Here is a 144,179-nt window from a genome sequence, read left to right as displayed (position 1 = left end):
CTGTAAATTGTGCAAAACAACGAGCTGCTTTTCTGTGACATCCAACCCTTCAGATAACAGCAAGCGAGGGTTGAATAGGATGCAGAATGAGAGTAAGGCTGTGAGAAATGGGAGAATAACATCTCACACAGGTTTTCTTGATTACTAACACATTGGGGCAGAATCTCTGCAAACCAAATGCTGAACTTTAATCACTGATCGTAAATTGTGATTTTATTATTTCTCTTCTGACTCCCTTGGGCAGTGATTTGATTTTTTTTAGACTTCTCACAGAATTAAACACCTGGATTTAATTAAGCAAATAGGTACAAGTCTGTTGTTGGATAATTACTGCAGTGAGTAATATGGTTCAGCTTTAACAAGTTATTTAACCCTGACGCAGTGAGTACCTTTTCATTTATTACAAAAACATGTCATAAGACATATCCTGTGGTCATGGCAAAGATGTTTTTAAATTAGTTTCAGAAGTGTCAGTTTATTGGCCTGCATAAAGAAAAAAATGCTAGATAGCATAAAGAATAGATTGTGGAGCATTTAATAAAGGTATTTTTCCCCCTAATGAGTCCAGATTTACCATGTCTACAGTGTGACTGGCCCATCAGAGGAGGAAGAGAGAGAAAGATGAAGCTATGCACCCATCATGCCTACTGTAATGCCTACTGTACAACCCTGTGGGGAGGAGGTTTTAAGATGGGTTGCTTCTGTTGGTCAAACAATATTATGTGCCCAAAAAATTAAGTCAGCTGATGACTCGAATATACAGAACTGACCAGGTTTTCCATCAGTTCCCTAATGACATGGATATATTCCAAGATGTCAATGCCAGGATTCTCGCTCATCGTCTATACCGCTTTATCCTTTAGGGTCGCTGGGGCCTGGAACCCATTCCAGGAGACTTAGGGCATGAGATGTGGTACACCCAGGACAGGGCACTAATCCATCGCAGAGCACACTACTGGCAATTTGGGAACATCTGTTAGGCTTATCTCCATGTCTTTGGATGGTGGGAGGAAATCGGAGTACCTGGAGGGAACCCGAGAACATGCAAACTCCATGCACACAGAGACGGGAATCGAAGCCGGACCTTGGAGGTGCTAGGTGACAGTGCTAACCACTACACTATCGTGCCGCCATGCCAGGGTTCATTAGGGTTAAATTGTGAAAGTGGTTGAGGGAGCAAACTTTACCCGCATGGAAAATGTTTGGTATGTGCTGAACTTAACTTAACACTGTATCTCTGACCATCTATCAAATTACACTAAATAACTGAAGAGCAAGGGAATGTTCTGTTCCCAAAAATTCCCAATTATATTATATATTATATTGGGACTAGATATCTCAAAAATGCTTAGTGTATTTATACCTAGAATTATGCATAAACCTTGCATTGTACTCTTCACAGAGAATGGGTTTTAGCAAGATATTCTTGTTATAAGAAGGTAAATACAATATATTTGGACCTACAGTATTCTTGATGTAGGAACACAGGCATACAGTTCTGGTCCTAGCAAATGACATTTTCTTAAAATTGTGTTTAATTCTATATATTTTATGTTAATGGATGCAACTGGATGCGTCATGTTTAGCATTTAAATTATGATTATGATATATTATGAATCAAATATTTGATAAAAACTGTATTAAACCATTGCTACAGACAATTATGTTAAAATAAGCACAAGAACCCCTCTATCTACAGCAGAATTTGAGACTCACTTTTCAGCTTAAATGGAATTTCCACGCTGGACTGCAGGACTACTATATGTACTCTACGTAAATTGGGACTTCAGAGCTCAGCCTCTCGCTTTCTTACTCTTAATGCCATGTGATAATAAAGGTCATTTTCCATTTTTCCTACACTTAGGGAGCTTTTTTCCCCCCTTAGTTTTTTTTTTTTTTTTTACTTTTCATCCATCTACACACCTTAGCTGGTGCAATGCACCAGCAGGAGCCAGAAACCATTTACCCTACAATCCTTTCTCAACCACCAGAGCATATCTCCCCCTAAGCCTGACATATAGTCGCCTTGGTAAATGTAACAAACTATCAAATTGTGTTTTCAGATATCCTCGTGTGCTAAAGGTCCATAACAATTTCTTGGATTATGTGTGTATAACTTTACTCAACCATGAGTTTAATTGTTATCTCTGTATGTGCATGTGAGTATAACCGTGTTTTTTGGCTATAGTGTAAAATATATGTCAATGTTCACTTGTATTAGTGAGGTTTGTAAATAAATAAGAACACAAAATACAGTTGTTTTATGAAAGCGAGCACCTAATCTAATCCAACCATGGTCTTGAACCATTTTTGATGACCGTTTTCCACAGATCAGTTTAATTCTTCTTTAGTTCCTTTTACATATTATTTTTGGTGGCTACTAAGATTACTGTACCATCTCTCGCTCATTATCTTTGCCGCTTTATCCTGTATACAGGGTTATAGGGGACCTGCACCCTATCCCAGGGTCTATTGGCACTGGACAGGGTGGCAATTCATTAAAGGACAAACACACTATGGGCAATTTGGAAAAGACAATTAGCTTAATTCGCATGTTATTGGACTGTGGGAGGAAACTAGAGTACCCGGAGGAAACCCATCAAGCACAGGGAGAACATACAACCTACATGCACACAGAGGCAGGAATCAAACCCAAGCTTAAATTGAAACTGGATCCTGGAGGTGCAAGGCGGCTGTGCTAACCACTGAGCCACCATGTGCCGCTCATTTCTTTAATATCTAAATGACTTTTACTTTCAACTATATCGCTGGACAAATAGTTTCAAGAGATTTGCAGAATTGGGCTAATCAAATATTTTTATAATTCAGGAGCCTTTTTTTATATACTGGGTCTTTAAAACCAAACTTTCCAGGCATTCCCCTATATAAGCTAATTTTCCGACATTGATCATGGCTATGCAGAAAACCTTAGTGATAGAGAAGTGTAATTGAGAAGCTTCCTGAATACGTATAAAGCACAGATGAAACACAAAGTAAAATTATCTAATAGGCACAAACATATTGATTATGGTTATGCCTTGCTTGGTGATTTGTTACACTACATTGTACAGGGTAATTTTTTTTAAGGGCACCTATTATGGAAAACCCAAGGTTTCAGTGCTTCTGCATGTATATATGGGTATCTGAAGTGTCTACTTGGCCACAATCTGTGAAATAAAAAGAAAATACTCATTTTTAGTTGGTGGCATCAGTTAGAAATAGTGTGAGAAAATAAGCCTTTCAGAATTTGTGGCTGTTTCTCCATAAGACCTAGCTCTCATAAGAATAACCCACCCTCTTCCTGAATATTTTTCCATTCAAGGACCGGCCAAACAAACTTCCAAATAACTGCCAATGTGTTTTTATTCACTAATGGCATGGCTAGTACCATAGGCCTGAGGAAGGCTAGTGATAGGCATGGGAGCCGCAATGCTGTGGGTCCCACAAACCAGCACAAAACATTACATCACCTCCCTGGTTTAGAGAATATTGCAAAAAAGTTAAAAAATAAGAAAAGTTGTGTGACCTCCTGAACTTGCCAACCATTTTGTGTCTGACTGCTTCATTAAACTATGGCAGTACAATAGTGAACTGGCCACTAAACCATTTCTAAAAGATGGATTAGTGCCAACTGTCAGTGGCCAAACTACAGATGAAGAAACTCACTCACTCACTCACTCACTCACTCACCCACCCACCGACTTTATCCTGTATACCGAGTAGCAGAAGGCCTGAAGCCTATCCCAGAAAACTTAAGGCACGAGGCTGTACACCCTAAAGGGGGTGCTAATACACACACTTGCACGCCAATTAGCCTAATCTGCATGTTTTTAGACTGTGGGGGGAAAAAACAGAGTACCTGGAGGAAACCCACCAAGGCAATGCTGATGGGAGGTGGGGTTTGGGTGAAAGTGGTTAATTCGCAAAAGGGCTAGACAGCGAGAGAGTCTGTGGCAATTGATTATTTGGAATTTTAATCATAACATGTCACCCACATGTCATTAAGACTACACAGAATGGGTATAATATGTCTCCTTTATGAATTGCCGGAACCTCTTTGCTTATTAGTTGATTTCATTTGTCCAGTGCTATTGTGGTTGATCCCTGTCAGCAACTTGCTGCACATTTGGAGAGGCTTGAAAAAGGCAGAGAGAGCATACCTGGCATCCTCAAGTATTTTGTACTCTTGGGGTTTTTGGGAAACTGAACACAAGTTTGGCATTTCCCAGCTGAATAAGAACACGTCTTGCATGCATACATATGTTTCACACTGCAATACATTTTTTAATTCCAAATATGGAAGCAGAACAGCTGAAAATATTATGGTATTTTCACACCATTACTCGTTTTCCAGATGTAATTACGGCAGCAAATTTCTCTCATAGTCATAAAAATTACCCTTTCAAAGGTAAGAGATTTAACATGTTATTTAAAGCAGATTTCCTTTTTATATGTATGAAATTATGACTTGATTGATGCAGATCTCGATGAATGACACACCAGGCTTCAATCTCTCCACATTGATAGCACCAACAAACCAGATTCAGCACCTTGGACATCAACAGCGACAATGTGTTTTTTTTGTTTTTCTTTCTTTTTCTTTTGTAGGCGAGACAGACTTGGCAGGATGCAGGCACCGCTGGATGGGAATGATTGCGGTAACTGTTCCCAGCTGGGGGCATATCTGTGGAGGAAACACGGTAGTGCCAAGACACAACAAGCAGAGCTGATGACGGATGAGGAGAATTGTTGAGACCGTTGTTGCTGAAACTAACCTGTATCTCTTTTTTTCACTACACAAAGTCTCCTGAGAAAAGCTCACCCTCCAGCATGCTGTTGAGATGTCAGCCTCCTAAACTTCAGAGACACTAGATGTGTGCACATTGAGGCCCGGACCACAATAACAGTGCTCTTTTACATTAGTACACACACCTACACCACCACACATGCCTTCCTTTCTTTCATTTTTCTTTCTTCCTTCTCCTGCACGATATATAGTAAACAAATAACCCTTCAGGCTTCAGCCAGCTTTCCTTATTGGTGTGTTTTCATGTTCAAACGAACACTAAAAAATATAACATGTCACAAAATATTTATTGTAGTCAGTGTCGTGTGTGTGTGTGTGTGTGTGTGTGTGTATACTGTATATAATATTTTTTTTTTTTACTCAGTTGATAGATTTGCAGAATTTGTTAAGATAAGAACAAATCTGCTTAAAAAATAGCACCAACAAACCAGATTCAGCACCTTGGACATCGACAGCCACAAAGATTTTTTCTTCTTTTGTAGGCGAGACAGAGGCCATGCACATGGCCTTTTGAATATAAAATTAGGCACGGTCTCACCTAAAAGGGGCAGTTAATTATTAGAAAGGGACCACATTTTTCAGTCTTCATCTTCCAACTTACAGTAAATTTGTGCTCAAGGTATCCTCTAATTCCTATGCTTGGCTAACAGGAGTGGACCTGGTGTGGTGGTCTGCTCTTTTTGCCCATTTTCCTTTTGACATGTTTTGTATTTATTTTCTAATCAATAACTTTATGTTCAGGCTAATTAAAAGCTAACTGAAAGTTAATGAACCTGGATTTTAGCTGATAAAGAACACAGATGAGTCACAAAGCCTCACAATGTTTGGTTTGTGAGATTATGGCTGACATTACAAAGCTTTCTTTGGTTATGGTATAATGTACAGTATCTGAGTAAACCTTGGAGTCCTTTCCAGTAACGAAATAGTTTTTCCCATGTTTATTTTTAATGCTACTCATTCTCATGCTTTGTGTTGATTACTGCTTGCATGGCAGAAAGCTGCATCGCAGGCGGCACTAATTTAAATCAAACTCCTCTTGCATCACAGTGTGACCCAGACGGCACAGTCTTTAATGTAATATTGATCAGTGAACACATTGTCTAGTAATTAGCACTGCAGAGCAACTTCTTTTTCCAAGCATCTAACCACAGTCACACATTTTTTACAGGAGTAGATGCAATTCCAGCAGCATGTAATAGAGTAGTTATTTTTATTTTAACTTAAATCACAGCAGTTTCTGAATTATTACAAAGTTAACCTTAAAAAAAATAAATAACCTTTTCTACTCTACAGAGTAACCATGAGTAGTCCTCCATCCTAAAACAAATTGCCCTCATGTCAGAACGCTTGTGTCACGCTCTGGGTGTATTGGCAGGTGTTGAACGCCGTGGGCGGAAGGAGCAGGCATAGAGGCAGAGGGGTGGTGTAATCAAAAAAAGAGTCTTTTTAATAATAATTAAACAAAATATAAATAAAGATACAAACAAAGAAACAAACAAACTTAAACGATACTTAACTTTGTGCTGACAGGGGCTCTCTGGTAAGACACAGACAGGGCGAGACACACAACACGCCCTGCGGCGAGACACACAACACGCCCTGCGGCGAGACACACAACACGCCCTGCGGCGAGACACACAACACGCCCTGCGGCGAGACACACAACACGCCCTGCGGCGAGACACACAACACGCCCTGCGGCGAGACACACAACACGCCCTGCGGCGAGACACACAACACGCCCTGCGGCGAGACACAACAGGGGGACAAACACAACAGGACATAAACGAGGTGTGGAGCTGAAACTAGACACACTGGGGACACTGGGGACACTGGGGACACTGGGGACACGTAACGACGAGACGAGAGACCAAGAGAGGGACAGGACAAGGGCTAAAGACATGGCAATCAGCTAGCCATGGCTTCTAGCTAAACATGGTTAAGCACTGCTTAACCATGGCAGTTAGCTACACATACACCTAGCTAAGCATGTCTTCAGCCCCAACATGCACTAAGCTATACTTACCTAATAGCTAAAACACACTAGGGAATAGGGGCTCAGAAACACAGACAAGGATACCCAGTGGCTAGGCGAGGCAGCCCTCCAAGACTAAGGGAGGCAGCACTCACAAGCTAGTCGTTACTCCCAAGCCAGGAGGGACAGCACTCTAAACCTAGGCACACTGGAACACTAGGGGTAGAGGAAACACAGGACAGCTAGAGACACAAAGGGGTTAAGGCTAGAAGCATGCTAGTTACTGTAACACAATATAGATCTTAGCTAAGCACGCTCCTAGCCCCACACACACCTAACTACTTACCTGCTCTAGCTAACCAGAAGAACACAGGAGGACAGGACTGAATCAGCTCCACTAACACAGACACACAAAACATACACAGAGACATTGCCGGTAAGAGAGCCCAAGTCAACACAACTAAAATCAAAGTACAAACTAAACATAAAACTAAACAGAACAAAAGCCCACACATGTGACAGTGGTAATACCCAAAAATGCTCGACCCAGTTTCCCAGTCTAAACAGCTATTTATAGATTGGTTGATGGCTACCTCGGTTCAGGTGTGCACTGCATCACCTGACCGAGGTGCCTGCTGGGAAACTGAGTCGGCCAACAAAACCTACAAACTAAAAACAGTGACCTCTAGTGGAGGACCCTTACAGTACCCCCCCCCTTAAACCGCTCCTCCGGAGCGCTATTGGTGGTCCCAGGGCACTTCCCTGGTGTCCCTTCACCCGACCCCGACGGGCTAGCTCCCATAGTCAACTGTGTGGCGGAGGCAGCACCGGATCGCTGTTGTAGGCCGGGCGGAGGGGGCAGCACTGTATTGCTCTGAAAAGTAGAGCCCCTGAAGACAGTGCTCTGTTGTCCCCCAATCCGGGCGGCCGATGCAGTACTGGCTTTTCCTCCGCTGTGCAGCGGTGGGTGCCCGACATCGAAGCCGGGTGCTGGACGCTGTGCTGGGGTGTCGCTCCGAAGGCGGTGAGCCTTGAATAAGGGCTACTGGACGAAGGTGGGGGCCTCCACATGAGGCCTGCTGGTGTTGCTGGGACCTCCTCGAGGCGCTCGGCGGCTGCTGCTGCTGGGACCTCCTCGAGGCGCTCGGCGGGTGCTGCAGCTGGGACCTCCTCGAGGCGCTCGGCGGGTGCTGCAGCGGTGGCCTCCCCGTGAGGCGCGAAGCGTGCTGCAGCGGTGGCCTCCCCGTGAGGCGCGAAGCGTGCTGCAGCGGTGGCCTCCCCGTGAGGCGCGAAGCGTGCTGCAGCGGTGGCCTCCCCGTGAGGCGCGAAGCGTGCTGCAGCGGTGGCCTCCCCGTGAGGCGCGAAGCGTGCTGCAGCGGTGGCCTCCCCGTGAGGCGCGAAGCGTGCTGCAGCGGTGGCCTCCCCGTGAGGCGCGAAGCGTGCTGCAGCGGTGGCCTCCCCGTGAGGCGCGAAGCGTGCTGCAGCGGTGGCCTCCCCGTGAGGCGCGAAGCGTGCTGCAGCGGTGGCCTCCCCGTGAGGCTCGAAGCGTGCTGCAGCTGTGGCCTCCCCGTGAGGCTCGAAGCGTGCTGCAGCTGTGGCCTCCCCGTGCGGCCGGAAGGGTGCTGCAGCTGTGGCCTCCCCGTGCGGCCGGAAGGGTGCTGCAGCTGTGGCCTCCCCGTGCGGCCTGAAGGGTGCTGCAGCTGTGGCCTCCACGTGCGGCCTGAAGGGTGCTGCAGCTGTGGCCTCCACGTGCGGCCTGAAGGGTGCTGCAGCTGTGGCCTCCACGTGAGGCCGGAAGGGTGCTGCAGCTGTGGCCTCCCCGTGCGGCCGGAAGGGTGCTGCAGCTGTGGCCTCCCCGTGCGGCCTGAAGGGTGCTGCAGCTGTGGCCTCCACGTGCGGCCTGAAGGGTGCTGCAGCTGTGGCCTCCACGTGCGGCCTGAAGGGTGCTGCAGCTGTGGCCTCCACGTGCGGCCTGAAGGGTGCTGCAGCTGTGGCCTCCACGTGCGGCCTGAAGGGTGCTGCAGCTGTGGCCTCCACGTGCGGCCTGAAGGGTGCTGCAGCTGTGGCCTCCACGTGCGGCCTGAAGGGTGCTGCAGCTGTGGCCTCCACGTGCGGCCTGAAGGGTGCTGCAGCTGTGGCCTCCACGTGAGGCTGCCGCTTTAGTCCCAGCCCCCTCTGCTATGCCTTGGTGGGTCGAGCATTCTGTCACGATCTGGGTGTATTGGCAGGTGTTGAACGCCGTGGGCGGAAGGAGCAGGCATAGAGGCAGAGGGGTGGTGTAATCAAAAAAAGAGTCTTTTTAATAATAATTAAACAAAATATAAATAAAGATACAAACAAAGAAACAAACAAACTTAAACGATACTTAACTTTGTGCTGACAGGGTCTCTCTGGTAAGACACAGACAGGGCGAGACACATAACACGCCCTGCGGCGAGACACATAACACGCCCTGCGGCGAGACACATAACACGCCCTGCGGCGAGACACATAACACGCCCTGCGGCGAGACACATAACACGCCCTGCGGCGAGACACATAACACGCCCTGCGGCGAGACACATAACACGCCCTGCGGCGAGACACATAACACGCCCTGCGGCGAGACACATAACACGCCCTGCGGCGAGACACATAACACGCCCTGCGGCGAGACACATAACACGCCCTGCGGCGAGACACATAACACGCCCTGCGGCGAGACACATAACACGCCCTGCGGCGAGACACATAACACGCCCTGCGGCGAGACACATAACACGCCCTGCGGCGAGACACATAACACGCCCTGCGGCGAGACACATAACGCGCCCTGCGGCGAGACACATAACGCGCCCTGCGGCGAGACACATAACGCGCCCTGCGGCGAGACACATAACGCGCCCTGCGGCGAGACACATAACAGGGGGACAAACACAACAGGACATAAACGAGGTGTGGAGCTGAAACGAGAACTAGGGAGAACGGGAGACACTAGAGAAAACGGGAGACACTAGAGAAAACGGGAGACACTAGGGACACAGGAGACACTGGGGACACAGGAGACACTGGGGACACAGGAGACACTGGGGACACAGGAGACACTGGGGACACAGGAGACACTGGGGACACGTAACGACGAGACGAGAGACCAAGAGAGGGACAGGACAAGGGCTAAAGACATGGCAATCAGCTAGCCATGGCTTCTAGCTAAACATGGTTAAGCACTGCTTAACCATGGCAGTTAGCTACACATACACCTAGCTAAGCATGTCTTCAGCCCCAACATGCACTAAGCTATACTTACCTAATAGCTAAAACACACTAGGGAATAGGGGCTCAGAAACACAGACAAGGATACCCAGTGGCTAGGCGAGGCAGCCCTCCAAGACTAAGGGAGGCAGCACTCACAAGCTAGTCGTTACTCCCAAGCCAGGAGGGACAGCACTCTAAACCTAGGCACACTGGAACACTAGGGGTAGAGGAAACACAGGACAGCTAGAGACACCAAGGGGTTAAGGCTAGAAGCATGCTAGTTACTGTAACACAATATAGATCTTAGCTAAGCACGCTCCTAGCCCCACACACACCTAACTACTTACCTGCTCTAGCTAACCAGAAGAACACAGGAGGACAGGACTGAATCAGCTCCACTAACACAGACACACAAAACATACACAGAGACATTGCCGGTAAGAGAGCCCAAGTCAACACAACTAAAATCAAAGTACAAACTAAACATAAAACTAAACAGAACAAAAGCCCACACATGTGACAGTGGTAATACCCAAAAATGCTCGACCCAGTTTCCCAGTCTAAACAGCTACTTATAGATTGGTTGATGGCTACCTCGGTTCAGGTGTGCACTGCATCACCTGACCGAGGTGCCTGCTGGGAAACTGAGTCGGCCAACAAAAACTACAAACTAAAAACAGTGACCTCTAGTGGAGGACCCTTACAGCTTGGTTAAAGTCCCTTACACGGAAGTGACAATCGAGAATCCTCTACAAAATGTTTTCTTAAACATCTAGTCACAGACAACCTGACCCTATCACTAATTACACCTTTTTATGTCATGAATCTTTATTTCAAGTTCACGCATCAGATATTATTATAGAAACAATAACTTACAAGTACAAGCATTGATTCATTAATGCCTTTAGCACGGTTGTGTTATAAACTCTAACATAAGAATAAAACCAAATATATTTTAATGAGTTTAATCACTTTTAAACACTTAATCAATTAGGTTTGTAATATTAATGCTAACTCAGACTCCATCAAATTCATCAATTGAAAAAAATGTGTTCTATGAGAATGTGTTTTGCCAAAAAACAACAAAATACATATTCCTGTAATAAATTTAGTTTCAGGGAAACGAGTTCTGCGAGAATATAACTACAGTACAAGGAAAGTAATTATGTATGTCGGAGTTCTAGCTATTGATGAGAACCTGCATTAGGAAAAAATATTTTTTGAGTCTTTTGAACATTAATAAAATGAAGTATGAAATATAAGCTGAATTTGATACGTTATGAGAGAGCATTTTAAGCATCAGTAAGCAACTCTGTCAAGATCTAATCAGTGGTGATGGAGCAGCATAGGATGGTGTGTGTGTGTGCGCGTGTGTGTCATTTATCACTTCTGAACTGAGAAAACAGAGCAAAATGTTTTGTACCACTGATAAACTCTGACAGAGCGATGACCTTTTCAGCTGCTTCTGCTCTAAAGTCCTGATAAAAGGCAAACCATTAAAAATCCAATAGCAGGAAATGAGCTTCCGATTCAGTTGCCAAGAACCATGAGCCAGCCCATGTGATGGAGTTTATTTCACCAAGACTGCAGTCATTAAATCCACTGGTGATTAATATCACAGGCATGTTTGGGCTCTTATTTAAAGCGTGCTTGTCATTACAGGCCATAGAGATGAATTAAATATTGTGCACCCTTAATGTGTCTTTATTTAGATGTCATTTGTATAAATTAATTGGACAGTTGAACGAGAGATATCTTCTTTTAATCAAGAATCCTTTTTTGTTTAAACTGTACATATTTATCCCAATAGATTAAACACGGATATCTGGGGAGTGTAGATAAGCTCCGGAAATGTCAGTGAAGAAAGCTTGTCTGGTGATGTTTTGTTTAAACACTGCAGTAATGCATGAATATAATCCTCCTGTTGGTTTAGCATGCTTAACCACCCTTCTGTTAAATCTGTAATCCACATTTCATTGGAGCACCAGGTATGTGATAACCTTGCGGAGAATGGCTGATACATGGCAAAGTGAGGAACATGGACTTAAAGAGCTTGCTCTTCAACAACAATACAGAAATAAGTGGAACGTGGCAGGAAAGCCGGGAAGCTGTTGAAATGCAATTCAATGAGAGATATATGATCTCGATGAACCATAAAGCTATCAAAGATTGCATCTGTTTAGTTGCGCACACACAGCATATAACCTACAAACAAGCAGAAAATACAGTACCATTTCATCAGATTTTTTTACTTTCCTCAAGTCCCGTATGCTGGATTGCAGTCAGTTCCAGCTATTTAATCATAAAAACGTTCTCTCTGAGCTACATTATTAAATGTTCAATAAGTATTTAACAAGTTCTGAGAAGGTTAGACAATAAATTCAAAAGCTCCTGCTCCAGTCTCTGTTGCAGTAACAGTTTGCTACACATTGTTAGGCAGTGCAGTGATGTAGTGGTTAGAACTGTGTGTGTGTGTGTGTGTGTGTGTGTGTGTGTGTGTGTGTGTGTGTGTGTGTGTGTGTGTGCGCGCGTGTGTGTGTGTGTTTGTGTGTGTGTGTGTGTGTGTGTGTGTGTGTGTGTGTGTGGAGTTTGCATGTTCTCCCAGCGCTTGGTGAGTTTTGTTCTAGTACTCAGATTACTTCCACAGTTTGAAGACCATGCACAGAAGGCTAATTTCCAAATTGCCCATGGTCGTGTGTGTGTGTGCTTGTGTGCCCTGTGACATACTGTATTATACTCCGTCCAGGGTGTACCCCGCCTTATGCTCCAGGTCCCCTGGGATAGACTCCAGGCTTTGCATGAAGTTTTACAGTATAAGATTTCACACTGCTGTTCATACATTATAAGAATAAATGTTGAAAATAGTTAAATTATAAATTATAAAAATGTATAAACTGTTAAGACTAAGTGTAGCAACAAATTTTAACATACAGTATACACATGCTAAAGGTGGCACAGCACATAGAATTACCACCTTATAGCTTCAAGGACCTTAGATTGATCCTGATGTCAGGTCAATGTTTCTGTCTTTGTTTCTGCATTTCACATTTTCTCATCTGAATTGCTTAATCCAGGCTCTCCAGATTTCCTACTACTGTACCTTCCAAACATATGCTGTTAAGCTCCTAACTATGAGTAAGTATACAGTACTAATGTGTGTGCATTGTGTCTTGTATGGTATTTAGACCTCAAGGAGTTGAAAGAAAAAAAATTCTTAAAAATACCACCTAAAAAGACATGATATACTAACTGGGTCCAGAATTCCTTGAGGCACAGTGTTTAAACTGTTGGCTGACCTAAAAGTCCAGTCCAGTACAGTATGTAAAAGGTGCATGAGTAAGTCATAACCAAGCCCAAACAGCATGCTCTATGATCACAGCCCCATCAGTCTGTCTTTCTATTAATGCTGAAATAATGCGAGAACAGATGCCACTAATAAAAAAGGAGTCATGTGCTACAAGACTTCCTGCATATTTCATGATGAGTCTCTAGATTTTACAGCCTCGAGCAATCAATATTTTTTCACAAAAGTGGGTTCTTCACCTGCCTTTATCAATTCTTTAAAAAAAAAAGAAAATCAAGGATAATTTAATTTAGACTTTGAAGGCTTTCCCAGCTTTCTGTAGTATGTGTACTGTATTACAATTTTTACAGAACGTTCAGGATTTGCTCAAAGCATTAAAAAGATTTAATCTGGCTTTTAATAAAGTTGAATAAGTTCATTTTGAAATGAATTAGTTTCAGACCACTTTCAAGTTACCAAGTGCTTGACATAAGTGTTAATTAGTCTGTTGGTGATAAAGTCATATTAATTAATGTTTAAGCGCTTACTTTTTATCGTCTAGTTGTATTGTTACTTCATCTGTGGAGTTTCATTTCACCCCGTGAGTCATCAGCAGGCCTTACTTTTCCTCATATTTTATCAGGACATTCAATTCTGATTGGTCAAATTTGTTGTTTTATGTCTTTATTTTTATTTATTTCAATAACAGCTGCTTTAACAGTACTTCATTACTTTCTGTAATTTCAGTTGTTCTAATGTGTGGTGGTGAGTCCATAATCTGTGGTTTTGGACAGATTGTGGTGCACATATACATACATACACACACAAACATACACACATACACACATACATACACACATACACACACACATACATATATATATATATATATATATATATATATATATATATATATATATATATATATATATATATATATATATATGTGTGGGTTTTCTCCCACAGTCCAAAGACATTCAGATTAGGATAAATGGCATGCCCAAATTTTCTGTAGTGTGCCCTCCGGTGGATTGGCACCCCATTCAGGATGTATCCCACCTCATGCCCTCCCGTGATATAGTCTATATAGGCTCTAAGTTTCAGGCTTCAAATAATAATCACAGGTAGCAGTCAATGTGGATAAGACAACATGACAAACAGTTCAGACTTGCCAGTTGCTAGGCATGAACTTTCCTAATGTTTCAACTTTCCTTTACCCCACACCTTATGAGATGGAAATGTAATTAGAGGAGTGGGATAAAAACTTCTTTCCTTTTCCAAATCTGATAAGGAGGGTGAAGAAAAGGGAAGCCATGGGATCAAGGAATCATCTGGACTACTGTTTCATGTATGACTTCAGCTGATGAATGACAGCTTGCCATTATTAGAAGCGGATGTTTACAATGGCTTCTCTCTCTCTCTCTCTCTCTCTCTCTCTCTCTCTCTCTCTTTCTCTCTTTCTCTCTCTCGGTTTTAAAACCTTTTTAAAGTTTTCTCATTCATCATTTACGCTGTAGCATTTTTATTGTTCAATAACTCACAAGTAACTTTGCAGGGACTAAAAAGTAAGAAATTAAAAGTACTCTGTTAACACTTTAGTCACTATTAATTCTGGGTATTTCTTTAGTAAGTAAAATGCAGTAATAGTTATTTGATGATGATGATGATGATGATGGTAATGATCATTATAATGTAAGCAAACAATACTGAATTATATTTTGCATGTACTGGAAATTTATTATTATTATTATTATTATAATTATTATTATTATCAAAAATTTTAATAGTAATAATAATAATAATAATGATGATAATGATGCTGATGATAATTGTTTATTATTATTTATAATTTTTACATGTCTGGGGAAGTGTTAGCTAATTACTTATCACATCAGCTCAACAAATGGTATCTAAACTTCCTAATTGAAAAAAGTTCTAATATAGCTAATACAATGTCCCCTACTCCACTCTACTTTTTAAGTATTTATGTTGCAGTGTAAGCCAATTTGCACACTGGTCTTCAAATTTGAAAATGGCACTACTGTAACACTAATGGAATAGATGGGATAGAATGGAATTGTACAACCCTAGTAAAATAAATCTATTGCCTCCCAGGAGAAAGTGCATCAGTGGTCCTTGCTGGTGAATAATCACCACCCAAGATTACAAGGCGTTTGCTCACATTACACATACATAACTCTGTGTTTGTGTATTACTTTTACTGTCATTGGGATATTTTTTCCCCCTAAATACTACCAAATAGTATGTTATTTGCATAGGTTAGATAATGACCAAGGATTTATTAATGATCTTTAAAGGTATTGTGAAATATCTGAAGTATGGCTTAGTTTGCAATGAACTACAAACCATAACTTTATTATTATGCATTAATTATCAATTATTTGTTAATAGACAATTATAGCAATAAAGTAACATATATAAATTTTAGTTCATATAATATTACTCACTGGTTTCTACTAAGTTGCTGTATACAGTAGATCCCCAAGAGTTATTAAAAAGCATTACAATTTTTACATAATTATATTGACATATTATGAAAGATTGATAAACTAATGTCAAATCATTTATACCTCCGTTGTGGTATTGATTTTGCACTACTATTAATGTCTGTTTGTCTCCTTCCCCTACACCAATCTGTCTCTCTTTGTTTCTGGACTTTTTTAAAATTCCTACAACCCCAAATGCTTGTGCATTTCATTCATCAAGGGGGAAAAACACCTCTGAGCTGCTCTTTCAGATGAAATCTCATTTAATTTCCCCTGTGACTCCTTTCCCTTGACACAATACTGGCTGACGTTGTGATTCATCCTCTGCCTTAGAAACGCTGCTTGTCTGCTCGCTGCTCTCCACCTGTTCAGCATGCTCATGCGACACCACAGTGTTTTCAAGCATTAAGGATGTTTGAATGCTGGTGATAATGTCTATGAGGAAAGGCATATGTAATATATATACATGGGAAGAAGCAGAGATACTTACATGCTTTGGAGGCGTTCATTCTGTGCTGAAGTAATCCACTTAAATAGCATTCATATCCGTAAGCTGACATGATTTGCTGATGTTTGATCCCACAAGGATATCGTTTTATATATTTTTTTTCCTCTCATATTCACATTTGCATATACTTTATCTCATTGCCAGGACCCTGCGAGGACACTCCTTTTTCATCACCAGCTAATTTGCACTGTTTATCCAGTATGTGTTATGGCTAGAATCACTTGCAATTTCAATAATGGATCGGCATAAATGGCTGCATGAAATGAAACCAGAGTCCTGGTTCCTGCTGAGGCGCCAAAATAGACTTCTAGCACACTCAGACTGAAGATTTGGCATTTACATATAACTGTGTTTTAGAAAGGTGGCAATGATTGAGAAAACCTGTTGACTTTTCCGCGTTTGCAAATTAGCCCAATCCATCTTAGTTCACTGCTTTATATTGCTTTATGATCTTTGTTCTGCTTTTAAAGCAGCAGTCAAACACTATACAACTTGTTTTCTGTGTAATGTCAGGCACCCCATCTATAGCAAGCATCTTTAAAGATGAAACTATGAAGTCATTCCAAGGTTCAAACATCTTCCTGAAACACCAAGGTTGTGGCTTACAGTTGTACTGCGCTATTGTTAATCCGACCATCTGTCTTTCAAATACAGTGCAGTGTAACATAAGAGATTTGGCTTTAAAATAAAGTATGTCTTCAGATAAACATATTTTAATTGCAGTCGTTTAGGCCTGAACTGATTACTGTATAGATGAATATGTGATGTAATCATTTAGCTATTTAAAAATAATTTTAATGCCATTTTTAAGATAACGCCTTTAATTATGATTAGCCTGTCACTGTACTCAGAAAGTAACCAGACGTTTAAATAAGATAACTTCTATTCTTAAGATAATTTCCTGCCAAACAATACATCTTTTCTCAATGTGCATTTTGTACTGCAAAGTGCACACCTAAAATGATTTTTCCTTCCATTTTTTCACTCTCTAACTTGCAGTCGACAGGAGGATAATTGACTGGATAATTGGAAAATTATCTTTTGACTGTCTGGAAGTCAAGCTGACATGCATATTAAAGTGTTTAGTTATTTAATAAGAGAATACTTTCGCAAATCAAAGTTTTTTTATTTATTTATTCTTCGCTCTGTCTTCATAGCTTGAATGAGCATGCTTTCCCACTTGTGAAATTTAGGAAGTCATCCTGGGACATAAATATGTGAGATGTAACAGTATTCTAACTATAGTAGGTAAACATACAGTTGCAGTGAATGTTGTCTATGATAGTGTAAAAAAAAACTGTTTTACTCAGTTGGAAATAAAATGCAAAGAAAATAAGTGATGAGAGTTTTTTTTCCTTTCTCAGTATGCACGTGAGAACTAGTGAACCTGTGAATGAAATCTTGTAAGTAAAATCTGTGAGTCTCATGAAACTTTGGCTTTAATTAGCATCATTCTGGGGGCAACTTTTCACACTTAAAGAGGAAATTAGTGATTTTCCAATTTGCACATAGTTTTACTAATTATTCTGTTAAACTAACAAACATTAATGCATAACGTTGTAAAGTAATAAAATGGCATCATTTATGGTGCGTGATAGTATGAAATCCATCCAATTTCATCTAAGAGCCTCTGTAGTCCAACTAGGAACTGTCAAGACCAATAGTGGACCATTGTATTTATTCCCATTTGTACGACCATGTGGTAGGACCTCCAGTCAACATTCACATGCTCTTCCACATACTATGGGCAATTTGGAAACACCAATTAGCCTAATCTGCATGTCTTTGGACTGTGGGAGGAAACCGGGGAACCCGGAGGAAACCCACCAAGCACAGGGAGAACATGCAAACTCCACACACACAGACCTGACGAGGGAATTGGACCTGCAACCTGAAAGCTGTGCAAGGCAACATTGCTAGCAAACTTAAATAATGTATACTCCAGTAAATTATATATCTACAGGGTTTCTATTTAGGGTAATAGCATTGGCCGCATAGTTACATTTTTAGAGATAGTTCAGGTCTTTTTAAACCTGTCGTAAATTAAACTTGAAGTGCATATAAGTAAATTTTCATAGGTCTTGGTTGTTAAGTTTTTCAGCTTGGCACATAGACTGTGAAGTCTATCACCTTAAACGTGAGTATGATGTAAGTAATCGTGTAAAATTTCACAGCCCTCATTCTTTGCTAAATGCATTGCACATTACAGCCTCATGTGACGCTTCTGCAGTCCCACGGAGCTAAATTGAGTTGGTAACTTTGAAAGTTACATTGCATTTAGTCCAAATGTAACTCTTATCTGTCCTCAAAACTAGCCATATGGCTTACTGGAACTAGACACTTGGGCTAAGAAATGTTTAAAGAAAAGGGCTAAACTTAAGTTAAAACAGTGTAATGGAATTGGCAATGCAATAGGTAATGTTAATTACTATCAGTCAGTGGTGTCAAAAGTATTCACATTCATTACTTGAGTAGAAGTATAGATACTAGGGTTTAAAAAGACTTCTTAAGAAATTAAAGTATCAATTTAAGCTTTTTACTCAAGTAAAAGTGTAAAAGTACTGGTTTCAAAACTACTTATAGTATAAAAGTAAAAGTAACGTGAGGGGGGAAAAAGCATTAAGGATAAAAGCTTAGGCTGTGCCACGGGCCTATATACTGCACTAACACCTCATGAAAAAAATGTGTTGTTGTTTTTTTGTTGCATTTTTTAACAGCCATAGTGATTTGGGATACTGTATATGGCAATTGAAAAAGAATGCATTTTAGTACAATGCAAATACATTAAATACATATATGTGTACTACTGAGCATTAACATGTTTTATGGAGAAGAAGATATAATAACTAGTTGCCTATACAGTAAGTATCTTAATGGTGCAAAAAGTCAAACTTCAGAGGCATGTCATCAGGAACCTTTATTGGAATGTAAATGTACATCCAAGCTTAGCTGCAGGAACCTGTGAGGGCAACATACAAGAAAATTAGTGTACCCAGGGCAGGCTTAGTAACTATTACCCTTGTATATAATATATATATCATTCCTGTTACCTTCCTGGTGCTGGTACCTTCCTCGCTCGAATCTTAAGTCTCTATCACGGACATCTTCGTCTACTTATCACAACCTTATCAACCGAAAATGCTATTTTATTCAAACGTCCTTGCTGGAGTGTGTGACGTGACGTCATGTGCAGGTGCGATGGATCGCCTACAAACCAATAGGGTGTCGGAATGATATGTTTACACTTCTCATCCAACCACAATCAAATTCGCTCCATCCTGATGGCGTGATTTATCCGGATGGTTTTTTGTTGTTGTTTTTTGAATGACAAGCTGAAATAAAATAGGAGTAACTAAGCTATATTTAAAATGTAAGGAGTAGAAAGTACAGATACAGTAATTACGTTAAAATGTAAGGAGTAGAAGTAAAAAGTCGGCTAAAAAATAATTACTCCAGTAAAGTATAGTGCCCAAAATTTCTACTTAAGTAAGTTAACGAAGTATTTGTACACCTCTGCTATTAGTATCTGTTTAACTACTGAAGCTTTAATGAAAACTTACATTAAAGCCTAGGATAATGTATATAAAGTAGGCTTACATAGGGTGCAAATCCAGTCTCAAAATGATTTGATAGACAAAAATAAAAACCTTTTAACTAAGCTTCAAAGTCCCAAAAGGTGTGATTTTTTTTATCTTACAGGAACAAGCTATTTATCTTGTGCACACAAGTTATATTGTGAAAACAAGTAATATTTTGTGCAAGTAACTTATTTATCTGCATAAGGCTTTTGCATGAAACCCATGGGGAAAGTTATACTGACATTAAAATGCTGTTTATTTCTATGGTACATTTGCATCACCAAGGCCTTTATTACTTTATTTAAGCAGTTAATTTGCTTTGTTGTTAGAAGTTACATTGTGTGCGCGAAATAACCCATAAAATAATAATTTGTGCAGATGACGAGAGACACAGAGAGAGAGAGAGAGAGAGAGAGAGAGAGACTGTTGTTGCTCTGTAGTATTTTTGCTATGAACTAAAACTTGAATGAAAACAATTATCTTAAATGTTCAGGAACAAAAATCATATTCAGTACATTTTTATCTGTTATCTGTTAATACTTTTTTATAGCACACTTTATACTCTATATATTACTACCAAATGTTTTTTTATCTCTCGTGATTTTTGTCATAGATAAAAAAGAGGGGTGCTAAATGTGCCAAGACTTGTATAGTGTACAACCATGGCCAACAATTTTGAGAATAAGACACATATTAATAATATAAAAATGAATCCTTCACTCATTTTAAGAAGGTCAGCAAAAAAGCCACTTCTCTCCAGAAAAAAAAAAAAAAACTTTTTACTGAAGTAAAGTCATTTTCTTTGATGATCCATTTTCCGATTGTTTGGGGCATTGTCTGGGGGAAAAAAAAATTGTCTGGAGAAGAAAAGGTAAGCATAACCATCAGTCCTGTGTCGCGCCAACAGTAAAGCCTCTTGAGACCATTCATGTGTGGTATTGCTTTCTAGCCAAGGGAGTGGGCACACTCACAATTTTGCCTAAGAACACAGCCATGAATAAAGAATGATACAAAAACATCCTCAAAGAGCAACTTCTCCCAACTATAAAAAAAAACAACAACAACAACAACTGTACAATAACAAATGGTACAATATATTTGTGTCATTCTGAAAGCTTTTAACTATGGCTGTACACCGCACAATTTTTATTTCCAATGTCTCTGTCTTTGACTAATTTTGAGGCTCAGCATCTATTCCCCTGATTCCTGGCAACTATTCTGTGAGCTCCCATGTGGCAACTGCCCATGTAATCTGCACCAATGTGATTTTCTCAGTCTGCAAGTGTTAGCCAAGGCTCTAATATTTTCAAGCATACTTGGAAAATAGAAAATGAAAACCCATAAGGAAATCAAATTCATCAGCTTTCATGTGCAGTACATCCCTAAACCTAGTTAATCACCTGTGTGAGAAAGTGAGGGCAAAAGGTAAGTGCAATAATATTGCTTCTGCAAGAAATTATTTGCCATGTCATACCCGAATGAATGTTAAGGGGTGGGAAAAGAGAGAGAGAGAAAATAAAGAGCTGGATTCCTGGCAGTGCATGGTATAAAATAGCTAATTTTTCACCCTGAACTTCCAGTTCTCACTTCAGAATAGATCATACTGTATTTGGTTGTGTCTTCCGGACCAATTTTTCCTCCACATTTTCTATTTCTTGTTTTTTATTGTTTCCATACAAAATAGAAAGAAAAAAAAACTCTTATGTGACGCTTCTGTAAGTTATGTGAGTTGGTATCTTTGAAAGGCACAGTGCATTTAGTACAAATTTAACTCTTTTCTTATGCCAGAATTAGCCATATGGATAAACAAAACTAGCAATGTGAACTAAGAATTAGGGAAAGAAAATGGCTAATAAAAAAAACAGTGTGAAAGAATTGGCACTTCCTGATTTAGTAACATTAGACCAACTTACAGTAATTGCAGTACCTCAGTGGTGTAGTAAAGATTTTAGGTAATGTCAATTACTAGCAATATCTTTTTGACGATTGCCACACATTTATTTTCATGAGAAAATTGGACCAGGCAACCTTATTCAGGAATCTCTCTAAAGGAAAAAAGGTCTTGCAATGTACAGTATAAGTTTTGTTAGTGTGCACAACATCACCAAAAAACTTACTAAGAAATCAATGTTGGTTATGTAGTGTTCACTTCACTGCAGGTACAACTGCATGCATGCTTTCTCATGTCAGTCCATACTCTAAAGCACAGTTATAATGCTACAGAAAGCTATTGCAGTTTTAGAAAAAAATCTTAAAATTAGAATTGGATGAAGAACTTTCTAACACATTATTGAAACCTGGAAGGAGTGTGCTCTTTTAATGGTCAAAATCACAGTTATGTTCAGTTGTGAAATTAAGAGCATTTCCATACAAATAATGTGACAAAAATTCACAATACAGGACTAAAAAGTGGCCATAAGAAAATGAATGATTAATGAAAATTAAAAAAAAAGGATTAGGTTTGCTAGGGAGCATAAAGTTTGGACATTGGAGCAATGGAAAAAGGATCATAGGATCTGATGAGTACCCTATTGCGGAGTGATGGGCACATCAGGGAAGAAGGGAAGTGCATAAAGCAATGAACCCATCATGCAAAGTGCTTCAGTTGGTCAGGTGTAGGCTCAGAAAGAGTATTTGTTAATTTAATGGTCATCTGTCTACCTGAATGTACTGAATGACCAGGTTATATTATCTATGGTTTATTTTTCCCTGTCACTGGCATATTCCAGGTCTTAAATAGCAAAACAGTGTTTCCTTTTCCCAGTGTATAACACTACATTTAGAATTCGGATAATAGCATTACTAATAATTACATAGCTACTGTACTGTATATGGACTGTAGACACTAAAATAGTGTTGTGTTGAAAGAAAGTGTGTGTTGACTTATCAATACAAACACAGCTGCCAGTAAAGAAATTTTTAACAAATGAAATCCACAATTTTATTACATTAGGCCTAAAGGCCAATTTTTTAAAACATGTTTAGGAACATCAGAACCCAAATACAGAAACAATACCAGAAACTCTTGAATCTGATTTGGCCTCAATGATAAATAAATAATATTGTAATATTAAATTTTATGTAGTGTAAGCTTTTTTTTCTTTCTTTTTTTTTTTTTTTTAGAAATAATTCAGATATTAGGGCAAATTTCAAAACAGGTGATTGATTTAAATAAATGCCAATTATATCATTTCTGGCTCACAATTTAATCACAATAGACACTTTAGACAATTTGAAAAATAACCACCAAAACATTACAACTTTGTGACTCTCACAGATGCTGTGGAGAATCAGACATTCTTCTGTGACACTTCACACACTTCACATTACACTTTCACAAAAATTCATTACAGCGCACATTTGTCAACATGTATTTACAGTCTTAAAAAAACCCTTAATACCTGTATGCGCAAAAAGTCAATGGCTTTCAACAGTACAGTTTGCCTATTGTTGAAATAATTTTTACACAGTTTTTTTTATTGTGACATCTTGCAACATTTAATTTTAAGAGCTTCAATATGAAACGTATCAGTCTCCGAGTTGAACTACCTCTAAAGTCGAACCAGCCTGGCTCTGGTGCTCTACCGTTTGTGCGTTTGTTGTTCCGAAAATTCAGAGTTCAATGAGAACCGCAGGCGCTGCAATAGGTTTCAGTTACTTAGTCAGACGCAGTGGAATATTGTGTCAATATGCAATTTTGACTTGATTCTTGATTTGACTTGATTGAAGGCATTCTGTAAAAACAAAATAGTTTATTTCAAAGCCTGATGAGGTTTCATCTCATCTTCCTCAGCCTCAGTCGGTTCTCCTTATCACGCTTCTTTAGCCCGCTGACAAACTGGGAGAAAAGCAGCTCCTGGTCCTTCTGCTTGGGAACACGTTTGAAGCGTGGGTCTCGCCCATACTTCTCTGAGAACTCTTTGAAAGTTGACCTACATGGAAAAAGAAGGAATAAATCAGCCAGGCTGTCACAGGCTGCTGGAGCCATCCAATTTTCCATTTCACTGCAGTGTTGATATACTGTTGCTCATTCGCACATGTGCCGCTCATCTCCTTGTGCTGCCTTTGTGATTTAATACAGCTTGGTTATTGTTGATTTGGTGCTTGGATATAAACTTAAAGTTGAGTTCTGATCTATTTTCATCCACAGGACTAAAATAAATTGGTACAAGGTAATCATCGACATCAAAACACCAACTGTAATTCTTTGACACTGGCTTTCTTTGGCAAACTCAGGTATTAAGTCCGGTGCTCATGCAAAATTTAGAGTTCATAATGGTGTGGCTATGGACCTTGAACGTTCAGTGCCTTGTCAAAACATCTTTGGTAATCTTTGTATTAAGACATTTTAAGGGTAAAATTTTCCTCTCATTAAACAAATCAGTTAATATTCATTTTTATACAGGTTTCATCCAGATACTTTTACATAATTTACTAATTATGTAAAAAGTAAATGTGTCAGGAGTATAAACAAATCACTAGAAACAGTAGAACTGTGCAAAAATGGAACCTTCAAACAGAATTGAATTTGAATTTACTCCTTCTGGGAACTAGCAAAAGGAAACAGGATCAAACAGCCCAAGTCAAAGAAGCTTAGACCTGCACCATGGATCACATCCATTATTAACACAATAGCTGAATATATAAAATTCCAGGTCAAGATTTTGGGGCAATATATTTCCTCTCTGGTACACACTGTGCTAATATAACAATTGAAGTGATAAGAAGATAACACAGAAACATACTTGGATGTAATTTTAGACTCTTCAAGTAATTTCCTGAACTCTTCTTTTGCCTGCTGTAGTTTGTTCTTTCTCTCTTTATATTCTTCTTTAATCCTGGCTTTGGCAAACTGATCAAAAATCTACAAAAGGAGAAGAGAGACAGGATTAAGGTCCATAAAAGGGCATTAAATGACATATGTTAGTGAGGCCAAGTTTCATCTAACAGTCTTCAACACAGTCATACCTGCTTCCTCTCCTCTGGCCCCAGGAGCAGATAACGGGGATCAAACACAATCTTGTGTAATTCTTTCTCCCATGTTGAGAATGCAGACACCTGATATTAGGATGGAAATACAAATATGCACATGCAAGTAATAAGGAAGGTGATAATATCACTTGCTCAGGTGTAAACTAAAATCTATTTATTGCAGTTCAAATGAAATAAGCTACAATTGAGTGAGGAGAACTGAAACACCTTGAAAATATTATTTGATCTAGGGGTTTAACCCAGAGTCAGCGATCTTCATTTTAACTCAGAAATTAACACTCAAAACTCACCATGAATTTTAATATGGCCCTGGAGCCATACTGAATTAAATGCACCTTTGTTGGAGTTCATATAACGCCATATTGTTGCTTAATAAAGGGTTTTCAAAGTGCTTTTAACATGCTTACCCCTCTCTCCAGGAGCATATCTCTGAAGTGCGTGATCCGCAGTTCGAGTGGTAGGACCATCTGATTGGAAGCGGTGCACCTTTCTGTATTCTGCTCCTCACTGACAGACGCAGAATGACTAGATGGCTCTTCCAATCTTAATTGGAAGACATAATGAAAAAGACATCTGTTCAGCCTGTAGAATATATCATGGGTGTTTTCCTCTATCTATTCCCAACAGTCTTCTCTGCTCAGCCTGCTATTCAAATTCAAATTAGTTATAATTTCATTAATGTCAATCATACTCTTTATAGAAATAATCATCTCCGTCCAAGACAAAAATGCAAAATTAAGATCAATTAACTTTCTCACTTCAGTAGAATTGAACATTAATTGGCCAGGAAGTGGATCACCAGCACTTTCTCAGTTAGCCTGGAGTAGTTGTCTCATTTTGCACCCAAGGTGACGAACTGAACTGAGTGTGTAAACACCAATGTCCAGATGACAGTGTGAGAAGTCACAAATCACTTCTATTGCAGACACAGATCAGTCATAACAATAAAACCATCTGCTTTATATTACGGAAGTCCCCCTTGTGCGGTCAAAACAAGAGCCTTTTTCTGTTGAGGCGTGGACTCCACAAGACCTCTGAAAGTGTGCTGCGGTGTCTGGCATGAACACATTAGTAGCAGTTTTTTTTAAGTCCTCCATGGATTCAATTTATTCTAACTTTCTTGTGTTCCTCAAACCATTCCTGAACAATTTTTACAGTCTGCCAGGCAGTGCTGAATGTGGCCACAGTCATTAGGCAATATTCAATTCAATTCAATTCAATTTTATTTGTATAGCGCTTTTAGCAATTTTCATTGCCGCAAAGCAGCTTTACACAGTCAAAAGAATTATTTAAGTTTGTATGAAATGTGAATGTGTATGAATCAAAATGGTCAGTTTGTCCCTGGTGAGCAAGCCGAGGGCGACAGTGGCAAGGAAAAACTCCCTGAGATGGTAATAGGAAGAAACCTTGAGAGAAACCAGACTCAACAGGGAACCCATCCTCATTTGGGTGAAACAGAAAGCAGTTAATGATCTGCATTCATACAGTGTGTAGGGTGGGAGGCAGTTCAGCTATAATAGCAGATGTTAATTGATGTTAATATGGAGTCCAGGTAGTTATTGAAGACCCATGTAGACTTGTAAGAAGTTCCAGTCATGAACTATCGAACTGTCAAGCCCCCAGAGGAACAGTTGCCAACACCAGTCAAGGCCAGAACCATTTTCTAGGTAGAGAGAATCATTCCCAGACACCAGACGCATCCCAGAGAGACACACGGGGCATCCATGTGACGAGATCTTCAGCCAGAAGCGGGGCACCAGGATGGGTCAGACAGGTCTGGAGGGCAGAGGGAGTCTGGATCACTACTCTTGCCATAAAGGGGTCTACGTTTAGGTAGGTGGTACATGTCATCTATACAAGTATCATCCACATAAATCCCAGGACACAATGTTTTCCAGCAGAACACTGGACAGAGCATTAAACTGCTCCTGCCATCTTGCCTTCTTCCCACAGTTCCTTCTTACCCAAGGTAAACCATGCACACACATCCGGTCATCCACTTGAGTCCAGGCCACGTTCTTCAATTTCTCCAGCTGAATCTAGTTCTGATGTTTACATGCCCATTGTAGGAATTGTTGAACACAGATCAGTATGGGCAATCTGATTTGTCTGCAGCTGACCATCCCCATACTGTACGATGTAAGCTGCACTGCACTGTGTGTTCTGACACATTTCTATTATAGACAGCACTGACTTTTCTGTGAGGCTAGCCGCCTTTGTCTCCTCACACAAATTAATGAGCCTTGGGTGTCTTTTGTAGGTTCAGTGGTTGTCTTTCTCAGGACCACTTTAAGTAAATACTAACCACCGCATATCAGGAGTACCTTACAAGAGTTGTTGTTTTGGAGACCCTCTGAGACAGTTGTCTAGCCATCACAATTTGGTGCTTGTTGAAATTGCTCTCATCTTTATGCTTGTCCATTTCCCTGCTTCCTACACATCCACTTTGAGAACTAACTGTTCAAAAGCTGAGTCATGTATCCCCTCTGCTTTACACTGGAATGAGATAATCAATGTTATTCTCTTTAACTTTCAATGTTTAAATGTTATGGCTAAATTGTATATCATTCTGAAAACTTTAAGTTTTCTCTCTCTTTCTCTCTCTGCAATTTTTTGTCTATTTCTTGCCAGACTTCAGGTGCAGCATCATCTACAGTACATTCCCACATTGCTACATACATTCAAGGATCCTATATGACATTCCATATCTAATTATCTTTTTATTGTAAGACATACCTGTTGCGTTTTGATTTTAAAAGATGATCTCCTTCATCATCTTCATCCTCACTATCAGCTGAGAAGGAATTTGAGCCATCCTCTGCAGGAAAAATATGGTTTTTGCTTACTTGCTAACTAAAAAATGTACAAAAGTAAAATTTTATGTTACCATGAACTGCAAGGAATGAAGGTGTGAGATTGTGGTTATTCTACACTTAGAAGCGTGTTTTAAAAATGTACAAGGCCATCTGTTAAATTTTCACATGAAACTATTGCTTTTTCAAAAAAAAATTTTTAAAGGTATTATACATACTGTATAATAAAACTGTAAAGTTGCCATGTCTGTATGCATTTGAAGATATTTTTCGAAAAAATTATTTGGGGCGGATATAAGACACATCAAGATGGGTTTTGGAATTTTAAAATTTTTCTAAATTTTACTTTGTCTGTTTTGCTTGAGGTACCATATATTCTTAGTTTTTCCATTTAAATTTCAAAGTAGCATATCTTATCTTTCCATAGGCTGACTGCAATGAAACACAGCCTATATGTTACCTCATGCTTGGCCAAATAGACCTGTGAAAACCTCATTAAAATTAATTCAGATGTTTTTACATGATATGTGCATAAACGAACAGACAGACATACAAAAAACATCTTGATGTGTTTTATTACTCATCTTGCACCCCCCAAATTATTTTTCAATGTACAGACAATGCCAGTTTTATTATATGTACCCTATTATATATATATATATATATATATATATATATATATATATATATATATATATATATATATATAGTAGTAAGCATACTATTATATGGATATTCAAAAGCAAAGTTGTCGTATAATACAATTTAAATATATTCAGTTAGTCTCGTAAGGAGATTAAGGAAAAGTCTCCTGAGGACATTGTACATTCCATTTTTACATTGTTCAAGATTTTTTTAAGCTGCATATAAAATTTAAGACAATGCTAAACTATCAAAACGACTAAAAAGTGATAAAAAGCAAATAGTCACCACACAGCAAGTATCCACACATTCATTCTAATGCTAAGCCCATCTTTGCTGAGCTTGTCAGCAGGCTTAATTAAAATAATGGCAAAAAAATCTTATAAAACGAATTAATATAACGAACTTTAATAAGCATAATTCCATCTACAGTATCTGTTTTGTCTGAATTGAGAAGTGAACACATCAATAACTAATCACAGAGTGACTGCAATAAGACTAAATCAATAAAAGCATACAAGCTTCAGGGAAATGTATTCAGCCATGTAATAACTTCCAGACAAGATCTGAACTAATTCAATATGTGCAGAAGCAGAAACATCAGCTTAGTGCTTATTAGCTAATCCATGTGAACAGCATTCAATAGGTTTTTTGGGCATTATCTTTTTGACAAACAACATTATGATTATGTGAAGATTACGTCTGAGATGCGTCTGTCCAATTGATACCTGAAATTGAAGGTTTGGGGTTTAAAATTGGCACTCACTGATCAATTCCCTGAAAGACATTTGTTTACCAACCTAATCTATCATTATCCGGTTTTTCAATAGAATAGTTTGCTAGGTAACAGCCTCTACCCAGACAAAATCATTCATGCTGGATGCTATTGGCACCATGCCAGGCATACAGCCTTACCTGACAAGTCCTTCTTGCGTTTATGGGGAGGATCTTCAATGATTTTGTTGAGGTCTCCCCGGTCTTTTAGATCAACTGGTTTTTCCCATACAGACAGCTGTATGGTGGGGTTGAAGAAGAAAACTCGATCATCTCCTGTCCAAACCACACACCTGCAAATACAGAAAGTTGATAAGACTCATAGTTTTACACGCGCATGCACCTACGCACACACACACCTACACAATTACTGACTCACCCATATCAAATGTAAACCATATGGAAATATGTAATATTATATAGAAATATATACAGTGGAACCTCGGATTACGAGCGTAATTCATTCCGGAAGCAGGCTTGTATTCCAAAACACACATAAGTCAAAGCACAGTTTCCCATAAGAAATAATGGAAATTAAAATAATTCGTTCCACAGCCCAAAAAAATTAATCCATAAAAATAATTAACACAAAATATACAGTAAAAATAAAACAAATTAACCTGCACGTTACCTTAAAAAAAGTAAAAATAAATCCTGACAGATAAGTGTTTCCATTTATGCGCACAGGCGCTGTGTGTTTTTCTCTCTCCTGCGCTGCTGTGTGTGTGTTGTGTGTGCGCGAGCATAATTTGACACCGTGCCGGTTGTGTGTGAGTGAAACACCACCTCTCTGTTTCACACACACATACACACACACACACATTAAAGGCGAGAGAGAAAGAGAATGAGTGAACCGACACGGTGTCAAATTACGCGCGCGCGCACACATAACACACACACTGACACACACTAACGACGAGAAAGAGTGTGTGTGTGCGAACACCAGTAAGAGATGAGCACTAAGACCCAGCAGATGATTACCCGCAGCGCAAGAGAGAGAAAGTATAGTAGTACTGAGTAGAGTCAGTAATCTCATTGGACAAGAGGCATTCCATGAGTGGTGATAATAGAACATAACAGCACTGGGACATTTTACTATATGTATAACGCCACATCATAGGTGTTCTAACAATCATTAATTACACCCACTTGCCTCTAAATCATCCATGTTGTTTTGTTCTAACGTGACTGAATCAACCTCGGAACCCTGGAAGTAAGATGATACTGTATTCTAAAGTGGACTATGCTTACAGTCGGTCGCCAGCTCCACATGTCATGGTTAGTTAGGTTCGCCAGTTGAGGAATGATATGTGTTGGCAGAGAAAATATTAGGTTACATAAACAAACTAATTATACTCTTTTAAAAAAAACTGAGTAAACTGTTTGTGGAACTGTGTAAAAGTATCAGAACTGTGCTGATATTCAGAATAACAGCACTCCCTTGTGTGATATTGCTTGTGTTTTTTTTCTTTTGTAATGCCTGTATAGCTCCACAACTAAATATTTAGGTTAGTACTTTATTAGTATCTAATTCTAAATAATAACTTATATAAAGTCCTTAGTCCTCATAAATGATTCACAACACAGGGATGTAAGGAATAAAAGACTATGGAGAAACACAGAACCAGAAAGGATGTGTTACCCCTTATTTTTCAAAACAGCACATTAGACAGTGCTTTATTTCTCTTAAAACACAGCAATTTGCCACCACTTAAAATGTTTTATTTAAAAAGAACACCACATCACATCTTTTATCTATTTCTAGAAATGTGGAACATCCATAAAACGGGCTCATCCATGTTATCACTTATGCTTTAAGAGCTATAAACATTTTGTCACCAGCCTTTTTTTCTTTATACAAGTCCCTGTGTAAGCTGCTACAGAAATGATGAATTAGAAAGAGCACAATAATATAAACCTTTGCAGATAGACCTACTACATCAGAGCTTTTCTTTATAAAATAAATAAATTAATTAATAATAACAATAATAATAATAATAGTCATCGTCATCATCATCACCTTCTGACCAATTTCTGATCAATCAGAATTAAGCATTCAACACCTTTGTGGTGTAATGCAATACTGTAGAATATTTATACTTTTTTTGCGTTATAATGAACAGCACATGTCAATAGTAAAAAAAGTAATATACTGTACCTTTCACTGTATAACCTAAAGTTCGCAGAGACATGACCATATGCGCTTTTTGAACATCATATATATAGATTTTGTTGACTTTCCTGATAAAATAACCTTCAACTCTACAGTAAGTTCTAAAGTTTATCCAATAGATTTTGGACGATGGCTGTGGGGATTTTCATCCAAAGACAATTAGCAAGGTCAGGCAGTAAGGAGAGATGAGTTAAGTGAGGAGGTGTGAGTGTCATAAATAGAGGCAAAGGATGCAAGTGCTAATTTCCTTTCATTATTGAATTTTCATAATTATTTCATCATTATTAAAGTTTTATAACAAAAGCAAGATCAATAAGGAAATAAGAGACAAGTTACAAAACAAACCAGGAAACAGAACAAGAGTGACAATTTTATTGCATAAAAAACTATAGGTTATAAACAGACCAACTTATCAAAGAATAACAAGAAACAGGTGAAACAATTTAGCACAGGAAATTTGTAAACTACATATGGAGGGTACTGTCCCATGGAACCTTGGATTGTGAGCATAATTTGTTCCAGAAGTGTGGTTGTATATCAAAGCACAAATATATCAAAGAGAATTTCCCCCATAAGAAATAACGAAAACTAAGATGATTTGTTCCACAACCCAAAAATATTCATATAAAATAATAATTTATACAAAATATAAAGTAGGTACCTCTCTAATGACACTCACACACACACACACACACACACACACACACACACACACACACACACACACACACACACACACACTAAAGAAATCACTCCCTTACAGAGAGAGACTCTAGAATGCATACTACTCCTATGTCAAGACTTCACTTATTTATGAAGTTAAAATTTATTCAAAAACTTTGCTCATTTTGCAAAAACGCTTGCCGACCAAGTTACTCCCAATCCAAGATCCAATGTACACTAATCAGCCATAAAATTAAAACGAAAACCTTAAACCCAGTATTGTACTGTATGGGTTCCCCTTGATGTCGGAGAAATCCCCTGTCTCTGGTCTCTTGGGGCGTTCCATTGGTGCCCAAGTGGATTGAAATCTGGGTCATTTAGAGGCTAGATCAACAACCTTGTACTCTTTGGCTACTAGGCCTTATATAAGACTTTGGTGCAGAGGCATAGTGTGGTTTAATACCTTTCTATCAGCAATATTTTTTTCAATGAGATTGGACTAGACAGGCTGGTCTTTGCTCCCCACAGGTGTAAATGAGCCTTTGCCCATGATCCTATCACTGGATTTCTAGTATACAAATGTTAACCTGTGTTATTCAGTTCATCTTGTGGAGGTCATAGTATTATGGCTGATAATTGTAATATGTATTAAGTTATTAAATAGTTATTAATATTTTTTTATGTTTAACCTTGTTGTTCTTTATTATCTATGTGTTTTCCACTTAGTAAGTTTTTTTTTTAAATAAACCTTGGACCACTCTCATGGGGTGCTATCTGTGCAATGTTCTTTTGCTGCTATGTTCTGCTTAGGAAGAAATCTAACCCCTATACTAAAGTTAAACAAATTTATATTCATAGCACGGATTTTCTATGACTGTACAGTCTTAGAAACTGTAATAATTTTTACATTAACTGTGATAAAAATTATAAAAAATCTTACAACAGAGGTTGAAAGTAGAACCATTCTTTCATCCAGTTGCTTATCTATCGATCAATCAATCTGTCTATCAATCTATCGGTCTATCAATCCATCTATCGATCTCAAAGAACACTTGAAGTCTAACCTCATCTCAAAAGCATACTACAAACAATACAAAATCAATATTCAGTTCAAAAAAATTTAGGCCTTTTTCCTTTGAACAATTCCTTTCATCTCTTGCTGTGCACACCATATACAAGCACCTATATGACTTTCAAACAAAAATGTCTCAATTCAGACACTTCCTGCCACGGACGCATGATGCCCTGCTCAGGAGTGCAAAAAGTAATTTGATGTGACTTCATGCTGAGCATGACAAACATATTCTGACATTTTATTTTGACTCACATCACACGATCTAAGCAGCCTGCTGAACATAGTCATGCCAGCTTTTAGGTAATACTGTAAATCCTGCTTTTAATAAAGCCAACACCAGCTATTTGTGGCATAATTAATATTACAAACAGATGGCAGATGACAGACACTTTGTTTATCCTTACTATATTAATAAGATTGCCAATAAAACTCTGAATTGTGTTGCATCATGCAAAAGCGCAGCTTCAGGAGCTAACTCAGGGCACAAACAAACGTTATACCCTAAATCACCTTAAGGGTTTGCGCTATATGAGCATTGCAGTAGGTAGATAAACACACTGCAGCTTCAGCAAGAGTTTTTCTGGGCTGCAGTCTTCTACAATATGTATAAACTAAAGCTTGTTGAGTAAATTCAGCCCCACGGGTCAACAAAAACTGACACAGACAAACCATAATGGCTGCTGTAAACTGAATTTGTGTTGAGGGGAGAAGGGGCTTGGATTAGAAACTGGTGAGCCAGAGGGAAATAATGCGATTGCACTACACCAGTATTGTTCTGGTTCAGATCTGAGATGAGAGAGGCATTAAATGAGCTAAAATGTGCTGCTTAATTGTGCGCATTGTGGCCCTTTTGATGCAGCAAAGATGGTGTGTTTATTAGCTTGTGTATTTATGACTGGAAAACATATACATGTACAGGTACATACTGGAAACAACAGATCGGAACTGCAGAATTGATGATGGTATGACTTCTCTGAATTGTAAAATAATCCAGTGATTCGAGGTTTGTACTAGTAAACTTGTTAAGTACAAAAAAATGCACAAACTAATTTATTAACTGGGTTTACACATAATTGTCTTTAGATTTTTTTATAAATAGTAAAATAGCACATCTTTTGTGTTTTACTTAATTTCCATAAAAGAATAGGCGATCTTGAATATTTCTAATTAAAATAGCAAAAATAAACCACCATGCAAAAGCATCTTTTGACCAAATCTAACACAATTATTTATAAAAGTTCATAAATAGAGGAATAATAATAATAAATTAATCTAAAAGTCAAATTAATTAACACTTACCATGGCGAGCCCGGCACTGGGGTGGATGCAACTGGCCGTTTGTCTTTGGGAGAGCTGTCGATATCCATGCTAATCTTAAACTGCTCATCCTATACACACAAACACACACTTTCCATATTACTATTCTACAGATGTTCCCATTTATTTCTGAGGTATAAAGAATCTAATAGCTGTCTATTCTAAGCCCTGATTTGTTTTTAAATCTTTTTCAAATTCATTTTGTAAATAAACAAAAAATAAATCATGGTGACAGTCACATTGCACTTCAGATCCACTTTAACCACAAATTCAGCACAACAAGGCAGCATGCCAACCCTAAGCATGCCCAACAGTAACCTCAACATCTTGAAAAGGTCTTATTCCCAATTAATGTTTATTCGCTCTTACTTAACTGATTATACAAATGTGAAGTTCAATTAACTTACCTAGTGCGAGGGTTAGGAGGCTAATCCCAAAATGTGGAGCAGATCTTACTGTGTGATAAACGATTTAGACATGTTCAGCTCTCGACAAACGGAAAGACAGCAGTCAATTACCGAAACCCTGCCTGACCAAATTACTGATTCTCCACAGCGGTGGGTTGCTCAACGACAATCTGTCTGGCCAAATGAATTGGCGTGGTGAGGAAATTTTGCTAATTATGATGTCTGGAAAGGCCAATAATAGGTACTGTGTAAAGCGTAGAGTAAGTACCCGGCCGTTTATAAAAACTGTCACAATATATTTGACTGAACAACCATACACTGTAAAAAAAAAAAAAAAAAAAAAAAAGAGGAAAGAATTATAGTGACAGTGAAGTTCTGTAATATATATTTAAAATAAATGTTTTGGGCAAATGTAAAATATAATATAACTGACTATATTTAGATTTGCTCATTCAGCTGACATTTTAATCCAGTCAATTACAACTGAGACAGAAAGCAACTTAGCAGTTGAAGATTATAGATCTACAGTAGTTAAATGAATCAAACGTGGAGGTGTCAGAGTGCTCATGACCATCTGATCTTCATTTTGACACCTTGAGCTCTGAGCCTCCTTGTCTCTTAACAAGAATGCACTGAATCACTGATCACCTCTACTGCAGAATTACAGTACACACTCTCACTCACTTATTCTCTATACTGTTGATGCTGTATAGGACCAGAAGAGGCCTGAAGCTTATCCCAGGGGCAGGGTTCATCCTGGATGGGATGCCAATCCATCACCAGGCATAGGCATGCAAAGCATGAGATGATACAACCAGAGCAGGGCTCCAAGAAAGAAGTAAACTCTTAAGAAAACTTTCTTGCCACACTAGGAAAAAGTGTGATTCACTGAGAACTATTGGAGACAAGATCTTGTTGTAAACTTGCTGACAAGACCTGGCATCGGTCATACTGTATACTATACGCTCACCAATTAGTGCATAGCTTTCAGTCTGTGAATAATGTAGTCTATTATATAAAATACTGAGCCTATCTACTGAGGATGTGTAAGGTCACTGAAAGAAGATGTCACTATTTTTAATTAACTATGATATATTTCAAAAAGTTGTTTACCAGTATAGTTGTATACTATATATTGTATAGAGCTAGAATGACAACAAAACTCTTCGCTCAGTGGATGCACTGATAAATCTAGAAGCATGCGGCTCATGTGGCCTGTAGGAAACCTTTTAGACAGAAGTCAGTGAAAACATAGACAGTGTAAGCCCACCATATTTTTTTTTAGAATAACTGAAGCCCAGTCTATCTAAAATTCTGCATTCACTTCTGCAATAAACTTCCTAAAGCACAAGGAGAATCCCTCGTCCTTTCAGCGCATAGCGGAGATAATAAATATTTTTTAATTGGACACTCATTTTGCGCTCCTATGATATTTCAGTTTGCTTTCTTTTATATTCAGTTAGATTCAATTCATGCCAAACCCCAAATATGTAAATTAAATGGCCTCCACTGTTCTGGCACTTTAGAGGCTATGAGCGGTTACACCAAAATGACGATCAGAACGAGTTAACGAGGGAGAAAGTGAATAATGATCACAAACCTCAATTTTGTCCTCTGAAGTTGAATCAGAGTGTAGTACTAAGGCTCCTGTGCATGATGGCTTCCTCACTTCCAGTTTCTTTTCTTTGTGGAAGAAAACAGATGCTAGATGTTAGTCTCAGTTTAAATTCTCATCAGTCGTAGGCATTCACTGAGCAATCAGCAAAGAGCTTGTCTGTTAAACTGCACTTCAGTCCACAAGAATGACAATGTAATTTAAAGTGTGGTAAGTAGGCTAATTAAAGTACTTTCAGCATGCAGTTGGTCCCCAAATCAAATATTCATTTATAAGCAATGTAGACATGGCAGGAATAGATTAAAAATGGTGCAAAACATTTAAGAACATTAAAGTGTTTCAAAGTACTCCACATTTCCTTGATCTGCCAATCAAACACTATATTGCTAAAAGTATTCGCTCGCCTGCCTTCACATGCATATGAAATTGAATAACATGCAACTCCATGATGTTGGTCCACCCTCTGCAGCTATAATATCTCCAACTCTTCTGAAAAGGCTTTCCACAACGTTTAGGAGTGTGTTTATGGGAATTTTTGGCCATTCTTCCAGAAGTGCATTTGTGAGGTCAGACACTGATGTTGGGCGCGAAGGTCTGGCTTGCAGTCTCCACTTTAATTATCCCAAAGGTGTTGTACTGGGTTGAGGTTAGGGATCTGTGCAGGCCAGTCAAGTTCTTCCACACTTCCACAAACAAGCTCATCAATGTCTCTATGACCCTTGCTTTGTGCACTGGTGTGCGCCGTCATGTTGAAACTGGAAAGGGCTGTTGCATGTGACATACAGTACATGCCACCTGATTGCATTAGCACTTCTATTTTACAATGTTTCTGTGTTTCTTCACTTTCGCTTCTGTTATGTATAGTCTGTTGTTTGTTTTGCTTGATGTTGTCCTTGCTCTTACTTTTTAAGCTGTTACAATGCATTCCCTTGGAATTATAAGGTGCTATTTGCATTCTGAGCGATTTTGAGATATTGAGATTCAAAGCTTTTGCACTCCAGATAGCAAAACTGTGCTGTGCATTTTTATTTTCTAAACGGAGTCCAAAACTACATATCACAAAAAGAAAAATAGGTTAAAACACAACCTTTTAATTCCAAGGGAAGAAATGATCACTGCTAAAATAATTAAGCAAACAAATGTGAAAAATCTATATACAAAAATATAAATACAAAGTGACAAAATGTTTACACTGCTACAAAATGAGACGTGCTGCTGGGTCCATGATAATGTTCAAAAATACCCTACTCATACTCTATCACTTGCAACTTGAAAATGCAACTATCAATACCGATGACCCTTTGATCATTGATTTCTGAGAGCTGCACTGTCATGTCATTTCGAAATCAAAAAGAAGGTGTGTATCTTGTCAGCTTGTAAGGGGTTAATCAGTATCTGAGACGACAGGTAAAGTGTTACCGTACACTTGTTTAACGTACTCTTGTTTTATTTATTGAAGAATTCCCCCAGAATACTTCTATCTAAATCTACAATGTAAAGACTTTTCATTACAACTAGGGAAATCTTGTCAAATCCATGGACACATGAGAAAGTACAGCTGTCTCTGGCATTTAATCTTACTCTTTGTGGTGTGTAGACATTTGAACCTTTATAACCTTTTTTTTATTGATGTGAACCAATTCAGCAGAGTGCCCCTGCCGGAGCTCATTCCACAGCTTCTGGGGATTGTTATTGTTCGGTTTTCGTTGACATTTGGTCATTGTTCTGACTGCAAAGCACGCTGAGGTTCGCTTCAGGAGGCAATGGCTTTTCCATGTTTAAATCATTGCATTCAGATGCTCCTGACTCCAACACTGCGACCGCTTAAGAAACCCCTTCCTTAAGTTTGCAGTGTGGGCACTTAATAAATGCCAATCCGTTTGGCACAGGCAAGGCAATGGCATGGCTTTATATTATACTGTACTAGAATTAAGGAATTCAAGTCAAAAGTGCACTGCAAATAAAATACTGTTGGTTGTACCAGAAAATCAATAAGACCACAAACATTTATGTAGAACAGCGAGTGGATATTGCCCTGCACTAATATGTGTACAAATTGTTTCTACAACCATCTTTTTGTCATCTAATCAATAAAATACCAATGCTTTTTGAATGTTACTTATGTCTGATTCCATTCTGTACAGTCTTGTAGACTGAGCTTTTTTTTTTACACTGCTTCCGGAGAATAACTCGTATGTTGCTTTGTTGGTTGGTACTGTACTACAGCTGGTTAAAAGCACTTGCAAATGCATAGATTGTAACCTTAGTGTTATATAACAATCATACATTTTTTTGGATTTTCTTTTAATTAAGCCAGTATCGAACTAAGCCAGTATCGAACTAAGCCAGTATTGAACTAAGTTTTCTCCCTCGATTGTCCCCAAATATCTACCATTTTCAGAACATAGTATTAGGCATTTCTATCATTTGTCATTCACCATATCATTCACATCACAAGGTCTGTCTGACACAGCATGTAATCTTCTGCTGAGCACTAATGAAAGGATTCCTCAATTTGACAGACAACAAACGAGGCTCAACTCTTTGGAATCCAACAAGAACATGATTTTGTCTGCTGATGCAACTCTGAGCCAAATGTGGTAGAAGGAACAAATCGTAGCAAACGCTGTGCAATTGATGGGTTTGGAAAGCTTTTTTTTTTTTATTTAATCTTTAGTATTCTTTATTTTGACAGCTGTGTTTTGAACCTTTATTTGGAGGTAAAAGTATCCCTTCACATTCTTTCTTTATATTTCAAATGATTTGCTAAAAGCCTATCTAAATATGGATGTTGTGCAAAGGAAGGTTTTATGCATTGTGCTTTATTTGGTCACCCCAAATTGGCTAAATGAATTAGATGCAGATGGTATGCAGGGTATGAGTAATTGTAGGTACAATGTCAATAAATTGAAAGAATACAAAATCACCACTCTTTCAATGATATAATGGTTACATACATTGTGTATGTATGTCTGTGCAGCTGAAAGATATATATAACCGAATATATAGCAGGGGGCAGGGGTAGCTCAGTGGTTAAAGCGTTGGACTATGGTTCGGAAAATCCCAGGTTCAAACCCAACAACCGCCAAGTTGCCACTGTTGGGCCCTTGAGCAAGGCCCTTAACCCTCAACTGCTCAGATGTGTAATTACATAAAAAAAAGCATCTGCCAAATGTAAATATAGCAGTACTGAAATGAAAAGTTGAACCGTGTCCTATGAGTTTATTTGTACTGAAAGGAACTAACTTACACACTATTAGACATGTATATATACATGTTGATTTACCATGGTATGCATAATGTAAGTGTTCGAAATGTGAGTGCACCCCTTCGCTGTAGGCAGTGTTCACACAGATTCTTAACCCAGATTCCCGCAACAAAGCTTGCTGCAGACTCCTGCAAAAGGAGACAATTTGGTTGCGCAATGCAGGCACAGTTCTTGGTGGATCTTCACAGTTTAACATTCGCCTTTAACATTCCCCACAAGTAGGCATCAGGTGGTGTAATAGGACAGGTATTATATCACCTTTTTTAAAACTCTGTCCCCATTTACAACCACTTCCCTAAGAGCGGAATTAATACTTGATCATAAATATTTTTCCCTCCATTATGAGACCCATTTGTAACAAAAACTGCACAACATAACTTCCTTTTCCCTACTGTGAACAAGTGTTTCTGGAGCTTTGCCCTGTTGACAAACGCAAATGCGTGTCTGAGATGCGCAAGTTTCAGTACTGTATATTTTGGCACATACATATATAGTTGGTCTGCATAATCTGGCAGCAGTTCAGACTGTTCGAACTTTGAGGCCAAGCTCACCTTGAGTCTTTTTATCTTTCCAGTTACCAGTCAGAAGGGTCACAGAAGGGGCAGAGAAGGACCTCACAGCAGTGAATTGTGTGGGCAAAACAGGACTCAGCAGACCTTCCCATGAGCCTCGAGCTCCTATGAGTAAAATAGAGAAAACAAAATCAGACAGTTCTGGAAAAGTCAGAAAAAAACTTGCCATCATCATTCCTCTCTCTCTTCTTCTTCTTTCTCTCTCTCATTCTCTCTCTCTCTCTCTTTCATATACACACACATATATTTTCCTTGAGGAGGGATTCTGTTGACATGGTTTAAATCTCTTTAGAGGTTCATAAAGCATTTATCAGATGATGTAATATAACTATCCCGATTGGTGTGTTCTTTCCTCGAATAAACCAACCCCACAAGGGCTCAAGGAAATGGTTTGTTAAATAAAAAAAAAAGTTATGTTAACCATATGCTGACCTTTACACTCTTAAAGTCTCAACCCAACTGAACACCTACGTATGTATTTATGTTAAGTTTGGATTGGCTTGAATCAGTTTGACTGACTGCCATCTGATCTCTCTCGTAAGATAATTTCCGCAATAACTGGACTTTATTATTATTTTGCACAATTATTTGTAAACTTTCAGTTTCCAAAACCCCGCAAAACAACCATCTTTTACCAAAAAAAAAAAAAAAAAGAAAAAGTTTTGATATACACACATTGTATAGACTGAATAAAAACATATTTTTCCTTTTTTTCTTTTTTAGGATTCTACAAGATTTTCATACAGTAGTTCTTTAAGGATCCTGTGTATAATTACAGTTTCTTATCTTTCAAAATAAAAGGGTCAACTTGTAAGCTTTTCTGAGATCGAAATCCTCTACTGTAGTGTAAAGGCCATTAGGGGTTCTATTTTTCCTAAAGGTGTATCTACTGAATACTACCTCAGACATTCACACCATGTGCATGAGCTCTGACTTTACACCTCTGACTACATTCTCACCCCTCTCCTTTTCTCTCTTTGTCTCTTATGAATGCATGACAGCGTACTGCATCAAGGTCTATAGTTGTAGTATTCCTCCCTGAGGATGCATTAAACTTTCCTGCTTATGTTGTGCTTATGCGTAGACTACATATTAATGATGCTTGTGATGTCCTTCATTACCATGAACACCTACAATATTATTATATTTTATTCATAATGAATATTCAGGTCAGCTAGACATTTGGTTTCAGCCAGATATCTATTATACAAATACTAGCTTGTGTATTCTTTGCATGAAACTGTCAGGAAGTTTTCTGTGGCAAAATGTTTTTGTTTGCTTCTTTATAATGTTGGGCTTGTTTTAAGTTTTTTAATGGCTCATCTTTTATTATCTCTGGATAAACAATGTGTCCAAATCAATAACTGCCACCACAACAACACAGTTATAATCTATTACTGTCTGTCAGGACTTACATTTTTAACTTTGTTTCTTCTCCATTGTGTGTGTGTGTGTGTGTGTGTGTGTGTGTGTGTGTGTGTGTGTTTATATTGTGTACAAAATGTAAAGTGTGATTAATTAAAATAATGTAATGAAAATGAAATATTTTTTGAATTAAGGCATTTCTTTCTTAAAATAAAACAATTGGTTTTAAAAAATAAAAAATACAAAAAATTTAAAAACATTTTAAGCTTGTTCCCTGGGCTTGTTATAATGGTACATTCATATTCAGTCTGAAAAGCTTACAGCTAGTGTCAAACATAATTAACCTTTACAAATAGGTCTGAATTTAGACAGACCAAGAGAAAAGAAGAATAAAAGGCTGAATTTTGTCTGTTCAATAGATTTAATTGTGAACAGCATGAGTCCCATTTAATTTTAACGAATACAATGTTTATTCATCATTTATTTATTTATGATTAGACTATATATATACATGGACAAAATTGTTGGTACCTTTCGGTCAATGGAAGAAAAACTCACAATAGTCACAGAAATAATAACTGTAATCTGACAAAAGTAATAAAAAAATCTATGTTAACGAATCAAAGTCAGACATTGCTTTTTAACCATGCTTCAGCCGAATTATTTAAAAAAATAAACTCATGGAATAGACAAAAATGACAAAAACTGTTGGTACCCTTCGGCCTAGACCAAAACAATTGACCAGAAACAATTTTGTCGACATGTGTGCGTGTGCAGAAGACTGGTCAAACCATTGGGGAGTGACATATATTCATTTGGACCCTGACAAAATAAATATTTTGGGAGCCATACTAAATAAAGTGATTTTCTTGTAGAAATCAATGGGGCCCTTAATATATTTACAAAAATATTTAAATTGTGACCCTTACAATGTGAGTACACACACCAAGCACACACTTTGCATCCCATTAAAATTCTCTTTCTCAAACAATCTGAGAAATGGCTCTCTATCTCCTTTAGTAACCCGAGATACATTGGTAAGTATCAGAAGCAAGATACTGCTGTTGCCATTCAAGTTAATGCAAGAGATCTGTTTTAACAGTGAAAAAATTAGTGTCATACTTTTTTGGGTATGTGTAGCAGCCCAAATCATCCTCCCTCTGGGTGTCTAGGTGGGCTTGTCTCTCTCAATTTTGCATGCACCCACAAAAAAAACAAAAAAACTTAAATCAATACATTCAGCAAGGTCTCCTGAGCAGTGTAGAATGACACAACACTATTTTCAAGTTATAAGGATTCGTTTGGGAGCCATACTGAATTCCTTTGCTCCCATGACTCCCAGCTTATCGTATTGAGTCTGCTCAGAAAACAAGACACGTTATGTTGAAGAGCTTGAAAATCTCTAATACTTTAAAAGAAAAAAAAAAGTCAATAAAAAATTCTAATATGGCCGCTAACTCACTCCCTTACTCCATAGAGAATGAACTAAAACATCTACCTCTGTATTTCTCTCCCTGAAGACACACACACACCCACAAAACCTATTTCATACTGGAGAGCTGGGTTTTCTGCCTTAAAATGGAGAAAATTGTTCAAACCATTGGGATTGTTCACTTGGGACCTGACAAAAAAAAAAAATCATATATATATATATATATATATATATATATATATATATATATATATATGTATATATATATACTGTCGCACACCTAATCTAAACCATAGCAAAAAAAGAAGTGTCTGCAACCAAGGTTGGGAAAACTTTGCCACCAAAGGAGCCTTAATGAAACATGACTCCAGCTTAAAGGGCCACATAAACTAAGTCAGGTCATAAATTATGTTTTCATAATCAGATTCTTTGTGTAAAAAGACATGGAGAATAACATAGGAGCAAGCACTAGCGCTTTTAAAGAGACTTGATTGGCATTGTTTCCATTACTAACCATTTACTGTAGGTGAGAAGCTAGGGAGATGTTTTATCAGGAAATATCTCACTTATGGTGAGATCCAGTTAAATTTCTTTCTGGATAGCTTGCCAAAAGACTGAAAGGTGAAGAGGGCAGACAGAACTTAATCATGAATATTGGACAGATACCGCAAAAGCTCAACAACAAAAAAGGAGGCTTTATCATCCACACCATGGCTGCAGATGACAATAGTTCAATAGCTATCGCAAATATCAGGGGAATTAAAGGACAACTCTGCCGAGTGCAGCATGAAAGACAAAATGAATTTGATTATCATCATTTGTCCTGTTTTTTCCCAATCCATTAAAAAAAAAAAAAAAAGAAAGAAATACTATCTCGGGTAAAAGGTTCAGGAAGGTTGCCAGAGTTGAAGGCTTCATTGAACATGTCCAATAGTAGGGAAGACAGCTTAGGCCAGACTTTTAGTGTAAGACTCTGATGGAAATCAATCAAGCCCTGGACATTTACCAGTTTGCAATGTAGACACAGCTGCAGTAGGTCCAGAAAGAGCAATAAGTTCCTTTAGATCATTTGTAGCAGTTTTTTTATGTGAGAAAATGACTAGATCCCTAAAAACTATGAATGTCTCTACAGCTTGAGTTTAATGTGGTTAGATGAATCAAGAGAGATGTAATTGCCTAAGTCTTTTAATAATTTCTAGTGGATCTGTAGTGCAGTCTGATTCTGTTTGAATTTGAGGAATTTGATTAGATAAAGTATTGTGATGTGCCATTTATTTACCAGCTTTATTGCAATACTCATAATAGTGAGACCTTCTTTGAATAGAAGTCCAGCTATGTGTTGAGATAATACAATGTCATGCTCTGTCTGCACCACTCGTAAACGCTCCTAATAAACATGATTTATATGCCTTTTAAAATGACATATAGACCGATCAGCTGTAACATTAAAACCACTTAGGTCTTGGGTTCCCCTTATGACACTGGGTGATCTTGTGGGCTTTCCATCATGACTAGTATTTCCTTTCTTTTGCGATTTCTGTGGGATTTGTGATAAATGTTGCTCACAGTGTTCATAATGACATGGTTGTTTGGTTTAAACTGTCAGGTTTTGATATGTATAGTGGGAATGATTCTAGTTCCTCCTTTCATAGGTTTTTCTCATAACTTGAATATGAAATAATTTGTCCTCTGATATAAACCTTCTGTGTGTCTCACAATAGGGAAGCAGACACAACCAGTGATGTGAGATAGATAAAAAAAGAAAAAAAGTCCTCATCAGCAAGCAACCAGGAATTGAGTCTCCAAGGCAGCTGTGTGCTGACAAACTTTTTAAAATGAATTTTCACAGACATGGGGGCATGATCTGAAAAAACGACTGCATCATAATTACAATCAGAAATAGAGAAAATGAGTATGTTGTCCACCAACATAAGAAAAAAAAAAGAAATATACACCACCTTAGTGTGATTGAAGAATCCCCAAACTTCAGAAACACGAAATTCTTTAATAAAGGGAACAATGAATTTGTCTGACATCGAAAGCAGACCCATCTGATGAATTCAGGTGATTAAAATCTTTCATTAAAAAAGCTTCATCGTCCCAATTAGCAGCATAAATATTTACAACTAACACAGGTGTATTAAACCTGAGAGCGGTAAGTATAACAAATCTCCTGTTTGGACTTACAACAACATCAGATTAAACAAAGTAAAAGGATTTGTGTTACAATAGGACAAGACAGATAACAGCGAAGCTTTTGGAAGTGACAGGGAGGACCGCCCACTCTGTATCCTGAGGCATTACATAAGGAGAGCTCTAAAGAGAATGAACAGCAGAAAGTCAGCTGGTCCTGTTGGAATTCCAGGAAGAATGCTAAAAGTTTGTGCAGATCAGCTGGCTTTAGTGCTCACCTGCATCTTTAATATGCCCCTTGCAATGTCCACAGTGCCAACATGTTTCAAGAAATCCACCATCATTGCTGTGCCCAAGTATTCCAACCCGGTTAGTCTGAATTATTACTGTCCTGTGTCTTTGACATCAGTGGGAATTAAGTGCCTTGAGAGACTTGTAAAGGATCTTATCTGTGCTTCGTTACTAAAATTCCTTGATCTCCTACATTTTCGCCTACAGCCATGACAGAACCATGGATGAAGCCATCTCCCATGTCCTTCATACTATACAGCTCAGCTTTTAACACTGTAGTCCCTTCCTTCACTTCATCATGAAGCTCAGTGAACTGGGACTCGGTAACTCATTATGCTCCTGACAAAAAGATCACAGGTGGAAAAGACTGAACAGCATCATTATCAGAAAACCATCGGATAACCTCTAGGTTGTGTTCTGAGTCTCCGTCTCTTCTCTCTCTGAACACCCACGACTGCTATGCTGGACACATTGGTGGTCTTTGGTCTGATCCAGAACAACGATGAGACAGCTTATCTGGAGGAGACAACAGCACTATCTTCTTGGAAGTAGATGGTGGTGGACTTCAGGAGAGGAAAGCAAGACTCTCAGTACATGCTCTCAAGAACAACAAGACTCTGGTGGAGAGGGTGATTAGTTACAAGTATCTGGGAGTCCATATCTCTAAAGACTTGTACAGGACTTGTCCATATCTTTTCAGAAGTGAAGAAGGCTAGGCAGTGCTTGTACTACCTCAGACAGCTGTGGAAGTTCAGGATCTCCTGGGGTCTGCGCAAAACCTTCTACACCTCAATCATCCAGTCTGTTGTCTCTGAGAATATTATGGTCTGGTACAGGAATAGCAGCTCCCAGGACAAAAAGAACTTGAGGAGAGTGATCATGTGTGCCGAGCACATCACTAGCACTGAATTGCCTGATCTACAGGACATTTACATCAGGCGGTGCAGGTCCAAGGGACATCGCATTATAAAAGACATTCACCACCCTAATCACAATCTGTTTCAGTGGCTGCCATCTGGTAAGAGACTCCGGTCACTCAGGGCACATACTGAAAGACTGAACAGCAGCTTTTTCCATCAGGCTATAAGGGCATTAAACACACATCCTCACCAATGACAAATTTAAAGCACAGACACACAGTCACTTTAACACAGTCACTTTATCACATATCATTGCATCACACATTACAACAAAATTCTGTAGAATTTATGTTCATATTATAGTGCATATAGTTTATACAGTATCATAGTATATTTAGTCCTATTTATATTTGTACATACTTCTTCTTCTTTTAATATCTTAAACATCTGCACAGTCTGGAGTTTGTTGCAATTGCATTTCACTAAACCTTATAGATTATACAATGTACTTGTATAACCATGTATGTGACAAATAAAATTCTTAAATCTTAAATCATTTATTTTTTTAACATTCTGACATTATCGTAATTAAATCTGTGACGCAGTAGTCAGAACTCTCATACATAAAAGCAGAGGGACAAATGGCCTTGATACAGCACATTAAACTATTTACACACAGTTATTTGCAGACTGTCTAGAAAAAAAATGGCAAAGAAAATCATTAAAAAAGGTTTAGATAATTCACTGTAATTATATGTTGTGTCCATATCTCTTCTCTCTCTCTCTTTTTTATTGTTGGACATCAGGGGGCAAGTGACAGTTACCTTTCAGACCTTTCAGATATTTTTCTTGACTAATTCCTGGATGATCTGCTGGTCAATAATCACCTCCACACATGCACGCATACCGTTTTGTCACTGTCGTTCAAAAACTGATTCATACAGAAAGAATGAACTGTTAAATAGAAGCTGTCTTGCTTTCGGCTATGATCTAGCAACCGATATGCAGTGGAATGTAGCAGGATTTTTGTCTTATCAAGGTGAATAGCTTCAGTTTAACTCAAATATCTTCACTAGGATAGGAGTATGACAAATATGGGCCAACAGACAGAAAGAGTTTATGAGAGGGTGAATAGATATGTGGAGAATGAAGGTCATGAGTGCTGAACAGCGAATCATGTATATGCATTCCTCCACAGCACCTGGTATTTTCAACTGGCTCTGCCATGTTTTTGATTACAAAGGAGGACAGATTTTGCTCTTAAATGCTTATTGGCTCTCTGCATACCTTCACCTACTGAAACTTCTAAACGGGTCGATCTTATTAAAATTCTAAAAAAAAAAAAAACATTTAAAAGAATTTAAAAGTGAGAGAGAGAAAGTGTTAATGGACATTCAAGAAATTCACAGTAAAATCAGACATATTGGTAGATATATGCCCAAAATAATACATAGTTATTACCTATTTATATAAAAAAATACTACAAATAATAATAATAATAATAATAATAATAATAATAATAAAATACTAATAACAACCTCTATCTATATATCTAGCTTTATTCATCAAGCAACTGCAATCATCACTGGTCAGCCGCACACTCAGCTGTCCATTTCATGGCAGACATTTTGTGGTTGGGAACATTTTCCTGACATTCCTTGCAATCCTGCGTGGCTGTTTTATTTTCATCTCGATCACTCGAATTGCGTTTTATGAATTACGTTTTATTGGGTGATCTTGCTTAGGAACATTTAGTCTACTGATGGGTCGTATAGTGCATATTTTCTAATCGGTTCATTCAGGCCTCGATATAACGTAACAGTGTGTGCACTTACAGTAAGTCAGCTGTCTTTTGATGATTTCGAGACTGGGACCTGTTTGATCCCATTAAGGTCACTACGATTTACTGTGAGCAATTTTCTAGCGGTTTGTTGTGTAGCTGTTTAACATGCTAAAATTTTTTTTTTGTCTGACTGGCTGCATTTGATCATACCGCTATTGTATATTATGCATGTTAGTGTATTTTATGTTTTGGAGATAAAGTCAGAGGGGCCAGATTAAGATGGTTTGGACATGTTCAGAGGAGAGATGGTGAATATATCAGTAGAAGGATGCTAATGTTGGAACTGCCAGGCAGGAGGCCTAGAGGAAGACTTATGGATGTAAGAGGAGATTTATGGATGTAGTGAGAGAGGACATGAAGTTGGTTGGTGTGAGAGAAGAGGATGCAGAGGATAGGGTTAGATGGAGGCAGATGATTCGCTGTGGCGACCCCTGAAAGGGAACAACCGAAAAACAAAGAAGAAGTGTATTTTATGTATATTGTGTTAACTGGTACAGCCAAATTTCCTACTGGCACTGGGTTGGTTTAGGGGTCGGTTCCTGGACTGCAAAAACAACTAACTTGAAACTTAAAACAATTAAAATGGTTTACTGTAGAAGAAGCAATATTAATATAGCTTCATTTTTAATAGAATGTTTATCCCCTCTCCCAGTTCCAAAATGTACTTTAAATTCTTTCATACAATCCGATAATATTGTTAAATAAAATTGCAAGTGTAAGATCTTGTGAAGCATGTTAAAGACAGATTAGATTCTTCTGAATACAGATTTCTTTTTTAAACTAATTCTTCTGAAAAAATTCTCAGTGGTCTTTTAATAAAACATTGGAACAATGCATAATGTCAGTTCTTCAGAGAAAAGAGAAAAACATAATGGCATATAGCTTTATGCATTTGATGAATGACATGCAATGACTGGCAAACTAAAAAAAAAAAAAAACTAAAATAAATCCATTAAAAGCCACTTTGTTTTTCCTTCAGAGCTGTTTCCCTAAAATAACTGTTTCACCAGCCTCTTAAAAAAAAGGAAACATATTTGTCATTTTATAATCTTAAATGAATTAGATTTTTTGATTTTCATCAGAAGAAGTTATGCATTCCTGTAATTTCCATCATGTTGTTTTATACCACAGCACTGTTGAATTATCACATATGATTTATAAGATGGCTTGAATCAGTGTTGGCTAAAAGGCAAATAGATTTATAGTAATCTATATGCTCTAACATCGAAAGATAAGAAGACATTTGGATATTTCATTTTAAACAGTCCATAACATAATTAAAAGATTTAAGGCATCTGGAGGAATTTCTTTGCGTAAAGGACAAGGGCGCAAGGCTAGGCTAAACAACCGTGATCTCCGATCCCTCTGCCGGCAATGCAGGAAGAATCGTTATTCATCTATAAGCAATATTACCACATGGGCTCAGGACTACTTTGGCAAACTTTTGTCAAGGACCACAATACATAGTTACATCCACAAATGACAGTTAAAACTTTATCGTGCCAAAAGGAAGCCCTATTTTAACAGTGTCCAGAAGTGCCGTCGACTTCTCTGGGTTCTATGGGCATCTGAGATGAATCATCACACAGTGGAAACTTGTACTGTGCTCAGGTAAATCAGTAATTCAGGTATTTTTGGAAAGAAATGAACGCTGTGTGCTCCGGACCAAAGAAGAAAAGGATCATTCAGACTGTTACCAGCAACAAGTCCAAAAGGCAGGGTCTGTCATGGTATGGGGTTATGTCAGTGCCCTTGGCAAAGGTTACTTGCACTTTTGTGATGGCACCATTAATGCTAAAAAAGTATATGAAGATTTTGGAGCGCAATATGCTGCCTTTAAAATGACATATTTTCCAGGGACGACCATGTATCTATCAACAAGACAATGCAAAACCACATTCTGCATGAGGAGCAAATTAAATAATATGCTGTTGTATTGTCTGCAATGAAATGCAAGTCTAAGTAAATTTAAAATTCACTACTTTCTTTTTTTATTTGCGGTTTCCATACTGTCCCAACAATTTCTGATTTGGGATTGTATGATGGATATTATGCATAGTACAAGCCTTGGGCAAATTGGCCAAGCCTTGGGCAACAATGGGCAAATTAACTTCTATTAATGTATTCTATACATGTATTAACAGATTAAAATTAGAATATGCACAGACATAAAAAAAAAAAAATGGAATCCACTGTATGCACCAAAATTTGTTTGCCATTATTTTCGACTACTGGTTTCCTTCTTGTCAAACTGTAATATATATCCATTAAATATTTGGTTTTCAGAAAGCATGAATTGTTGATTTATCTGAGGGTGAAGTATTCCAGTGACAAAAAGCGTGGAGGATTAATATCAGATGAATCGATTTGCAAAAGCTGTAAGTTGAGAAACTGATGAAACATCTGTTGATGATTTTACATTTAAAGGAACAGAGGTCAAAAAGGCAGAAATAGAGCTGCTCAAGCCATAGACCAGGTGTTGCAGAACAGCACAAGGATTACACAAGGATAGCTTAATGTAACAGCCAAATGACCTTTGTGCTTTACCACCATAAGCCTGTGGGTTGCTATTCAAAGGCCATGGAAGGCACCAGGGAGGTTGTTTCCATGCTAGCAGGGTACAGATTACAACGTCCCTACAAATGTACCCTAGACAGAGAATTCTATGTCTATCTTTTTATTTATCCATCCATCATGCCCAAATTAATAGTACAATGCTTGAACAGTCAAGATATTGTCTTAGATTTACTGTTACATTTAGGCATTTAGCAGAGCGACTTACAATTGAGGGTTAAGGGCCTTGCTTAAGGGGCCAATTTTCAAAATTTTCAAAATTTCTGAAAATTACTGATTTTCGCAGTCCTTAAAATTCTCCAATTCTGCACAACAATTTTAAAAGTTTCTTAAGAACTTAATATGACCTCTTTTTCATGTGTATGCTTCTTGAATCTTGCACGTTCAAGATTCAATTTACAAATTATAAATATATTTTAAGGGAAGTAGTAATTTTAATAAAAAGAAGTATATATATATATATATATATATATATATATATATATATATATATATATATATATATTTTTTTTTTTTACTTTTACTTTTTGGAAGTAAATATTTTTCAGCAAGTAGCAGTATTTTAGGTCTTTTATTTCTTTTTGCTTTTTTTAATGCTACAGCTGAGTACATGGTACAGCAGATAGATAGAATGTGTGTTCTCTTTCGACCTTATCAGCATGACAAAACTGCTGACCTTTTGCTTCACAGCCTTCTCTGAAAAGGAAAGTCTATAATATACAGTGCAGTCCTACATAGAGTCTTTAATCTTTAAAAACACCAAACAAATTCATAATGGTACAACATGGAAGATCAATCTGAGGATTGTCAACCCTTAAGTTCCAATGGAGGTAAATACGTATTAATGCTACAGCATAAAAGACATCATATTAAATTGTGTGCCGGCAACATACATGTCCACATACTTTTGGTATGCAAACTTACATAACACATACTGCCTGGCTAAGAGTTTTTGTTTAACCACCAATAGCTTTAAATTAAAATGATTTCTTATGCATTATCATTTGGGCTCAAATAGATATCAAAATGTATGAAAATCCTCTCACCTTCACTATTAAACATAGCTGTGATTTCTACACTTGATTTTTAATACAACTTCACAAAGAGTTAATAATGATTATTTATGATGACTTTTTCAACCCATGTGTCAGTGAAGCTGACGGTTCAGCTTTGTCCATGCAGGTTTTAATAGTATGTTGGACAGTACTGTGTGTTAATTACTTTAATTTGCAAGCCGAATAATTTGATACTTCTATGATGACTTTTTTTTTGGCTAGGTAGTACGTGAACATTTGTACTTACAGTTTGAACAGCAGTGTTCATTGCAGTTTTGAGATTTTTTTTCTCTAAAGTAAAGCATTAAATATTTTGGACCAATAAAATATGATTTGTAAATGTATTCTTTGGGTCACAAAAAGTAATTTATTTGAAAGTTGTTTTATCAGTGTAAATCTTGTGTGATTTTGTAAAACACTACAACTCCCACAGTTTTGTCACAATTGATAAATCACTGCAGGAATGTCTGTGGTAATTTAAGTAGGCAACTTAAAATCAATAATACATTAACTGAGTGTGTGTGCGTGTGTGTGTGTGTGTGTGTGTGTGTGTGTGTGTGTATATATATATATATATATATATATATATATATATATATATATATATATATATATCAAACTCGTGTTGATGTTTTTTTTTTTATTAGTCACTTGCAGCAAGTTTCTCACATGCTTCACTCACACTGAAAAAAAAAACAAATGTAATATTGTAAATTTCTCATTTTGCCAGTAAAGAACAGAGGAACAAGAAACAGAGAGTGATAAAGGAAAAGCCTGTGGCAAAATTTGCTATTAAAAGGCAATCCATTAAGAGATGTGTTCTCTGGTGAAAACTCAATCTAAATCAATTAAGCCTCAGTGGGACAAACAGTCCCCCCCCCCCTTTCTCTCTCTTTCTCGCTCTCATGATCTATTACCAAGCTTTACATACAGTAAGCTAATGCTGTGTAGCTATATTACATAATCAGCAGGCCTATAATTATCTGAATTGTAAACACTAGAGAAAGTGCAGGACCTGTAGCATTTACTAAGGCAATTTTTGGTGAAAGTTAAATGCAACCTCTGACAGTGTCAATAACACATTTCTTTGTTATACCTAGATGAATAGGTCAACAAAAAATAATTTTGCATTTAGTAACTACTTCATCATGTTCAGGATCAAGGTCGATTCAGAGACTAGGTCAGGACGACGGAGTGTAAGATGGAAATATAGATTAAATGGGATGGCTCATGCACACCAATAACACTGGAGCTATAAGGGCAGCAATGCTACAGTAGTGTACTGTACATTCTGCATGTGATTGTCTAGTTCACTCTGGCTATGGACCTCTCTTTGCATTTTATGGACTTCTGAAATGTGGGAAATAAAAAGGGAGAAATTACCCAGTTGAGCCTCAAGACACATCAAACAAACAAACAAACAAACAAACAAAAAACCATGCACATGAAAATAAATGCAAGAAGATGTGCCGTGAATCTGTCCAGATCGTCTTATGGAAGAAAAGTTGCCACTTTTGAGAAAGTGTCCTAACCTCCTCTGTGAAATTGAAATGAACAGCCAAGTGGTAAGTGGGATATAATTCAGAAGAAAAGAAGAGATGCACTTTTACTTTGTTCCTAATAATGTTCTTAATTCTAAGAATATCACAGAAAAGTGTCTTCTGTGAGACGTTGCTTAAAAGTCTTGAGCTGTCTGGATCTGTGCCCTTGTTTAAAGCAAAATACACATTTGAGGCAATTTAATATGATCTTTTGCATATTATAAATCAGACTAAAGAGAAGAATGGGGCTTGTAGATCTGGATTTCTATACGCAGTACAAATTAAATCCTGTTGTGATTTTTTGTATTTTATTTTCATACATTACACACCCATCGATAAATATGAATTTGTTTAATATGAATATGACAGTAATATAAGCCTTATGTGTATGCTCTGTGCATTATACATTGTGTTTATGTGTGTAATATTTTGCCCCAGTATTCTTTGTGTGCCATTATTGACAGCCCATGATATCATGCTTTGTTCAACACTAATAATTTAATTGTCAAAAAATTTATAAATAGTAGCTTTCATTCTTCCTTCTAACGTCACAACCCGATATCACTGACTGTTGTTTATAGTAAACTAAAATGAACCAAAATTATTAAAATGAAGCAACCATATGCATCAAATTAAATTTTATGGCACAAGGGTTAAGCAGTGCAACTGGGTCCCTAAAAAATGGCTTTAGGCTGTTAGATTATTGTCCTTTAAAAACCTCCAATGATAAATTGTTGCTGCAAATGTTGGCATTTATTATTAGGGTGTCAAGACAATTTCTCATGTGCTCTTTAAAAGAATTATGACCACATATAACCTTTAACACAAGACAAGATTTGCTGTCCTGTAGTTTTAAGCATTTGATTTAATGCTTTTATTGAAAGTACTGAAAAGAGCAAGGTTTGAAGGAAAATACTTATATAGTTTACATAATTTACATCTGAGTTGCAGAATTCATGCCAAATAGTGTCATTTGCGGGTACTTTCCCATGTTCCTAGCAGTCTTTCCATTTAGTTAAAAGGCCGATTCAGTTTACTGTTGAATATGCAGTGTTAGTTTTAGCTGACAGTGCAGTTTGGACCTCTAGCTCAGATCTATTTCACCTCTACCCCTCAAAGGAGATAAAGAAGAAACAAAGAGGGGTAGTAGGATATGCAGGTCTTTATTCAGATGAAGAGATAAATCAAATTTGAAAGGACACTTTCATGATGCAACACCCTGCAAGTTGGACAAATGAAGAGCATCCCCTGCATGTCTCATAGAAAATAAGATAAGTCAATGTTAAATGCATTTTAATCACCAGGACCAGCCATTGTTTTCTTTAAATATTTGTAACAACTATAGTATAAACTATTCAGCATTCTTTATTATTACACTTGAGTATTAATAACGATTTAAATTCTAGAGAGCTTTCAGGAAAATGTAAGGAGGAACCATGAGGAACTCTGTGGTACCATGCTCACTTCATATTCTTTTCCCCCCAAAATCAGTTTGGTTCATCTATATGCCCTGCCATTTTACCCTCACCTGTTGAGCGGGTAGCCCATGACATATAGTACAAAGCATCTCCTACCAAGCTAGTTGGCTAACTAACAAACACGTTGACTGAATACCCTTCATTCTCTTTACATCTCTGTTCGGTCAATTCCTCCTTCGTTATTGCTTATGCCGTTGAGTGGGTTTTCCTTGTTGTACTGTGCACCAGCAGTGAAGCTAAGTATACACCAATAGCTGGATCCACCAAAACTCACAAATGGGACTATTCCTCTCTCCATACATTCCTTGTTCTCCCTGCCAGAGTGTACCTGCCAGTGACTGATATGCATTGCAATAAGCTGAGAAAGCAACCATAGTATACATAGAACACAGATGCTCTCTGAAAATCTACCCTTCAGCCTGTCTCTAGCACCACATGTGTTTTTAATACTTATGCCAACAACCCTCTGACAGAGGAGGCATCAGGTTATTGCTGGATTTTGACAACAGGCTCCTACGCACAACAACCAAATAGTATGCCGTTCGAGGCCTGTCCACCTTCCCCGCTTATGTTATGGTGCTTGGTCTCTTGGTCTGTACCCTGCAGTCTCTACAAATCAGAAGTTAGCAAGATAAGTTCAGGATTGGTTTAGTTGCTCCATTTTTGGACATCTAATACCACAGAAAAGAACATATATTTGTCTCAGTGCGAGAGGCACAGGCTATGGCTTGCTGGATTTCTTGGGGTCTGCCTGAGGCCGTACAATAAGAGGTTGCTAGGATTACTGAGGATGGTCAAGCTAATGAAGATCCTGCTGACTTTTTTTCCCTGTTTACTAGCTCTCTTTTAAAACAAGGACTAAAGAACTTCCTCTTTACTAAGAACTTAAAGACTTGTACTAACTTGTACACACTCCCATCTAACAGACTTTTAGCCTAATAATATTCTTGGACCTTGACTTAGGCTGATGGTATAAAGAGTAACTACATCAGACTATCAAAATAAAATGCTTCCAAATGTTTTTGCGCATTCTGATGTTGAATACACTCTGACACCCAACTCCGGTCATGTACAATGTTAAAGTGGTTAATATTTCCCCTGCAACTTTAATCTATACAGAAGTAGAAAAGTGCAACAGGTACAAAAGGATGGTGAGGAGAATAAAGGGTCAGACAGAAGAACTGTAGAATGGAAAAAATGAGGTGTTTAAAGAATCACCTGACCATTACACTACAGTTTTTTTTTTCTTCCACTGCTGACCTTCCTGTACCATTCAGTCAGATTAATCACGTCTGTGAGCCCATTCTCATCTGTCCTCTTCCTCTGTTAGTCTGCATATTTCATGCTTTAGTCAGAGCCCATAATTGCCCTTTGTATAGATTCTTCTTCCATTTTTCCAAACCCTAATGTCACAGTGCTTGCCGAATGAATGAGTATAATCTGTCAAATATAAGCTTTAGGCCTGCTGTTTTATAAAGTCGGATAAATGCTGTTCTGTTTGCACAGCTATACTTAATTTTCTTTTCTGGCTTGTCTTTGGAGGAAAAGTGTTAAAGGCCTCACACCTTTGCCTTCAGTTGATTCATTTAGCTTTAAGAATTCTAATTAACATTCAAGGAGTGTAGACATTTCTACTAATTACGCTGCAAGTGTGGCCTCCAGGGACAAACAAACAATGAATCAATGAAAGTCTAACACTGATATAACAAGAAAAAAAAAACTACAAATACTTTTAACCTCAACTCATGTTTGTGAGCAAATACAAATGCTGGCATAAATGGCAAATGTGTTTTTAAGAATCTGTAATGTAATCATTTCCAGATGCTTATTCTGAATTAGTATATTAAATTAATTAAATAAATAAATAAATAAATAAATAAGCTATACAGTTAATGTAAGTGCATTTTGCACACATATTGGCAGTAGTGTGTGTACAGACTAATTTGTTTGTTACTTTGTTACAATGTATTAACAAGCAAATATGATTCATCAGAATGATCTGGAAAGTTAATTGTGTAGTACAAGAAAACATTTCTTGTGACTAAAATATCAAAAATTTGTAAATACGAGTAGATCATGTATTGTGGAATGCATTAGGAATGAACTAATTATTTCAGTATTCTATAAATAATCTGGTCAGCACGATGGCTTAGTGGTTAGCACTTTCACGTTGCACTTCCAGGGTTCAAGTTTGATTCCCGCCCAGTGATCATGAATCAGGGTGCCCATTTATTTGTATTGTTATTATGATTATTATTATTATTATGATTATTATTATTATTATTATAATTATTATTATTATTATTATTATTATTATAATTGTGGTTGTTATTATTATTATTGTTATTATTTTTATCTCATTTAGCTTTAACCTGTTTTTCATTGTGAAATAACCTTAGCAAATCATTTTAGTGCTATTTTGCCATGAAATATGCTTAAAAAAAATACTTAGCATCTTCCATTATATTTGTACAACCCGTACTTTCTTTTACACAATGTGCTCATCAAAAGCTTTTGTGTAATAGAAGACACATGACCTAAAAAAAGACAGTTGCAATTTACTGTTTTTTTTCAGACATATTATAAGACATTTTTAAAGTATTTCCACTGTTGAACAGAGCAAAGCTCACTTGAAGCTCACACTGTAACTTCTGTAATTATGTGTTTAATTATTTAACCATCAATGTGAATTTATTTTGATGGCTTGGGCATTCATACACATGAAAAGTGGGAAGAAAGGCAGTAAAATGTAGTATATGCTTTAAAGGCATAATGTAAAATTTGTCCATTTCAAGAAACAACAGATACAGTAACAAGCTGTCAGAGGTTCAGGGTGCTGCACTGTGCAACATACAGATACAAACAATAAATAAATAAACACATGTGCCCCCTGTAGATGTTCAGGTCCCCTGAAAACCACTGCAACTGCAGTACTCCTTTGCATTTTCTGTGATTTTTTGAATAAAATCTAGGATTATAAAACTAAAAATTTTGCCTGAATGTCTTAATAAGTAAATTATTAGTTAGTTAAATAGCATTCATTCATTTGTCTAGCTTTGCATCGCAAAGGAGTTGAGATCCAGACAGAGAGAATCCATACAGAATACAGTGAATACATAGCATGGTATAAGATATATCTTATCTTATCATTTTGAAGAATTATTTTTTTTTTTTTCTGTATTAATTTATAACATTTATTAAATATACGAGGCGCAAATCCATCGCACAACACACAAGCACACACATTCACATACAGTACCATGGACATCTGCATGAAATCCAGCAAGCACAGAGAGAACATGCAAACTCCACGCATGCACCCAAGGCGGGACTTGAAGCCTTGATCCTGGAGGTGCAAGGTCTACACGTTAGGTTATAAATAGAGCCCAATGTGCCAAGTTGAAAACTACCGTTCTTTATAACACAACTATGAGTCATTAACACGTATTTCTAGATTGTTTAACATTACCTATCTTGTGACAACACTCATGTTTAATAATCCAGTTAATTTTACATACCAAAATCAACTGCAATGATTCACTTTTTAATTAAAAGTTTATTTAATTTATAATTTAATAAAAAAAAAGACTCATTAAAACGAATGCATAAAAAATACAGCAGTATTAAACTGAAAATTCGAAGATAATGAATAATTTGAGCTTGAAAATTACAACACTAAATCTCTTCTCTTGGTTACTCAGAACTTTTAGCAGAATTTAAAGCAATTTTTAATTATATAATATCAGATAGACAATATTTCACAACTGATACCAGACATTACCTCTAAGATCCATCATCTGAAACCAAGTCTTGAAAGGATATTGACCTAACTTCTAATTAAACTTGCTTATGACATCATTCTTACACTTCAAGCAACACAGATTAGAGAAACCTGGTATATTTATGGATATCTCAACTGATTAATCTGATTAATCACATCAATAAAAAGAGCCAGAAAATCTCTTCCTAACAGCATCAGAAGAAAACAAACTTTTTTGTGTAACCGAAAGCTGAAAAAAGCAGAAACTCTCATCTCTTCCTTCTTCTGCGATAAATCTTCTACACAGCTGCTGTTTGTCTGAGTTACAGTTTCTAAATTTCCCTCATATGTCTCCCTTTTGAGATGTCCCCACTTGTTTTGTCTTGTCTTTGCATTCCGAGTTTTAAAGGGTAATACAGCACATTAGCTATAACTTGGTTCAGAGCTACAGTACATGCTACACAATGCAATTCAGGCTTTCCACTGCTTTAACAACATCTAAGAATGCTCATGAAAAGAGATCTATCCTTTGCTGTGATTTTCACATTGTAGTAGTTTTTTATTGTCTTTTTTATTAACCACTTTTAGCTCAAACCATCAAGAACTTCTAGCCTTTAGGTTATAAATACAGCTGTGGCCATTACACAAATATGTGAGAATTACACAAATATTATTTTCACAAAGTCTGCTGCTTTTGTCAGATGTTAATATGGTATACTGAAGTATAAATACAAGCATTTCATATTTTTTAAAGGCTTTTATTGACAATTACATTAAGTTCATGCAAAGCACCAGTATTTGCAGTGTTGACCCTTCTTTTTCAAGACCTCTGCAATTCACCCTGGCATGCTGTCAATCAACTTCTAGGCCACATCCTGACTAATAGCAGGTCATTCTTGCATAATTTGATGCTTGGAGTTTGACAGAATGTGTGGGTTTCTAAATAAAAAAATGTACAATAAAGAATGGTAGAAATAAGAATAATGATGGTACAAAGAACGTTACAAAAACAACCTCTGAGAGCAACTTTTCCCAACCATCCAAGAACAGTTTGGTGCCAATCAATGCCTTTTCCAGCATGATGGAGCACCTTGCCATGAGGCAAAAGTCATAACTAAACAGCTCGGGGAACAAAACATCAAAATTTTGGGTCTATGGCCAGGAAACTCCTCAGACCGTAATCACATTGAGAATGTGTGGTTAATCCTTAAGACGCAGGACAAACAAAAACCCACAAATTTTGACCAACTCCAAGCATTGACACTTTTAAAATGCTTGTAGAGTGTTTTAAAAAGTGTTTAACAGATTCAAGTTCCTTTAAATTTTTTAATCTCTGCTGCATGCTTTGCAAGCCAATTTAGATTAGAGGTTTTGTAATTATTTTTATTAATTTCTACCATTATTATTGTAATTATATATGTCTAAAAGGAAGTTTTAAAATGGGAAAATCTGTCAAAAGATTTTGCATAATTTTAAGTTTTTATAATGTTATAAGAACATTTTCTTGAATTTTGCGAGAAATCTCTCACTCTCATTAAAGTTTGATGATATGTTCAGTAAGATGCCATGCTTTTGCACTTGAAGATCACCAAGATAATTTGTTGGTAAAATGTGTTTATTGTCTCTAAAACTTTATAGAAAAGCTGGTGCATGTGCATGCTTCACAGGCATATAACACAGATATAAAATCTTACACTAATAAAGGCAAATTGTATTTCTTCTAAGGTCTTTTTCTAGGGGAAAAAATGCTTTCTAGCTTTGTGTCCAATGAGTACAATTTCTACATCCTGTCATTAATTTCACTCATCCACTGCAAGGAGAAGGATGGCACTAAGGTCAGAATGACACGAAATGGATGGGGTAGGTTGGATCATGGGATGGAAGATAAAAGAAAAAGAAAAGTAAGGGATGTACTAAAATGGGGGTCTGTGAACAAGGAGTGAGAGCAGGGTAATGATGTCTCACTATGAGCAATGGAGGAACACAAAGAAATTAAGTTGAAAGACTCATGACAGAGACAGAGTATGTGAGATTAGGAACTAGAAGAAACAAACCCAGTAATTTCCCAGGTCAAAGTCGAATAAGAATTCTGGAAGCCTTCGAATGGGATGTGCATGAGAGGTATATACCTAGATGCTGTAGTGCTATATATGCGAGAGTGAAAGATAGAGAGAGAGAGCGTTCTGAGACAGGCTGTGTTTACTGTACAGAAGCACTGAAGCAGTCAGCATAGTGTGAGTTTAGTAGAAGGGGACTCATTAAAAATGAAGACTGTGGCATGCTGGGCTGTTTTACAATGCTAGCGTGTATGGCTCTCGCGGGTAGATAATCAAGGGAACATGGTTTATAAAACCAGGGAAAAATGACTTGTCCTGTGCAATGTTATGACAAGCCAGACTTTAAGGAAGTCAAAGATATAATCTTTTTTTTATTTTCTTTAAAGGCAGAACTACACTAGGGCACAAGCAGAATAAAAATGTTTCTCACTAATGGGGAGATTTTTTCCTATGCTTGGTTTGGATTTACACTGTGCACTCATGCGGTGTCTGCTTGCATACTGTGAATGGTTCAGCAAGCCAATTCTCCTGGTCATGCAAGTGATCAGCAAGCACGGTTGATTTACTTGGTTCCAACCAAAATTTTGACAATTTGACATAATAAGCAGCACTTTTTATTTTATTTATTTAACAATCTGGGGAACTGGCACATTCATTTATGATCAGAGATAGATCATAAATATGAATATCTGTGAGCGCCTGTATAATGTGTAAAAGCAAATTGCAGGTCGTGTTATATGAGCAGGTCAGCGACTCTTCAAATGGCAGGCAAATCCAATTTGTTTTACAAATCTGATCTTTAGCACTGGCTGTCCACACTGATTATTTGAAATGATCAGACCGGTTTTGGCTCTGTTCAGACTGGCAGCGCAAATCTGACACATTGTCGACTTTTCTGCAGTGGTTGCTGTGGTAACGATGCAGGAGGCTTGCATGCAGCACCCATAATCCTCACATATCGCCTTTTTTCTGTACATTCCCTCTAGCTTTGCCTGTACTCCCAAAGTACTATCAGACATTTCACTTCATCCTTTATCCAGGGACTATTGTTCTCCATCTCCAAAAGGTTAATCCAGCTGAAAACCCGTTATTTAAGCTGTCAATTTAGCTTTTACATACAGTACTTTGCATCAATGGCACTAAAAACTAAAATAAAAGACCAGGTGTGTCACCCTAAAGCAACTTAATTTTTTTTTTAAACTATATACAGTATATTTTTATCTTCATCTCTATTTCTTCCGTTATCTCTTCACTTGTTTTTCAAAGAATTTTTATGGATCCTTACCCCACACCAGGTGATCATGTGGACTGTGTGACGTAATGGACGGTTTGAAATCTGAGAGTGCCCAGACTGACACATCTTCTGATTTTAAAGCACCTCTGGATGTGGTTCAAAGCAATCTGATTCTAAATTGATTCTAAACTCAATATGCCACAAATCAGATTTGGGGTAAGAGTCTAAACAAGGGCTTAGATTTTGAAAGTGGGGTAGTCTGCAATCAGCTTAAGGGACAGGTCGAACTGCAACCATAATCCTGCACTCTTGTTCATTCACACACTCCTTAAAATAGATCCATGCTGAAGACTGAACCTTAGGAACTTGTTGTTTTAGGTTCAAACCCCAGCACCACCAAGTTGCTACTGTTGGGCCCTTAAGCAAAGCCCTTAACCCTCAATTGCAAATGTTAAAAATGAGAAAAAAATCTCATGATTTTATGATTTTCATCAAGTTTTATGTCACTGGCATCTGGTGTTTAATGCACATTTCTAGCTTTTTTTCAGATTTAACTTATGTTGTGTGTTAGTTGGCAAATAAAGAGCAAAACAACTGAACATTCTTTTTTTTTTTTTTAAACAGAAAGAGATGAACAGTGAAGATTCTGCTAAGAGGAACAGTTAGCACTGAGTCTGGCCTGTGAAATTCATGCATTAAGGTAAGCAGAGTTTTATGTTGTTGTCGTATTAGATAATGTGCAAAAAAACCTGAATCGATCCTCGCTCGCTCTTGTACAGTACATTCACTCATTTACTCAGTAGTAGCATGTGTAGATATTAACGGCATGTAAGTAAGACTGTTCAAGTCTGGGTGAATGCACACACTCCCTGAAATTGATCCACACTAAAGTTTTTTGGATGCCGACTAAACCATGGAGACTGGTTGTTTAAGTCTGTCCAGGTCTGACTACTGAGTTGTCATCTTCATTCCTGATCTGTACCAAACTAAACAATGCATATGTAAAATTGCTCTAAAAGTGACATTTGTAACTAGAATCTTGAACATACAAGACCACACTGTTTAGAAGATTAGGAAATACAGAGACTTATTTCTTCACTGCCTATTTTGTTACTTTTTTGTATGTGCTATTGTTGTGAGGAACGGGTGGATCAGAAAACAGGTCAGGGTTTATTTCCATTTCAATAGAGCCATAAAGAGGAGCTTAATAAAAGTAGCAGAATGTAAAATAGCGGCATCTCTGAAGGGGCATTGTGCTTCCACAACACTGAAATGTGTTCTAATATTTCTGTGTGGGGGGGAGCAGTTTTACACTTTCCCATTGTATAAATTCCGCTGCTTTGTGCTTATCTCTACTGAGCAACGTGCAATCAGTTCAAAGCACTTTGCAATTCGCTCATGACAGAACAAGCTATGGATGCTTATAATTCAATGTCATGATGTCTTCGCTCAAGTGTAAAGTAGAGAACTGTTCCCATTATTCATACCTGTCTCCTCAAAGACATCTCTTCCGGCCATTTTCAGTCTTCTTGTCTGTGTCCGTGTGTGTGTGTGTGTGTGTGTGTGTGTGTGTGTGTGTGTGTGTTTCTGCCACCATCCCAAGCAATTTAAAGCAATTGTGAAGACTTGTGAACCGGTTGTTACAGAAGACTTATCCATATCTAATATACTTTATCTGAAATGAGTTTGAGGCAGTGTATCATCAAACAGGATCTGTTCTGAGTCAATACACTGATACTAAGCCAAAGACATCCAGATAGAGATGTATGGTCCCTCTACATCTAATTGCCTGTCAGGAAGTATGGGACATGACAGGTAACCACATATTTCCCACACTGCTTCAAGGTGGAGGGGTGCTTTTTTTCCCCAGCAAATAAACACCAAAGAGTGAAACAGTTGCAGGCTATTGATGGAGAGTGTAGAATAAGGAACAAGGAGAGCAAAAAACATGTGTTTGAATCTATTTATGTGTTTATGTGTTAGAGATGGCACTAGGGTGTGTACTGTAAGTGTTTGTATGTGAATAAATGGAATAAATTTATCCAGGCGGATAAGGCTGCACTGATACCGATACCAGATTAGATGCCAGTTAGATTCTGCGCTTATCTACCCATACTTGTTCTCATAATGTTGTTGTTCCAATACTTCTGCACCAATACCACTTTATGTCAGAGCCAGAATCTCACTACACAGCTCTGATACACAGCCCCTTCTCCCACTCCTGTTAAAGTGGGGTCGACGTTGTCAACATTGATGAGAAAATGACATGGAAAACTATGTTTCCGTTTGTGTTTTCTATGACAAAAGTGGCAAAAATTAAAATTTAATATGATAACTTTTACAGTATGAGTACTGAAGGACCACAAATAACCCATAAAGGGAAAGAAGGTGATTTTCTGTACAATAAAATGTATTTAATGTTAATTAGAATGATCAGGTATGCAATAGTTTATGGCTTTTCTAGTAAAAAAAACAAACAAAAAAAAACATGTATTTTTTTTTTTATATACTCTAAAAAAGAACTACCAAAGCTTCTTGACTTTTTGGCCTACAGCTTTACCTCTGATATTTGCACTAGCGGTATAAGCCATGTGTATCTCAGTTTACCTGTATAGGGAACACTACTCATCGGGTTATAATCGTGTTTAATATCAGAGAAAACAATGTCAATCTCAAACCATCAAAATCATAATCATGTTTCTCTTTTAGCTAAAAATAAAAAGAGCAATCAACATTTCTCTAGTTAGTGATTCTTAAGATGACAGGCACGGTGGCACTGATGATGGCGGTGGCATGAAAGTTTAAAATCTAAGCTGTTTGAGCAAAGAGAACTGATCAAAAAGTGAGAGAGCTAGACAGATGAAAAGACTTAAGTGCTGCTGTGCCAGTCTGTGTACAGAGTGACAACATAACCAAAGTGTTACAGCAGTGCTCATGATTGCCTGTTACTGTTTTTACAGATGAATTCCCACTGGTGGCACTTTCAGAGGGCAGTTACATTGCATTGTGGGTAGCACTAAAAGACTTGCCAAAACACAAACTTTAAATCTAAAAGTCAACTTAGAATCAAAAAATTTAAAGATTTAACACTGTGTATTTAAGTCGATACTCTGTGATAGACTGGTTTCCAAGCTAGGCTTAAAACCTGTTTTTGCACCCAGTATTATGGCAAGAAAAATCAAGTTAAGAAAATACAAGTTAAAACGGCTGCATGCTTTCTGGTCTTACTGCTGTATCAAAGGACCTTACTATTTTTTTCAGCACTGATTCACATTTTTTTTATTGTGCAAACTCCTGAATAGAGAAACCTTATGATTCTCTGCCTTTAGGAGCTAATGCCAGCTTTCATGCTGATGTATGAGGTGGTAAGTCATCATTTGTGAATTGAGTCCTTTCAAAGTAGGCTTCATTTGTGGGCCTTTTCAACCTGCCACTCATTGCATTTGAAGGACCAGAGCTTCTAAGAAATTGTTTGGATCTCTTGGAGGACAGAACATAAGAGTGGTAAGAAAAATAAGAGGTACGCAAAAATCACAGCACTATATAGGGGAAGGAAGGAAGATCTTTATCAGCTGAAGAGTTCATAGAAAATGTAGATGAAAAACAGGGACGACAGAGGAATAGGTAAAGGATTAGTTGTCATGCTTTGATCTCATCCTGGCCCCTACAAACCCTCTGCTTTCATCTCCAAACACAATTATTCATCACAATGTGAATAGAGCTATTTTAATTTAAATTCCACTGCATTTTCCAGAAAGGTGAATACTATTTACATGTCACTCTGAGGTTGAGACAAAGTCATTACACAGATCCAATCTGTATCAGTTAATATTAAAAATGCTCTGCATGCAAAATAAAAATCCCACTTTCATTAACCTCAATAAAGCACACCAGTGCACCTATGCTATTGAGACAGCATGAGAAACAACCACTCTCAACAACCTCCTATAGGCTGACGTTTTTTTTTGTTTCTCTAGCACCTCTAGTATCTCTTATGCAGAGAATTGAATAGTAAGTCAACAAAAACCCCTCAAAAACCAACCGCCGGTGTATGATTGAAATTTCTTCAAATAACACAACAGTGTGAGGCATCATAGTGAAGAATTTTTTTTTTTTTTTCTGCATCCAGCAATAGATTTGGCATTAAAACCTGACACCACTGTTGACTGTGTTGAAAATTTCATTTTACATTATGTTCAATAATTCAGATTCCTCTATTGGAAGAGGGGGGAGGTTTGAGCAATGAACCTATTTAAGGTTCATATCAAGAGAAATGCAGCACTGCAATGTGTATGTGGAAGAGTGAGCATACATGTGTTTATACTCTCCAGAAACACCTGCACATTCATGCAATTATCTAATAAGCCAATCGTGTGGGAGAATGTCAGACTTCAAATGAAGTCATGCATATACAGGTCAAGCTTCGGTTCAATCTTAATGTTTACATCAGGCCTTAAACAAGGGGGAAATGTTATCTGCTAAATGGTATAAGCTAAATGACCTTTTTTTTTTTTTTTTTTTTTGAATATTGAAACACTTCTATTTTTTATAGCACCAACAAATATGGCACAGTTACATTCATTGAGGTCATCCTTCATTTTAAAGTTTGATGTAAACCAGTGTCCTCTATCTGTTTAATTTTATGCATTGGATTTTTGCCTCATGAATGGTGGATTGCAAAAATAAGTGTACAGGTATTCTTTTTTAAGTAGCCACTGAGCGCACACTTTCACAATATTAATAACTTAATTTAACTACTTTTGTATTAAACAATAATTAAAATGTAGTATTTTTAAAAGCCTCTATTACCATATTAATCAGCATTCTATTGCCACTTATCTTATCTTATCACTGATCTTTTTTGGCAACATGAAAAAGTAAAGATCTGTGAGCAAATTGTTATTCTAGACTTCCAGAAATTCCCTTCGAAATGTGTCAGACAGAGTTAAAAAGGCAAAAGCAATTTGCCAGGCTGAAATGTGAAATACCTTCAGAATGTTCATGTTCCCTAAAGAGAATAAAACACACAGACTGCTGAATATGTCTGGTGCTTAGTCAAAAAGCTTCTGATCTCGAAGCTGATATTTATTACCCAATAAGTCTCTCTGATCCCATAGCCATTCCACCTCTGCCTTTTTGTCTACCTCTCAAAGGTAAACACAATCTATTCTGTTCACCGACGTGCTTTCACTGAGCAATGTGCCACTAATAGTGATATCAATACTGCTAAACTACTGTAACAATGTAGCTGTGAATACGATCGGTGAACGATGCTTACTTATAACTCAAAGAAAGTTATGGGAATGGAAGAGCGTTTAATTTTAGAGACAAATCAATATTGTATTAATGAACTAAAAAATGACACATCATATGCATAATAAAATTATTAAACAAACTCACATACTGAGACAAAAACAAATTAAAAGACAAACAAATTAATTGGTAAAATGATCAAAATATAATTTTAAGGGGGTAGTTACCCAAACTCCACTCAGTTCGTTTTACGGTTGTTAAGGAGACATTATTCAGAGCTGTTTTTTTCTTTTAATTATATCTTCTTATTAGTTAAGGTAACATAGTCATGCACTTTGTTTTAATTACATGGCCAATTACAATAATTTGTCTATTGGCACTTTCATTGTTGTGTAAGCTACTAGCTTAAATTAACTAGTATATAAAGTGATATCCCGAACACACATTCGGTTTGTGTTCATTTGCCATTGTGTTTCCCATATGCGGACGCACAAAGTGTGCCATAATTCAAATGCAATTGCAAACTTAGCATTACCTTTTTCTTTTTCCCCCTTGAGAACGCACACTGACTGCCAAATTTCAAAAGAAAAAGAAAAGTACATTTGCAATTGCATTTCCAACACGTTGTGCAGAAACCTGTCAATCAGTGTTAGGGGTGGGTCTATACTGTGGGATGTGATTTTATGGGGAGTGACGTCACTCGCAGTCGCCGACCAAAAGGTTGAAATTTGAGCAATGGAGGTGAACCGCGGTAAAGTTGGTGTTATGTGTTAAAATGCCCCCCTGCCACGGATTGCACCCCCCACAAAATCTCTATCAAATATATTAGGACAAAAATTCATATTATTATAATCATCAAATATATTATTATTATCAAATATATTATTACTATTACAATTAACCCTAGGCACATGACAAATTAATACACGAGAATTAAGACACGTAATACAAATTCTGATATAATGTTTATTTTGTGGCAGATTTATTTTGCAGGGGTTTGTCATGTAATACAAAAATGTTTACACCAAATAAATATTGTTTATGATGAAAAATTACACGAAGCAAAAATAATAAGCAATATAAAAATATACATGTAAAACCAGTTGTACTATAATCCCCTCTATCACTGCTAATAACTACAACCTTTTTCTCATTCAGTTTGATTTTCATTTATTACCCGAAGATCGCTGGTTCGGTTTCCGGGTGATGCTGTTACCTCTGTTAGCCGGAGGTCTAGAGAGAGCTTGAATGGCCGAGCTCTCTCAGAGGGGAGATTTGAGAGGTACTTCATGCTCCCACATTAATCAAGGCTCTACAGCCAATCTGCGAACTCACGCAAGCGGAAGGAGCGGATAGCGCTTACCTCCTAGTGTGTTACGCCGCCCCCAACTGTGCGTGAGTGAGTAATTCGAAAAGATGCGGAAACACGTGATAGTCTTCGGCCCTCCTGACTGAGTCGTAGTAGTAGCTAAATGTGGGAGCCCCCCAGTGACGGGGAGGAATTGGACATGAGTAAATTAAGGAGACAATCAGATTAAATAAAAAAAAAAAAAAAAACTGAATTAATATCAAACTGAATACTGCAAAGGGAAGGGTTGTACTTATTAGCAAGGGTAGAGTGCATTATAGTACAGTTGGTTTAACATTTGAAATTTCTATAGCCAAAAAGTTATTGAATTTTGTTGATTTAATTGTCATTTTTTGCAACTCACAATAGACTGTACCAAAGTGCATTAATTTTCATACATATCCTTACAAGTACTATTACAAATTATCTGTTTTATTGCCACAAGAATTGTCTGTGTAATAATTTATTTTAAAATGTACATTAAAATAATTATTAATCAAATAAGCAAACAAAAAATAATAAATAATCCATACTGTAGCCTAACAGTGTAATATGTTTGATGTCCTGTGAGGTATTTCTCTGTAATCTTGTGTATTCTTCTGTAAACAAACGGTTGGGTCTTGGTCATGCACTTGTTAGACAGTCCCTAAGTGACTCCATTGCTATAAAGCGGCCCTGCTATGTAAGCAGCGTTTCTGAAAGATTTAGCTCCAGCAGGCTGTAACAGGAGAAGATCTAAAAAAATATATTTTTCTTTGTAATAGCTTCTCTGTCCACTTCAGAGTAAGAAAATATGTCATTTGTCATTTTTGTGTGTTTATTTCTTGATAAACAAATAAGATAATCTCGGTTCAACTCCATTGCTCAAATTTTCCCCTCTTGGTCGGTGACTGCGAGTGATGTCACTCCCCATACAATCCTGCCCCACAGTATAGACCCGCCCCTGACGCTGATTGACAGGTTTCCATGTAACGCGTTGGAAATGCAATTGCAAATGGATTAGCGATTGCGTTTGAGTTTTGGCCGGCTTCACGCGCGACTCAGAGAAAGTGAAAAAGGCAACCGTGGTAATTGATTTTGCTGTTTAAATATGACAGGCTCATGACTTGTAAGACAAGTCATGCAAATGGAATTTTCTTTTTCATTCGAAATTTGGCAGTCAGTGTGCTTTCGCGAAGGCGAAACAGCAAACGGTAATGCAAAGTTTGCAATTGCATTTGAATTATGGCACACTTTGTGCGTCCACATATGGGAAACGCAATTGCAAATGTAATGTAATTTGCAATTCCTTTTGAATAATGTCCGGGATATCGCTCTATACTAGTAATTTGATAAATGTTTATACTATTGATACTATCAGTGGCCCAAAAGTACATTTACAGTAACTATATGTGTTCAAAAGGAAAACTGGCTGAAATTTATAATGAGTGTTTGGTTACTCAGTTTCACTCACTCTTGTGTACAGGGTCACAAGGGGCCTGAAGCCTATCCCAGGGGACTCTGGGTACTAGGTCGGGTACACCCTGAATGGAGTGCCAGTACATAACAGTCATGCTCACACTGCTGACAATTTTGAAACACCAATTAGCGTAATCTGTATGTCTTTGAACTGTGAGTAGAAAACAAAGAACCCAGCAGAAATTTACCAAGCACAGGGAAAACATGCAAACTTCAAAGGCAGTACCCAAGTACCCAAGGCAGAAATCAAACCCTTGACCCTGAAGGTGTGAATCTACAATGCTAACCGCATATGTGACAATGCTGCCAATGTTTGATTAATTACAATAATAAATTCTGTGTAAAAGATCTTAGCCCCTAAAACTTCTCACTGAAAAACTGTTTTACAGAAACCTAAGCTCTCTACGGCTTAGTTTATGTAATGTCAGCTACTTTCATCAACACCACCAGACTCCAAAGAAATATTACTTTTTTTTAAATTTATTTTGCACCCATTAGGTGAATATGATTATGCAAAAATGTGGGTCCCTTCCATCCAACTTTCATTAATTCCTCCTTGTCTTCATGCACAAATGAACTGTGTACGTATACCAGTATTAAATGCAATAATCTGTTCATGTGACAGAAATCCCAGTAGAGGTAACTGAAAATAACAGATTGTGCTGCTACTTCTCGAAATTACCCACAGTCTAAACATTTAACCATCTTTGAAACTGATTTAAAGATGTTATGAGTGGCAAGGGTATTTCATAAATGTTCTGAATGTTGTGTAAGATCAAATATGCCATTCACTAACAGTAATTTGGCATAAAATTCAACACACCTACTGAGTCTATGTACACATTTCACAGCGAAGCCACAACATAAATTTCACTGAGATAGTAAAAAAAAAAAAAAAAAAAATACAACTTTAATTTGAACAGGAGCATAAAAATGGATATATATGTGTTTTTCTCTCGAAGCTGTTCAAAACAAAGATTTCCTGAAGCATTCCCGATGTTTGAAATACATATTTGTACTGGCTAGTTATATAGACCTGCATATTAAGCCTCCATATATATATATATATATATATATATATATATACATATATATATATATATATATATATATATATATATATATGGGGGCTTAATATGCAATACTTTTTTTTTTCATGAGCACCAACACTATATATCAGAAACTCTTAACCTGCCATTAAATTCATAATAATAAGTAGCAATAAGTGTGCACTTTACCTTTCTATCTGTATTTGCATCAAAGTTCCTATTTAAGAAAATGAACATTCGGAAGGTATTTCATATTTCAGCCTGGAAAAAGCAGGCTTTTGCCTTTTTAACTCTGACACATTTAGAAGGGAATTTCTGAAAGTCTAGAATAACAATTTGCTGAGAGATCTTTACTTTTTGTGTTGACAAAAAAAATCTAAAAGTGGCAATGCTCATTCTAAATAAATTCTACAACAGTAAGTTTTGACTGAGTAATCTGATTGGAAGAGATTCATTCCAGTGCTGACATAAAGCAAAACAGCAGTGGGAGATTTAATTACATGTATTACTCCTTGTCACAGGTGTTCTAACAATCGTTAATTACACTATCTCTCAGTTGCCAGCATGGGTGAAAGTAGGCCTGTACGGTCTGCAGTACTGGAAAAAGGGAAGAGCAGCTGTCTGCCAAAACCCGCATTTAAAACCAGCAACAGAAGAAAAAAAAAAAAAAAAACATGTCAGATGTTATTCAATCTTAAACAACACTTTGTCTCCTTAGTAACTGTTTCGAAGTAACTTCAAATTGCCTCTCAACCATCCAAATTATTCTGACTGTGGCTAATACAACCTACAAAGCTAACTAGCTTCTAAAACAAGGTTAAATCCCAAATCCTCTCTAACTCCTAAACAGGAGCACTACTTGATGTGTGGAACAAGAAATTGTTCACCCTAAATAGTGCATTAACTTTCCAAAAACCCAGAAGTTAGCTGATAAATGAAAGTGGAATGAGTGGCAATATTAAGTCAATTTTCTCAAGACTGTCCACCATCTTCATGGTTTATTCTGCTCACCTTTTGGCTACATAGTACAAGAAAAAAGTTAAAACTGTTTTCACCTCTGTTAATGACACTAATTGTCAGTCGCTAGCTCTGCCAGTCGCAGTTAGTTAGTTCCACCAGTCACAGAAGGATATTTGTTTATGAAGCAAAAATAACTGGTTAAATAACCAAACAAATCATAATTTGTTGATCATAAATTGTGTCTGTAGAACTGTTGTATGAAAACAGTCTCACGGTTCAAGGTTGTGCTGAACATGAGCACAGCTGTGATATCTTTAATACTTGTGATATTGCCCAAGTTTAGCTACATACATACACAGATCAAGTCAAATATTCTCAATAAGAATTCTTTTAAAAGAAGATAAGAGTGAAGCATTGACCTGTTTCAGACACCTTTTAAAGTAAAAAAAAACAAACAAAAACTTATCATCAGAACATCTTGCCCAACTAGATTGGATGCAGCTATATAAATGTTTTGTAATATTTGTGACTGATTACAGCATCAACTCAATCTCCCCCTGATGGTCCCCTTCACAGCATCTCAGTTTCTCCTCAATGCTGCCAAATGTCACTTATCACGAAGAATAAATCCAATAAGTAACCCACACAGAAAAGTTCCACCTCTGCCTCTACAAATAGCACCAGATTTGCATTTATTAGGTCTAGAAGACATCACCAGGTCTGCCAAAAAGTCACAATAGTCTTGGCAGAATTATGGGGCTGTGCAAAGAACACTAGTTTGAAGAGCAGGTGCATAATTTATGTATTGGCCAGGCCTTCAATTATACTGTACATCATGGAATTAGGTATATTGCTAATAGTGCGAACATCTCACTCAAACTAAGTGCATGTTCAAACGGGCTAAGATTCAAACTACATGTGAAAAAGGTCAAATGATCTAAGGGGATTGCCAAGGCAGAAGGACACAGGCTTCTGTTCGGAATAACAACCCATGAAGGAATAAAGAAAAAGGATCAATCAAAGCAATGTGGAGGCTAACCCTTATCGGGTTTCTTACCACACATATCAGTGCAAGAAACATGATGTTGGCCAGAGATCTAATTAAAATAAAAAATTTGAAAATGCTTACACAGAAGTCCTGCTTCCCCTTGGGGGGCGGTGTGCATTTGAGTTTTTGGATATGTCATAGTAGGTAGACCCTAGTTATCGCCAAGTTATCCTCACACTTAAAATGCATACAGTTTACCTCTACCAGAATATGGGAATGACAAAAATGTGGAATTTATCAAATGCTCATATTATTATTATCAGTGGTCATAGAACCAACTGAAAACAACCATAAAAACATATAATCATATGCATTTGTGCTATTTCTTAGCCTATGAGATTTATTCATTTATTTATTTATTTATTTATTTATTTATTTCTCAGCCATGTTTATATAGTTGGTTAAAATAAAATAAAATTTGTTTTATCATATTGTCTACAGTGGATTGTGGTTCAAAAACAATATGTCACTCTATATCGCAATCCTATATATCTGTTTTTGTGTTTGTATCTATGTACACAACCAGTTACAAGTTTGGACACATCATTATAAGTTCATGGTCTTTCCTGATTTTTATCTTTTTTACATTGTAAACCAATGCTGAAAGCATCCAAAATATGCAATAATCTCCTTTCAAAATTTTGAACAGATATTTAGACGAGTTTGCTACTTCTCCTCTGCAGCAGAGGTAGGATTTGGTCTTGCTTTCCTGGGATGGACTCCATGAGAGCCAGTTTGATCATGGTGCTTGATGGGTTTTGCAAAAGCACTAAACAATACTGTTCTTGCAAGAAAAATTCCAGAAAAGCTAATCTTCATGTCTTAAAATAACAACTGACTGCTTGTTACTTAATTACCTAATGGCGTATAGTTATTTAATGTTATTTCATAGTCTTAAAACACACACACACACACACCACACACACACACACACACACGCACACATATATATATATATATATATATATATATATATATATATATTGTGGCGTGGGCGGGGCGGCGGCTGACGACCAGCATGCCTTGCGGGGATGTCGGTGTGTGTTCACCATGTTGGGGAAAGGTGTTCTGGTTAGTGGCTTAGGCCCTGTTGTGTGTGAGGGGGGTGTGTGACGTGTGAAATGTGCTCCAGTTCAAGCTAGTGCTGAATTGGATGTAGGCTCCTGAGTGAAGGTGCTGCTCATGCTTTACATGCTGTGTGCTTAATAAAGTACTCCCAGCCATTGCATTGGATAGCAAATAAGCTCACTCGTCTCTCCAGCATTCTTCCCGGCGTAAAAATGCTACATTGGTGTCAGAAGTGGGATGGAGAATAACGGGTTCGAGCGCACAAAGGAGAACCTTCTAAAAATTCAAACGGGCCGCCGAGTAGCGGAGCGACTACTCGCGCAGAAGAAGCGTTTTTCTGGCGGAGCTAGCGCGAGCACACCACGTCAACCAACGCGGAGCGGGAAGCAGAAAATCCCGGCGCTGGATCTCGGGGCGGAGGCTGGCGCTGCGCAAGAGCCGGAGCAAGAGACAGCTCCGTGCGCTGTTAGCCGGCAAAGCGAACTGCCGCTGCGCGAGGCCAAGCGCGCTGAGCCCATATTGGCGGCACATCGCGGCGGAAGAGCCGAGCGACCGCCCGCAGCTCAGTGGCGCTCGGTTCGTGAACCTAGCCGGGGACAGGGCTACCCGTCGCGGCTAGGCAACGAGCAGCTCTGCGACGTTTCGCTCTCCGACGTTTCGCGGCGAGGCGACGGAGCGGGTGATCTTAAGGAGGCGCTGCGCGAGGTCGAGCGCGCTGAGCCCATAATGGCGGCACATTACGGCGAAGGAGCCGAGCGACCGCCCGCAGCTCAGTGGCGCTTGGTAGGTGAACCTAGCCGGGGACAGGGCTACCCGTCGCGGCTAGGCCTCGACACCGCTTCCAAAATTCCGCGACGACGCCGAGGCCAGGGACCGCCGGACTACCACTGCAACGTTCTCAGGCCTGATGGACAGCCGGACTACCGCTTCAACGTTCTCAGGCCTGAGGGACAGCGTACACCAGCAGCCGCTAAACTAGCGCCGGGTGGACGGTTGGGGAGCCCCGCGGGGCTTTACATCGACTGTGTGCCGGACGGCGTCTTACTGCGGGCGCTCGTGGACACCGGCTCCACTGTTTCCCACGGGTTGTGGAACTGTGAACCGCCCATCGCCAGGCAGAAGAGGCGAATGGGCGTGGACACTCACGGCCAGCTCGGCTCTCCGATGTCATCTACCGGGTGCGGTTGGCAGGGCGGGCACGAGTTTTGCCCCACCGGGACCGTCTTGCGCCTCCACAGCCGCACGCCGGGGAACCATCGAACTCTGGAGGCCGGACCGCCTCAGGACTACATTCGCGTTCACTCCTCACCTGCCAAAGGACGCCGGCGTTCCCACCGCCAGCGCCGACCGCCTCCACGCCTCCGAAACGGAGTTCGTCATGGTGACCAGGGACGGTCACAGCTCAGGTGGGGGCAGTGTGGCGTGGGCGGGGCGGCGTCTGACGACCAGCATGCCTTGCAGGGATGTCGGTGTGTGTTCACCATGTTGGGGAAAGGTGTTTGGGTTGGTGGCTTCGGCCCTGTTTGTGTGAGGGGTGTGTGACGTGTGAAATGTGCTCCAGTTCAAGCTAGTGCTGAATTGGATGTAGGCTCCTGAGTGAAGGTGCTGCTCATGCCTTACATGCTGTGTGCTTAATAAAGTACTCCCAGCCATTGCATTGGGTAGCAAATAAGCTCACTCGTCTCTCCAGCATTCTTCCCGGCGTAAAAACGCTACAATATATATATATATAAAACAAGACAGCAAAAGTCAGTATTAGATTTGAGTTTACATCATACATAACTCCTGCTGGTTGACTTTATAGTATACAAGTGTAGAAGAATAACAATTTATAATAACTTTATCCAGTGTCACCCAGATGAGGAATCTGAATCTCTGCAAGGTTTCTTCCTGCCAGCTCTTATCTTTTTTCCCCTTGCCCCATCATCTCTGGCTCTTGCTCATTATGGACCTAAAAATACAGCTATATGTAGATTTCTTTAAAGATGCTTTTTTAATTTATTTTTTTTTACACAATTCTACATAAGTTACAGAAGCAGACAGGACTTTTCACAAATCACATCTGCACTAAATATTACTTAAACCATCATTAGGAATAGGGACAAATAAAATTGTAAAAACTTAATGACAACATTTTTCTCTTGATAATGTTACTAAATGTACTACTATTAACTTGAAGTCTGGTCTCATAATTTCAAGTAACATAATTATTTCATTCTTAGTTTGTAATTAATAACTACTACATGTTTATTCATATTTATGTTGTGTTCATGTTTACAATCAGGTGCCTTCATTTTGACTCACTGATGGGAAAACTTTGGTTAATGCAAGTGTTGCTTGTTTAATTATGTAATTACGTATGATAGGTGAGCCTTTTGGCATCTTGACATTAAAAGGACACATGTAATAAGTCTTAATAGCAAGTGACAGCTGTTGTAATAACCTTTTTATAGTTTAAGCAATATCAGCACAACAGCACAGCCTCAAGTGTGATATTGCTTTTAAACAACAGTTCTATATATTATTACGTTAGTGGAATTAACAGGGGTGAAAGTAGTTTTTTTTATTAATTTCCTGTACTATTTAGACTTACTTCATATTTCTACATAATCTGCTTTAGAATATTAGCTACCTTTTGGGGTTTCAGGTTTGAATCCCAAATAGCATGTAATGGACAGCTAGTATGTTGTGTAAGGTGTGCAATCCATTGTTCCATACACCAGGTAGTGCCCTTAATCAGCGGTTAGAGAAGGATTTTGGATTCAGCCTTAAGAGGTAGTTAGCTTTGTAGCTTGTGTTAGCTGTGAACAGAAAATATTTCCAGGGAATTGCAAAAAAAATAAAATAAAATAAAATACATTTTTATTTTGCATTTTCCTAAAGACTGATTTGCATGCATGTTAGATAAGAGAAGCAGCATGAGTTTGGGACAATCATAAACTTTGCTGAACAGCATCAGAGAGCGAAACTTAACAGAGGAAAGATTAGCACTTTACCACAGAAGATTAGAGCCTCATCTATTGTGACAATAAATCAGAGACATGGCTTGAAGATTGGTGAGTTTTTCCCTTCATTTTAATTGAAAATTTCACAAGAATATCAAAGCAGGGCGCTACAAGGCAAGTGAGTGAGACAAGGGAGTTAACAAGAAAAGGAATGACCTTCGAGTAGAAAAAAAACATAGTAGTGTTATATACAGCTCAAAATGTGGAAGGGAACTATTAGCCATCGACCCTGAAATTTAGGGCCTCTATTCTAAACGTTTCACCAAATCATTAATCTTTTTTGCAATTATACAATATAAAAAATATGTAACAGAAAAAGCAGTCACAGTATGTCTATCGATTATAATGCTTGTAGCAATATTCATTTATTCGTTCGTTCATTAATTCATATCCAGTATTGGTTTCATTTTGTTCAGGGTCACGTTACATAAGGATGCCCTGTGCCTAAGGCTGGAATACACACTAGAGCAACACCATATACACCTACTTATTCGCATTCACAATTAGGGGCAATTCAGATTTCCAGAGTACAGTAAAACAATACACGAAATATGTATAACTCTACACAGACAACAAGCCGAGCTTAGGATCAAACCAGAGATTTAGAAGTGTGAGCAACCATGCCCAGGGGAGAAAAAAACCCTACAGTATGTAATACAGAGCCAAAAAATACACACCCCAGGGAAGTTTTTTTTTATAAATAATTTAACAGTAAATGTATTGCTATATGTTATGATAATATTATGATAATAATATAATAATATTATTATTAATATTTTATCAATATACTATACATAATAAAAAACTATTTTTCTTTTCCTGAAGTGCGTATACATTATAAGGCTGACTGTACATACTGCATGTTGTGATATATATTGTAATATATATTTTTTTTATTTTCCCTAAAAGATGCACAAGGTAGCGTTACTGAAAACAAACATTCAGTGCAAGTGATTTACTCATCAACTAGTGAGAAAATTAGCATGCTATAAAAGCTGTGGTTTCTAGTGCATTTGGCATACTGCTAATGTTTATGATAATGTTTACGACCCATATATATATATATATATATATATATATTTATATATATATATATATATATATATATATATATATATATTAAATTTGACATGACCAATTACAATTTGTTTCCTTTTAACAGTTTTAATATCACCTACAAATATATAGTAATATATTTGTATATTACTATATATAATATATTATATATATATATATATATATATATTATTATATTATATTATATATTACTATATATTTGGATATATAGTAATATATTTGTATATTACTATATATTACTATATATACTAACAAATTATATAATATATAATTTGTAGGTGATATTAAAACTGTTAAAAGGAAACAAATTGTAATTGGTCATGTCAAATTTACTGACATCAAATTTCCCTGCAGTTGCGCTCATGGCTTGCTTTTTATGCGCTTGGAACTAGTTGTCCAGAAAGCTGCACAGAGAAATAACTTTAATTAATTATTTAGACTGGCATGTAAAGATTTAAAAGGTTGCTAAATTGTAAGTCATAATAAAAATATATAAATGTTCAGACTCTTAATGCAGGACACCAAAGTATTGCTACATCTCTTGTGGCAATAAACTGTATATTCATTTTATTATCTTATCTCATTTTAATATTCTATATTTCAATGTAATATATTATATTGTTATTCAAAATATGTGGGACGTGCATGCAGAGCACAGACATGTTTTCATTTTCGTGAGCCATATTGTGTACCATACACCAGGATGCACATTAATAATAATAACAGCTGCTTCATAAATTTAATTTAGAGTAAGAGCCTGGCAAGAGCAATGGACTGTTTCAATGCTGAAATCACCCTCACTCTCCCCCTTCAGTCTGTTATGTAAACCCTCCACTCTTTGTAAGATATCTAATGGAAAGATAATGATGCTTTTTAAAGATATTAAAGGGCCAGTGATATAATTTAGACATATTTGTGGAAGTCCAACTCTATCAAATTAATCATCATCTTTCAATAAGAAATGCAGGACAACAAAATGCAACTCTCATTAGTATTGTGCTTTTTTTAATTGTAAATTGAACTCTTATCTGTGATTGCTGCTACATGAGTTCTGATTTAGATAAGTATAGACTATTATTTCATGAATTATAAATATCAGATGCTGCTGAAACAAAGTTATGACTATAGTGTAAAATTAATGAAAACATTGCATGAAGAGAGCATGCCCATGAATAAATAATAACCCATTGTGTGTGTGTGTGTGTGTGTGTGTGTGTGTGTGTGTGTGTGTGTGTGTGTGTGTGTGTGTGTATAATGCATGTACAAAGATGTCTGGATATTTACAGTATTTATTTACTGCTACTGTATAAAATTAGATCATGTTTCATGTCTCATTTTACGCTAAACCTGCACTGTCAGAAAACACCATTTAAGTAAACAAAAACAGCAATATTCTGTAGATAGCACAGATGTAAAAAATATGCCTTAGATAAACAAAAAGCAATCACATTGTAAAAATAATGGAAAATGATTGGTACAGACTTATTGATTAATTCTCTTAATTTTTATTAGGAACCGGTGTATAAACACTAAGTAGGCATAAAATAGGTGTCAAAAAGTGCAGATCATTCATAATGGGGGAAAAAACTGTATGCCGTCACAGCATGCAGTGGCTGGGTAATATGAGGTATGGCAACCCACCAATTCCGGGGCTTGAACCCAAATCCTCAGATCCTCAAAACAGCAAGCTAGAGCCTAAACCGTCTGAGATCAACAAAACTTAATTGTCATGTGAAGGATGTATTGTATGGGAGGTATACATTTCTGTTAGAAAAGGTGTAGAAAAAAAGGTGTAGATCAGTGAAGGTAAACACGTGCAGTTACTCATCCTACATTTCAGCCATAACATTATAACCATTGACAGGTCATTCACCAACCATCACCAACAACCTGTTGACTGAATCATAGACATCCAAGGCTCACCCATGCCGGGAAGGAACAAAAGGATGTCAGATCCCACAGCAATGCCAAAGCAGCACAAATTGGTTAAAAAAGTAAACCACAACACTCCACCAAAAAGCACCAAAGCCAGGTCACAGGGCCTCAAATCCACAATCCAGCCTCCAAATTCCCTAGACCCTATTCGTATTGAGCAAACATAGTATGTCCCAGACAAACAAGTCCGGTCCATGGATGCCCCACCATGCAACCCACAGCACACTCCCAGAACTCCTTGGATCTACAACCCAAGGATCCAGTGCAGCACAAGGGGAACCCAAAATCTTTAATAGTAATTGTTTCAATGTTATGACGGGCTTATAACCTCATGTTCTTGAAGGGTGGCAACAATTCTGAACCTTGACCATAAGCCTTCTAATTAATTCAACAGTCATGATTAAATTATAATGTTTCTGAACAGAGTTTAGTATTTTAATGAGGGGTAATTGATCTCCAAGCTAATACTTGTCATTAATTACATTTAAAGTACTTTGAAAACCACAGCATTTTTTTTGTCATGACAATAAATGGTTTTTAAGCTGTTTTTCAAATCCCAAGAGCTGTCTTATTCCTAAATTAGTGCAAGGATTAAACCATTATAAAGAGACCTACTGAGAAACATAACCCTACTTTTACACAGATGATGTTTCGAATTAACAAAACTAAATTAGTAATAGTTACCTTGCATTTTATTGTGAAATAAAAACTTAGACAACGTCTTGGAATGCATACGCTTATATTAATCTCAATTTTGTGAGTAAGAAGATTACTCAGATTAGCAATTATATATGTACATATAGTTATAGGATTGAATCAGGAATTTTGGTACATATTAACCAAAAGAATAAAAATCTAACATTAAAATCTTGGCTACTTTGTTTGAGAATCCTAAAGTACACAGTTTTTGTGCACATTTCTCTGCATATTTGTTATTTCAGCTTGACCATTGTACTGCCTAAAAGATTGTGATTTATATATGGCATAATCTATCCAATCTTAAAAAGTTTCTAAAAAGTCTCTGCATGGTTCTACAGTATATACTGTAGGTCAAATAGTGGCAGAACTATAGCAGCTAAAATAAAAAAAGTAAGAATATCCACCATATATTCATGCACACATGGTGTAATAATAATAATAATAATAATAATATTTTTTCAAAATTAATTGTTTTAACATTGTTTCCTTATTCTGTAGGAGGATTTTGGAAATTATATCTAAATGCTCCAGAGGGTTACATTTAGATACAGTTTCAATACAGTTACATGTTGAGTAAAGATGTTTTGCCTAGTGAAAATATAGGTTATGTTATATATTATTTTTGAAAAACAGATTAAAAGCACAGCATTGTACTGCAAGCTTTTATGTGCTGCAGCATTACAATTTCATTTTCACTTAATCTACTAAGACACCCAAACCTGTTCCAATGTAACTGTGTGAAAAACAAGCTTCATGAAGACATGGTTTCTCAAGTTTGGAGTGGAAGAACTCAACTGTAAAAGAGCTGAAACCCACTGAACACCTTTGGAATTAAATCAACTGCACACCAGGCCTCCTTCCCATATCAGTGCCTGACCTTTCTTATGTTCTTGTGGCTGAATAAACACAAATTCATACAGCCATGCTCCAAAATCTAGTGCAAAGCTTTTCCAGAAGAGTGGATGGTATTATAACAGCAAAGAGGAAGTCAATCTGAAATGGGATGTTCAAAAATAATACCTGGGTGTGGCTATCAGGTTTTAGGAAAGGTCATTCGAGTTACTAAAAGTGTATTCATAGTGCCCGAGATTTAATTACTGTCATGTCTAAAGTTCACTCTTGTATTCATTTGTGTACCAACATAATGGATGCAGTAATAATTTACTGGGCAATCAAATGTACTAAGCATAAAAACATCATTATGGTGGTTAACAAATACGTATAAATTATTGGTTGTCTTAAGGTTACTATGCAACCTATCTTTGATCAAAGATCAGAGCTGTCACTAGCGCTGAATCACCATGTCCTGATTACAGCACTAGTTTTTATATACTGTCAAATTACGCATCCAGCAATTATTGAATCAGCCTCCTTTCATGAAAGGATCATTCGCAGATCAGTAATTGGTTTTAATACATAACTGAGATGTCACACAGCTTTGATTTTCTAATGCATGCCTGTTTTTCGGGTGTCTGCTAATGTATCTGTAATATAAAGAAACAGCCGTGGCCTTAATAAACTGTCAAAAAGCTACTTCAGCCAGAGGAAGTTATGAGCAGGGATAAAATGTTGCCTTTCATAGCTTTCTTAATTACAGTCTGCAACCTCAGTGCAAAATGTGGGAAACAGGGCTGACATTTTCTGTAAAAGGTAGGGAGAAACATACAGTACATTTTAAAATATTAAGAATAACAACAATTAAAAAGGAAAAACATGCTATTTTTTACACATCCACATACACTATAGATCCCTAGGGATTTAGTGTAACATCTGCTGAGGCTATATCAGAAAGGAAGCCATTTGCACACTTTTGACAGCAGCTGTATCACTGAAGGCTTCAAACTCATTAGGAGGCTTTTGTATTTCCTGTTGGACTAAGATTAATGATATGAAGTGCAGGGCTTGTGAATCTCTACTGCAATCTCTCTCTTTCTCTCTCTCTCGCTCTCTCTCACACACAAACTCTGTTCTCTCTCTTTTTCTCTTGCATTCTCTCTCATAAAAAAATTATAGTGTTTTGAACATTTCTGTAGTAAAATGAAGCTAAAGCAAAGAAAATGTAGTTGACCATAGTAAAAAATACAGTTTAATACAGCATGTAGTTAATTTTCCATAGTAAATAGTACCGGTTACTAGTGTGTAGTCAATTACTATAGTTAATACTACAGTTTAATACAGCGTGTAGTAATTTACCAAAATAGAAACTACAAGTTACTACAGTGTGTAGTCAGTAACTATAGTAAATACTGCAGTTTACTACAGCTACTAGTCTATTAACACAGTCATTTGTAAAGTTTACTACAGTTTGTAGTCAATGAACATAGAAAATACCACAGTTTACTATAGCTTGTAGTCAAGTAACACATTAAATTCTACAGTTTAATACCATTTGTCATTAGTTACCATAGTAAATATTACAGTTTACTGGTGTGTAGTCAATTACCATAATAAATACTACACTTTACTACAGTGTGTAGTCAATTACCATAATAAATACTACACTTTACTACAGTGTGTAGTCAATTACCATAGTAAATACTACAGTTTACTACAGCGTGTAGTCAGTTACCTTAATAAATACTATAGTTTACCACAGCACTTAATCAATTACCATACTAAATACTACAGTTTACTACAGTGTGTAGTCAATTAACATAATAAATACTACAGTTTACTACTGTTTGTCATCAGTTACCATAGTAAATACTACAGTTTACTACAGTTTGTAGTCAATTACCATTGTAAAAACTACTTTACAACAGTGTGTAGTCAAATACCATAGTAAATGCTACATCTTACCATAGTGTGTAATCAATTACCACAACAAATACTACAATTTACTACAGTTTATAGTCAATTACCATAGTAAATACTACAGTTTACTACAGTGTGCTGTCAAATACCATAGTTAATGCTAGAGTTTACTGCAGTGCATAGTCAATTACTACAGTAAATACTACTGTTTACTAAAGCGTGTCATCAATTACCATACTAAATACTATACTATACTAATTAAACTACAGTTTACTACAGTAATTTACCATAGTATTTTTTTCCTACGCGCTCTCTCTCTCTCTCTCTGACTCTCACTAACCTTTTGGAGGAGCACTTTGTTTATCTTAAGGACTGGCCCCAGGTCAGTGCTAACTCTGGTGAATGGCACAGAGTCCTCAGCTGACCCTTACCAAGTGCTCTTCATTCCCTCAAAATGAGGAATATCCACCTTCATATTCACTGTGATTGAGTTGATGCCTATGGGAGAAATCCTGACATTTCCCTCTGCACCTTGTACAGCAGCCAGACAAAAATGGGTTTCAGCTTCTCAGCATGAACGCTCAATACAAGAAAAATTTATGTAAATGATGGGCTGTTAAAACTGCTGTTGATGTTATGTAAGACTGGATAGTTTGTCCTAATTTTGACCAAACAGTGTATTTCGATCCTGGCCTTTGACCTTTGGTGAGTCAGACCTTGTTTATACATTATTAAGGCAGTTCATACCCAGAGTCCAAATTAAATCTAGATTTTCCCATTAAGAGGCAGTAGGCTGCATCGGGTTTGAATATAAATTTAAAATAATAAAATTATGAACTAACTTAAAGACAGCTGTCATCTAATTCTTCAGTAAATGTTCTTTACAGAAGAGCAAATCACATTAACAAAATTAACTCTCTCTCTCTCTCTCTCTTGCTCACTCAATCACTCACACACAAACACACCAGGCATATCATTAACACCATATAACATTTATATTGATTATTTATTACACTAATCAGTCATAACAATGTGACCACCTACGTAATATTGAAAACAGTAATGGTGTCTCTGTCCTGACACCCCTCTATGTGGTCTACATGGGATAGGCTACACTCCTTTGTGTATCAGTGACCCTTGACCACCCATGACCCTGTCCTAGTCCACTGGTTTTCCTTTCTTGGATTACTTATGGTATGTCTTGACCACTGCGGCCTGGGAACATCCCACAAGAGCTGCAGTTTTGGAGTTGCTCTGACCCAGTTACCAAGCCATCACAATTTGGCCCTTGTCACAGTAGCTACAGAGAAGTAGGTGAGATATATTAGGCAGTAAGTGAAGCTTTTGTCTCTGAAGGTGAGGTGTTGGAAACAGAGAAAAAAAACTTAAGGATTTGATTGATTTTGACAAGAGCCAAATTGTAAGGGCTAGACGACTGGGTCAGAGCAACTCCTAAACTGCGGCTCTCATGGGATGTTCATGGTCTGCAGTGGTTAGTACATACCAAAAGTGATGCAAGGAATTAAAATCTGTGAACCGACAACAGGGTCATAGACAGGCAAGGCTCATTGATGCGCATGTAGTCCGATCCAATATAAGAGCAATAAGATGCCTGATTGCTGAAAAGGTTAATGCTACTCTCCATAGAAAGGTGTCCGAACACATAGTTTTGATAAAAAAGGGGGGACCTACTCAATATAAGGTGGGTGGTCATAATGTTATGGCTGGTCAGGCACTACAGACTTACCCATGCAACACAGGTACCAAAAGCATACATACGGGTCCAATCTCACAGAAAAAGCCAATCCAGTACAAATCGCCGAAAAAAGTCAATGCTGGCCATGATAAAAAGTCGCCAGAACACGCAGTACACCACAACCTGCCACGCATAAGGCCTATCAGGCACAGGTCCCTAAACTGACCCAACCTCCAAATTCCACAATTACTGTATATATTTTGTTTGTGTGTACTGTTTGTGTTATATATTCTAAACATATACATATAGTTCTTAGATATTCATGTCTCTGAATGTGTTATGATATCACTGTCATTAGGCTTGACTTACAATCCTCACTCTTCAAATGACATATTTTCTTTATTACACTGTATTTGCTAAATTGCTAGTTGCTATTGAAAAGTGCACTTCAAAAAACAAGCAAAAAAAAAAAAGAAGTTGAATTTGCAAGTTCAGGGGTTAATATTGAAGCAGTCTTAGGGAAGATCTAAATCAAATCAATGCTGTGAGAATGAATGGTTTCAGTGTAGGTGTTTAATTTGCAAAAAAAAAATGTATGCAGACCTGAAATAAGGGCAGATTATTTATTTAGGGCATTCTATAATTTGATGATGTTAGCTAAATTCCAAGGTACATACCATGCTTGAATAGAGACAACATTTACTTGATCTTTTAACTTTATTGATTCATTTATTGCTAGAAATTTGACAGTCTGAAGTCGTTAAGTTTTTAGACTTCACATCATCAGAGACTTAAAGTAGATTAAAAAAACAGATACTTCTGTCTATTCTTGACATGACAGTTAGATTATTTAATTCATCCAGATGGAGTCAAAGCCACAGCTAGAGCCACATGTTCCTTTTTCTTGACATCAAAATCCCCAGCATTGAATTAGCACCCAGAATGTTGAATTAATACTTTGCTGTGTTTATATATGCAGGAGCAGTTGGACCGAAGTAAAAAAATTTAAACAACACGACATATTTTACTGCATTCCTCTTTAAAGTAAAATTTAAGAATATTTCCGGCAAATCAATAAGAAGAAAGACTAAACCACCTGGTAGAGCTATTTGGTTTATTTGTTTATTCAAGTACGTAGCTCAGTCCACTAAAAATATTTGCTGGGTCTACAGCCAGGACCCATTTTACCTCCTGGATTACACACTTGTACATACTCACAATGTAAATGACTTCTCGCTGAAATTAAAAAGTGCTATTTATTCTCTACAAGAGTAATGAAAACTGTTAGTTAGAATTTTTTATTCACTCAACAGCTTGTCAAGTGGCTCTTATCAACCATCATAAATGGCCATAATGACTGTTACAGTTATTCACCTGTATTACATAATCTATAACCTGTTTAAACAACCGTGATTATTTATAGAGTGTTTAAAGTGGCCTATCCTGATTCAAATGCATTTACCAATATGATCACGATATGTATAGATATAGTAATTTTAAATCGTCCACCCAAGAAAAAAAAGGAACTACTGTGTTTGGCTGCTTTACCTATCTTTTATTTTATATGAAAAGAGTATGTATATACAGTACACAATGGAACCTTGGATTACGAGCATAATTTGTTTGCAGAGGTGGGCCTGTATTTCAAAACATTAGTAAACCAAATTGAATATTACCATAAGAAATAATGAAAACTCAAATTTATTTGTTCCACAAAAAAAAAAATAATAATTATATATATATATATATATATATATATATATATATATATATATATATATATATATATATAATTAACACAAAATATAAAGTAAAAAAAAAAAATAATAACCTGCACTTCACCTTAAAAAAACAAGTAAAAATAAATCCCGACAGATAAGGGGGCGCAGTTTGTGTGCACAGGCGCTGTGTGCGTGTGTGTGTGTGTGTGTGTGTGTAAATCTAAAGTTAGCTCCCCTTTCCCCCTTCTCGTCTTACACAGTTACCCTTCCTCCACTCTTTTCACAAACTTGAGTGCACACAACGGAAACACTGTTTTATTGTGTATCTCTCTAATGACTTCTAATAGTCTTGATATATGTTCTTTTTCTTCTACACCCCCATCTGTGTTTAACAAGTTTAAGCCAGTGTCCCTATCTTTTCTCTCTGGAGTGGTCCAGCGGTTATTCCCAACTAACTGTCTTCTGGACATTATTCCATCTAGGGTGCTAAAGCAGGTTTTTAACACAGTGGGTCCATCTCTTTTATTAACAGTTGCCTCAGTTCAGGGTTTGTTCCAGATTTCTTCAAGCACGCTGTTGTCAGACCTCTTCTTAAGTAATCCAATCTTGATCCTGCAGTATTGTCTAATTTTAGACCAGTATCTAATTTATCCTTTTATCCAAGATCTTTAAAAAACCTGGTAATCTCTCTGCCTCCTCAACCCCTTTGACCTCTGGTGTTCCACAGGGTTCCTTTTTGGGCCCTGTTTTATTTTCCTTGTACATGCTGCCATTAGGGTCGATCATTTTAAAGCACAATGTTTCTTTTCATCTGTATGCAAATGATTTACTGTACAACAAATCTATTTGCCAGTTGTGCCAAATTCATCTGATGCACTTAAATCGATCCACAGTTGTCTGCATGACATCAAACTTTGGCTGTCACAAAATTGTCTCTGTGTGAATGAGAGTAAAACAGAATGTATTATGTTTGGGACCCCAATTTTTTTTAATTTTATCACTGCTGGTCTCGATTCTCCAGTTCCTCATTTAAGCCATGCAGTCAAAAATTTGGGGGTGAATTTAGACAGCAGTTTAAACTTTAGACACACATTTACTCTGTTGTCAGGGCAGGATTTTTTCATCTTTGCTTCCTTGCAAAGGTCAAACCCTTTTTAAATCAGAGCGAACTGGAGAAACCCATTCATGCTTTTATTAGTTTGCGGCTAGACTACTGCAACGCACTTTATGTGGGAATCAGTCAAGCTTGTCTACATCATCTGCAACTTGTGCAGAATGCTGCGGCTCGTATGCTGACCAATAATCGTAAAAATGATCACATCACACCAATCCTATATTCCCTCCACTGGCTTCCGGTACAGTTCCGGATTTAGTTTAAACTTTTGATGTTTGTTTTTAATGTGATAAATGGTCTGGCACCTTCCTACTTGTGTGAGACAATAAGCTTTTATCAACAAAGCTGAGCCTTACGTTCTGCACACCAAAACCTGCTATTGGTCCCTCGGTCAACATGCAAACAATGGGGTGATCGCTCTTTTGCAGTGGCTGGTCCTAAACTTTGGAAAACCATTCCACCTCAGTTAAGCAAAATTACGGACCTTTCTTCGTTTAAAGCAAAACTGAAAACTCACTTATATAGAATGGCTTTTAATTTTTTATAATTTCATGTTTTTTAAATAATTTTATCATTTTGTTTTATTTATTATTATTATTATTATTATTATTATTATTTGTATTATTATTTGTCATTTATTTAGTTATAACTATGTGTTTTATTTTGTTCCTGTATGTTTATTCCTATTTTTACTGCCATTTTATTGTCATTTTTAGTGCTGTGAAGCACTTTGGTTCAACTTAGGTTGCTGTATAGTTATAGTGCTATAAAAATAAATGTTAATTGATTGATTGAATGACGCTCGATTGAGCGGCACACTAATAGAATCAGTGCCATAAAGTGAAAATAAAACAAATTAACCTGCACTTTACCTTTGGAAAGAATTCAGGACAGAGCAGTGTTTCTGTGTAGAGCAGAGAGAAAGAGTGTGTACATGTCTGTAAGGTGAAAGTAGGAGGGGTCTGTGTGTGTGTGTGTGTGTGTGGCACGGTGTCCAATGATGCTCGCGCACACAGACACAAAGAGCAGGCTGAGAAAATGAGAGAGAAAATGGATTTTTAACCTCTCTAATGGGTACACACATGCATAAAGACACTAAATAAAATATATTTTACATGCACACATGTGGTCACAGTGTTATATTAAACAGTACACACGTGCACAGATGTTGATTATACCAGTGAGAGTCGCACACTAAGCAGAGGACACAATCACCCTCGATTCCACAGTGCAAGAGAGAGAAAAACCATTGGCTCAGTTGTGATCATGTGACGCTCGGAGTCAAAACAAGAAGCGCATGCATGATACTCGGTACTCGTAAACCAAGACTTGTTCATTTTCCAAGTCAAAATGTATTAAAAATCTTTGCTTGTCTTGCGAAACCGCATTACTCGCAATCCGAGGTTTCACAGTGTATACTGTATATACCTTTTTTTTTTTTGTACTTTTCACAGAGCCGCAGTGTTACATGTATGAGCTGGCTATTGAACAAGGGGGATGCGGAGGCTAGTACAAATACAGTCTTGTATTTGTTTTCAATTTATTTGTTGCCTACAGCTTAACATTTAATTTTTTTATACCTCCCTATTGTTTTATGGATGTACATTTTCAGGGTTAAAACAGTTACACATTGAATATAACACCTCCCGAGGAAAAAAAAATTACAGGAGTGGTCTCACCAGCGACGACTCCACCTCATCCACAGAGTGCAAAAATCTCACTTAACAATGACTGAAATTATGTTTTACGTACTCCATGTTATGACCTTTTTAGCCACATTCCTTAAAAGAACAATAATTTATTTGTTACATCGTAGTTGCTAGCCAGTACTTAATAGTAAATTTTTAAAGAATACCTGAATAATAATCTGGGAGTTTAGGGGGTTAATAATGAATCAGTCTCAGGGAAGGTCTAACTTCAATCAATAGTGCAAGAATGAATGGTGTAGGTGTTTAATTTCTTAAAAGAATGAATGCAGACCTGTAGTAAGGTTAGATTATTGGTTTTCTGAGATCAGTAAAGGGTATTCAAACATCAGGGAGGTCCAGTTACTTATTATACTTACTAATAATATATAATTCATTCTTAACATAACACTAAACATTCTGGTGTTGTCTTTAATTTGTTCATTATATTTTATTTCTTTTACCTTAATACGTTTTCTATTTATTAGATATAAATCCTTTTGAAGAATCTAACTTTGAAGGATTTTTCACAGCATTTTTACTACCATCATTAAAAAAACGAATGAGGGACCATAATTTAAAAGAATGTACAAAAAGCAAACTGGGTGTCTGTTACATTATCCTACAGTAAGTACAACATGCAGCTTCTATTACATAACATTATGTTTTAAAGTCAAACAGTTTTAAAACATGTAGTTTTAGCACATTATGTAACAACTTAAAATTTACTAGAATAATTTATGTCAACACAACATAATTCTAAAGGGTTTAGTTTGCAAATCACTTCTGCTTTATACGTCCAGAGCAGAGGGTGGCAATAATGTGCAAATTAGGCGTGCCCCTCATTATGTCTCTTTGTTGTGTTTTCAAAGCAACAATTTTTTCAGGCAGTTGCTAAGTCAGTTTCCTTTTCTGGTAAAGTTTGATTCCAAAAAGTTCAGTTTGCTTTGTGTTTTTCTTGTCCTAATCTAACACCAGCTGTGGGTAAACTAGATAAACATATGTTTAAATTCCTGACTATATAAACACTATCAAAAACTTGTGTTTTCTTATGATTAAAAAGGTCATCTCTTAGAGTAAAGTATTGCTGTCGAATAAGTGTAACTTTTTGTTGGATTAGCACAATCAATTGTACTATTTTAAAATATAGTTGTAACTACCCAATTAAATTAAGAAACTCATATCCCTATCATACAAGTTTAGATGCCCCAATAAAATCAGTCAGTTCCTACTTTTGTAAATATGATACATTAACCCTTACAAATGTAGTTGGACTGAACTATGGTAATTAACTAATCAGGTTAAGCCATCATATTTACATTTAGGTCAGTCAAGAAAATTATTTCTCGCTAAATTAAAGCATTTGATTCAGATGGAAATTCTTTCCATAATTTTATTACGTTCACCTAACAAGTTATTTTTTTGAGTGTATTCTTGAAGTATACAAATTCAAATGAATGGCAATGAATGATGAAAGCATTCCTGGCGGCTCTGGGTAGGTCAACACCCTTATAGTTCACTTTATATTGGTATTTCCTTTTCCTTTTCAAACTTATTTTCCATTACGTTTTATTTAGAAATGAGAGTATGTATTGGACACCAAAATAAAAACAGGTAATTAATATGCAAGAGAGAACTGTGAATCCAGAATTACACATCTGACTGTTTCTGTAAACCTCTCATTAGTGTCAATTTAATCTAAATATTGGTTTAAGCCAGGCAGAGCTCTGATTTTTCTATTCCGACTGGGAGAAAGCTATCACTGAAACAAGCTCAGCATGTGACTGGACATCCAGCCAGCAACATTTTACAACATTTAATTGCGAAAGCAACATTTAATTTTCACAGGAAAATGTAATTGTCTGAGTAACCGTAAAGCAGCAAAATAAATTAGTGTTGTGTGATATTTCGCATGTAAGTGTTAATATTTGATTCTACTTATATGCATTTCAAAAAGTGAGAGCAGAAGTTTGTCTTCACTTTGTGTGTGTGTGTTGCTTGAAGGCCTAGTTTTCTCAGTCTGTACATAAATTATAAGGAAATTTGCATTCAGACCACTCTCAAGGACACTTCTCAGAATCGGTCAGAAACATCATAGTGCAGCATATACACTGAGGGCAAGAACTCACAGACTTAAGAACCATGGTTACATGGAAAACAAACTAAAAGCCTGTGGGCAATCTAAAAGTACCTTTTTTTTTTTTTATATGTACTTAGTATAGTGTAGCACATGGTAGGTGTGGTTTTATGGGAAATAATTAGCCTTTTATGGAACTTGATGTAAAGTAAACTTTCATATTTAGCTCCAAAGCTTTGGAATAGCCTTCCAGACAGTGTTCGGGGAGCAGACACGGTTTCCCAGTTCAAAAGTAGACTCAAGACGCATCTCTTTAATCTGGCATACGCGTAACTCATCCCATAACCTCATACTCAGGTACATCCTGAATGGCAACTACGCTAATTCTCTCCATCTGTTCTGTATTTTTCTACCCATCCCGAGGCATCTGAAGATTGTGCCAGCTTCAGTAGACAAAGTCCAACCCTGCGAGGTTCCTGAGGCATCCAGAGAAGGATCAGCTCCAGCTGGATTCTGCTTTATGATGGTTGGAGCTACACATGCTGCTCCTGTGCTCCCAGTGACCCAGACCACATCTGCCCTCTGCACCTACTGACTCCCTGTGCTGAACCGGACTTCATGTTAATTTAAATAACTTCTGTTATATTGAACTTTCACCTGCTACACACATGATGTTATATCATTTCTATCTGTTATCACCCAAATGAGGATGGGTTCCCTGATTGAGTCTGGTTCCTCTCAAGGTTTCTTCCTATTGCCATTTCAGGGAGTTTTTCTTTGCCACTGTCGCCGTCACCCTTGGCTTGCTCATCAGAGACATTTCATTCATCATTGATTCATCTCATTATTATCTAGACACATTTTTCTCACACATACACACTTCTAAATATTTTCTTTTCCAAAATTTTATTTTTTATTTTTGTGAAGCTGCTTTGATACAATGACCATTGTTAAAAGCGCTATATAAATAAAATTGAATTACTGTACATTAAATTAAATTAAATAAGAATTACTGTTAGCAACACAAATTGATTATTTTTTTAACATGGGCCTAATATATATATATATATATATATTTAATTCAGTTTCTCTTATACTGTAGGTGGCACTGTTGTGTGGTGATTAGTGCTGTGTGCCCTCGCACCTCCAGGGTTGAGGGTTCGAATTTTATAACAACAAAAACAACAACATTCAGGTCTGTGTGCGTTGAGTTTGCATGTTATTCCTGTGCTTGGTGAGTTTCCTCTGGATATTCTGGTTTCCTTCCACAGTCCAAAGACATGCACATGATGCCCCAAATTGCTCACACGTGTGTGTGCATGTGTGTATATGTGTGTGTGTGTGTGTGTGTGCGTGTGCGTGTGTGTGTGTGTTTGCCCTGTGATGGATTGGCACCATGCACAAAGTTTACCCTGGCTCTTGCCCAAAATTTCTTCGGATAGGCTTCAAGTCTAATAATTCAGGACAAGCAGTATAGAAAATAAATAAATGAATGAATAAATATTTTCTTTATATTTAAACAATTTTTCCAAAGTTGCCAATGCTTTATAAGTTGTTAATAAATAATTTAGTGATGCCATACCTTTAATTTTCCATAGTAAAATTATGTCCAGGAGCCACTTATATTATTTACATTATCATAAATTTATGATACATACAGTATTTGCAAAGATAATAAAATAAAGATTCCTTCCATGAATGTTAAATAAACATTCTGTTAAGGTAAAACATGACAAAAAATGTTGTTGTTTTTGTTGTTGTTATAAAGCATACACTGTATATTTTATAATAATAATAATAATAATAATAATAATAATTATTATTATTATTATTATTATTATTATTATTATTATTATTAGGCTTGCATTATGTCTGCCATATACATCCCAGCATACAGAAAGATGTTGCTATAAAAGGATGGCATATTAGAATATTAGAAAAAGTGCATTATATTAACCGCATGATTTGAATTACAGCCAGAACTACAATCAGAGCTGCTCTTATAGTAAAAAATCAATAGTTTCTGACCAAACAGATTCAAGACTCCATAAGCACTTTTGTTTAACCAGGTATATGAACACTAGAATATTATATAGTCCATGTCTTTCTTAAGCCCTGCTAAAACCTTCTTAAACATTAGCATTTCTTATAACATCATAGTGGCTCACAATTAAAAAAAAAAAAAATCTGTTAAACACTTATTTAACACGTTCGGAGTCCATTGCGTATTCGGAGTCCATTGCGTTCAATATTACAATTCACTGCTTACAACACCACAGGTTTTGTGTAAAAGCTGTTTATAATAGCCAAGCCAAAAATACCACCAAATAGGTCAGAGGAGACAACAAAGAAGAAGTAGGTTTAATCATGGGGCAGAAAATGGGGACACAAAAGTTGCAGAAAGGGGCATGATCTCCCGGATTAATATCCTCCAAGATTAATAAAGTTTATCTTATTCTCATCCTATCTTAATCTGGTATGGTGACTGCAAGTTTAATTTATAATTCCTAATAGATTTAGATAAATTTGAGAATATATGGGTTTACTTTAGAGCTCTGTTCTCTTGCCACTAGAAGGAAAAAAAAGGGGAAAACAAGCTTTACTGTGGAATGAGAAATAAAAAATTAAAAAGCCTGATAAAATATGCCAGCTTTCCCAGTCTTCAGCTAAATTTAGCATTTTGATAAGGCTCTAGTTATTCGCTTTTGATAAAACTCTAGACCTTTTTAACACTTCTCAGAGTGTCATAATAATAATAATAATAATTTAGACATTTAGATATTTTATAGATAGATATTTTATAGTCATTAAACCGATCAGCCATAACATTGAAACGTAAAACATTAAGCCCAACATTGTGTAAGTACTCCCAGGGCAGTTATGGCCCCTTGGGGCTTGATTCCACAATATATGTAAAGGGTGTGGTGCTGTGGTGTCTGTCATGGGGATGTTAAGATGAATTCCTTGGGTGCTGTGGGTTTGAGTGCAGCCTCCATGGATCAGACTTGTTTGTCTGGCACATTTTAACGGAAGTTTGATTAGATTGATATCTGTGAAAAAACTTGGAAGCCAGATCAACCTTGAATTATTTGCCTGCTAAGCCCAATATGAGGCAGGCTGTGATGCACTGGGTGTCCTGATGGTTTTCTATCATGGCCAGTGTTTTAGTGTCAGTGTCAGTGTTATGCTACATTGGCTTTTTTATGTGGGATCAGACAGGATTGGCTACCCGTTAAAACCCACAGGCATAAATGAGCCTTGTGTGTCCATGATGATCAATGTTATTTAATTCACCTGGTGGTGAACACTGGTGATGTTAGTGTTATAGCTGATTGGTGTATATTCATGCTTGTTTTTTAAAAGGTCTGGGATTGATACCTGTATATACCATGTCTTACTAGACTAGATGGATATGCTAAAAAAGTGATTATTTCACTTTTCAAAAGCATTTAAATTTAAGGTGAGTGCAACAAAATGTCATTGGGTTGAATGTGTAATGAAAAAGTGGGATTATTAAATACTGATAATTTCAACCTTTGATTGTAGTTTATTTATTTATTTTTATTTTATTTGCAATAAATGAATTAATTTTCTAATGTATTGTTATTATTATTATTATTATTATTTTTGTCGTTGTTATTATTATTTAATTTTATAATTAATTAATTACCTTTATTATTATTATTATTATTATTATTATTATTATTAAATAAATTACATTAAAGCTAGCTGTTTGGAAACTGTTTCTCAACCATTTTTCAACACACCTGCAATTTTGTAGTCTACAACCCTAAACACTAGTACAAAACAGAGCTTTGTGAATTGCAAGGCGTTATGGCTGACGGGCAAAAAACAAAAACCTTCCTATCCTTAGAGTTTGGATGGTAGAAGTAAACATTATTAGGTCTTCCTGCTTACAAAGCTTCAGGCACCAAAGTGATCAGAGCTTCAGAGTTTGACCTTTAAGCACATATTTTACTGACACCTGCAATAATGTGAAGGGAGCTTCGACAAATAACGTAAAAATCACTGACCCTGTCTTTAACTGGGATAAAAGGTGACTGAGGAATCTTGATGGGTGTATAAAGACCATTTTTTATGATGCTAGTGAACAGAGGCCAGTCTGTCTCATATCATATAAATAAAGATGGCATTGTAGCCTGGATCAGATGAATAAAGCAGGGTGTTCTTACCAGGGTTAGGGGGTGTCAGAAGTGGGATCTTAATGGGTGACAGTGAGAACAGGTGAAGAGGGCGAGATGAGGAGGCGGATGGCCTCTGGGCCATTTCTGATTCCATAGTCATCACCGCAGCTGTTGTCAGAGCCACCCGTTTGTTGCTCCGAACACGTTTTATGGCTACTGGACACCCTAAATGGAGAAAATAGGTTTTAGAAATTAGAAAAGAACAGTAAAAAAGATTTAGCATTCTTTATTTATCAGTGTCTTGAATTTGAAGTTCTAGCAGGAGTGAAAAATACTTAAATAACTTCCCTTTACTTCCAATACTACAGTGGGGACAAATGTATTTAGACAAAAATGAAATTTAAAAACAGTACTTTCGTGTCACTTGTTCAATCCATGCATTGATTGCTTCCTTAAGATCATGTACAGAAATTTGACACCGAACTTTGCAATTCACTTAAGAATTCACTTGTTTTCACTAGAGAAAGAACTAATTATTATTATTTTTTATGTACAGGAAGAATTATAATACTTGGCAAATGCTGTCTCAGTACTTTTGGCCACTACTGTATACTGTACTATACTCACATGCATTCATGAATAAGGAAAACAATCTGTTTACTCATTCCATGTATATCTAGACCTTAAAAGTTGGATATTTATCTTCCCTTTTCCAGCCAGTGACCAAACTGTATACAAACAAATGGTATAATATATATATTTAATGTATTTTCAGTTTCAAATATCCATTCAAATCAATATGGGGAAAAAGTCTATTAATAATCATTTAATGCTGTTATCCACTGTGACCTAGTTAATAATATATATATATATATATATATATATTTACTTTACAATACTCAGGTGTGTGTATTTTTTTCACAAGAGTGACACTGTGACCTAGTTAATAATATATATATATATATATATATATATATATATATATATATATATATATATATATTTACTTACAATACTCAAGTGTGTGTATTTTTTTCACAAGAGTGACAATTTTCTGTCATATTAGTAAAGTAGATATTTTGGTAGATACTGCCACATTATTTAAAATTCTGACAAGTTTGACTGTACTTTGACTTAATTATACTTTCTCAGTGCTTTTTCCAAATCCTTTAGTTCCATAGCCTCCAAATTTAAGAATGCCTTCTGCCATGACATTTTGATTAGATGCCCAGCTCTCATTTTAGAAGTCAACATAAAATCTTTACAAATTCTGTCCCATCACTTTTTCCTTTCATCCTTGTAGTAGTTTTTTTTGTTTGTTTTTTTAACTTTATTATTATTATTATTATTATTATTATTATTATTATTATTATTAATAATAATAATAATAAGCAAAATACTTGAGACAATATCCCAAATTTAAAAATTTATTATCCTAATTTTCTTATACATATATTAGTGTTATTTATTAGCAACAGGATTGTTTAAGGTAACCACACTTCTGGAGACATTTACTACCTAATTATATGTAGAATTCTGGAACTAAGATTTGTTGTGAAGTATCCAGCCCCTATATGTAAAATCCAGTTTGTTTCTTACCAAGTTTGACCCAGTTAATTTTCGATTATGAATTCTCTCTAGTCCAGTCTAAGCCCGTTATTGATTGACTGACCCCCGCCTATTGTATTCGATGCTGAATTCTGGTTACTTGTGCTTGTTTTGATTGCCTGAGTGTTTTAATAAATGCAGTCCCTGCAGGCTATTTATATGAGTTCAGTGGTGCATACAGTACGTAGTGTGCAGATTGTAATAGCTTAATGAAAATAAGTTGGTAAAATCCTGAAGAAACTTCAGCATTTAATTTCTTAATTGACTGCATGTACTGTATTTTAAGCATTCTAATGTGTTTTTTTTAATTTATCTTTTATACCTTTTATCTTTTATAATTGCATAATCAAATATATATTGAATAGCTGTCTTTTTGTATGTTCGATCCTCTGTATGTATTTTATGACAACTTATTTTGAAAAGTCATTTTGGGAAGTAATTATAATCCTAAGATTTATTGCAGTTTCTAGCTTTAAATATTATTAATTTTATAAGGTTTGTACAGTCATCTTAGAAAAAAAAAATGCTGAAGTCCCTTAAGGATTTTACATACTTGTCCTCTTTGAATGAACACAAAAAAGCAAAAAATCTGTGCACTGTGGACGTGCAATCGTCCGGAGCTCACGTAAAAACAGCCTGCAGGGAACTCCTTATAGTCCCATACTGTAAATATATCCACTGGCTTAATAAACTTCCTATTACCTGCACAGTATCGTGATAGTTCCATGCCTTTGTAATGTTTTTTTTGTTCACACTTATTGAAGTATGGCAGATAAAACTGAAACACTTACAAAAGTGTTTGTCATAACAGTAGAAAGTGTGTCTGATCTATCGTTTTTCATTTTTGCATGCAGATGATGCATGTAGGTTCGTCTTTGTTCTTTACTCTAGCTAGCTGTCAAGGCTGCATTTTATCAGGTTTCACAGATGCTTTCATCTGGGGATCCAGTGATGGAATGACACCATGATAGCCTAGTCAATCTGGAGCCGGTTCAGAACCAGCAGCCTGAGGGAGGCTTAATCAGAACTAAAATACACACACACACACACACACACACACACACAACCACTAAAACACACACACACACACACACAGCCTGATGTTTGAGCTAGTGAGAAGCTAGCACACGCACCGACCCACTTCCTTACACAGTTGGGAGTGATCCAGTACCGAGGAGATTTTATTCTATCTCTCTTAAACACACAGCACTTTATCTAATGGCAATGAGTGGGAAGATCAGAGACAGAATGCTTAACATGAGCACCACTTGGAAAATCAGGTCACTTGGGATATATCATATGGAATCATTCCAGAAGACGGCTTCTCTGACAGGAAAGAGGGGAAAAAAAGATTTACCAGTGGTAGAAAAGGTGACAAGGACTTGAATGGACTTCAGCTTAGCTGGGCACTGATAAAGAAATTAAATTCCGACAACCTTATTTAAACGTTTAGCCGGGGGATACGGAGAGTCAGACACATAGATCACATAAACAATGTGAAACTGTGTTTATTGAGTGAGCTCTCTGTAGACATGACTTGAAATGAAAACCTCGAATTATAGATTCTACTGGGTCTTGCCTGAAAGAAAGTGTGATATTTTAAATGGCTTCTCATGGATGTAAATCTTTAAACATCCTTAAGTGTTGTGGGGAAAAAAACACAAATAAATGAACCGAAAATGTCTCTTTGTTCATTTATTTTTAAATCTCAGCTGGATGGTTTGTGTTAGAGAGTTTTAATATGGTGTGATAATTAAAGAGCAAAGCTATTGCTGTTGTTTTTTTTTAGAGTTACAAAGCTTTGTTCTCTCTCTCTCTCTCTCTCCCTCTCTCTCTCTTGGGATGCAATTACTGGTCAGCATATTTTTAATACACCCCAAACCTGTCTGAAAGTTGATACAGGAGTATGCGTCTTCATTTAACAACATTTAAACTAGAATCAATATTGGACCCTTTCGTTTTTCTTAATAGATGCATCAGTTCTGTAGATGGAAAGTTGGTTGCAGCATGTGCGTGATGTTTGTGTCACTCTCAGACGGCTCATGTTTCACTTAAATCGAACCAAAAGGTTGACAGCGAATGGAAGTGGAAGTGCAAGCAAAGCTGTGAAAAGGTTTCAGGATTTTAAAATCTTCCATCATGATAAAAGAGAAGACACCGCAAATATATTACTTATATATGTGATTTGCTCAGTCCAAAACAGTCATGTTACAGTACATTACTCATTCTCTTCACCAGGCTCTACAAAAAATCCCATCAGATATTAATGATGGTAACATTTCTTTGAACAAAAATGTGGATAACAAGGGAGGACATACAGTACCACTTTCTCCATCCCGTCGATCCATCTAGGAACCTATAGACCAACTAGGGACCATGGAGGCCAAAGGCAGCCACTGGAGGCCACTGATGACCATTGTATTTATTCCTATTCTGTACAACTGTGGTAGGACAACATTTACAGTGCATTCCGTACGGGCAATTTGGGATTATTCATTAGCCTATTATGCATGTCTTTTGGACTGTGGAAGAAAACCCACCAAGCACGGGGAGAACATGCATACTCCGTACACACAGACCCGATGTGGGAATCGAACTTGGTACCTGGGAGTGCAGGCCACAGTGCTTAACATTTGCTATGTAAATTACAAAAACATAGAAGCCCTTAAAACCTAGAGCATTTTTAGCCTTTTTTTTTTTTGCAATACCATGTATTATGGGTCAGGAATTTTTTAAATAAAGTGGTATTTCCTTTTTTCAACATGACCTAGGCAATATGATGAATTGAATTACATTATGTTGTAACCAATTATATATCATGACTGAGCAAAAAATAAAAATGGGTCACATAGGCAAAAGAACAGCACAGATATGATATGGGAATGTCTTTTTATAGTTGTTTTCAGTTGTTTTTACAAGCAAAAATTATATAGCATAAAAATAATGTGACATTTTTAGCCACATCATTCAAATATTCTGGCATTTTAGCTTAGTAAAACGCATGCATCTTTAAAGTAATGACAACTGGTTCTACATGACATATCCGAAAGCAGCTGGGTTTTTAAAGTCAGTCATTGACCAATGGTGTGTTATCCCTTATTTAGGGTTAAAAAAAAATAAAAGCTCACTCTATAGGGAGTGCATCCCCAGACAACATAATATTAGTCTTAATTCAGTGTCTAGACTTAAAAATTGAGTTCTTTTATAGTTTGCCAAACAGATTGAAAGCTTTCTACAAGAGCTTGACTTTTAAACATCTCTGCTCAACAAGCACACAGTCTTAAATAGCAAAAACTGCACTTACGACTCCAGCAGAAGTAAAGAATACTTTTAGGTTTCTAAATTTCTAAGTATTCCCCATACACCCTCAGTTATCTTGTGTATAACATTTCTTGTCTGTAACCAGAAAAGAAAAAAAAAATCATCTTTTGGTTCAATTCAACCCCAAATCGATTGGAACAATTATTTTAGCAAGTTGAACTGAGTGAAGAGATTCCAAAAATACTTTAGAATGGTGAGATGAGTTCATCATCTTCTACAGTAAAAGGCTCTATCTGATGTGATGGAAAATTATTAATCAGTGTCATTTAACACTAGATAGTCACTTGACAGGTGTTATCAAGCTTCAGTGGACTGTGTGCATAGTTTCATTCACTAACAAAACCTCTTTTCTATAAAGGCTGAATTTCTCACTATTTTGCAATGCTTTGTAGATGATTAATATTAGTTAGCTAGAGATACCATTTACCTCCATGCAATACATGTATTATGTGAGGTCTTAATGTTGTGAAAGTCAAATAAAAAAGAAATGGCTAATGACTGGCTCTACTTGGAGCTTTCATAAAATCTTTGATCCCTTTACAGAGTACTAGTGTAAGTACCCATCGTTAATGGGAAAAGAGTATTTAGAAATACAGTACTTAAAAAGTGAAAGCTACAAATAAGCTTATCAGCTTTAATGTAATCAGTGATATTATTTCAGGGTGAAGCCCACGCACATGTTGCACCTTGTTAATGCTACAGTAAGTTGTACTTTATTTTCATTATTATCGGCCAAATACGCTCCCTGTGAATCACAGATAAGAAATTGAAAACGTAGATCAGATGAAGTTTTGTCTTACACTAACTCCAGCATGTTAAAATTCACTCATACCATTTCAGCATTGTTATGCTGGTAAAAATATTCAGTTTAGCTTTTCTAACTAATATCTATTGGTCCTGGTGTTTGTTTAAATTGAGCAAGTAGCTTGTAAGTATTTTTTTTTTAAAAGATTATTAAATCCACTACATAACTGTTCATACCATATTAACATCAGTCATTTAATCAATATTTAGATTTCATTTATGGTGAAGGTTAAACTTCAGGCAGATATGTTAGTACTGCAAAATTTTCATAAAATTCCGTCCAGCCAGTTGTCAAAATAGGCTGGACAAACAGAACATTCCTGAGACTGGTCTCTGGTCCTCCGATGTATGAAACATAAAAATATTATTAAAAAAGCGAGTTCTGACCAATGTACAGTTCTGACCTTTCGTTTATTTATACAGATACAGAACAGAATTGATTAGCGCAAAAATCTTCATCCATACCAGAAAGGTTTAGATTTTTTTTCTTAGTGTTGGTTTTTGTTTTTTTTATTTCTAAGTTGCATTTCTAAGTGGAACCTCAGCAAAGATTTTTTATAAATTTTGACTTGGAAAACGAGCATTGTTTTGGTTTACAAGCACTGAATATCATGTTTCACGCATGCGCTTCTTGTTTTGACACCGAGCGTCACGTGATCACAACTGAGCCAACGCTCTTGCGCTGCGAAATTGTTTCCCCTGCTGGGTCTTAGTGTTCGTCTCTTACTGGTATAATCAACATCCGTGCATGCGTGTACTGTTTACTATAATACTGTGACCCTGTGTGTGTGTAAAACATATTTTATTTTGTGTTCAGAAGCGCGTGTGTTCAGAAGCGCGTGTGTACAGCGTGTTTCTGTGCCAAGAAAAAAAGGCTATGTGCATGTGTGTGTAAAACCCCCTTCACAAACACACACACACGCGCACAGAAATTAAGGCGAGAAATTAATTTGCCCTGTCGCAAATCTTTTCAGAGGTAAGGTGCTGGTTCATTTGTTTGTTTTTTTTACTTTACAGCAGTGATTCTGTTAGTCTGCGCTTACACATTAGCAATGTTTATAGCTAATTTTCAGATAAAACAGTGTAGCGGGAGAGAGATGTTGATTTATGACCACTGTTTACGGGGGTGTAGTCCAGTGCGGGAGATGCATTGTAGGTAATGCAGTCCGGTGTGTGTGAACGCTAATGCGAGATGTAAGCTAGAATATAGAGCCTGAGTTTTGTTCTTCAGTAGTTTTTTTAGTTGCATTTAAGTGCAGGATCCACCCGAAAGTTTGTAATATAAACTGACAATGCAGAAAATAAAAGAACGGGCATCGACCAGTTTGTCCATCTTATCATTACACGAGCATGAATTAACGGGCTGTTACGTTGTCGCGAGCAACATAAAAATAAAGCAGAGAAGCTTCAATAATTTAGAAGAGAACAACAGTCTTCCTGTTCATGTGTGTGTGAGTGTGTTTAAACGAGAGGAGAAAGTTTTAATGTGTAAGATGAGGAGGGAGAGACAGGAGGGGCTGAAAGCAAGAGTCTCCACTTACTCTAGCCTCACACACACACACATACACAGCGCCTGCGTGCACAAACGAAAACACTTATCTGCCAGGATTTATTTTGTACTTTTTTGAAAGGTAAAGTGCAGGTAAATTTGTTTTATTTTTACTTAATATTTTGTATTAATTATTTTTATGTATTTATTTTTCTGTGCTGTAGAAAAAATAATTTAAGTTTCCATTATTTCTTATGGGAAAATTAAATTTGGTTTACAAGTGTTTTGGAATACGAGCCCACTTCTATGCTTGTAATCCGAGGTATTACTGTAGTTGTTTGTGACTTCATATCTGTTTCTCTTGTTTGCTTAATGTACAGCACACAGAATGTAGTACACTTTATGTCTAATATACAATTCAACCACAGACAAGGAACTACTTGTGGTTTTGCTGTACTTTGGCATCATTTGACTTTGCTCATCTTTGAATAGACAGAAATACAAAAATATTTAAGGGGAAACCTCAGCAGTTTTCTAAGTGACATAACACTATGCTGCATGAAGAAAAGAAAGGGAAAAAAAAGCATGGTAATGTTGTTTATTGTGTCAGAAATCTCTCTCTCTCTCTCTCTCGCTGTCTATCAGTCTGTCTGTCTGTCTTTGTCACCAGGTCTTATTTAGGATCCCTGGAGTAGGCTATATGACTGATCTGCAATAACCAGCCCACCTTCCTGCCCTGCGCTTCATTGGATTCTTTTAAACTCCATTTTCCAAAAGCTGAAATTTCCTGCCACAGTTGACATTTCACGTTTCATTAGGTCCCGTCAATAAGATGCGGCACAAATTCACGGTGATGAAAAATAGGGTTTTGGGGCTAGGTCTATAAAGCTGTAGAACTGTAGAGTTAAAGAAAACTCTCCATCATTGCTTTAAAATGGGCAAAAGCCACAAAAAAAGGAAAATAAAAGCCTATGCTGGAACCTGTAGGCACACATGGCATGGCACAGAGATTTATTGGCGTAAACAGCCACCGTAAGCAGTTAAATCACTGCTTTCACAACTTACGCATGTCAGATTTTAACACAAACTAAATAGCAAACTCTACACAAATGTCGTATTAGTTTTTAGGCAAGGACACAAGGATGTGTTGTCTAACCCATGGTAGTGTCACTATTGGAGCATGTTGTAATGCAGGAATCTAATTGAAAAAAGTCATATTGAAAGAAAAGATTGGTTAATGATATTGCATCTTTACTGCTGAAATAATTACAACTTTTTAAGATTATTTTTTTCTCTTAATTAATTGTGTCATTTTAATATATGAACACTAAATTGTGTGCATTTCTTCTATTTGTATTTCATACAAATATTTATAATTTAATTTAATTATAATATTGTCACGGTTAGCCCCTAGAGGGAGCCAGACGCAGAGACTCCATTTTGTGTTACTTTGTGTTTTCTTTTAGTTTGAACTTCAGTTCCCAAAGTGCACCTCGGTCAGGTGATGGGAGCGCTCACCTGAACCGAGGTAGATAATTAGAAGTGACTGATTAGTTTTGGTTATAAATAGCCCTTCGTTCAGTTGATCTGCGTCTGGCATCTGTTGTGTTTAATGTGTTGTTTTGTTTATGTACTGTTTGGGTAATCTTCTGTGAATTCCTCATGTCTTGGCATCATTCCATTTTTCCTAGCTCTCTACTTATGTTTAGCTCCTTATCTTGTTTAGCTTCGTGTCTTGATTAACCTATGTTATGTTTAGCTCCTAGCCTGTACCTTCTCCTAGCTTGTTTGTTCTCCTAGCATTACATTCTCCTGGTCCTGTCTAGCTTATAGCGTTGTGTAACTCCTAGTCTTGTTCCATTCCTAGTCTTGTTTAGTGTCATGTTGCGTTCAAGTTTGATGCTACATTTAGTTCTATGTTATATTGTTTATTATATACCTAAGCATATTGTTTGCTAAAATCACTTTAACTTATTCAATACTAGTGTTAATTTTGTCAGCTATTTTCAATTTTAGTCTTAATTTTAGTCTTGGGATAAATGTCCCTGTTAGTTTTTATCATATCCACACAAAATAATTATAACATTTAAAATGTATGTATCTTTTCAGCTAATAATTATTTTTAACCATCATAACAACTGCTACATGTCCACAGTTTTTAACTACCAAACAATAGGAGCAGTATGGACTATACAGTGTTTTGAAACTTTTTTTCTTTTTTTACAAAATTTACACACTCGGACTGTTATCGATAACTCCTATGGGACACAATAATTTGCTAACCTATTATCTTAATGCGTTCGGCAACGGTTTAGCTATTTAATAAAATAAATTGCAACATAATTATGTTAACATGCAGTAACATAAATACCACAAAGAGTCAGGTTTGTGGTATTTTTTTTTAGCAATTGTGTGCCCACACTGTTTCCCCTCTGATATTACTACACGTCAATTTTTTTTATCTTCTCTTACGTCCGAGAAATACAGCTGTAATGACGAAGAGTTAAACATGACGGAGCTTGTAACATATCGTTACTGTGCGCGCAAACTACTCCTGATATGCTGTGCGCCGTGATTCGAGAAATACTGCTGCATAATGAATGAACACAGTATCGTAGCAGATTGTGATGGAAATTATATGCTAGTGAAAAAAATACCTTTTTTTAAACCACATTTTAGTCTCGTCTTTTTTTCGTCAACAATATGGCATGCTGTCCCTGTCACTGTTCATTAATATCCATGACGTCTCGTCATCGCCCCGTGAATTTACACTATTGAGTAGTATAGTAAAATATGAGCTTTTTTACCCCAGATGGCACAAGCAAAGACATATCCATGTGTGCACACATTGTTTCAGAGGACAGATGCATCCAAATTAAAGTCAGATAAAAGTCACTTGTAATTATGAATGTGAAATAACATTTAAATCTGGCCTGACCCAAACAATTTAACTGAACAATGTTACTTGCAATGTGAATGCAGCCCATCATACAGTGGCAATTTGTCATGAATTCCTAACACCCAAGGACCCTCACAATGATCTATACACATCCAAAAATCCATTTGAGGCCAGTTTGTTATATTCCTCTGATCACTTACTTGGAAACATCAATATGCTAATGTATAAACTGAGAGTTAAAAGTCATGAACCCACTTGCATTGCGCACTGATTAGTGACAGACGGCTAAATGGAGACACATTTAAGCAATCGTTTTTCCTGGTGATCACCATCAGTCATGCTGGTCACGCTGTTCTTTTGAAGTTTTATGAAAGAATAATGTGAACAACCCATTTCCGACCAACTAAACAAACGTTCATAAAGCATTCGTGCACAGCAAGGAATTAATGAAAGACATTAGATCTGCAAAATTAGACATCTTTACTCCTGACTAGAACATTTCACCCATAAAACAACACACAGAACACCTCTGAGAAGTGCTTGTGTTATCAGCAGGTGATGATTCAGTGCCTCAAGAAAGAGAAGTACCTGCTTTGGCTCTTGCTGTTGCCCTTTGTGGATTGTGATTTTAAGGGCAGAGGATGAACCCTCCCCCCCAGCGAGCAGAGAAACTCAACTTTATAAACCTACCTTTACCCATGTTTATTGCATTTCTTTTGGGAACATTTTTCTTTACTCTCAGTCTAATATTTACTTGATGTAAGTAATACAGCTAAACAATTATAATATCTTGTAAACTATATCATAACTATAAAGATAATATACACGTGCATTTAAGATTATTGTACCACAGCACAATTGAATACTCAAATCTGACTGGTCAGAAGGTGTATATTATTTTCGTATTACATCACAAAAATTTTGTCTAAATCAATGAAAGCTTTTGTGTGTACATTGGTTAAAACGCACTTATTCAATGGTTTCTTTACTTTTCATACATTGGAGGACCCGAAACCAGTGTCCGAAAATTGTCTGTCTATATGTCAGACTAGCTGGACAGAATTGAATAAAACTTTGGCAGTACTTTGGTTTTTGTCTTAAGTTAAACCTGGACCATAAATGAAATTGAAATGTTGAATAGAGGTGGAGTTATGAGCTTTGAGCCAGATTAGTAAACACAAGCTTTGACAGCGTACTGCTCATGCAACAAACTGTGGACGCATCTAAAATTAACCATAGGTGAAATCAAAATGTTGAAATAAAGTGATGTTATGAACAATTATGTGCCAGAAGTAATAATCTACTATAAAATAAGCTACTTATATGCTATTAGCTCAATATAGACAAACATCTGCAACAATAGATATTAAATTTAAACTGAATATTTTTTACACTGATTTAGTTAATATTTTGTATACATAAAGTGAATTTTTGTACGTGCTGAAGTTAAGACAAATCTTTTCCGAACTTCTTTTTCTATTTCTCATCTGTGGTTCACTCTTCAATTATAAACAGGGAGTCTAGAGTTCAGCTGTACAGAAACACAGGCAGACATGTACTGCAGGTATAGGCTTAAACCTGAAATAATAATATCACTTGTTACATTAAAGCTGATTAGCATACTTTTAGCTTTAACTTTGTAACTATTTCTACAAACTTTTTTCTCATCAACGATAGATACTGTATGTCCGCTAGTCCCATCTAAAACATGAATGATAAGTCATTTAAATGACCTTATTATAATTACAATCTTATACACAGGGTCTTATATTACAGACAATCTAACGCTAATATAATTAACATAATTCTAAATTTTTGAATTTTTTTATAATTTATGAGGTGAAGGTTTTAGCTAGGAGAATATTATTTAACTTATGAAAGGCGTTGTAAGCCCTCTCAGTCTCGGTTACACTTGCCAGAGACTCTATAAATTGACAGGTGGTTCTTTATATGTGTGTGTGTGTGTGTGTGTGTGTACAGTATACAGTATGTGTGTGTGTGTTTAAGAGTGAAGAGTGGCTGGTGAAGAATAATTGTTTATCACAGGGACTAACTTGTCTCTCAAATGTTTTACAAAATGAAAGCTATATATAAAGTACTAAAATGTGTTGATCATTAATAAATTAAACACTTTTATCTAAATTAATGAAAATTATCGTGTTATAAGTGGAATAACACCCCATGCTCTGCTGTTACTTTGGCTTGCAGTATCACACCCCTGGGGTGATTATTTTCGCATAACAGCACGTTTTTCATGTGTTATTCCTCACTTACAGTATACAACACCTCTGTTAATATCTTATTAGTCTGAAAGTGTTGTTTTTATATATACACTACCGTTCAAAAGTTTTAGAACACTTTCTAACTCCATGATGGTTCCTGATTTTTATTTCTTTCTACATTGTAAATTGTCCAAAAAATGCATTAATCTCCTTTGAACAGTTAATGGTGAGATGTTTTTGCTACCTCTGCTCTGTAAAGACTTCATAACGCCTCTAATCTGAGGTGCTGTTAATTGGTCATTTTTCAGGGTGATAACTCTAACTCAACTATTCTCGCCTGCAGTGGAGGTAGGTTTTGGTCTCGCCCTCCTGGGATGGCCTTCATGAGAGCCAGTTTCATTATGGTGCTTGACGGATTTTGCAAATGCACTTGACAATACTGTTCTTGCAAGAACTATTAGAGAAAGGCTGACCTCTGTGTCTTAAAATAACAACTAATTGTTGTTTTTCTTGTTACGTAATTATCTAATTCCATATGTGTTATTTTATAGTTTTGAAATCCCCAGTATTGTTGTAGAATGTAGAAAATAAATCACAAAAAAAAAGTGTTCTAAAACTTTTGAACGGTAGTGTGTGTGTGTGTGTGTGTATATATATATATATATATATATATATATATATGTATATATGTATATGTGTATATGTGTATATATATATAAGCAACTCTGACAGTAGCTAATATTCAGTAAAAGGGATGTGTTTTTTTTACTTATTTAAATGTACAATTATTTTACCAACACAGTTACAGAGCCTAGTATGTTGCTCCACATAATTTAAGTCTGATAATAAATGTCTACCTGTGCATTAAATGTTTGCTGATTATTAATATGGATTTTTCTTGTGTGTTTTGATTTAGATTTAAGAGTATTAGCCCTTTTTGATAATATAATAATTCAAATGAATCTGTTTCTTTTTTTCACCACAGGAAAATCTTGGAACTTTGAATTTTGCTCTTTGTTTTTTTTTTTGTTTTGTTTTTTTTGTAGCAAGTTTTCATTTTCATTTTAGTACCTTCAAGAAAAAGTGAGATGATGGCTGTTTATAGCTGCTATAAAAGAAGTTTAAAAACAAGAAACAAGAAATATCTTCTACCGCATGTAATCATAAATTGTTAAAAAGTGCTTTTTGTCCCTTAATAAAAAAAAAAAGAATTGTTATTGTTAGCAAGGTTTTCTGGTATATAAGGAATAAAACAGTTCGAGGAAAAATTTCCCATTTTGGAGTGATAACTACCAATGAATAGTTTTCTTTGGTAAGCCACCAACGAACACTGGTTAAATTAAAAATTAACTAAATTATTACAGTACAACTTTAGCTACAAGAACATGTTTTGAGATAGGCACTCTTGATCAACATCTATTTTTCTTTGCTTACTTTTATTATTGATTAATATTTTTAATTTTAGTAGATTTTTAAAAGTCTGCTGTAATATCACAGGGGAATAATCACCAGGGGAAACTAAACCCCCCCCCCCCCCTTTTTTTATTGATCTGAGTATTTTATGAGTGAAGTAAAGCTGCTTACAATGGCAGTCACTTTCACTTTGCAAAAGGCAGCGTTTATTTAGGATGCCACACCATCTCAGTGGGATTCATGTCAGGGGATTCTGCGGGAATCTTTTTTCACCTTTTATTCATAAAAGGTGTAAAGTTATCAAACGGGTTAAAAAGGGGATTTTAAGATGAATTAACAAGACCGAGCAGACGTCTCTGCCTAAAATGTATTTCTTCAGCAAAACATAAAATAGATCAAAGTAAAATAAGACGAAATGAGTATGAGGACATTGAAGATGAGTACGTCGATCGCACAGGGACTGCTGTGTTTGTGTGCCTCTGGTCTTGTACATGTCCAAAGTAAAAGAACTAAATTAGAACACTAAAAAGATTTTTTTTGTTTGGGGTAAAGTGACTAACTTTTTTCAGCAGAGACTCTGTTTCAATGAATAATCCACGACTTTTCATGAATATGTAAGACCTATTGACACCTGCTTCCCAGGACTCGTATTGATGTGTCAGCTGTTCACACCTATACACTCAGATTCCTCACACAAACACGCTTTTGTTAAGAGAAACAAAAACATAAAGCATGGTTTTCGCACACAGAAAATAAACTACACAGCAAAAATATGTTATATTATATTATGACTTGAATATAGCGGCTCACATCGGAGCGCACTGTCGGATTGGATAAGCCAGCGTTTATTTATTGAGTAGCCCTTTGAGTTTGTTGCACCTCTGGGGGAGTATGTCGGTATTTTTATCAATAAATCTGGTCATATCTGCACATGTGTTTTATCAGCCCTTTGAACAAAATGCTACCTTTTAAAGTGAAAGTGAGCGCTGCGGGTTCACGCACACCGATGAGCAGCTTTATTTCAGTCATAAATTTACAACCACATTCCAGCCATTAATTCCAGATATGGTTAAATAATGGATAAAATAATTATTCAATGCTGGATACAAACTGCAAAACCGCATTATGATTACTACTATAAAAAGCCTGAAGCGCTTTGTGTGGATTCATGCGACAAGTAATTTTTTCGGGGAAAGATTCTTACAGTATGTGCATATAAGAATATTTACTTCGAAAATATTAATTTCATTTTTTGTGTTTCTTCATTTATGTTTTAACGCAGATACAGAATGTTATTTTTGACATATTCACAAATCACGACATTCGCATATTTAACATTGTCAGAAAAGGAAATAAATTTTAAGACAATTTAAACAGAGTGTCTTTTATTGTTTTGCCATTGCTAAGACATTTCAAAAACTACATAACAAACTTTTTATTATGAATTTTAAAGCACGACTTTATTAAGTCCTTCCATGCGCCTTCTGGTAGATATTCTGTAAAGCACGACAATTTATTTAAATTCTAAAATGGTGCTTGCGGGATTTAGCGGCACTCTTCGAGATGAATTGCGGCCTTCTGCGTGAAACAAAAACTGCCAGATCTGTACCATGTGATTGTTAAACTCAATCGGGAGAAAGTTGCATTGAAGCACAGAGGCACTATGTGTGTGTGTGTGTGTATGTGTGTTTGCGCGTGTGTTTAAGAGTGTGTCCATCCCTAAAAGAAGCTACCATTTACAACTAATAACACGATGTAGCTGAGAAAATACCCTCAAAGGGTACAAGGTGAGCTTGTAGAACAGTGGAACAGTGTGGAACACAATCACTAACAATATTTGCTGTATATCACTTGTTACACTAAAATTAATGTTAGTAGTCCATAGTATAAGTTTAAATATGAAACCAGATCATATATTCATAGCTTAATAGTATATTTTTTCTCAAATATGCAGAAACAAGAGATGATATATATTTGGGGGAAAAACTACTCTCCGAGCTCTTTACTTTGGTCTGCCTGAGGATTTTACTCTTCCATCAAATCATCCCTGCAGCACTTTCTGAGCTTTTATAGGGACAACAGTCTATCAGAATAGAAAGTTGTATATTATGTTGTGACCTGCACTGCACTGCGCCTGCAAATTTGTCATGATAACACATCCCCTTTGATCACTTTATAACCTCTCACATTGCTAACTTTGTGTGAGCATGTTGTTATTTGACTTACTCTAAAATCTATGACAGTCAATTGAAATAAAGGTTTTATGAAGACAAAGAGGTTAAGGGATTATTTTGTCTTTGCTTCCAGGTAATGTAACGACATACTAAGCTAAATTTGCATAAACAAAAGCAGCAGACCACCAGCAATCAAAGCAATGCAGTGCAACAGCTTTGTCTGAGGAGGATAGCGGGCCATCACTTGTTGCTAATGCTACTTGGTTATGCTAATTCTGTCCTGGATATTTTCAGCATTTAAAAAAGGTGGTGACTAGTCCTAGTTTTATGTGATATGCAGCTGTTTATCATCATTTGGTGCTGATTTCTGTTGATAAGACTACTTAGAGCAGCGCAGTGGTGTAGTGATAAGCACTGTCGCCTTGCACCTCCAGGGGCCAGGCTCAATTCCCGTCTCTGCGTGCATGGAGTTTGAATGTTCTCCCTGTGCTTGGTGGGTTTCCTCCGGGTACTCCGGTTTTCTCCCACAGTCCAAAGATATGCAGGTTAGGCTAATTGGCGTTCCCAAATTGCCCGTAGAGTGTGTTTATGTGTGTGTGCCCTGCGATGAATTGGCACCCTGTCCAGGGTCTACCCTGCCTTGTGTCCTAAGCCTCCTGGGATAGGCTTCAGGTCCTCGCGACCCTGAATACAGGATAAAGCGGTATAGACGATGAGTGAGTAAGTGAAGACTACTTAGACCAAATCATTGAAAGGAGTAAATCTATAGCTACACAACTGGTAATTACCCTACATCTGAGCATTTTAACAGGTTTCCTGTGAGATAAAATTTAATTTTATTTTATCCATCCATCCATCCATCCATTATGTATGCTGCTTAGCCCAATTCAGGGTTGCAGTGGTAGCAGGAAAAACAGAGATGATCAGACATCCCTGTTTCTGGCAACTTCCTCCAGTTTCTCCTGGGCCAGCCTTGGGGTTGCTGCCCAGTTGGTTATGCCTGGTACACCTTCAAAAGGAAGTCGACCAGGGACATCCTTATCAAGTGTCTGAACCACTTCAGCTGGCTCCTCTTGATGTGGAGCAGCAACAGGTCTACTCTGAGCTCCATCTGGATCTGACCACACTGACCACCCTATGAAGGAAACTCATTTGTATTCACAATCTTGTTCTTGCTGTAATTACCCATTCATTTAAATTAAATTAGCTTAATAGTAATTGAGTCAGCAGGCAACATAAGGGTTATGAATATTATGAATGATTATAAAATGGTCACTTATAACAATGGAAGAACACGTGTATCAATTTTTTATACTAATAATACTAAGACTATTTTTCATACATACATACATAAATAAATAAATGTATTCACTCATTCATTCACTCATTCATTCATTCATCCATCCATTCGTTTCCCAAAAACTGTCAAGAGACATTATATGAGTAGCATTGCAATAACACTTTACGTAAATAAACTATTAAAAAGACGACGTGTCTTTTTCTCAATTTTGTCTAATGTGAGGCATTGAGAGATCCACAGCCTCTTTGTTTACAGAGTATTTCTAGATGTCATGCTTAATGTATGTTTAATGGAGCCACACTGGGATATGGGGCTGACAATTCAAAATAGCACAATCATGTTTCGGTGCCAAGTGACAGTCAGACATTGCAGACATCTTGCACATAACAATCTTTGCAATTTTCCATCACAGAGACCATGTATTCTTCTGGCAAAAATCATGTCGCACATAAACCGCATAAACCGAAACTGGTTCAAAACAAGATGAGTACATTTTCAAGTAAAAAGAATCAGCATCTAAACTTCACGTTAAAAAATCACCAGCATCAACAGTGTTAACAGCATTAATATTGAATTATTAACATGGTAGAGGATAGAAAACAAACTAAGGCCTAAACATTTGTGTCAAGCCTAAAATCTCAACAACACATTACCTATACAAACACTGTTCATTCACTGTTCAAACACTTTTTCAAGTCTGCATTGCAGCAAAACCTGGTTATTTTGTATTCTGATCTGAAAAGATAAAAGTATGCAATAACACCATAAGTGTGCTGCTAAATTTTCATTCTATTAAATACAGTAGAGGTTACATACACTCATAATGACATGAATGATTTTTCTGAACTGGTATTTTTTTTTTTTAGCACAAAGTGATTATACATAATACATTTTAAATAATAGAAAACTACAAATAATTTGATGCACAATGTATAATTGGCTTTAAATTTTTTGACATAAAAAGAAGGTCAAAGTTATATGCAGGGTCAATAATGTACAGTACATACAGTACACCCACTCATTGGTTTGGCCAAAACACAGTACAAGGGTAAGGTCTACAAACCTCAAATCTGAGAAATGAGTTACAGGTCAAGAGCCTAAACAACTGCAGATTCTAAGATCAACTTAAACAATTTTATGTTGTATGATAAGTGTATGTTCCTGGGAGGTGTGCCTTCACTTTGCCAAGTTCTGGATAAGACCCAAATTTAGTTGTATGAAAATTGAGATTGTCAGGAACAACCCTGGAACCACCAAGGAACAAGTCTGGAACCTGAACTGGATGCTCCTGGAACAGCAGGACTAATTACTGGTGTTCCAGGACTCCTGAAGTCCTGTTTGGAAAAGTAAATTTGAGGGATTTAACACCAATAACATTGTAAAAACTATGAAGTGTTTGGCGCTACTAGTAGAAGTGGCTGTAATAATAAAGAAGGAGGACTGCTTCAGAATCCTTCACCACAAACTCAACTCCTCAGGTTGAAACTTAAAAATTAGGTGTAGAACAATGACCCCAAGCAGACCTCAAGGCTGGATGGAGAATAGATAAAGCAGACTGAGTCTAAGCTTTTGGAGTCTTAGCGCTATTGAAGATTTGCAGACTGTACTTAAAGGTGGGGTCTGTGCCAGGAAGCCAGCAAGTTTAATTAAACTCGAACAATTCTGCCTAGAAGAGTGGTCCACTGGAATTCTCCCAAAGCTAGTTGATGGATTAGCAGTGTATGCTAATTGTGCAACTTGCCATAAGACATGTAACCAAATGTAACATGTAACCACATGTCTGTATAACATACCAATAATAATTTGTCTTGGTTATTCATTACATGCACATTGTACATTACATAAAACTTTTTTCAAGGCTGCATTGCAGCAAACACTGGTTATTTTTTATTTAAGTAAAGGTATGCATAAGACCTTGAGTGTACGGCAAAATTTCCATTCTGTCAAATATCAATAAGTCTGCATTCTAGTGTTGACTACATACAGTACTGTAGGCAGCCCATGCTTTATTCTTTAAAGTTACATATGGTCAAAAATGCTAGTATAGTGTACAAAATCTAACTGCATGTACAGTTGAATATAGTATTTTAAAAACCTACTGTAAGTGCTAGATTTATAGTTACATTTTCGAAATGTGGGTCATAAATAAATACACCATATATTTTAATTACCCTGTGGTATAAGTAATAATTAACATCACATAATGTTAATAAGCACAACAGGCATTAATAAAAGTCTGATTACTTGCTATAAAGTACAAATTAGCCACTTGTACAAGGTTTATTCAGTGTGTATTAGTCTTAATTCATCTAATCAGCAAGAATAAAGATATCGTTAGCCACATCATAGCACAAAGTGCTAAAGGCAGAGCTAAAGACCATCACTAACCACTTGTATGTGTTTCTTAAAACAAAGAATTAGGGGTTAAAAGGAGAATTGTGCTGCAACGAATGTAAAAGGGATACTGTCAGTATTTAATTTGTAATCGTGAATCAGTGAGCCGATGTGGTTCCTTTTCACCTCATTAGTTCTTTAAAGAAAAAAAAAACTTATTATACTCAGGTGCTCAGGACTGAATCAGAGACCTTGAAGCTGTGATGCAGCAATTTTTAATTCCTTACAGTGGTACAGTATGATTTTTAGGGGAAAAAAATATGATGGTCTATGATTTTATATTTGTAAACTGCTAAACTGTTTTCATATTTTGTCAGCTGGTGGCTGTATCTGCCTTTACATTCTAACCAACAGTGGGTGTAGCCTAAACTTGAAGTATTTAAAAAAAAAAATGTATTAAATAGAAACATGCTACTGTACCCTGGAAACATTGGAAACCACTCGAAACCAAGCAGCATGTGTACCATTACTTATGTTCATTATTATTATTATTATTAATATTATTCATCCATCCATTTAAGAACCTCCGTAGTCCAACTAGGGACCATGAAGGCCAAAGGTGACCATTTTATTTATTCCCATCTGTATAGACGTGGTAGGTCCTCCGGTCAACATTCACGCGTGTATGCCAATTACCACGATCCGCATGTCTGAACCAGGATGAAACCCACTAAGCATGGGAAAACATGAAAACTCCATGCATACAGTCCCGGCAGGAGAATCGAGCGCATGGAGGTACAAGGCGACAGTGCCACCAGCACTAAGCCACTGTGCTGCTGCTATTATTATTATTATTATTGTTATTATTATCTTTTTAATCCATAATGATTTTATATTTCTAAACAAATTTAGTTGAAGACATTATTTGTTTATTTAGACCAACGTGTTTTAAACTAAGTTACATCTCTTTTAGTTTTTAGTTCTGAAAGGAAGAACTAATGGAGGCTAAGATAGACATGTAACACCAATTATGTAAATTACAGTATTTTACCATCTGATCAGGTTTTCACAATAAAAAACAATACAGACACACACTCGAATACACACAAATGGACATATCGCACACACACAAATGGATATTTTCTTTAAATAAATTATATAAAATAAAAGAAGGTTACGAGTGATTAGGTTTTGAGAACAACCATTAATCATTCTCAGCCCCTGACAGACAGAGGCACCCACAGTATTATACTCACTAATTTGAACCAAACGTCTATAGAAAAAGAGGGTTAACTCACTCGCTTACAAAGAAACAGTGATTTAATAAAGGTGACGGTGTTTTAGTAAAATACTCTTGTGGTTGTTACGCTAGCAGCACTAAATTCTACTAAAGCTCATGTCTCTGACAGATATTCAATCACACTTGACAGTTAAAGTAGAAACAGTAAAATAAAGGTTTTTGCCACACTACCAATTTCCTGTTTGTCATACTGTATATCTGTGATGGAAAAAAGCACATGCCTTACCAAACCTGAACAAACACTTACACTCACACAGTCTAAAATAGTTAATCTCTCAACTGTGATTTAATTCTGCAGAGTATGTGCTGTTGATATTCTCACTGCATTTACTGCATTTTATCCTTCATTCATTTAATAACTTTGCCGAAAACAACTAATAATTCAGTGACTGCCTAAGGTGATGCACAATAAACATTTTTTATTTGCCTCTTTTATACAAATTACTAAAGATGTGTATAATAATGAGGGGTGTTAAAGTCAAACTGAAACTTGTGATGAAATTTCTCATAAAGGAAAACCAATTAACATTTACAGAATACTTTAAGCAGAGGATGGTAATAAGACTTTTAGCTACAGTAAAACATTTCAGTGGGGCAACCATTTGAAGAAGGCTGTACAACATGAATGATGGCCCCACTGCAGTCGTTCCCATCAACATTCAGTAAGTAGAACTCCTGATCCTTGAAAATTAACAGATAATTTATCACCAACTTGTGGAAGAGACGCGTCTGTCTGTGGCAAGTGTACTGTACACACAATCATTCACGATCACACCTTACAGGAACTAGTCTCAAAGATGTTGTTACATCCCCTGACCTCTCTGCAAGCCATTTTTAAGTGTTTAGGCCATTAAAGGAGTGCCTTGAAGGCCAGAGTTTTAGACATGAACCAGGAAGTCTAATCATGGATCCGACATACAGAGAAAACTTTCTACATTAATGGTATCCAAGCACTAGTAAAACGCTGGGATAAGTGCATTAGCGCAACAGGGGATAGGGAAATACAGGTGGTTTTTGCTCTCATATCTGTGTTTTGTTACTCAAAAGTCCTGGTTAAAAAACAGTTGTGTTTGGGGGCAGCATAACACACTTTGAGGACAGCGCTATCTACTCCTTCCGCTTGCGTGAGCTCACAGGCACCTCTGATTGGCTGTAGAGCCATAATTAGCCGTAACCAAGTGCCTCTCATCCCACCCCTTGCCCAGTTAGCTCTCTCTAGGCCCCCAGCTATGAGAGGCTACAGCATGACCCGGGGAATGTGATGAGAAGTTTGAATCATTTTAGTGACTCGGTTCTTGAACGAATCTTTTTTTGAGTCCTTTAGTTCATTTCGTTCTGTAAGGGCCATATTTCATTCTTGTGATTTGTTGTTATGTTTATCTTATTTCAGTTTATTAGTTAAGCATTAAGCATTAATTATCATACATATAATTTGTATTGTGACATCATTTCATGTGTTGTTCTGTGACATCATCCCACAGTTATGCAGTTCCATGTCTATCACGCACGTTAGTTGTAGTTGTTGTTAAGACACGGAAGGATACAGAAAGGTTTGGAGCACACAAGCTTTTGACCGTGATAACGTGAGACAGTAAGCTAAAAGGAATACAGTAAAATAAGTTGTTGTAACTGTAATCTATCGAAGCTACAGAACACAGCAAGCGACTTGTCGTGACTACAGTGGATTTATGCAAGAAACTGTAACAACCGTTGTTTTTGATGTTGGAAATAAACAAGAGACAAAGAAATCAACGAAACGTCTGATGTCGTCAGTGACACTGTGTAACTAAAGACACGCGTCAGAACTTGTGAATAACATGCACCTACATTAAAGTCAAAAGCTTGGCTTCGCCGCAGAAATGAAGATAAGTGATTTAAGATTGTGAAGAGCGCGCGTGCTACTTCAAAAACGCGCATCAACCGGAACCGAAAGCGAGAAGAGGACTTGCCTGCCTTAAACTTCACCATGTCACACGGCGAGGACAACGCCGCTATCGCCGAATCTGAGCAGGTGATGGTGCTCAACGAACTGAAGAGCGCCAGAGAAGGCAAGTGGAGTCAGTTGACTGTATTATACAATGAACTGGAGGCGCTTATGGACAATGCTTGTAATTTGCATGACGTTAAAGCCAAGCGCCGCCAATATAAAGCGCTGCTAAATGACTTTATTGAAAGTAATGTAACAGTGCGATCGTGCGCAAAGGTTGAAGAGCGTGAAACTGATCAACAACACTGGTTTCACCCTAGATTAACGCGCTGCTCAGAATTCATGGTAAGAGTGGAGTCGTGGATCGCGGACACTAGTAATCGCTTTAAGTTGTCTCAAACAGTTGACGATGGAGTTTCGCCAAACGACAGTGTGTCAATGGCAGAGCGTAAGACGCCCGCCCCCCAAAGGCAAGGAAGCGTAATGTCAGCGGCATCCAAGAGGTCCTTAACGTCAGCAGCATCCAAAACTCGACTAAAAAAGGCAGAAGCCAACAGAGCAGCCTTGCTGGCTAAAGCAGCAACTTTGAGAGATCGGCAGGCGCTGGAGCTGGAGGAAGCACAATTAAAGATTGAGGAAGAGCAATTGAAAGCACGACTAAAGGCTAGACAAGCACAATTAAAGGCACAAAAGGAAAGGCTGGAAGCGGAAACGGCGCTTGCAATGGCCGATGCTGAACTAAATTCTTACCAGAACCGCAAAAAACAACATCCTGCCAGACGGAGCGTGGTCGTCGAAACGAGTGGTGCACGCCCCCCGGAACCAGAGCAAAACGACCACTGCAACCACAGTTCGGCAACGGAATACCTCGAGCTGCCATCACGCCTCAGAGCAACCCACTTAAGCATGCCAGTGAGTGCCCAACCCATAATGTCAAGCACCCTAATGGAACGGCCCACCCAAGGTAACGAACACTCACTTTACAACACTGACATAGTGGAGCCTCAGGGTAGGATGCCACTTCAGGCAGACCTTACAGAAACGTTTGCAAAGAGTCAGAGGCAACATTCCTTACCTCCGCGCAACGTTCCTCCATTCTATGGTGACCCTCTTAAGTTCACGTCCTTCGTAAGAGCTTTTAAACATGCCATCGAAACCAACACTGATAGCAATCATGATAGGCTGTTCTATCTCGAGCAGTATACTGAAGGACAGCCTAAGGACCTAGTGAGAAGCTGCCTGCTCATGCCAGAACATTGTGGCTACGCAGAGGCTATGAAACTGTTACATGACAATTTCGGAAATAGACAAATAATCGCTACAACGCTGATGCAAAAGGCACTCAAAGGCCGGAAATAAAGTCAGAGGACGGAAAGTCGCTAAAAACTTTCTCCCTGTTCCTAGTAGAATGTTACAATACCATGTCAAGCATCGATTACATGGATGAGCTAGACAATGCTACCAACTTGAGAGGTGTTGCCTCAAAACTGCCCTACAAATTGCGTAAAAAAATGGAGAAGCCACGTATACAAGTACGAGGAGCGCAATCAGGAAAGAGCTAAGTTTGTGCAGCTGATGAAATTCGTAGAACGAGAAGCAAAGGTAATGTCCAACCCACTCTTTGGAGACCTGAACGTTTCGACTAGTGGTACAACGACTAGTGGTAAAAAACACAGCAGCAAATCCTCTCCAGGATTCAAGCAAAAAACTGAAGAAAAGAGGGGCAGCAGCTTTGCGACCGGCGTAAAACAGGTTGGTAAAAATCATAGAGACTCAATCACAGTAAAGAGTAGTGGTGCATTAGTTATTAGTGCCTTCACTAAACCTTGTGCATCCTGTGAGCAAGATCATACCCTAGACGAATGCCACAAGTTTAACAATGAGACATATAAGGTCAAATTGGACTTTCTAAAAAAGAATGGATTCTGCTTTGGCTGTTTAGTAAAAGGACATTTAAGCAAAGACTGCACGAAGAAAATTACCTGTCAGTTGTGCTCAAAGAAACATCCTCGCATGCTACACATTGCAGCAAAGGACACAGCTCAAGCGATCGTAAAGGCTGACGAAACCGAACCAGTTCAAACATTGCCTGTTGCAGCGAGTCACGAAACGAGTGCGTGTATCGGGGCTGGAGATGACTGTATTCTCTCCATAGTACCTGTTAAAATAAAGTCCAAAAAAGGCAACAAGACAGTAAAAGTATACGCCTTTATGGACCCAGGTAGCTCTGCTACATTTTGTACAGAGTCACTAGCAAGGCGATTAAACGTACAAGGTAAAAAAATTGACATCATGTTAAGCACCCTGAACGCGAAGAAACAAGTAAAAAGCTATGTGCTTACTGATCTAGAGGTTAGCAGTCTGGAAGAAAACACCTTTGTTGAACTCCCCAAAGTGTTCACACAAAAGAGTATCCCAGTCTCAGTGGAAAATATTCCACAACAGCACGACATTGATAAGTGGCCATACCTCAGCGAAGTAAAACTGCCTTACATTAATGCTGGAGTTGAAATTCTCATAGGTAACAAAGAGCACAGGCTCCTAGAACCATGGCGAGTAATTAACAGCAGGCACAATGGGCCATATGCAGTAAAGACTGCTCTTGGATGGACCATAAATGGACCTCTTCGAGAGTCGGTCGAGGAAGGCACATGTGACAATGAGCAAGTGAGCGCTGCAGTCAACAGAGTCTCCATCGAAAGTGTGGAACAAATGCTGATACAACAGTACAACCATGATTTTCCTGAACGGAACTGTGATGACAAAGCTGAGTTGTCACAAGAGGACTATCAGTTTTTAGACTCTGTAACTAATTCCCTGCAATTTACCGATAATCACTTCTACATCGGTCTCCCATTTAAGAAAGCAGCTATTCAAATGCCCAATAACCGAAGCGCAGCCATGCAGCGCGCACTGAACCTCAAACGGAAGTTTAAGCATAACCGCTCCTTTCATAAAGAGTATTTAAACTTCATGAATGACATGTTTGAGAAGGGTCATGCAGTCAAGGTCCCCACACCCCACCTAAGTCGACAAGACGGGCAGGTGTGGTACATACCTCACCATGGTGTGTACCATCCTCAAAAGAAAAAGCTAAGGGTAGTCTTTGACTGTGCTGCTAGCTATCAGGGAATATCATTAAATAGCGAGCTTCTGCAGGGACCCGACCTGACAAACTCACTCATTGGGGTGCTCGCACGCTTTAGACAAGAAGAAGTTGCCATGATGGCAGATGTGGAAGCCATGTACTATCAGGTCAGAGTTCCGGAAAAGGACACAGACTTGTTGCGTTTCCTGTGGTGGCCGAACGGAGACGTGAGTCAGGACTTGGTTGAGTATAAAATGGTTGTTCATTTGTTTGGTGCAAAATCATCTCCAAGTGTAGCTAACTTCGCCCTCAGGAAAACAGCAGAAGAAAACCGCAGCAATGCATCTGCCGAGGCAGTCAACACAGTACTTAAAAACTTTTATGTAGACGACTGCTTGAAGTCTGTCTCTAGTCATAGTCAAGCAGTTGCGCTATATAGTAATCTCACCAAACTGTGCGCAAGTGGAGGGTTTCACCTCACCAAGTGGGCAAGTAATAGTCGTACATTGCTAGCTTCCATCCCTGAGGGTGAGAGAATTAAAGACATGAGGGACTTAGATTTGAGTAAAGACGTACTCCCTGTTGAGAGGGCTCTAGGGGTGCTGTGGTGTATTAATTCAGACACGCTCAAGTTCAAGATTAGTTTAAAAGAGCGGGCTGTGACTAGAAGAGGAATCTTGTCAGTCACTAGTTCAATTTATGACCCCTTAGGCTTCCTTGCACCAGTCATACTGCCAGCTAAGATTTTAATGCAGCAGTTATGTAAAGAGAGACTCGCTTGGGACGATGACATTCCCGAACAATTTATAAAACGATGGAGGGTCTGGCTACACGAGTTGCATCAATTGTCTGAGTTTAGTGTAGCAAGATGCGTAAAACCAGTTGACTTTGGAGTCACAAATACAGCACAACTTCACCACTTCTCAGATGCAAGTGAAATGGGATATGGAGTTGTCTCATATATTAGGTTAGTAAATGCTGATGGATTTACACACTGTGCATTCATGATGGGGAATTCTCGCGTAGCGCCCTTGAAACAAACTACTATTCCCCGAATGGAATTGACAGCGGCAGTGGTCGCCGTAAACAACGACAAAATGTTGAAAGGTCAACTGGAAATAGAACTGCTGGACTCTGTGTTTTGGACCGACAGCACAACTGTTTTGAGATACATTGTTAATGAAAAACTTCGCTTCAAAACCTTTGTCGCTAACAGAATCTCCATCATACGAGAGTCAACCAAGCCACAGCAGTGGAGGTACGTCAACACTTCGAAAAACCCAGCTGACGCTGCTTCCAGAGGAGTTTCCTGTGAAAAATTCATGAAAAACAACAATTGGATCCATGGTCCCCCCTTTCTTAAAACACCAGAGAGTAAATGGCCTGAAAACATTCACGATCTGTCGACGAAAGAGGATGACATTGAGATTAAACACTCAGCCTTAGCGAATCTCGTAAAAACTACAGAGAGCACAGATGCCGTGAGTAAACTGATTAACTATCACTCTGACTGGTATAAATTAAAAAGATCCGTTGCCTGGATTCTCTGCGTTAAAGATATGCTTAAACAGAGAACAAAAAGGATCAAGGGACAGGCAAACAACTCAATAACAGAAAACCATAAGTCTCTAACAATTAAGGACTTAACAAGGGCAGAAAACGAAGTCATTAAGTTTGTTCAAAACCAAAAATTCAAGGACGAAATTTCCATGTTACAAAAGGGTAATGCATCCGTAAAAGGAAACAGTTGTCTCTCCAAACTAGATCCAGTACTGCAGGATGGAGTGCTAAGAGTTGGAGGACGTCTTGGTAGGTCTGCAATGCCTGAGCATGCAAAACACCCTGTCATTATACCCAAAGACTCACACATTACAACCCTAATCTTAAGAAACACTCACGAACAGGTTGGACATTGTGGAAGGAATTATATGCTTTCAAAATTGCGGCAGAAATACTGGATTCCGACAGCAAATTCCCTTGTGAGAAAGTTTCTGTCCAGTTGTGTGACATGCAGAAAGATCAGAGCGAAGAATAGTGAACAAAAATGTCAGAACTGCCACGCGATAGAATAACACCAGATCACCCACCATTCACTAACGTAGGGGTAGACTATTTTGGACCCTTCGAGGTCAAACGGGGTAGAAGTAATGTTAAAAGATATGGCGTATTGTTTACTTGTCTGACAACAAGAGCCGTGCATATTGAAGTCGCGCAGTCATTAGATACAGACTCCTGCTTAAACGCTATTCGACGCTTCATGTGCAGAAGAGGCCAGGTGTCAGTCATGAGAAGTGATAATGGAACAAACTTCATAGGCGCTGAGACTGAACTGCGTAAAGCTATCCAACAGTGGAATCAGTCAAAAATTGAAGGCGTCCTCATGCAAAAGGGGATACAATGGATATTTAATCCTCCTGCTGGGTCTCACTTCGGTGGAATATGGGAAAGGCAGATAAGATCAGTAAAAAAAATCCTGAGGTCTGTACTAAAAGAACAAACACTAAACGATGAGAGCTTGCACACATTCCTGTGTGAAGTGGAAGCTATAATAAATGACCGTCCCCTTACCACCGCTACAGACGATCCCACAGACCTGGAGCCCCTGACACCTAACCACCTGCTGCTGATGAAAAAACAGCCAAACTTGCCTCCTGGTCTTTTCAAAAAAGAGGACACTTACGCACGTCGCAAGTGGAAGCAAATTCAGTACCTTGCCGACCTATTCTGGAAGCGATGGGTGCGTGAATACTTGCCCTTGCTTCAGGAGCGCCAAAAATGGTCTCAGGTGAGAAAAAACCTCTCGATTGGAGACGTAGTTCTAATAATTGATGAGTCTTCTCCAAGAAATTCATGGGTCGTCGGACGGATCACGAAAGTGTTCCCTGATAAAAAAGGACTTGTGAGGCGTGTACTGGTCAAAACTAAAACCAGTACCCTGGAAAGACCCATCGATAAGCTGTGCCTGATATGTGAAATGGACTGTTAATTACCTTATAAAGTAGTCATGTTCCTTTCATTTGGTACGCAGCAATATGAATACCTTAAGTTAAACCGTTAAAAAATGTTTAAAGTGTTAAGAAAGTTAATTCTAAAGTGTTAAGAAAGTTAATTCAAATTTTAATCCAATAGTAAATGTTGTGGCCCAATCGTAAAAAAAAAAAAAAACAACAAAACAAAAAATGTGTGTAATTGTCAGTCTTCCTGCCTGTCAATTAGGGGCTGGAAATGTAAGGGCCATATTTCATTCTTGTGATTTGTTGTTATGTTTATCTTATTTCAGTTTATTAGTTAAGCATTAAGCATTAATTATCATACATATAATTTGTATTGTGACATCATTTCATGTGTTGTTCTGTGACATCATCCCACAGTTATGCAGTTCCATGTCTATCACGCACGTTAGTTGTAGTTGTTGTTAAGACACGGAAGGATACAGAAAGGTTTGGAGCACACAAGCTTTTGACCGTGATAACGTGAGACAGTACGCTAAAAGGAATACAGTAAAATAAGTTGTTGTAACTGTAATCTATCGAAGCTACAGAACACAGCAAGCGACTTGTCGTGACTACAGTGGATTTATGCAAGAAACTGTAACAACCGTTGTTTTTGATGTTGGAAATAAACAAGAGACAAAGAAATCAACGAAACGTCTGATGTCGTCAGTGACACTGTGTAACTAAAGACACGCGTCAGAACTTGTGAATAACATGCACCTACACGTTCTTTGGATCAAAAATAAAATAAAATGTTGCATTTTCAATAAAAAAGACCACCAATACCAGTAATAGAAATATTACAATGCAGCTAAGGACATATTATAATGAACAGAATGAGTAGCTCACCTCTCATATCTTCCAGTCTGTTCGTTCTTTTGAATCTATTGCACCGCATAACGTCTATGGGAGTCACATGACAAAAGAGTGAACAACTCGGATAAGAAGAGTCATTAAAAGAAAATCGCTCAATTCTGTTTCCTGTACATAACCTACGGAGGTTTTGCGATGATTTGCGCATGCGCGCCCAGTAGAAAATGAACGAGTCACTCTCTGAGACTACTCGTTCTTCTGGGTCACGTTAAAGATTTTTTCAAAAAGAACGAATCATTCATGAACGACCCATCACTACCCAGGGATCGAAGCAGCGATTTCCGGATGATAGGGGCGAGCACCACTCAGGGGCCCATTCATGGTATTCTTAGCTCAATGGTTTACACTTAACCTAAACCTTATAGTGTAAGTTTCTTATTTACTGTGTAGGAGTAATAAGCTCAATACTTATGAATATAGCACATGAAAATTCTAACAGTTTTTGTTGAGGATTTTGGGTATAGAATGGAATGTTTTACCTGAGCATTTGCCATGACTCAGGTAAAACAGAGATTTATGTGGATGCAGAGGCAAAGCTGGGGGGATATCAGGGTAATAATGCCCACTGAAATATTTTTATTTATATGTATGGAACCAACACAGCATGCATGCAGTGTGTATATACAGCATGTATGTAAATGTGCACTAATTTATATCTGCTATTCTGTAATAAAATCAGGAGAACGCACATTTCCTATTTCTGTTTGAAAGTCATTAACCACATAAGTCACACTTGCTAGAATGTTATTCGAATTTATAAGGTTCAGTGTAACAAATATGTTACAGATATGACAAGATTGGTTTATGTTAAATTGAGTATTTAATACAGTAATTAAGTGCTAAATACTGAATACCACAAACCAGCCAGAATGCATGGGAGGGCACAAATATCAGTTAATTTATAGACTATACAATGATTTTCATTATTTATTTATCAAAGTCCTTTTATTTAAATTTCTGTCTCCCTCCGCCACTGAGTAGACACACAAACCCACAACTCATTTCAAAACTTTCAATTTTCCCAGTGCTTCTTGCAGTAACACACCATCCACCAGAAAGGTGTTTTCTTTTAATCTTTCAAAGACTAATCCTTTAGCATCCGTCTATTAGACCTGCAATATAATCCATCTCTGTCCAGCTACAAGAGGACAGAGAGATGTGCACACAGGTTACCGCTGCAAAGGAATGAACTATTATGGAGATCTAATGGAGATCTAAGCCATGCAGGTGTGCAACCACTGTATAATCCATATCTATTTTCATGTTGGGAGACCTTCATATGACCTGCTTACAAGTTTACTGCCTTTACTTCACCGCTTTAACGCTTTCAAAATAATGGTTGTGTAACTAAGCCCGAAGAAAGATAAACATTTCCCCCAAACTAATGTTAATTTATTTAAAAGATAATCAGAATATGTGGCTGACAGATTGATAGCTTTGCTAGTTGCAAAATAGGAGGATTCAAATCAAAGTCAATGGAAAAAATAGAGCCTAAAATATGAGCAGAGAGCGATAAAACCTGTGGATTAAGGCAAACCTGACAGTGGGCCAGGAGGCCAGCAGAATAAAGGATGAGACAATTCTTCCTCCTACCTGATATGCGCCTGGGTGTCAGAAGCAAAGTGTGGAAATTCCTGGAGGCAGCTGCTGGCCTCGATATGCTCATCGCCACTTGGTTAGTCATTAGGACTGGCTTTTCCTGGCGCTGAAAAATTCCCACTTCCTCCGGCCCAATCCAGGTCTCCAAAGCATTGTTTAGATAAACCTAAAAGTGAGAGAATAAAGGAAAATGCTGAACTAACTTAAAACGCTGTGTGCTTTTAATAGTGCATGTAATTGTTTCTGCTGCAAATAGAATCAAATTCTCAGAAGAGATGTTCAACAAGGAAAAAAAAAAGCTTGCTGTTTTGATCCTGTTTTAATTAACCTTTATGAGTAGAAAACAGTTCATTACATAAACATTCACTATTTTGCACCACATTACTATTAAAGCACTTATAACACTGCAGTGTTTCACCTTGTAGTCAGGCGTGCGTTTTTCCAGCCAAGACTTGCCGTAGTGTGGGTGAAGTACAGTACGATACACGATGGGGAACACGGGGACCAGATCAACACTCGCAGGAGGCTGAAATCCCAGCATGGGAGGCCTAGATGTAAGCTCCCACTGAAAGGTACACAAGAGGAATTGAAGGATACATTCATTTTTTTGACAATCATTAGAAGTCAAAGATTTTTATGTCAGTGGTGCGGGAACAACAGTCATACTATAACAGCAGAATATTTCAAACACTTCATGGAAACAAGCTTAATTTAATATATATATATATATATATATATATATATATATATATATATATATATATATATATATATATACTTTTTTTTAAAAAAGGAACTGAGTATAATTTTATCTTTAAAGGTTAACACACTGACAAGAAACATATATTAGTGGTTAATTATACCCTTTTTCTTTGTTCAGTAAATAGCAAAGTAGACTAGTATTTAAATGGCCTATTTATATTATGCGTCAAGTTTAGTTTATTATAACGTAGAATATAGAAATACTTAATTTAATATTTGAAAACAACCAATAAGTCCACTGATGAGGCAATGCAACAAACACTTTGCTTAGCCTCTTTTATGTAAATTACTGAAGATGTAATGGCAACCATTAGTAAAGGTTTCTTGCCGTTTGGCAGATTCCCCTTATCCAGAGCAACTTATATTTTTATCTCACTTCACATCTGAGCAGTTGAGAGTTAAGTTCATTGCTCAAGGGCCCAGCAGTGGCAATTTGGTGATTGTGGGGTTTAAACCAGCGATCTTCCGAACCATAGTCCAATGCCTTAACCTCTGAGCTACCCCTGACCTCTTAAACATGGCAGACGAGAACCCTACCACTAAGCCACCAGTGGTTTCTTTCTAAGGAAGGTGTGAAGCCAGTGACTTACAGAGGACTTCAATCACAGCATGGTCGTATTATGTAGTTGACTAGTTTTTATGAAACTTAATTAATTAAACTACTTCAGAAATAAAATAATCTTAAGTTTAATGGAGCAATGCCACAACTGTCATCAAATGATGATCACTGGTGCATGAAAGAGCTTGTAATGGATTTTTTAAATCAGATGACCTGATATATGGAAAGAATATAAATACTGTGGTGTTTCAGGCTGCGTTTGCAAATCATCTGTGTGAAAGGTGTGTTTATGCCAAGGACATTCTCAGACAGGCAGTAGAATTATGGCTCTGAAAACATATTGTTCTAAAACAAAACGACAAGGGAAATTATATGTTAAATCCTTAACATCAAGGATGAAGTGATAAATATAAATATGAGCTGCAGAATGTACTGCAGGAGAAGTGGAATGAATTTTAAGTGTTGTAGCCTACAGGTTATGATTAGGGGTGTGTGTGTGTGTGTGTGTGTACAGTGTGTGTATGTGTTTGTGTGTGTGCATGTGTGTGTCCATGTGTATGCTATACAGTATGTGCTATATATATGTGTGTGTGTGTGTGTGTTTTTATGTGTATCCTTGTGTGCCCGGCGATAGATTGGCACCCCATCCAAGAAGTCTCCAGGATTAGGTCCCATGCCCCTGTGACACTGTCCAAGATAAGTGGTATATAGAATGTATATATACGAATAAATAAATCAATATACTGTAAATTGAAAAATATCGCTATATTCTAAATACATATTGCATAGCAATTTTCACACTTTTCCACTATGCATGCGCTGTAGAAAAAAACCCTTGAATGGATAATTGTGAATATTTGAATAGTCATCATCTCTCAACAGAATTTTGTGCACAGGATGAAGGTATCGGATTTCCTCACAACAATTAATGTCAGATTTTCTCAAACCACAAAATCTGATCAATATTAAGCTAATAAAACTGCTTAAATTAAATAAAAAAAATGTGTTTTGAATGTGTTTGTTACTTTTGCAATTTCTGCTTTTGTAGTTGAGGATTTCTTGGTTTCAAAATAATGACTTAAAACAAAGCAGGAATAACAGTTTATTAATTAATATCCAGTGGCACAGTGGCGTTTGGGTTAGCACTGTGGCATCGCTTGGGGCTTGTATGCCTGGAGTGGAGTGTGCATGTTCTCCCCGTGCTCGGTGGGTTCCCTCCTGGGACTCCGGTTTCCTCCCACAGGCCAAAGACATGCAGATTAGGCTAATTAATGTTTCCAAATTGTCCGTAGTGTGTGAGTATGTAAACTGAGTATGGATACTCAGTCCAGGGTGTACCCAGCCTCGTGTCAAGAGTCCCCTTAGATAAGCTCCAGGCCTCCCTTGAGCATGTATACAGGATAAGCGATATAGAGAATGAGTGAGAGTCAGAGTCTAAATACTAAAAAAAAATTATATTTTTTTAAATGACTAAAATGTCTGAATTCACTAATTTACTAACATTATGTCATTCTTCTGTGTGGCATCCAATTTAAACACACTGTGGTAAGGGTCCTCACAGTTGAAATATTTTATCTAAAATATTTTATTGTCATTGAGTTTATTGACTTACCATCAATTATGTTACATACAATGTTATGGGTTATAAATTCTTGATGTTGTTAAATAAATTATTTGTTCAAATACGATACATGTTAAACACTTCATCAAAATGAGATGTGGTCAGCCAGGTGAGTCCTATCACTGAAATTATGGGTCAAAATATGGAAATTGTTAACCATGTTACATCATTATCTGTAAACGTATGTCAAAGCCCATATTATACATATGGGTACACTAACATATATTCTCAATATATAACGATATTCTCCCTAATATACACATTTTTTTAATCCAATTGTTTAAAATAGATAAAAAGAAGAGACGCTGGGCTGCTGGGCTGCTGATCTTGTAAATAATGGTGTATATTTAGAGAAGCAGAGCGAGACACACAGCACAAGTGCAATCAAAATGTGTCCCATAGAACAAAATTACATCATTTGATGCCGGTCACTTGGCACTGGGACAAATCATTTGTGAGTTGCGGGACAACTTTAGGAACATAGTTAACAAACTAATGTTAGAGTTATAAAACCGTACTTTACCTTGGATAAAATGTTAGGGCTATGTTACACTTAATGTTACACTCAATGTATTAACTTGAACCCCTATTAGATCTAGTGAGAAAAATTTTTGAAAGATCTATTTATGAAAATTGTATTCGAAATCATAGAATCACATGTATAACCTCCAAAAATCCAGTCCATGTGCATTTTAACTAATCACTACATTCCTGTAAAAAAAAACATTTCTATTTCTTAATAATGCTAAAATTATGAAATATCAAATTTAATGTGATTACCAACTCAAGGTACCCTATACATATCACAAAATTTGTCAACATTAACCATGAATGATGTACACTATGTGGAGTAAAGTATTTGGCCAAACCTGTAATAAAATTTTATCCAAATGTATATACGTCAATATGGAGTTGATCCCCTTTTTGCTGCTAAAATCCATTTTTCTTAGAAGGGTGTCCAGAAGATTGGGGCTGTTTTTGTGAGGATTTCTCATTTATTCTGTAAATCCTATAAGGTACAGGTTACTGATGTTAGACGAGGAGCCTGGCTCACATCCTCCGTTCCAGTTCATCCTAAAGATGAACATCAAGGCTCTGGCCAGACATGTTCCTTGCTTTGTGCACTGGGGCAGTCATGTTGGAGGAGATATGAGCCTTCCCCGAACTTGGAAACACAGCAAAGTTGGAAGTACAACATTTGTCCAAGATGTCTTGGTATGCTGAAACCTTAAGTTTGCCCTTAACTGGGGATAAGGGTCCTGACTGAAACACCTGAAATAAAAAAATAAACAGGTTTCGCCTAATACTTTTGTCCATATAGTGTATCTCTTTATTTATATCTTTATGTATATCTGTCTTTCAGCTGCTCCCGGCAAAGGCACAGGTTTTACGCCGGATGCCCTTCCTGACGCAACCCTCCCATTTTTATTCGGGATTGGGACGGGCAACGCATCCTTAAATTTTTTTTTCTCTCTCTCTCTCCCTCTTCAAGACTAATGTAAGACATAATATATAGCTTGTCACGTTACCTATTCTCAATCATGAAGACATTTGTTTGTCAGAAACCTTAGTCCCTGCTTTGTCTCTCACAATCCCAAAGCACTGACACCAGAGATACCGTCCAAAAACTAAATAAATATCACTGTATCAATGATTATACACTTTTATAAATTCATTCATGTAAAGCCTTAACCACATATGTCTGCATAAATTACCTGTGCTTTGCTTTGAAGCTGAAACAAATGTCAGCTTTTGTTAAAGAAAAAGAATTAATGTCTTCTGACCAATCAACTGTGTTATAATAACACACTTTTTTTCCATTAAAAACAAGGCTTCAAGACACAGGTTCTGGGTCAGCATGACACATCATAATGGAGTAAGTCAATACACTAAATTTATGGCCTTCCTAACTGTGTTAGACTAATTTCTATTCACGGATTTAACAATGACATGAATAAGCTGGCTAAAAGCTGTAGTTTCACATTCAAGTTATGTGAATATTCTCTATACACCTGGGTTGAAAAGGGTCTGATCAATTTTGCAAAAAAAAAATGGCACAAAAATGGCACACACAAAAAAACAAATAAAAAACGGAAAAAAACTAAAAAAAAAATTATATACTGTATATATACAGTGGTGTGAAAAACGATTTGCCCCTTCCTGATTTCTTATTCCTTTGCATGTTTGTCACACTTAAATGTTTCTGCTCATCAAAAACCGTTAACTATTAGTCAAAGATAACATAATTGAACACAAAATCAGTTTTTAAATTAAGGTTTACGTTATTAAGGGAGAAAAAAACTCCAAATCTACATGGCCCTGTGTGAAAAAGTGATTGCCCCCCTTGTTAAAAAATAACTTAACTGTGGTTTATCACACCTGAGTTCAATTTCTGTAGTCACCCCCAGGCCTAATTACTGCCACACCTGTTTCAATCAAGAAATCAGTCAAATAGGAGCTACCTGACACAAAGAAGTAGACCAAAAGCACCTCAAAAGCTAGACATCATGCCAAGATCCAAAGAAATTCAGGAACAAATGAGAACAAAAGTAATTGGGATCTATCAGTTTGGTAAAGGTTATAAAGCCATTTCTAAAGCTTTGGGACTCCAGCGAACCACAGTGAGAGCCATTATCCACAAATGGCAAAAACATGGAACAGTGGTGAACCTTCCCAGGAGTGGCCGGCCGACCAAAATTACCCCAAGAGTGCAGAGACAACTCATCCGAGAGACCACAAAAGACCCCAGGAGAACATCTAAAGAACTGCAGGCCTCACTTGCCTCAATTAAGGTCAGTGTTCACGACTCCACCATAAGAAAGAGACTGGGCAAAAACGGCCTGCATGGCAGATTTCTAAGGCGCAAACCACTTTTAAGGCAAAAGAACATTAAGGCTAGTCTCAATTTTGCTAAAAAACATTTCAATGATTGCCAAGACTTTTGGGAAAATACCTTGTGGACCGACGAGACAAAAGTTGAACTTTTTGGAAGGTGCGTGTCCCGTTACATCTGGCATAAAAGTAACACAGCATTTCAGAAAAAGAACATCATACCAACAGTAAAATATGGTGGTGGTAGTGTGATGGTCTGGGGTTGTTTTGCTGCTTCAGGACCTGGAAGGCTTGCTGTGATAGATGGAACCATGAATTCTACTGTCTACCAAAAAATCCTGAAGGAGAATGCCCGGCCATCTGTTCGTCAACTCAAGCTGAAGCGATCTTGGGTGCTGCAGCAGGACAATGACCCAAAACACACCAGCAAATCCACCTCTGAATGGCTGAAGAAAAACAAAATGAAGACTTTGGAGTGGCCTAGTCAAAGTCCTGACCTGAATCCTATTGAGATGTTGTGGCATGACCTTTAAAAGGCGGTTCATGCTAGAAAACCCTCAAATCCAGCTGAATTACAACAATTCTGCAAAGATGAGTGGGCCAAAATTGCAAGTTATCGCAAACGCTTGATTGCAGTTATTGCTGCTAAGGGTGGCCCAACCAGTTATTAGGGTCAGGGGGCAATTACTTTTTCACACAGGGCCATGTAGGTTTGGATTTTTTTCTCCCTAAATAATAAAAACCATCATTTAAAAGCTGCATTTTGTGTTTACTTGTGTTATCTTTGACTAATAGTTAAATGTGTTTGATCAGAAACATTTTGTGTGACAAACGTGCAAAAGAATAAGAAATCAGGAAGAGGGGAAATAGTTTTTCACACCACTGTGTGTGTGTGTGTGATATACACACTTATATACACACTTTGTAAACACAGGAACTGGAGCATTTTTTATGTGGTGAACATTTTTGTCTTAAGGTTATAAATATATATATGTGTGTGTGTGTGTGTCCACATAAAAAAAATCCCAGTCTCTACGTTTAAACTTCCCAGTTCACAGTTATCCACAGAATGTCAATTATATTCCGGTAATGTGCCTAGAGTGTGGTGCAGGCGTAAAGACAATCCTTAATGCTCGAGAGTGGAGTCACTTCTCTGCATTATCACCGATCCATTTCCACAGTGCTCATTATTAACCACACTCAGCTGCGGGAAGTACCACTTTGTGACACACACTCTCCCAGGCTGAGTCATTTCCTCACTATTGTGCAAGTCAATCAGGAGCCCAGTGCTTTTTGTAACCCAGCAGAATGTCGTTGTTAAGATTTACTGCACTGTACACCTTCCCTGTCTGTCACAGAATATAAGCCCATGTCCTTGTTTGCTTGTCTCAGTTGTTTTATGACTCTTTGTAAAGACCTCTCAATGATTTATTTAATGGCATGCTGTGCTCATGAAAGCTATGAGGTATGCATTAAGCAATCACAAAGAAGCACCTCTAGAGGTTACAAGTAAGAGTTTTGTGGAGAATAACAGCATTATGCTCTTTACATTCATCATCCTATCGACCTACCTAACCTCACTTATACTCCTCAACATAATGGCCCGTATGCTAATACTGGCCTGAAGGTCAGCCCATTATCCAGAGAAGCACTGGACCCACTTGCAAAGTGTTGGCAGGACTATGAAACATGACAGGAAAAATATGAGTAGTAATGAGGTTTAATGTGGAGTTTAACAAAGGCTCCTCTTGACCAATAATCCTTCAATAGTTAAAATCAGAAGGAATACTACACAGCAAGCACTGATGTTAAGACCAGCACTAATAAAGGTGTTTTATTCAACTATTAGAGGTCGGATGGAGCACAGTGGCACAACAGGCAGAAATGCCTCCTAACAGCTCCAGGGTCTCCAGTTCAATCCAAATTTCAGGTGTGGAATTTCGGTGCATGTTCTTTTCATGGCAGCATGGGTTTCTTACAGGTTCCTCCAACATACCAATGTCAAATCAATGCTGTAAAATATTTCCCTCTCCTTAATTGCCCTTAGGTCTGAATGATTGTCTGTGTGTGGTCACCTGAAACAGACTGCCATCTCATCCTTCTATTAGGAAAAACACAGAGGAAGAAATGCCAGCATGGTGTACTGTATGAATTCTAGCTCTAAAAGTTCCTTAGGCGCATTACCAGTTATGTGTTGTTGTTCTTTGGGCTGCCCTGGATAGACACCACCGCAGACAATTTTTGGCATTTTATTTATTTTATGCCAGACTCCCTTCCAGACACAACCTTTCCATTTTCATCCACATGTGAGACAAGCACAAAGGGTGCAAACTGCACATGATATTTTTTAACAAACATGGCTGGTAACAAACTAGTTGCCAAATTTGCTGTGACTTTTACCAGGCACTTACTAAGCATGAGTGACTGAACACTGCAAGTGTAAAAGACATACTGTAGTATTAAATGTGGTGTTTGTTTCTCACTAGAGCTACGTAACTGCTTATTCTCTTAAACCCATGTGATAATTAAATGGAAATGGAAATTTCATGGGAATTCTGGAGGCACTCCACCGGCTATACTAATAGACACATCTCTAATCATTCTACAAACAAAAGAAAAGAAAACAAATGTCTATTTATATGCACATACCACACATTAGTCTCATACCTGATCCTAACCCCTGGTTATATCCACTTTTATTGATTAAAGTTTTTTCTACAAAATATGTGATCTTGTTACCTATTAAAGTACACAGTACTTCCGCAGTACTAATAATCAGCAGTGATATTAGAATGTGCACATGAGTGTGCACAAAAATGCTGTGATTTGTATAAGCATTATATCAGTAGTCATCCTTTACATTTATCTCAAACAAATCCATAATGCATAAACCTTTGTTTATTTAAGAACAAATAACTTACTAATCTGCAATTTGTGTGCTTGGCCAAATTCTTATTATTTGTGTAAGAACCAAAAGTATCAAATGCACATATTCATATAAAGTGTACCATGTGTACCATGTGAAAATGATCACAAAATATTTCATGCTAAACATTAATGCCAAATTACCAATTACTCACATCATCAAGCTGGACCAAAACAGCCTCCACAAAAACTACTGACAATTTTGAAACCCAGAATATCCGAATAATTTATTCCTCCTAGCTTGGATAAATAGTAGCAGTATTCTTACTTGGTATGTCACCCATTTAACAACATTTAAAATAAAGTACCCCCTGAAGCTATAACCTTTCTATCGTGGTACAGAAGACAGCATGTGGCTTTTCATAATACACACTTCATTGATTTTCCCATTGTGAACACACTGCTCACACAAAAAATGTTAAGTATATTGTTTCATGCCTACTACCTTTTATTAGTATTGCAACGCTAAAGCAGTGTAATTGTGAATGTAAATTGTGGCGTGTAAGTGTGGTTTCATTATGGTTTTCCGAGACCCTGACATTCCCAACATTAGCAGCTGTTTGGAGGCAGGTGTTATTTTGTCAATTTGGAGAGCATTTAAATGTACATTGTTATATGCAATCAGTTCCTGAGCCAAATGTACCACTGTTGCCATCATTCACTGCTCCCATAAAGCAGATCATCGATACACTAAGAGCTGTTACAGACATTATTGCTAAGTAATACCAATAAATGAGCATTGCATCTGCAAAGACCTTTAGCTTTATGTTTACTGCATTTCGAAAATGCCTTATCTACTGTAGACAGCTTACATTTAATCTCATTATACATCTGAGCAGTTGAGGTCCTTTCTCAAGGGCCCACCAGTAGCATCTTGAACCTGGTTTGAACCTGGGACCTTCTGATCAGTAGTAGTCCAACGCCTTAACCACTGATCTACTCCTTGCCTGCACTTCAGGTCACCTTGTATATAAAAAAGACAAAATCTGGTCTATTGCTATTCAGTGGCAAAGAAAAATAGAAGACAGATATGGCTTCACGAGTCATTTGTCATGAGTTAGTAAACTTAACACAATTCATAGTGCCAGAAAACTTGATACAACAATAAGTGCAAAAACATGAATCTTGCCTAGGGCACCAAATGTACTAAGTCTGGCGCTGATTATATTCATTAAGGTTCTTTTTTTTTTGGCTAGAAATAGATTTTTTCCCCTCTTAAATTTGCATAAACATTTCAATGTGAAAAGGCTTTGTTTTGGGGTGGAATGGAAGATTGTCACCTGAACTGGTGTGAATTACTGATGCCAGTAGCTCAGACCATGCATATTCAATAAGGGTTTGCTATTAACCTTCTCTTAGTCTCTTTATCTGGAAAAAGGTGTAATTTTACATGTATTAAAATTGTACTATGGATGCTAAATATTTGGTAAGTTATACGATGCACTTGTACAAGACCCCCAGCAAACTAACCAGCTACAGACTGTCAATAACCTGTTATGTAACATGACCCTATAATGACAACTTTTTCTTTTTTTTAAAAAAGTTTACTTTTTAAATTTTTGCTAATTTATTAAACATAAGAAAATCGAGAAAGTACATAGGTATTCACAGCCTTTGCCATGAAACTCAAAATTGAGCTCAGGCGCATCCTGCTTCCCCTGATCATCCTTAAGATGTTTCTGCGGCTTAATTGGAGTCCACCTGTGGTAAATTCAGTTGATTGGAAATGATTTGGAAAGGCACACATCTGTCTATATAAGGTCCCACAGTTTACTGTTCATGTCAGAGCACAAACCAAGCATGAAGTCAAAGGAATTGTCTGTAGACCTCCGAGACAGGATTGTCTCGAGGCACAAATCTGGGGAAGGTTACAGAAAAATTTCTGCTGCTTTGAAGGTCCCAATAAGCACAGTGGCCTCCATCATCCGTAAGTGAAAGAAGTTCGAAACCACCAGGACTCTTCCTAGAGCTGGCCGGCCATCTAAACTAAGCGATCGGGGGAGATGGTTGCAGTAGATAATATAAGATCATTACAAGTTAACCTCTCCTTATAGCTCAGTTTAGTTATGGTAGTACAGGAGTATTGTTCATAGTTTAGTTACTGTGATATAGATATAGTTGTGGAAAACATAGCAAATCAATAATATATATATATATATATTAATACATTGTAAAATACAATTTAATTTTGTTTCTTAAGTCCTTTTAACAATTTACTTTATTTGCAGAGCACACATTTACTTTATTTGAAGAGCACACAAGAGTTATTTAAGTTTGTATAAAATGTGGAATTATGAACCAAAATGATAAACTGTCCCTGATGAGCAAGCCAAGGATGACGGCGACAGTAGCAAGGAAAAACTCTCTGAGATTCCAGCAGGAAGAAACCATGAGAGCAAGCAGACTCAACAGGGAACCCATCCTCATTTGGGATAGCAGGGATTGATCTGCATCATACTGTGTGACACTGGAAGTTCAGTATACCAGGAGATGTGTTTAAGATGTGTAAAACAATGCTAAAGGCATCCAAAACATTGAGATTAAAATATTGAGATGTGTGTGGTAAATGCACTGTAAATCCTTCATAACAGCTTTAATGGTAGGTACGGTTTGTTAATTAGTGATTTCTGACGCTGGTAACACTAAATGAACTTCTACTCTGCAGCAGAGGTAGGTTTTGGTCTTGCTTTCCTGGGAAGGTCTCCATCATGGTGCTTGATGGGTTTTGCAAATGCACTTGATGATACTGTTCTTGCAAGAATTTCATAGTTCAAAAAATCCAGTATTATTCTTAAAAACTTTCTTTCCGCTGCTCCTGTCAAGGTGTCGCCACAGCAAACCATCCGATCCGTGCGCAACTTGGTATTGTTCTAAAATTTAGAAAATAAATCCAAACTTGTGTCCAAATGTTTTACTGGTGTGTACAAACCTTTGACTGGTACTAAATGGTTCAGTTTAAAAATCAACAGCTCAAAAAAAAAAAAAAAGTTAGAATAAATAGACCAAATGCACCATATGGCTAAACGTTTCTATACCCTGGCCTATAACGTCCATACAGTATGTGGGCCTTCCCTAAAATGTTGTCACAAAGTTGCAACACATAAATGTCCACAGTTGTCTCTTCATATGATGCAGCATTGTCCTAGAACCTGTTCCAGTATGAATGTGGTCCTGTGCACAAAACAAGGCCCTAAAGAAGTTTTTTCCAGAATGTCATGAAAGCTCATGAGTGACCTGCACAGAGCGTAGACCTCCACCCTACACAGTAAAACCCCCTGTGATGATTTAATTCTATCAGTTTATTTGAGTCCAACTGGACTCATATAAAAACTGCTGGGTGTTAATTCAACACTTTACGTGTTAATTAAACACTAGGGAATTTTCTGTGCTGTACTGACTACATTTTGGATTATTTGAAACACCAACTTCATACTAGGCTTTTTCACCCGGCATCAGTGCCTGACCTCACTAATGCTCTTGTAGGCCAAGTGGACACAAATTCCCACAGCCGTGTGCCAAAATTCAGCAAGCACATATGAGTGTGATGATTCACTATCTACAGTATATGCTGCACAGTTGTCCATACAATGTGGGTTCCATTGAACTTAATATAAAATTATTATAAAATATTAATAAAATATTATTATAATATTAATATTTTAAACCTAAAATATGCTTCTCCAGTTTATAGCTCTTGATGACTAAGTTATCTGTTGACTATGTAAACTTGCTCACAGTTTCTAATCTAGTTCACAAGTAATCAGTTGATGTGTTTGAGATGGTCTCAATAGATATATGAACACCATTTGTTTAGATAAATTTAGATACATTAACTTAAATTAAAAAAGCAATCCAATTGGATAAAATGAATCCCTGTGCATGCAAATGCACTCGTTGTGTCTTTTTATAGCAAATTAAAACGCTCAACGCTCCGGAGGGAGCCCTGAAAAAATTACTTTGTGCTACAGAAGGTCGAAAAATCTACACAATAACGAAAATTCTTCAGCGTATCCCTCAGACACCAGAGAGCTCACCAGTATAAGAATTAGGGCGGAGATACACTTGCACGTCCTCAAACATTGACACAATGTGCTGATACTGTAAGTGCTCACAAGATACAATATGCATGTAAACCTTAGGGGCAGGGTAGTCAGCGGGCAAGTCGAAAATGGAGAAACGTTCAGAGGAAAAATGTGACCGGTTCTGTAATTACTGTATATGAATCGTATTTGATATATCTTCAACTTACCAGAATGGCAAATATACAAGTCAAAACATTTGGTGGGAGAAAAACACTAACTTAAATGCTAACATGATAACTAAGCTCCTCAAGGGTCACCAAGTTTTTCAACCTTATGTAAAACGTCTGTAAAATTGTAAAATTCAAAGTCTGATTGAATTCTCCAGTGTGCCCCCTAGTGGAATTACCCAGAAACACATGTATTATATTTACATTCAGGCATTTAGCAGACGCTTTTATTCATAGTGACTTACTAAAGGGCTTTGAAGTTTACACCCCTGGATAGATCCTTACACTGGGGTACCACCCGTCAAAGAGTTTTTGTGTGTGTGTGTGTGTGTGTGTGTGAGGTGGTTGGGGGGTGGTGTGGATAAGAGGTATGTGGGTGCTGGGTCATTTTTTGCTATATAGGCAAGCATGTAAACAAATCTCCACACAATGTTGCTGGTTGACTATGTAAATACATAGTTTAACAGCCAATATATTTCTAAATTATTATTCTACTAGGGATGTTCCTATGTACGTCTTTGTAAATCACTTACACTTCTTGAGTCAAACATGAGCTGAACATGTGTACGTGTTGTTTTGCAAGCAGCTGTGGGAAGAAAATAGCATCCTACCTGAATATTTGGCACTGGAAGTGGGCTAATGAGTGGCGGTAAGAATGGATCACAGGAGAGCTGCCAGCTCGTGACAGCACGCAGAGGAGGAGGAGGTCGAGTAGAGGTAAGGAGGGACGCATGAGGAGTGGAGCTCAGACTGCACAGTCCTGCAGCATTTGGCATTGTCCATACCCATGGAGGAGGCTCGGTGCTCAATGGCCACACGTGTGGCTGAGCTTTCATACGCCGAACGGGCATCATCCCTGCATCCTACAGCAGAGCTTCATGTGCCGGCAACAGGCAGAAAAAGATGGGAAAGATGGGACTAAGCAATGGCAGCAATATACAGTACATCAAATATTTTTGTTTGTTTTGGGGAGAATGTTGTAATTTGAGGTGGTATTGTAATGTCTCTTAGTTTAAGAGTTAGCTTCATCTGAATGGCAATAATAATAATAATAATAATAATGAATGAAAAATTTTAAGATCAATGGCAACTGAATCAAAGATACTTAAGATTTGTTTACTAGTTTGGTTGGTTGTAAATAAAATAAAAAATCTGGAGGATGGTACTGAAAACTTTTGTCATTAAACTCTCATTAAGCAAGAAAAAAATACAAACAAAGCAGGTGCACAGAAATTACAGAAACCTGGGTTGCTTGGAATGGAGCTTGTGTTAGATAGTTAATTAAGCAAAAAAAATTCATAAATAATGGCTTTAAGTCATTCTGTTTACTATATCTGTCACTTAATTTACTTTTTTTGCTCTTCTGTCTAGATCATATTTCTGCAGCACTTCTGCGCATTCAATTGCTCAGCTTATTAAAGCGGTTCACATCTCAAAGAAATACTCTGCATATTTGATTTACTTCCTGCAGCTGAGTTGATTAAGTGTCAAATTTCTTTCTTACTGTATTCAAACTGCTCTAGAGTCCACTTAAAAGCAGATCTAGACCACTTCACTCAGACAGGTGTTTTAGTCACCACTGTGAGTTTGATTACTGCATTCACACCTGGCCAAACAACCTGTGCTCAGAAAACAATCATACCAAGGTTTGGTTTAAATGAATTAAAGAATTAAATTGTGAAAGGAGCCTTAAATAACCTTTCATGATTGATGACTGATTATCTTGCAACCGTAGAATCATAATGTTAGTGTTCACCAGTTTGTTCCTCTGGGTGAATTCTAAATGTAGTCTTATCAATGAGGGTTTTAAACAATGCCTGTTTGAGAAGCAAAGAATCCTTCAGGGAAACCATTTCTAAGAGTAAAGCGATTATTCTGCAACCTGTATGCACTAAAAAAAGTCTTCAGAAATGGAAACAAATGGATTAACTCTAAAGAACTTTAGCTTTATTCTACGTGTGAAAGTGTATAAGAGAGAGAAGTCCACACTTGCTCCCATTGGGTTCTTAGATAAATCTCAGATCTTTAGGGAAGTGAATCTTCACTGATGTATAAGATACAGTAGCAGATCACCAAAGAACACTGGATTTGGTACTCTTAATCCCTCCGGACCTTTTATTTTTTTAACATCAGATCAAAATAAGATTAAGATCAGATCAGAATAAGATTGATTTATTCCCAACAGCTGATTTCCTTATGTGTGATATCATTTCTTCATTTAATTTACCACATACAGAGGGAATATAATTTACTATGCAAATCCATGAATATTCATTCAGGGCTCCAAACTGAAATGAAATAACATTTAGGATGGTACACATGTGCTATTTAAAATGCAGAATGTAAAGTATACAGTACATTTTAGCCGACATGAATGTGAGAAGACTTTTGCAGCATGCTCACAACACACTATGAAAACTAGGACTAGTCCGAGCACACCAGCTTCTGGTGAATGCAAGTTTATTGGAACTCACTGGTGTTAGGCATGCAGATTATTTCATAATTAATGTACTGCGCATCCTTATTGCGCTCCACAAGTTGTGCGTGTACATGACTGCTATCCGGGGTCTAAAACGCAATCCAGTGGTTCCGAACTCACCTGTGAGGAGATGTGTAAATTCCCTTATAGAGGGGTACACTTTATCACAGCCTCATTCCATCACTCACTGGCCAAAACAGTTAGAGCTCCCCGAAAAAAAGCGGTTTAACATCCAGCGCCAGATGTTCTAAAGTGACCGGAATGAGAAGCGACCGAGCCGCGTCCACGCGCGATCAGACCCGCGGATCCGATGTCAGTCCGCCCACAAAAAAAAAGAGAGAGAGAGAGAGAGAGAGCTCGGTGGGACTGTGAAGGAAAATCTGCTCCCCGTCAGGAAATGTATCCGCTCCTAGAATCGACCATGGCTCATGTGAGACATATTAAATCTCGTTCAGAATGTAATCCAGGTCGTGGGAACTTTACGCGTGACGTCCTGAGTGTGAGTGTGCACAGATTCCTTATGACGTGTCTCTCTCTTTCTCTCTTTCGCTCTCTCTCACACACACACACACGCGCGCGCGCACACACAGAGAGAGAGAGAGAGGAGGAGATAGATTCAGTGCGATGCCGCGTGCCAGGGCAAAGCGCATCCAAACCGCACGAGATCCAAACGAGTTAGGCGGCATCATCTGTTTAGACTCTAACAGAACTACCGATTCACGCGCATAATCAGTGGAAATGTACGTTTGTTTTTCTTTACATTATTTCCCAGCATTAACAGCATTTTTATTCATCCAGAATGCACAGGTACATATGATTCTGTCATTTTCAACCTGTCATTTTCAGATGCTGCCCAACAGTCTGTCTATAATTACGTGCATCACTTTTGTACCACCAGGGGGCACACCATGTTTGGTGCGTTTGATCAACTCACTTGAGCATCATCATCATCATCATAAAAATATTAATTGTAAGGTGGCTAAGTTTATTTCAAGTTTATTGAGAAAGCCTCAAACGTTTCTTCTGCTCAGCATAAAAAGCATCAGTCTGAGTTATACACTGTGTATATAGACATATAGCCAAACAATGTATACACACTTAAATATACTGTACACCTCTCTTCTGACGATCACATGATAACATCAATGATGGTGCGATTACTCACATCTTTAGAGGAAACATAACACTACATATATCTGCCATAATTCAATTCTCCCATATACTGGGAGGAAATTCTCCCATATATTCTCCCACATATAGCTCCCGTATATACCCCAAACACGCATTGTTTAAAACCCTCATTGATTGTGGGACTACTCACATCTTTAGTGGAAACATAACACTACACATATCTGCCACAATTCAATTCGAGGTTTAACTACAGTTGAAGTGTGTATACATTGTTTTGGCTGAATGTATGTATATATCACCCAAATGTCAATAATAATCATAATAATAATAATAATAATAAGAAGAAGAAAAACAATGAT

General features: G+C 37.3%; 1 protein-coding gene across 1 annotated transcript; it reads right to left on the bottom strand.

Annotated features, from left to right (window-relative positions):
- Positions 1-23,022: 23,022 nt before the first annotated feature.
- tcerg1l (transcription elongation regulator 1 like) lies at positions 23,023-143,171 on the bottom strand. The gene is made up of 14 exons (XM_053510891.1): positions 142,810-143,171; positions 140,822-141,084; positions 127,681-127,827; positions 127,257-127,428; positions 95,967-96,143; positions 40,183-40,308; positions 36,349-36,431; positions 34,324-34,412; positions 29,255-29,406; positions 27,621-27,702; positions 25,292-25,427; positions 24,861-24,950; positions 24,638-24,756; positions 23,023-23,824 (listed from the first exon to the last, which is right to left on the bottom strand). Exons 2-14 carry the CDS (start codon positions 141,062-141,064, stop codon positions 23,668-23,670), a joined length of 1,773 nt encoding a protein of 590 aa, XP_053366866.1. The 5' UTR covers positions 141,065-141,084; positions 142,810-143,171; the 3' UTR covers positions 23,023-23,667.
- Between the last annotated feature and the right edge of the window lie 1,008 nt (positions 143,172-144,179).

Source organism: Clarias gariepinus, chromosome 14 (assembly GCF_024256425.1).
Source record: "Clarias gariepinus isolate MV-2021 ecotype Netherlands chromosome 14, CGAR_prim_01v2, whole genome shotgun sequence".
Taxonomy (NCBI): Eukaryota; Metazoa; Chordata; class Actinopteri; order Siluriformes; family Clariidae; genus Clarias; species Clarias gariepinus.
This window is presented reverse-complemented; position numbering and strand designations above follow the sequence as displayed.

Coding starts and splice junctions, on each gene's coding strand:
- tcerg1l (XM_053510891.1), bottom strand. CDS start 141,064: ATGATGCCCGTTCGGCGTATGAAAGCTCAGCCACACGTGTGGCCATTG. Junction 24,757..24,860: donor GGCCAGAGGAGAGGAAGCAG/GTATGACTGTGT, acceptor CTCCTTTTGTAG/ATTTTTGATCAGTTTGCCAA. Junction 23,825..24,637: donor GAGTCTAAAATTACATCCAA/GTATGTTTCTGT, acceptor TTTTCCATGTAG/GTCAACTTTCAAAGAGTTCT.